The 125,607-nt window shown below is 45.1% G+C and overlaps 1 protein-coding gene across 3 annotated transcripts; it reads right to left on the bottom strand.

Annotated features, from left to right (window-relative positions):
* Positions 1-6,613: 6,613 nt before the first annotated feature.
* Positions 6,614-86,961, bottom strand: c13h5orf22 (chromosome 13 C5orf22 homolog). Of its 3 annotated transcripts, none has more exons than XM_061695068.1 (10): positions 86,756-86,961; positions 61,185-61,330; positions 58,598-58,747; positions 58,358-58,488; positions 47,067-47,398; positions 45,099-45,161; positions 41,222-41,343; positions 18,627-18,693; positions 10,331-10,470; positions 6,614-7,863 (listed from the first exon to the last, which is right to left on the bottom strand). In XM_061695068.1, the coding sequence occupies exons 1-10, from the start codon at positions 86,822-86,824 to the stop codon at positions 7,695-7,697; spliced, it is 1,389 nt and encodes a 462-aa protein (XP_061551052.1). In that variant the 5' UTR covers positions 86,825-86,961; the 3' UTR covers positions 6,614-7,694. The 3 variants fall into 3 exon arrangements, with proteins under 3 accessions (XP_061551052.1, XP_061551053.1, XP_061551054.1); XM_061695069.1 differs by having other exon boundaries at positions 86,752-86,837; XM_061695070.1 differs by lacking the exon at positions 58,598-58,747.
* Between the last annotated feature and the right edge of the window lie 38,646 nt (positions 86,962-125,607).

Raw genomic sequence — 125,607 nt, 5'->3', positions numbered from 1 at the left:
CTCTGGAGAAGGTTTTCTTCCAGGATATCACTGTAGTTGGCAGCATTCATCTTTCCTTCGATTGCAACCAGTCGTCCTGTCCCTGCAGCTGAAAAACACCCCAACAGCATGATGCTGCCACCACCATGCTTCACAGTCGGGGGGACAAGCTGGCAGTGTGACAACGGACGGTTGTCCAAATCTGACTGGGAAAAATGTTGGACTTTTGAAGAGAGTGCAGGATAAGGTGACAGAAATGAACCCTGTGCAGAAATTGACATTCTTACATTGTATTTTATACATCTGGAAGTGTTGTGTAAATCAGTGTTAAAAATTAACCATGTTGTTGATGCTGTAACTCTTCTTTTCCTTTCGGCTTGTCCCGTTAGGGGTCGCCAGAGCGCGTCATCCTTTTCCATGTAAGCCTATCTCCTGCATTCTCCTCTCGAACACCAACTGCCATCATGTCTTCCCTCACGACATCCATCAACCTTCTCTCTGGTCTTCCTCTTGCTTTCTTGCCTGGCAGCTCCATCTTCATCATCCTTCTACCAATATACTCACTATTTCTCCTCGGGACGTGTCCAAACCATCAAAGTCTGCTCTCTCTAACTTTGTCTCCAAAACATTAAAGCTTGGCTGTCCCTCTGATGAGCTAATTTCTAATTTTATCCAACCTGGTCACTCCGAGAGCGAACCTCAGCATCTTCATTTCCGCCACCTCCAACTCTGCTTCCTGTTGTCTCTTCAGTGCCACTGTCTCTAATCCGTACATCATGGCTGGCCTCACCACTGTTTTCTAAACTTTGCCCTTCATCCTCGCAGACACTCTTCTGTCACATAACACACCTGACACCTTCCTCCACCCGTTCCAACCTGCTTGGACCCGTTTCTTCACTTCCTGACAACACTCACCATTGCTCTGGACGGTTGACCCCAAGTATTTAAAGTCCTCCACCCTTGCTATCTATTCTCCCTGTAGCCTCACTCTTCCCCCACCACCCCTCTCATTCATGCACATATATTCTCTTACTTCGGCTAATCTTCATTCCTCTTCTTTCCAGTGCATGCCTCCATCTTTCTAACTGTTCCTCCAGCTGCTACCTGCTTTCATTGCAGATCACAATGTCATCTGCAAACATCAAGGTCCACGGGGATTCCAGTCAAACCTCATGTGTCAGCCTATCCATCACCACTGCAAAAAGGAAGGGCTTCAGGGTTGATCCCTGATGCAGTCCCACCTCCACCTTAAATTCGTCTGTCACACCTACAGCACACCACACCGCTGTTCTGCTGCCCTCGTACATGTCCTGTATTATTCTAACATACTTCTCTGCCACTCCAGACTTCCGCATGCAGTACCACAGTTCCTCTCTGGGTACTCTGTCATCGGCTTTCTCTAGAACTACAAAGACACAAAGTAGCTCCTTCTGACCTCTGTACTTTTCCATCAACATCCTCAAGGCAAATAATGCATCTGTGGTACTCTTTCTAGGCATGAAACCATACTGTTGCTCGCAAATACTCACTTCTGTCCTGAGTCTAGCCTCCACTACTCTTTCCCATAACTTCATTGTGTGGCTCATCAACTTTATTCCTCTATAGTTGCCACTGCTCTGCACATTACCTTTGTTCTTAAAAATGGGCACCAGTACACTTTTCCTCCATTCCTCAGGCATCTTCTCACGCACTAGAATTCTATTGAACTAGCTGGTCAAAAACTCCACAGCCACCCCTCCTAGATGCTTCCATACCTCGACAGGAATGTCATCAGGACCAACTGCCTTTCCATTTTTCATCCTCTTTAATGCCTTTCTAATTTCCCCCCTACTAATCATGTCCACTTCCTGGTCCACCACACTTGCCAATTCTACTCTCCCTTCTCTCTCATTTTCCTCATTCATCAACTCCTCAAAGTATTCTTTCCATCTAGCTAGCACACTGCTGGCACCAGCCAACATATTTCCATCTCTATCCTTAATCACCCTAACCTGCTGCACATCCTTCCCATCTCTATCCCTCTGTCTGGCCAGCCTGTATAGATCATTTTCTCCTTCATTCGTGTCCAACCTGCCATACATGTCATCATATGCCTCTTGTTTGGCCTTTGCCACCTCTACCTTTGCCCTGTGTCGGATCTCAATGTATTCCTTTCGCCTATCCTCGGTCCTCTCAGTGTCCCACTTCTTCTTAGCTAACCTTTTTCCTTGTATGATTTCCTGTACTGTGGGGTTCCACCACCAAGTCTCCTTCTCTCCTTTCCTGCCAGAAGATACACCAAGTAATCTCCTGCCTGCCTCTCTGATCACCTTGGCTGCAGTGGTCCAGTCTTCTGGAAGCTCCTCCCGTCCACCGAGAGCCTGTCTCAACTCTTCCCGAAAAGCTGCACAACACTCGTCCTGTCTTAGCTTCCACCACATGGTTCTCTTCTCTGGCTTTGTCTTCCTAATCTTCCTAATCATCCTTGTTGCAAAGTCTACCACCATCTGTCCCTCCAAGTTCCTTTCCTGGATGCCGTACTTACCAATCACTTCTTCATCACCCCTATTACCTTCACCAACATGTCCATTACAATCTGCACCAATTACGACTCTCTCTCTGGCTGGGATGCTCAGAACTACTTCGTCTAGCTCCTTCCCGAATTTCTCTTTCACCTCTTGGTCACATCCTACCTGTGGGGCATAGCCACTAATCACATTACACATAACACCCTCAATTTCAAATTTCAGCCTCATCACTCAATCTGATACTCTTTTCACCTCCAAGACATTCTTCGCCAACTCTTCTTTTAAAATAACCCCGACTCCATTTCTCTTCCCATCTACACCATTGTTGGATATATTGTAGAAGTTATCATTTATTTGCTTAGCTTGCATGAGTAGTATGGACAATTTTTAGAAAGAAAGATGTCTCGCCTTCAAGAAGATGACTCAGCAGGAATCATCAGAGAGAAGGACGTGGCCGGGACGTGGCAGGTGTTGGTGCCATGTTTTCACCTTTAAACCCTCCCCTTAGTGTGCTGTGTCTTGTAAACTTAGAAACCTCCCTATTTTCAAATAAATGCAGGAGCGACGGGAGAGATTGTTTAGAGCGTGTTGAGAGGCTGTAATCTGAACAATCTCCCATCCGCCCTCCTCATGAGAAAAAGAAACCAGCGTCTTCATTCCTTTTGTGTCTATTTTTTATAATGTTGGGCAAGATAAATCCAACAACCATGGTAAAATAATTTAAACCCTGCCCCTAAACATCTGGCCTTACTGCCTTTCCACCTGGTCTCCTGGACACACAATATATCAACCTTTCTCCTAATCATCATGTCAACCAACTCCAGAGATTTTCCTGTCACAGTCCCAACATTTAATGTCCCCACATTCAGTTCTAGGCTCTGTGCTTTCCTCTTCTCTTTTTGGCGAAGAACCCGCTTTCCACCTCTTCTTTAACTTCGACGTCGACCCACAGTAGCTGAATTTCCAACGGCACCCTGCAGGTTGACGGCGCCGGTGGCGGACGTTGTTAACCCGGGCCACGACCGATCCGGTATGGAATTCTTTGGATGAACGCTCATATTTGTTTGGCAAAGTTTTAAGCCGGATGCCCTTCCTGACGCAACCCTCTGCATTTATCCGGGCTTGGGACCGGCCTACAGTTTGCACTTTGACTTGTGCCCCCCATAGGGCTGCATTTTGTTGATGCTGTAACTAGAATAGTTAATTTCATCAGACCGAGAGCATTAAATCACAGACAGTTTGTTGATGAGCCAGAACATGGTGACATAAGCTATCACTGTGCTGTCAGGTGGCTCAGCCAAGGCAAAGTACTGAAAAGTATCTGGGATCTGAGACACCAGATTCAGGATTTCTGTGTGAAGAAAGGACATGACATCCCAGAGCTTTCAGATGAAGACTGGGTGGCAGACATTGGATTTCTTGTGGATGTGAGTGCACTGTTGAATGAACTAAATGTCAAACTGCAATGCAAGGGCCTTTTTGTTCATGAAATGTACAGTGCAGTGAAGGCTTTCATTAGAAGGTTGTGGAGAACAACATTCTCACCCACTTGCCAACACTAAAGGAAGCAACAAGATCAGCTGATCACCTCCACAAGTACTCATTCATGTTAGAAGCACTGCATGGGGAGTTTTCAAGGCGATTTCAAGATTTCAAAACAGTTGAGAGTGAAATACACATGGTTTCTTCTCCTGTACACTGCAGTGTGGATAATGCACCAAGTGATGTTCAGATGGAACTCATCGACCTGCAGTCTGACACACTTCTGGCAGAGCGCGTCAGGACAGTCTCACCCCTCAAAGAGGAGAGCTTTCCACACCTGAGAAGCCATGCTCAGAAGATTATAGCCCTCTTTGGATCAACTTACATATGTGAACAGACATTCTCAGTGATGAAGTTCAATAAATCCAAACACAGATCCTCTAATCACTGATGACAACCTCTCAGCTGTCCTTCGCAAAGCCACCTCAGACATTCAGCCAGATTTCAACGCCCTTGTTCAAGCCCAAATCAGACTGGATTATTCTCACTGAAGTGAAAACAAGTTACAAGTTACAGTGTTTATGGAGATTAACAAGTTAAAAACAAATTGCACTGATGTGATGATTGTTTTCGTTTATTACTTCTATAGGTCCCCCCTCCTTGAGCCGTCAACTTATCGTGGTGGAGGGGTTTGTGTGTCCCAATGATCCTATGAGCTAAATTGGCTAGGACTTTATGCCCCTGGCAGGGTCACCCGTGACAAACAGGTCCTAGGTGAGGGACCAGACAAAGCACGGCTCAAATACCCCTTATGATGATGGACTTGGTTTTCTCTTGCCCGGACGCGGGTCACCGGGGCCCCCCTCTGGAGCCAGGCCTGGTGGTGGGGCTCGAAGGCGAGCGCCTGGTGGCCGGGTCTGCACCCATGGGGCCCGGCCGGGCACAGCCCGAAAGGGTAACATGGGTGTATTTAACGTGGAATAACTTATATGAAGATCCATCCAGCCATCCATTTTCTTTCATTTATCTGGGGACAGGCTGTGGGGGCAGCAGCTTAAGCAGGGAAGCCGAGACTTCCCTTTCCACAGCTACTTTGTCCAGCTCTTCCGTAGGGATCCCAAGAAATTCCTAGGCCAGCTGGGAGACAGTCTCTCCAGTGTGTCCAGGGTAGCCCCTGGGGCCTCCTCCCAGTGGAAGGTGCGCTGAAACCACACCAGGCAGGCGTCTAGGGGGCATCCTAACCAGATGCCCAAGGCACCTCATCTGTATCCTCTCAATACGGCAGAGCAGTGGCTTGACTCTGAGTCCCTCCCGGATGCTCAAGCTTCTCACCCTCTCTCTAAGGATGAGCCAGGACACCGCGCAGAGGAAACCCGTTTCGGCCGCTTGTATGCGGGATCTCGTTCTTTTGGTCATGACCCAGAGTTCACGAGCATAGGTCAGGGTAAGAACGTAGATCGACCGGTAAATTGAGAGCTTTGGCTTTTGGCTCAGCTCCTTTACCACGGCAAACAAATACAGAGTCTGCATCACTGCAGACACTTTGCTCTAGTCAATTACACATTAAGAATATTACCAGAACTATGTTTTCTTTTCATCTTTGCGATATCGCTTAGATATGGCCCATCCTATCCGCTAGTGTTGCGGAGATCATAGTCCATGCATTTATTACATCTCGCCTCGACGATTATAACGTGCTGCTTTCTGGTCTTCCCATGTGTAGTATTAAAATCCTGCAGTTAGTACAAAACGCTGCTGCAAGACTTTTAACGGGGACGACAACGTTCAATCATATTACTCCGATGCTGGCCAACTTGCATTGAGTCCAGGTCCACTTGAGATGCAATTTTAAGGTCCTGTTACTTTCTCATAAAATATTACATGGCTTACCACCCTCGAATCTCGCTGATTTAGTGGCACTGTATGTTCCATCCCGAAACCTATTGTAGGGTATATTGATTTTTGGATAAAATGTAATTTATTTAAGAAATAAATTCGTCGAAGCGACGCCTGCGTTGCTTCCGGTTTAGCGTGATTTGACGCTTAACATTATAAATCAAGCTATTCTGTCTCGTAGAGGGCACCACATCACTTTTTATATGTATAAAACTTAGGGAAAGCGACGAGAAACCTTTTATGAGTCTCATAATCTAAAGGTTGTTACAGTTTACGAAATCGATGTCTCGATGACAGAGGTTTCCTTACTAAACACAACAAGGAGTGGAATTTTATTGAATATTTAATGAAATCTACAAGGAATCTATAGGGAAACACACAAAGGGGTCTAACTACAAAAAGGAAACATGAATAATGGTGGAAGAAAGAAAAATAGGCGTACGAAAAGGGAACTAGAACATCGTGTGTTGTGGGGCTAAAGTTGAAAATGTGAGTGTTTAATGCGTTGAGTCAAAGTGAGGGCAAAGTTGGGATTTTGTGTGACGCTACTAGTTTCCCCAAAAATTAATAGGCAATAATATTGTACATTCTAGCAACACTTGTGGTATTCACGACCGTAGGTTCATTATTCTGTGGGGTCGTCTTGGGAAGCACAGAGACAGGTTTGGTTGTATAAGATAAAAGATGCAGAAAAATAAAACAAAAACAAAAGAGCTGGAAGAAGAAATATTGTTGTTTGTCACGCCTCGTTGGGAGAATCAGAAGCATCTTTATTTGCCAAGTATGTCCAAAAACACACAAGGAATTTGTCTCCAGTAATTGGAGCCATTCTAGTACGACAACAGACAGGCAATTGACAGAACACTTTTGAGACATAAAGACATTGACAAAAAAAAAAAAACAGTCACTGGGTCTTGAAAGCCGTGTGTTTGAACAAAAGAAAGGGGAGGGGCGTAGGCACGGTCGAGCCGTGCTGAGGTTAAAACGAGAGCCAGACACGAAGGAGAGCAGAAGAGGTGGGAGTCAAAGGTTGTCCAAGAGGACGGTAGGACCGGACAAGACTACGCCCATCGACTTGGATTTAGTCTACAAATTTTGCCATAAAAGTGGTGTAAAAATCATACTTTAATCAGTCACTACACTATGCTTGCAAAACGCTGGTCTTTTGGTGACTCCAAGAGCCAGTAAGAAGTCTGCAGAGCATTTTTTTTCAGGCTCCAGTACTCTGGAATGCCCTACTCGTGGATATTAGAGGTGCTACCTCAGTAGAAAAGTTTAAATCCCGAATTAAGACTCATTTTCACACTTTGGCATTGAGGTAAATTACTCGGCCTGAGCTTGGTGCAGTTGTGAGAGGTTGCCTGTATCATCTTAGCCCAACACATCAGCAACCTGGAAAATCAATCTCCAGTTCTGGTTCGGCCAAGGATTGGTGCTGCATAAGTGCTTGCAGCCACAACTGCTCTATGTATGGATATGAGGACTCCTTTGTTTTGGGGTAGAAGGAGATGCATGGACTACAACAAATCAACTTGTCAAATTTTCCGTTTGTTTCTCCCAGACTTTGTCCATCTTAGCTTACTTCAGATATGGTTGATCTTGCTCTTATAGATGATATTAACTTCAAATAATATAAGTGCTCTGTTTTATTTTTCTTTTGTTTTTGAGCTTCAGCGAGGCCACTCACATACAGTAATAAAACTTGTATGCTACAAGAAAAAAAATGCATGTTATTTTTACCAGTTTTGGCATGAATACTATATAAACATGCAGACAAAAAAGAAAATAGACATTTACATGCAGAGAGCGCTTGTCACAACAACATTTAGATCACTTATTGGGAGTCCTGGATGTATGTTGGTGGGCCTGAACCTCCGTGTTAGTATTTTCATAGTCCTTTTGTATGTCCAATGGTCCATACTGCTTTTCTAGTACAGCCAGTACTCTGTGTTGGACTGAATCCACTTGCTCTACAGGACAGTATTCATCTAGACTGGATCTAAAACACATGCACAAATACACAAGGCAGAATAAGAATCATTATTAGTTTACAATCAGTAGAGTCTTACCTACAGTAAACCCTCGCTATTTGCGGGGGATAGGGACCAAGCCTTGCCGCGAACAACGAGTAACTGATGCCCCTTAACGAGGTTTATATATTTCTAAATGTCTACAAGAAGCTCCTCAACTCACTTTATCAAAACAGCAAATAAGAGAGTTTTTCGAGAAATAACTGAGGATGGGTTAATTTAAAAAATCTGAATTTGCGAATGACAAACTGTGAATATGCAGGGATACACTGTAATGGCCTGGACCAGGGGTGGGCAAACTATGGCCTGCGGCCCACATCCGGCCCGTGGACCATTTTAATCCGGCCCGCCAAAGATTGGTACAGAATCGCTCAAATCATATCAAAATCATGACTACATTCATTTGACCTTGTCCTGTAATGCCGACTGGTTCCACCAGGTTGTGCTGTAATGCCCAGTGGTTCCACTAGGTTGTCCTGTAATGCCCTGTGGTTCCACCAGGTAGCGCAGTAGGTACAGAGATACGTTGTCTTGACTTTGGCTGTTCTGTTTTTACTCTGCTACGGCTCTGAACCCTTCTTCAACCAGGAGAGGGCCAAAGAAAAGAAAAGTCGACAGTGAGTGCTGAGCAGTGGTTCCTCAACAGTGAGTGCTGAGCAGTGATTCTGGTAACACGTTACCCCAGATTCTGCTATTTTGGGTAAGGAGTAAAGTAAAGCATTACTTTCCCCAGGAGAGTAACCAAACTGCAGTTACTTTTGAGTCATTGTTTCTCAGCAAGTCGTGATTTGTTACTGGTGACTCGAAAGCTCACACTCCAGCCATTCAATAGCATTTGACCGTTCACAAAGACTGCTGATTTCTTAATAAGGGGAAGATTAGGAGGTGATTGTTGAGTCTACAATGCACAGTGACGGTGCAATACCATAAAAGTACCAATACCATGCAAAGAAATGCACAATTTCACTATCCCCACACTATTTTTGTTATGTTCCTTTGTAAAAAGTATTTGATTGTTGGTACTTTTTTATTTACACATAAATAATACAGTTTTACTGGTGTGTCAAGTGTGAAATGCCTGTTTCACTGAAGGACTTACAATACTTATCTTAAATAGTATTTACAATGAAAATTGAGAACTTTCAACTCCATTGTAGTCTGGACTTTGAGGTAGTTTGACGCGCTGCCTTAGCTGAGTACTTCTCGCGCCGTCAATCACCCACAGCTTTGCGAGTTAAACAGTTGCGTAATCTTGTCATCTTTTGTCGCTCTTCGCATCAAAATTACGATGGTGGGAGCAATGGTGTGTGTGTGTGTGTGTTTGTATGTATATCAAACCGCCACTCACTTTCACGTTTGCACGCACGCATGCACACACATACACACACGCCCGTACACACACACACACAGACACACACACACACACACCTTCATGGACCACAATCGACATCCATCTGTCAGTTAAGAGTCTTTAGAGTGTATCGAGAATAGTGTGCCTGTTTATGTTTAGGTACTTTCTGTACTGTGTTGTCATGTCAATTCTGCACTAAGTTGCTGATTTAACACTATTATTTATTATTTTTATTATTATTATTATTTATTTGGTTCATGTTGACGTAACTGTAACGTGTGGCGTACATTACCAAGTAATGGGTACAGTTAAGCTAATGCTTTTTTTTTTTTGGTACTGTGGATAAGAGATATACTGTAATTAAATTACTTTAATAAATACTGTTCAAGACCTGCTTACTCTAACTTTCTCGGCTATATGGACGGGTGTTGTCCAGAGTTTGCGTACGTTTGGCTTTCCTTTTTTTCACGCTGCGTTGCTTGAACGCGGCATGCGCCTCCTCGTGTACATTCTTCAGGTGCCCGATCAAATTTGTGTTGAAGCATTTAGATGACGTTCCCCACAATGTACTTCAGTTGTGCACAGACTGCAAATAACTAAAGTGTTGTTTGTCTGAGACACCGCAAAATAGTCCCACACCCGTGACGTGTTTTTAACCGACAAGATGAAAAAAACTTTATTGGCTGTCAGATAGTTACAGTACTGCGCCACAAGACAAGGCTAAAAATAAACTAGCTTTTGGATTCATTTGCAACGGCGATGCGGAGTTAAATGTCTTCTGCAGAGCCGATCGACAACGCCATTGATCGGATCGGCGAATTATGACATGAAAGCCGATAAGCATAAAATGCTAATTATTGGCCGATACCGATAACACCGATCAGATCGGCGTAAACTCTAATTAAAAGTAAATCTAAGTATTAACACTACAATGCCTTTTTTTTTTTTTTTTTTTACATGTAAGCATCTGGTCCTGGCTTGGCCCGCTTGTCAAATTTTAAAAGTCAAAGTGGCCCCGGAGCCAAAACGTCTGCCCACCCCTGCCCGAGACTCATCAGGCTTGAAGCTAACTGATAACAATTCACCTGGACATCGTCACCAGAGTAGGTTTGGGCAGGTGCTCCAGAAGCCGTTGTACAGCTGACATAAGTCTGTCAATCTCTTCATCAGAGCTAATATGATGAGGCAACTCGATTGAGTCACAGGTTAAACCTGCCTGATGTACCTGTGGATGAGAAAAGATTAATACGTATTAAGGACAACAGCGTATGAGTGATCAAAGTCAATATGAACAAGAATCAAATGGAAAAAAAAGCTACACTACTTGAGTAAAGAAATCAATCTTTTCAATCATTTTCTTTACAGCCTATCTTGTACAAGGGTCAAGGGGAAGCTGGAAACTAACTGACTTTGGCAAGAGGGAGTATTCAGCCAGTCAGTCACAGGGCACGCATGTGTATATATATATATATATATAGACACACACATAAATGTGTATATATATATATATATATATATATATATATGTGTATATATATGTGTGTGTGTGTATATATATATATATATATATATATATATATATATAATTTGAACATATGTGGAGAAAAATTAAACTCCAAATTGACTATGACCTTTACAGACAGTCTTTGTAAGTTTAACCAAGAGTTAGTTAGGGCTAGACAGCAACACTTTTCTGAAATCATCAGTAAGAACTTCAACAATACTCGCACTCTGTTTGCTGTGGTTGACAAGCTCACAACCCCGCCGAGTCATAAAGATAGATGGATAAATGCACTGAATTTGCTTATTTTAGTGAAAAAATACAATCCACCACGTTAAATATCAGCACAAATCAGCAAAATGATAAAATACTACATCTGAAGCCACCCAGGAAATCCAACACCATCATCCATGTCCCGAAAAAGTTGTCACCATCTTGCCTCAATGACTACCGTCCAATAGCACTCACTCCCACATCCTGATGAAGTGCTTCGAGCGGCTAGTCATACACCACATCAAGTCCTCCCTCCCGCCCTCCTTGGACCCCTTCCAATTTGCATATCGGTCCAACCGGTCAACCGATGACGCTGTCTCCACCGCGCTCCACTCTGCCCTCACACACCTGGATTCTAAGGACTCATATGTCAGACTGCTGTTCAAAGACTTCATAGCATTTAACCCCATCATTGCTCAACAACTGATCTATAAACTGGACCAGCTGGGGCTCAACACTTCAATGTGCAACTGGCTGCTGGACTTTCTGACAGGGAGGCCGCAGGCATTACGAGTCGGCAGCAAAACATTCAGCACCAGCACCCTGAACACGGGGGCTCCTCAAGGATGTGTATTGAACCCCCTCCTCTTCACCCAGCTGACCTGTGACTGCACACCGATACACAGCTCCAACCTCGTCATCAAGTTTGCAGACGACACAACTGTGATGGGTCTCATCAGCAACGGGGACGAGACAGACTATAGGAGTGAGGTTGTTCAAATGACCCTCGAACATTCTGGCTGATTTTGAGACTGTCCATGAAAATGTCGTCCTCCACAGACATTTGCATCTGCTCATCATGCTGGCTTTCAGGAAAGTCGAACCTGAATTGTTGCTGCAGAAGCTCATTGAGTTGACCAATGGAGATTCCGTGTGACATGAAAATTGGCTGACCATACTGTGGAGCCGACTCCTTTTGTAGAGGCCCTTTAATGGTCCAACCTAATGTTGTTCTCACAACATATGGGCCGTCTCCTTGCCTGTTAATAATCATCCATGGTTCCATGGCCTTTGGAACATTTGATTCTATTAACAGACCTATGTCTGCATCAATGTGATATAATCCTACTTGGTGTAGATATGGTCATTGGTCCACATATTCTTAAGTGGTGATATTTTCCTTGGACACAGGGATCTTCTTCTGTGTGAGCACGACTGGAAGGTCTACCAGTGTGTTGTCATCCACACCACATACCTCAATGCCAGATATCATTAATGAACTGACATCATCATCTTTATTCATTGTTTTGAGAAGAATCTCTTTTCTTCTTCCTGAAACCTTGAGATCTCTGAGCAGCGCCTCTGTGCAAAACGTCCCAGTGCTTCCATTTTGACCTTGACTGGCACTACAGCCAAGACGCAGTCAGAATCTCCAGCCCCTGCAGGGGTCTCCATCAATACGCCGGTCAAAGATTTACCTTTACCTCCAGACTTTCAATTAATGTGGAGTATAGTGGGATGATTGAGAGAGACAAGAAAATAAATCTAACATTATCCTTTTCATTGGACCTCCCACCATACCTGGGTTTCTGTGATCATTCCTTTGGGACAGGCCCACCTTTCATCATGCTGCCTGATCAAAGGATACCTTCAGGTCAGGTTATTGTTTGAGGCTGATGCGATTTTTGCTCTGCTCTGACAACAGGTCTGACCTCCGTTTTGGGTCATCACCTTGTCGTGGTGGAGGGTTTGTGCGTCCCACTGATCCTAGGAGCTAAGTTGTCTGGGGCTTTATGCCCCTGGCAGGGTCACCCATGACAAACAGGTCCTAGGTGAGGGACCACACAAAGCACGGCTCAAAGACCCCTAATGATGATGACAAACAATGGACTTCGTTTTGCCTTGCCCGGACGTGGGTCACCGGGGCCCCCCACTGGAGCCAGGCCTGGTGGTGGGGCTTGAAGGTGAGCACCTGGTGACCGGGCCTGCAACCATGGGGGCCGGCCGGGAACAGCCCGAAAGGGTAACGTGGGTCCCCCTTTCCATGGGCTCACCACGTGTGGGAGGGGCCATAGGGGTCGGGTGCAGTGTGAGCTGGTCAGGGGCCGAAGGCGGAGAGCTTGGCGATCCGATCCCCGGCTACAGAAGCTGGCTCTAGGGACGCGGAATGTCACCTCTCTGGCAGGGAAGGAGCCCGAGCTGGTGTGTGAGGTCGAGAAGTTCCGACTAGATTTAGTCGGACTCGCCTCCACACACGGCTTGGGCTCTGGTACCAGTCCTCTCGAGAGGGGTTGTACTCTCTTCCACTCTGGAGTTGCCCACGGTGAGAGGCACCGAGCAGGTGTGGGTATACTTATTGCCCCCCGGCTTGGCGCCTGTATGTTGGGGTTCACCCCGGTGGACGAGAGGATAGCCTCTCGCCGCCTTCGGCTGGGGGGACGGGTACTGACTGTTGTTTGTGCCTATGCACCAAACAGCAGTTCAGAGTACCCACCCATTTTGGAGTCCTTGGAGGGGGTGCTGGAGAGCGCTGCCGCTGGGGACTCCATCGTTCTGCTGGGGGACTTCAATGCTCATGTGGGCAATGACAGTGAGACCTGGAAGGGCGTGATTGGGAGGAACGCCCCCCCCCCCGATCAGAACCCAAGCGGTGTTCTGTTATTGGACTTCTGGACTCAGGATGCCGTCAAGCTGAAGAAGGAGTCCTATCGGGCTTTTTTGGCCGGTGGGACTCCTGAGGCAGCTGATGGGTACCGGCTGGCCAAGCGGAATGCAGTTGCTGAAGCAAAAACTCTGGTATGGGAGGAGTTCGGTGAGGCCATGGAGAAAGACTTCTGGACGGCTTCGAGGAAATTCTGGTCCACCATCCGGCGTCTCAGGAGAGGAAAGCAGTGCACCACCAACACTGTGTATAGTGGGGATGGGGCGCTGCTGACCTCGACTCGGGACGTTGTGAGTCGGTGGGGAGAATACTTCGAAGACCTCCTCAATTCCACAACACGCCTTCCCATGAGGAAGCAGAGTGTGGGTTTTCTGAGGCGGGCTCCCCTATTTCTGGGTTTAAGGTCACCGAGGTGGTTAAAAAGCTCCTTGGTGACAAGGTCCCGGGGGTGGATGAGATTCGCCCGGATTTCCTAAAGGCTCTGGACGTTGTGGGGCTGTCCTGGTTGACACACCTCTGCAACATCGCATGGACATCAGGGACAGTGCCTCTGGATTGGCAGACTGGGGTGGTGATCCCCTCTTTTTAAGAAGGGGCGCCGGAGGGTGTATTCCAACTACAGGGGGATCACACTGCTCAGCCTCCCTGGTAAGGTCTATTCAGGGGTGCGGGAGATGAGGGTCCGTCGGGAAGTCGAATCTCAGATTCAGGAGGAGCACTGTGGTTTTCGTCCTGGCCGTGGAACTGTGGACCAGCTCTACACCCTTGGCAGGGTCCTCGAGGGTGCATGGGAGTTCGCCCAACCAGTCTACATGTGTTTTGTGGACTTGGAGAAGGCGTTCGACGGTGTCCCTCGGGGAGTCCTGTGGAGGGTGCTTCGGGAGCATGGGGTACCGAAACCCCTGATACGGGCTGTTTGGTCCCTGTACGACCGGAGTCAGAGTTTGGTCCGCATATCCGGCAGTAAGTCGGACTCGTTCCCGGTGAGGGTTGGACTCCGCCAAGGCTGCCCTTTGTCACCGATTCTGTTCATAACTTTTATGGACAGAATATCTTGGCGCAGCCGAGGCATAGAGGGGGTCCGGTTTGGTGGCCTCAGCCTCCATCTCTGCTTTTTGCAGATGAGGTGGTTCTGTTGGCTTCATCAAGCAGTGACCTCCAACTCTCACTGGAGCAGTTCGCAGCAGAGTGTGAAGCGGCTGGGATGAGAATCAGCAACTCCAAATCTGGGACCATGGTCCTCAATTGGAAAAGGGTGGCATGCCGTCTCCAGGTCAAGGATGTGATCCTGCCCCAAGTGGAGGAGTTCAAGTATCTTGGGGTCTTTTTCACGAGTGAGGGAAGAATGGAACGGGAGATCGACAGGCGGATCGGTGCAGCGTTTGCAGTGATGCGGACATGCCGAGGGTGTAGAGCTGGTCCACTGTTCCACGGCCAGGATGAAAACCACACTGGCCCTCCTTAAGCTGAGATTCGACTTCCCGACGGACCCTTCTCTACAGCAGCCCTGAATAGACCTTAACAGGGAGGCTGAGGAGTGTGATCCCTCTGGAGTTGGAACACATCCTCCGGTCCCCCTTCTTAAAAAGGGGGACATGGTCGAACTCCTTCTCCAAGTCCACAAAACACATGTCCACTGGTTGGGGCGAACTCCCATGCACACTGGAGGACCCTGCCGAGGGTGTAGAGCTGGTCCACTGTTCCACGGCCAGGATGAAAACCACACTGGCCCTCCTTAAGCTGAGATTCGACTTCCCGACGGACCCTTCTCTACAGCACCCCTGAATAGACCTTAACAGGGACGCTGAGGAGTGTGATCCCTCTGGAGTTGGAACACATCCTCCGTTCCCCCTTCTTAAAAAGGGGGACACGGTCAAACGCCTTCTCCAAGTCAACAAAACACATGTCCACTGGTTGGGCGAACTCCCATGCACACTGGAGGACCCTGCCGAGGGTGTAGAGCTGGTCCACTGTTCCACGGCCAGGATGAAAACCACACTGGCCCTCCTTAAGCTGAGATTCGACTTCCCGACGGACCCTTCTCTACAGCACCCCTGAATAGACCTTAACAGGGAGGCTGAGGAGTGTGATCCCTCTGTAGTTGGAACACATCCTCCGGTCCCCTTTCTTAAAAAGGGGGACCACCATCCCAGTCTGTCCCCGATGTCCACGCGATGTTGCAGAGGCGTGTCAAACAGGACAGCCCCACAACATCCAGAGCCTTTAGGAACTCCAGTTTGTTATGTTTGTTATGGACAATCCGTGATGAGCACAGAAGTTCAATAACAGAACAACACTCGGGTTTTGATTGGGGGTGGGCGTTCTTCCCAATCACGCCCTTCCAGGTCTTACTGTCATTGGCCACGTGAGCATTGACGTCCCCCAGCAGAACGATGGAGTCCCCAGCGCTCTCCAGCACCCCCTCCAAAGACTCCAAAAAGGGGAAGGGGGATACGCTGAACTGGTACTCGGTGCATAGGCAAAAACAACAGTCAAGACACATCCCCCCACCTGAATGCGGAGGGAGGCTCCCCTCTCGCCCACCGGGGTGAACCCCAATGTACAGGCGCCGAGCCGGGGGGCAATAGGTATACCCACACCTGCTCGACGCCTCTCACCGTGGGCAACTCCAGAGTGGAAGAGAGTCCAACTTCTCTCAAGAGGACTGGTACCAGAGCCCAAGCCTTGTGTGGAGGCGAGCCCGACTATATCTAGTCGGAACTTGTCGACCTCACATACCAACTCGAGCTCCTTCTCCACCAGAGAGGTGACATTCCATGTCGCTAGAGACAGCTTCTGTAGCCAGGAATCGGATCGCCAAGGTACCTTCCTTCAGCCACCGCCCAGCTCACACTGCACCTGACCCCTATGGCCCCTACCATAGGCGGTGAGCCCATGCGTAGGGGGACCCATGTTACCCTTTCGGGCTGTGCCACACACTGGAGAGACTGTCTCCCAGCTGGCCTAGGAATTTCTTGGGATCCCTACGGAAGAGCTGGACGAAGTAGCTGTGGAAACGGAACTCTCGGCTTCCCCTTAAGCTACTGCCCCCACAGCCTGTCCCCAGATAAATGGAAGAAAATGGATGGCTGGATGGATTTTCATATAAGTTATTCCACGTTAAATACACCCATGTTACCCTTTCGGGCTGTCCCCGGCCGGGCCCCATGGGTGCAGGCCCGGCCACAAGGCGCTCACCTTCGAATCCCACCTCCAGGCCTGGCTCCAGAGGTGGGCCCCGGTGACCCGCATCCAGGTGAGGGAAATCGAGGTCCAATATTTGTAATTTGTAATTTGTAATCATTATAAGGGGTCTTTGTCTGGTCCCTCACCTTGGACCCGTTCATGGGTGACCCTACCAGGGGCGTGAAGCCCTCAGACAACTCCTCGGATCATTGGGACACACAAATCCCTCCACCACGATAAGGTGACGGCTCGAGGTGGGGCGTGATAAACAGTTCCGAGTAATTATTTTAACAATGCTATATTTAACTTTTAGTTGAAACATTAATGAATGAATATTAAGTCAGTTGGGTTAGTTGCACAAATAATGCCTTTTAGTTCATAGGTAAGGTTCAGGGCATTATACTGTGTCCTGATCATCCTCTACATGCCGAGTTCCAGCTCCTATTCTCAAGGCAGGAGATTCAGAGTGCCAAATGTCAAACATGGTGAAAAAACATTTTTGTAACTCAACCATCACACAGTTAATTTTGAATTTTAAAAAGTGACACTTTTTGACAATACAGAAATATAATGATGTTCCTGCCACCAGTTGTCCCTTACGGTTTTATGGTTTTATCGTGTATTCATCCCTCTTCCAGGGTTGTGTTGATTGTATGTAATCTTACTTGTGTCTTTATGTTTTTTTCCTTGCCTGCAAAACAAATTTCCTTCAAGGGACATTAAAGTTGACTTGAAGAGGCATTAGCAGACTCCATCTGAACTGGCATGAACAACAGCAAGAGGCAACATCCCTCCAAGTGTACAATCTCCTTTGTTCGAGCAGGCGAGGAGCCCCAGCCCCCAAAGAAGAGCCAGGGGGGCTGCTTTTCACAGAAAGGGGCTGGCAGTTACCAGTTGACCTTGGTAGACAGTTGAGGTTCCCAGAAATAATTGCAGCAACAACAATCTGGCGTGTTCGGATCGGGGCAACTCTAGAAATCACACTTTACTATAATGTAGTAGTCACTGCACAGCATGTGTATTGTAGTAGTCAAAAGTTTGAGAACCACTGATCAGTACCACAACAGACAAGACTGAAGAGCTGTCAAAAATGTAAAGAACACGATTGCAGACTTGCAAAAGGCTGAAATGGATTACAAAACAATCACCAAAAGGCTTGGTAAGAAAGTGACAACTCTTGGTGGCATTATTCGAAAGTGGAAGGCATGAAATATGAATCAATCAATTTCTGTCAGTTAGAAGCTCCATGCAAGATCTTGCCTTGTGGAGTGAGAATGATGATGAGAAATATAAGGGAGCAGCGTCAAAGTACACAGTCGGATGATCTGAGGGCAATTGACCTCAGTCACCAGGAAAAGAGTTAACACACTGCAAGAAATCTTGACCACTATCTTGGGGTTGACCGCAAGGTCAAGCTAAAATATGTACAGGCCCACTTCACATTTGCCAGTGAACACCTACTATATATACTAAAACTGAGGGAAGGCTTGGTAGAAATTGCTGTCGTCAGATGCAACCAAAGTTGAGGTATTTGGCATTAACCCGCCATGTTTGGAGGAGGAAAATGTCTTGAGTATGAGCCAAAGACCACCATCCTTAAAGTTAAGCACGGACGGTCGTAAAATGGCCAAGTCTGGGGAAGACAAAGATCATCTGATAATAGCAGAGATTCTTGGGGCCAATACATGCCCTCATCCATGTGATTGTACATTATGGGCACAGAATTTCAATGAATTTACAAAAATAGTCATTATTATGAGCAGTTGTAGCAGTTAAATTATTATTGTGTACATTGTGTACAAACATTGATCATTCTTACCATTTCATAATCTGGGTGAGGATTTCTTGACTTCAAACTGGAAACCAGGTGAACAAAACAAGCCTTTCTGAAGACAGACAAAAAAGAAAATTATGCACTCTGGAAATAAGTCTCAAATAAAGTCAAAGTCAAGGCATCCACATACTTTTATGTGGCCAGTGAAAGCTTGGACTTTATAACAAAATTCTCAACTCAATTTTATTTACGTATATAGCACTTTAAGAACAACCACAGCTGAAACAAAGTGCTGTACATCAATACAAAATTTAGTGACGACAAAACAAAGTTAAAACAATAAAAATGAATAAAAATTAAACACCAAAACAAGGGCAGGGTAAAAACGGAAGGACTATAAATGGGTTTTTTGGCAGGTTTTAAAAATAGGCAGTTAGGGCGCTTGTCTGTTGTCCTAACCCTAACCCAGTTTAGGACCAGCAATGGAACAGGCTCTATACCCTCTAAGCTTCCACTTAGACTTTGATACCTCCAGAAGCAGTTAGTCAGCTGACCTGAGTTACCGGGAAGGTTAGGCATGGAGTCGCTCAGCGAGGTAAGGTGGGGCGAGACCATTTCAAGATTTGAAGACAAATATCAAAATCTTAAAATGGACTCTTAAGTGCACAGGCAGCCAATGGAGGAGGCCATGACAGGGGTTATGTACTCCCTCTTATGTGTTTCAGTTAAGAGGCGTGTAGCAGCATTTTGGACCAACTGGATAGGTTTGAGGGAGGACTGCCTGACTCCAAGTGAAATGCATTACAGTAATTCAGCTGAGATATGATGAAGGCATGTGTTACTATTTTAAATTGCTGCTGTATAAGAAAAGGCCTCACCTTTACCAGTCCACAAAGATTGATTCAAGACAACTGTTCATTTGTTGAAGATGTTTCGCCTTTAATCCGAAAAACTTCTTCAGTTCAAACGTTTTAGGTGTTGAGTCTCCGTATTTATGCCTCGTGGGTGTGTTCCTTAGGTGTGGTCAACAATAGATTGTTATTGTTGCCCCGTGTGGTTGGTAAACTGACCGTCCTGCAAAATAACCCATCGCTCACACGTTGCAAAACAGCTCGTTGGGATCACTCTACCCGTGTGAATGAGGTGACCTTTGGACAGGTCAGGACATTATTTGCAAAAGATAGATTGTCTCAAACCTCTATTTTGAGATGGCTTTTATAGTTTGACATAGATGGCTTCTCTTACACCTCTTTCAAACCAGCGATCCTCCCTATCCAGAATTTAGACTTTGTCCTCGAAGTAATGTCCGTTCTTCTTGAGATGCTAATGAACCACTGATTCTGGACCCAAAGACACTGGCTTTCGATATTGTGCCATGCGTTTGTGAAGCAGTTGTTTCGTCTCGCCCATGTAGAGGTCGTTGTACTCACACACTGCATTGAACCACGTAAACAACATTCCTGAGTTTGCCACCAGGATTTTGTCCTTGGGGTAAACAAGCTTTAATGTAAGGGTGTTGGTGGGTTTGAAATGCATTGGTATATCATATTTGGAGAAAATCCAGAGGTGGAAAAAGCTACACTTAACTACAACGATGATTATCCAATCCAATTTAAAATCACTGTCTAACTTAAGACCCAAGTTTGAGAGTTAGCTTCACAAAGTGTGCCAAAGCGCTCAACTCAACAATGAGGGATTTCTCATCAAAGTTTCAGAAATTCAAGGCCATTCAAGCTTTAATGTCTTCAAGACGTAACAAAATCGTTGAAAGGATTAGGCGTCTTTTTGGCATATAAATCTGACCGTCATCAGTATAGGAATAACAGGAAATGTCGTTGTAGCGGTTATAGGTCAAATAAGAATTTAAGTAATTTAGGAGAAAGTAATAAGCCAGGAGCAACGTTTGTGTTACTTCCGGTTTATCGTAATTTTGAATTTAATTGTTTAAATCAAGCCAATGTCTCGGAAAAGGGCACCACGTCACTTTTTACAAGTTTAATTTTCGGCGAAATGACGACAAACCTTTTTAATCAGTCTCATAATCTGGAGGTTGCTACACTCTACAACATTTTGAGTCCTAGGTTACAGAGATTTACTTAAACTCAGAACACACACAAAATACAACCAAGAGTGGAATTTTATGGTATATGTAATGAAACACACAACTACAAACTACAGAAAAAAGAAAAACACTGAGGGTAAAAGAAAGTAAGAAAATGAGGCGTACAAAAATGGAAAAGAGGACATCATGTGTGTGGTTGCTGGGCTAAAATAAATGAGCGCGTGAGCGTTGAATGTGTTGAGTCAGTGTGAGAGAAGGCAAAGTTGGGATTTCATATGAAGTTAGTAATTTCCCCACAATTATTAAGCACTGATGTTGTACATCATAGTAAGGACTGCAGTGTCGACTCACGAACGAATATCAGCTGGTATTTGGGAGTGGTCTTCCTCCGGATCTCAGGCGGAAACGAAGCAGGTTTGGTTGAAGAAAAGCCAGATGCACGAAAAGAAATAGGAAAGGAAAGTTGTTGTCCCATTTGGTGTGCGCTCATAATTTTCCTGCCGGTTGACCTGGCGGCGGACCGAGCTCTGGCCCTCGGAGGCGTGCAGGACCCGTCCGGGATGCCGACAGTTGCTCGCTATGGCCCCGCCGACCGATCGTGGCTAAGGAAAGCGATTGGGGCCGCATGGCCGACTTCTTCGATCGAAAACGCCGCCGGCTTGGTTGCAGCGGGCGTTCGCTGCATGCTTCTTTTCCTGTCCTTGTCCTGTTCTATCTTGTCCTGTCCTTCCCTCACAGGGTGTAGCACTACAGCCCCATGCAACACTCATATTTAATGTTTCATTGTTGTAGATAATCTAATGATTTACATCCTGTTTACAATTAGTGCTTTGTCTTCTGTCTTTGTTTCTCTCTCCCTTCTAGAAACTTTGTTCTGTTCGACTGATCAAGTCTGATTCTCAATAAACCTCAATTATAATACCACAGCGGAAGCTTAAAAACTCCACTGTGACACAGTAAAACTGTTCCGGCATGAAAGGGATACAGATTTTCCATTCTGCTTGACCTAACAGCCGAACAGGACAAAAAAAAAAAAAAAGATACAGCTGGCTGGGATGAAAAAGGAGAAGAAGCAAGCAGTAGTGTTACAGACTCAGTTCCAGCCAAGCCCGATCCAATTCAGTCAACCACAATTCCAGCCAAATGTAGCACAATCCATTCAACCTCAGCTTCAGCCAAATATTCCTGTGCCAAACCAAATTTTTCTCCAACCACCACGGATGGTGGGGACGATTCTGGAGGGGGGAGGGGCCATGGCAACAGAGGAAGGCAGGCTGGATCTGGATCTTAATCAAGACTTTCAACAGACACCTGGCCCGTGTTTTACCTGCGGCGAAATGGGACACTTGGGGCGCTCTTGTTGGCAGAATGGGGGAAGCCCTTCTAAAGGTGGCGGCACTACAAATGCATACAGTCAAACTCACCCACCTCAAGGTCCTCTGAACCCCTGCGGAAGCCAAGAACACAGATTCTAGGGGTGCCCAGAAGACCCGAGGGGGGACGTCAACTCGTGCTGTCAAGGCCGGAACAAGAATCCAGTCATGGTGAAGGTAAATTATCATCCACTGATATCAGTGGATCACCGTCGAGACCTTCAAGTTTCTGGTTGATAGCGGAGCTGCTGTCACTTGCATCCGACCAGAAGATGCTATACATCTCCCTATGTCCGGCAGGTTTGAAAGGACAATCGGCTTCGAGGGTGTGAAAGAGCTGATTCCCTCAACAAAACCAAAACAGCTCCATTGCAAGACGCAAAGTATTACATTGCTTATATTGGTTTCAGAACATACTACAATTGTTCTCTTGGGGAGAGATGGTTTATGTAAATTGAATTGTACTATTAAGTGCATACCAGATGGCTTCCTAGTTGATGTGCCCTACAGTGTGTGTCGGCAAATGCTGGTGACGACAGACACTACTGATGCATCTGTGTTCTGGATTGGAAACATCAGCCAAGAGATACTGGAGCCCGTCAAATTGTGGGAAATGTTTATTGTTGCCAACACACCTGGAGCAAGATTCCCAAAGTACCCATATCATTGTACACTCCAATACTACAAAGATGCTACTCACTGAGATGCCGAAGAATGGCTGAACCGTTAACCTAGGCAAGTACAATTAAATGCAAGCTGCATCATATTGGGACCACAAGGAGCAGCCATGAAAATACACAAAGACAAGTATCTTGATAAAGAACACAAAATTGAGGACAGTGTCCCTCGTGAATTTAATGATAGCTGAAGAATATGAACAGAAACGTGGGCAAAATGATGAAGGGAGCAGAAACAGCAATTTTCACTCAACATGCAGAAAACAGAACTATTTGGATGAGTCAGGATAAAAAAATTGTGAAAATTATAATCTCATCACAAGGCTATGGCTGTCCACAGATTACAGCTAACACATGACTCAATTCTCACTGTGGCACAGGCCCGATTAGAAAAAAGAAATATTGCAACACGTTTCTGAAGGTCTGTGGTCAAAACACAGTACTGATATTGGACTTGTGAAATCGCGCAGCCTGTTAAAGTTCAGCTTCGACCAGGTACTAGACCGCCTTGGAAAGGTAAATACACATTAAAGGAGGAAGCAAGTCGAGGAATTGAACCACAAATAAAAGGGCTGGTTACGGCAAATGCTTTGAAAATCACACAGACACACACACAGATGATTCAAGATGGGGCCTACCAGTGTGGTCGCCTCGGTTAAGCGCTCTCTATTATTGTTTTTGTGTTTTTCATTCGTCTTTGGAGACATTACACGACTCACTTACACAAGGAGGCTACTCCGGACTTTCTTTCACCAACTTTCGCAAATCCGCTCAGTTTCTTCCCCTGAGTTACTCGCCGGAGCGGCGTCCACGGTCTTCGGCGCATGGAGGCGAAGGCGGCGCCACAGAGGGAAGCGAGCCGGCATCCAGGTGAAACTCCGCAAGAGAGGATACAGATTGGCGTTCCCGTCGATCTATCTTGCGAATGTACGCTCCCTACCCAACAAAATGGACGAGCTTTATCTCCTGATAAAGACCAGTAAAGACTTCGGACATTCCGCCGCCATGTTCTTTACGGAGACCTGGCTTTGCGACGCTGTACCCGATGGCGCCGTCATGCTTCCTGGCTTCCAGCTTCACCAGGCAGACCGCGACATGGAATCATCGGGGAAAACAAAAGGCGGCGGGATATGCTTATATCAACGAAAAATGGTGTACGGACGTCACGGAGCTCAGCACACACTGCAGCCCGCATTTGGAGTCGCTGTTTTTGAACTGTAAGGCATTCTACTCACCTCGTGAGTTCGCATCATTCATTCTGGCTGCCACCTATATTCCACCTCAAGCTAACACGGACGCCGCACTGCTAACGTTCGCTGAACAAGTCAACGAAATTGAAAAAAAAACACCCGGACTCACCCCTCATTATTTTCGGGGAATTTAACAAAGCTAAACTCAACCACGAACTCCCTAAATACAAGCAGCACATCGACTGTCCTACCAGGGAAAATAACATTTTTGACCACTGCTATACTACGCTAAAAAACGCATACCATGCTATACCTCATGCCGCCCTGGGCTCGTCTGATCACTGCTTAATTCACTTAATACCGGCGTACAGGCAAGAACTTAAATGTGCGAAGCCTACAGTGAAAACAGTGGAAAAGTGGACCAATGAAGCAAAGATGGAACTTCAAAGCTGTTTAGACTGCAGAGTGGAGTGTCTTTGAAAATTCAGTTGGCAGCCTGGTGAATATACGGACACTGTCACACCCTATACCAGTTTCTGTGAAGAGTTTTGTGTACCAACAAAGTCATTTCGCACTTTCAACAATAACAAGCCGTTGGTTCACTGCCAAACTTAAGGACTGCCAAGCTAAGGAGGTCGCATATCAGAGCGGGGACAGGGCCCTGTATAACCGAGCTAGAAACCAGCTGACTAAAGAAATTAACATTGCAAAGAGTAACTATGCAGTAAAGTTGGAAAAACAGTTTAGCGCTAACGACTCTAAATCAGTCTGGCATGCATTCCAATCGCTGACTAATTACAAGCGACGATCCCCCCAAGCTGAGAACAATAGCACACTAGCCGACGACTTGAATACCTTCTACTGCATATTTGAAAAGGACACATTCACACCCCACACCCACCCAGCCGCACCACGACTTCTCAGTTAACCATCCGCGAACAGTATGTGAGGCACATCTTCAAACAACAAAAGATTAACAAAGCGGCAGGCCCAGACCATGTGTCCCCATCCTGCCTCAAAGTCTGCGCGGACCAGCTCGCGCCAGTCTTCACTCAGATCTTCAATAGATCTCTGGAACTGTGCGAAGTACCATCCTGTTTCAAACGCTCCACCATCATTCCAGTCCCCAAGAAACCTGCAAACTCGGGTCTAAATGACTACAGGCCTGTCGCCTTGGCATCTGTGGTTATGAAGTGCTTTGAACGTCTCATGCTGGACCACCTCAAGAGAATCACAGGTCCCCTGCTGGACCCCTGCTGTTTGCCTAACCCTCTCCAGCTCAGCGTCTCACCTGCCATCTGCCAGTGGATTTACAGCTTTCTGACGGGCAGGACACAGCAGGTGAGGCTGAAGGAGGCCACCTTATCCACACGCAGCATCAGCACTGGGGCGCCCCAAGGTTGTGTCTTCTCTCCGCTGCTCTTCTCTCTCTACACGAGCGACTGCACCTCAGCGCACCCGACTGTCAAACTCCTGAAGTTTGCAGATGACACCACTGTCATCGGCCTCATCAAGGACGGTGACGAGGCTGCATATCGACAGGAAGCGGAGAGGCTGGAATTGTGGTGCGGCCGACACAAACTGGAGCTGAACACGCTCAAGACTGTAGAGATGATCGTGGACTTCAGGAGGCATCCTTCACCACAGCTGCCCCTCATGTTGTCCAGCTGCCTTGTGTCAACCGTCGAGACCTTCAAGTTCCTGGGAATTACAGTCTCTCAGGACCTGAAGTGGGCGACCAACATAACCTCCGTCCTCAAAAAGGCCCAGCAGAGGATGTACTTCCTGCGGCTTCTGAGAAAGCACGGCCTGCCACAGGAGCTGCTGAGGCAGTTCTACACAGCGGTCATTGAATCAGTCCTGTGTTCTTCCATCACAGTCTGGTTTGGTGTTGCTACAAAAAAGGACAAACTCCGACTGCAACGGACAATCAAAACTGCTGAAAGGATTGTCGGTACCCCCCTACCCACCCTTGAGGACTTGCACGCTGCCAGAACTAAGACAAGAGCGTGCAAAATCCTCTCGGACCCTCCACATCCCGGTCACCAGCTCTTCCAGCTCCTTCCCTCAGGTAGGCGCTACCGATCAATGCAAACTAGAACTAGCAGACATTCCAACAGCTTCTTCCCTCTTGCAATCAACTTCTTAAACACCTAACCTCCAACTCCATTACAACATGCTGGCAATTTTTTGACTTGAGTTCGTTGTCACATTTCTGTGGGGCCAATTATATATTACTCGTGCACTCACTGTAGTAGTCTCGTCACGCTGCACTATTTGCATATCTGTTGTTGACCAATACTGCCCACTCATGCCAGGGTAGCATCTGCTCCATTTGCACACTGATTGAGGAGTATCTGCAACATTTGCATAATCAACATTGTCCCAGATTATCGCACTACTCGTCACTTTAAACTGGATACACTCCTTGAAGTCTCATCGCCCTTTGCACAATGGTTATTGCACCGGACTATTGCAATATTAGTCATTCAAACTGCTCTAAGTGATAGAGGACTCTGCATCTTTTGCACAATTGTCAAAAAAAAAAGAAAAAAGAAAAAAATGAACCGGCATTACCAGACAACGAGCAACCCTTTATTGCTCAGTGACTGTTTTTTTGTCAATGGCTTTATGTCTCAAAAGTGTTCTCTGTCAATTGACTGTCTGTTGTCGTACTAGAGGGGCTCGAACTACTGGAGACAAATTCCTTGTGTTTTTTTTTTTTTTTTTTTTGACATACTTGATGACAGTGCTGTCATCTGCAAACTTCAGGAGCCGGTGCGTTGAGGTGCAGTCATTCGTGTAGAGAGAGAAGAGCAGCGGACAGAGGTGAAAGTGTACACCTTGGCTAGTGTACTATTGCTCAGCTTGGGGTGATCGTCGCTTGTAATTGGTCAGCGATTGCAATGCATGTCAGACTGATTTAAGTCATTAGCGCTAAACTGTTTTTCCAACTTTGCTGGATAGTTTTTCTTTGCAATGTTAATTTCTTTAGTCAGCTGGTTCTTAGTGCGATTATACAGGGCCCTGTACCCGCTCTTATATGCGCCCTCCTTAGCTTGGCGAAGTTGCTTAAGTTTGGCAGTGAACCACGGCGTGTTGTTATTGAATGTGCGAAATGTCTTTGTTGGTACACACACATCTTCACAGAAACTAATATAGGATGTGACAGTGTCTGTATATTCATCCAGGTTGCCAGCTGAATTTTCAAAGACACTCCAGTCTGTGCAGTTTATAAACAGCTTTGAATTTCTATCTTTGCTTCATTGGTCCACTTTTTCACTGTTTTCACTGTCGGCTTCACGCATTTAAGTTCTTGCCTGTATGTAGGTATTAAGTGAATTAAGCAGTGATCAGACGAGCCCAGGGCTGCACGAGGTGTGGCACGGTATGTGTTATTTAGCGTAGTATAGCAGTATATCATAAAATTGTATTTTCCCTGGTGGGACAGTCGATGTGCTGCTTGTATTTAGGGAGTTTGTGGTTGAGTTTAGCTTTCTTAAAGTCCCCGAGAATAATGAGGGGTGAGTCCGGGTGTTTTTTTTTCAATTTCGTTTTCTTGTTCGGCGAGCATTAGCAGTGCGGCGTCCGTGTTAGCTTGAGGCGGAATGTAGACACCGGCGAGAATGAATGATGCGAACTCACGAGGTGAGTAGAATGGCTTACAGTTCAAAAACAGCGACTCTAAATGCGGGCTGCAGTGTGTGCTGAGCTCTGTGATGTCCGTACACCATTTTTTGTTGATATAGAAGCATATCCAGCCACCTTTTGTTTTCCCCGATGATTCCATGTCGCGGTCTGCCTGGTGAAGCTGGAAGCCAGGAAGCATGACGGCGCCATCGGGTACAGCCTCACAAAGCTAGTCTCTGTAAAGCACATGGCGGCGGAACGTCAGAAGTCTTTTCTGATCTTTATCATCCATTTTGTTGGGTAGGGAGCGTAGATTCGCGAGTGGATCGACGGAAACGCCAATCTGTATCCTCTCTTGCGGAGCTTCATTTAGATGTCGGCTCGCTTCCCTCTGTGGCGCCGCCTACGACTCCATGCGCCAAAGACCGTGGTCACTGCTCCGGTGAGTAACTCAGGGGAAAAAACTGAGCGGATTTGCAAAAGTTGGTGAAAGAAAGCCATCAAGGAGTAGCCTCCTTGATGGTTAGCAAGTCTCCCCTTGTGTAAGTGAGTCGTGTAACGTCTCCAAAGACGAACGAAAAACACAAAAACAATACTAGCAATCGCGTAACCGAGGTGCCCACACGGGTCGGCGCCATCTTGTCTTCATGTATGGAAAGGCATCAGCTGTTACAATGGGATAACCAGTGAAGATTCTTACACATCACAGTCTTCGAAATCTCTTGAATCACGGCAGGTAGACCTTGACGGAGTCCAGGCTCAGAGATTATTCTCGACTTTTGGAGCACGAAGATACGACTCTGGCAAGGTGTACCACTGTGAACCCTGCTGAACTTTTGCCAACTTCAGAAGATTGGGAACCCCATGATTGCATACACGAGGCTGAGAAGTATTCCAGATTAAGAGCAGATTTGCAAGCCTTCCCCTTGCGTGAGGGAGATTTGGAATTTTGGACGGATGGTTCTTATCGTATTGAGGAACCTTTGAGTGCAGGTTATGCGATTGTGCGAGCAGTAGATTCGGGGTTTGTATTTGTAAAAGCTGAAACGATACCTCAACCAGCATCCGCTCAACTTGCGGAATTAGTGGGTTTGACCGAAGCATGTTTGTTAGCGGAAGGAAAACATGTAACAATTTATACTGACTCAGCACATGCACATAATGTTTGTCACCTGTTTGGCTATGTGTGGAGGAACCGAGGGTTCAAGAAAACAGATGGCTCCCCCATACAACAACATGCACAGAGACTGAAACTATTGGGAGCGATAATGAAACCTAGTGAAACAGCTATCGCCAAGTGCGCAGCACACAAATCTGATGCGTCAAGAGTCTCCCTGGGCAATAAAGCAGCTGATGAAGCAGCTAAGGCGATTACGGGTGCAAATAAACTTGCGAAAGTTCTTTCGGTTACACATGAAGTTTATTTGGAGGACATGATAACGCTTCAGGAATTTATTTTACTACAAGAGGCAGTACAGCCAATTGACAAGCAGCTGTGTGTTGATAGGGGAGCGTGCCAAGACTCAACTGGTTTATGGAGAAATCATGAGGGTCGCATAGTGTCACCCCCGGACCTGTTGGGTCTGTTAATTCATGAGGCAAGGGGGGAAGTGAAGAGGAAAATTACAAAACAATATGGTTTTTGGGCACTATATTTGCTGGAGCAAATTAACTATGTTATAGGCAGGTGCACCATATTTCTAAAAAATAATGTCTGGAGAGGGGTGACGACAGCTTCAGGTTACATTCCAACGCCAAATGGGCCTATGTTGTGGACTTCGTTGATAGTTGTGGACTTCGTTGATATGGTAAAACCAATTGATGGGAAAAGATACCTGTTGGTGGTCGTGGATAGATTTTCACAATGGCCTGAAACAAGCCCAACTAAATGGAAAGATGCTCACTCTGTTGCTAAATTCTTGTGTCGTGAGGTCATAAGCTGGTGTGGACTTCCAAATCGGATTTCTTCTGAAAATGGAAAAGAGTTTATGGATATAACGGTCAGAGTAATTTTGCAAACATTAGGAATTAAGCAGCGATTGGGACCTGTATATCATCCGCAAAGTCAGGGCATTTGTGAAAAGATGAACGGTGTTTTGAAAAATCGAATTGTTAAAATTTGTCAACATACGGGTCTCAACTGGATATCTGCGCTTCCTCTTGCGTTAATGGCATGTCAGTCGAGTGAAATTTGAGACTTACACATGACGCCACATGAATTGGTTATCGGTAGACGAATGCTGTCACCGTGTTGCGCGTTAGCGGGAAAGATCCAAGTCTGTCCCTGTCCAAGTCGACTTTATATAGGTCTTTATCGACATATGTTGTTGACAGGCAGAAGCTCAAGAGAGACTCGAGGAACATAGAAAGAACACAGTGCAACCTGGCGTTAAGGTATTTGTGAACGTTTTCAGGAGGAAGTGGTTCAACGAACGCCGACAAGGTCCATTTGAAGTTGTTCGTAGCACTGGAACAGTGGTCCAAGTTAAAGTGTCACCAACCTGGTACCATTTGTCGCACTGTGTCAAAGTACCAGAAAAAGAAACCACACAGAGGTATGGACATGAGAAGGATGGACCCGGACCAGTTAATATACCCGAAGGAGAAGATGAAGGAGAAGCAGTGGACAACAACAAAGTAAAATACAGACTGAGAGGGATATGGCCTTTATTGATCCTGAGCTGCATGGTCTTGGCACTACCAGCAATGACGCACTCATTGAGAGAAGAGAAAAATGGTTCAGAAACGTCAATCTTCAACACGCCCAGGGGAACTCAAGTTCACAACTTCAGAACATAGAACGACCCAGGTCATCGAGAGCGGTAAAGATCCAGTCAGCGGACAGCTGACTGGTTCGGTCACAATCACTGTTTCCAGCTGACCGGAAACAGCTGAGCCTCAGAGTCCAAGACCAGACCATCAAAGATGTAAACCTGAATGGTACGATGATTACAGTTGAGGGAGTTCTGGGGAATTCCATTGTACTACCGTGTGTGTGTCCGCAATATGATACTGTAAACAAGGTGCGAAGTGGAAAGATAATCATGGAAAAAAATTAATCTGCCAAAGTTAACTTTAGACGATAATTTCTTGTTGTTTACTCTGAGGAGGTTTGAGGTCAAAGGTGACTGTGCATTTTTCATACAACATGTCCAAACCACAGACTGGGGACAATATACATGTTCTTGTATAAGACCGTTACCGTATAATAGCAGTGACCTTACTAAATTCTTAGAGCTAGCCTATAAGACTCCTGTGGTCGACCTGGTAGAAGAAAAATGATGAATTAGAGCCCCATCCAAAGGGATAACTATTAAAGGAAGTATAGTTTTCTCTAAAGACAGTAGACAGAATAATGATCCCTCAAAGTCGGATGGCAAAAGAAAAACGGCCGTTCTGACCTCTCAAGCTGTAAAGACAGCCGGCATAGCACCTGAGAAAAGGCTAGTCACGAGCGAAAGTGATAAGGACTATTTTTCCGGTCCAAAGTCGTCACAAGTAGTCGTGAAGGATGACTTAGGGGATTTAAAGAAACGTCAAGCTAAATGGAAGGCATTTGGCTTTGACTCCTCTGCATTACAGGGCGACGACCTTAGGGCAGGCGGGAATGTGTGGTATTTGCATTTGACTTATTCAGTTAGAGATTTGGGTTTAGTTAAAGGACCATGCTTTGGTCAGGGTTCCGCCTCCCAGTACGTCATTATCGATTTTTGAAACAATACCGGTGCCATTGCGCCGCTATTGCCAGCATGCTTTGTTAAGATGGTTAGACTTCGTACAAACCGAGCCACCAGATCATTATCTTCTGTGGTATCAAAATAATATCAGAGTGTGCGGTACAGAGTGTGACTGGATGGAAGATCTGCAATATCTGGACTTACTAGGAAAGCATGAAGGTTTGCAATCAGCTCTCCCTGACTCGATAGATGTGAGACCTGTAGAATCAACAAATGAGATTCATGGGGAGTCCAGGAAGGTATATGGGAATTTCCGAGTGTGTATATTACGTGATGAAATTTAAAGTACAGCCATTCGGGGATAGGCTTAAGACATATTCGGTGACATTTTATTTGCAGGACAAGGGTCAGTGTGTGACGTTGCAGGTAACAAACCGTACGTTAGTTGGAAACAGTACTATGGGGAATTTTAAATATATTTGGTGGGTCTGTGGAGATAAGGCTTAAGACATTTTACCTTATGGTAGGACTGGATGTTGCTATGCGGTGACATTACGGCTTCCTTATGATGTAATAACGATTAAGCGGGGGGGGGGGGGGCTGTTAAGCCTGTTGGAGTTAAAGGTACCAGGACTAAGAGAGAATTGGCGCAGTTCCATAAATTAGAGGCATATCATTGGAATTAGTCTAGGAGAGAAATGGGGCATTGGATTTTTTCCATGGTAGGGAGTTACTTTTTTGGCTGATCATATTGATAATATAACGTACACTTAGCAGGGATTTGCTAATGAAAGGATTAAGGAATTTGAGTAGCCATAGACTAACTTTGCTTATACACGATATGGCACAACTACATTTTGGCTAAGCAGGGAGGTTTGTGTTTTTCTGAATTTGACAGGAGATGCTTGTTATGTTACACTTTGATAACAGATAACACAGATAATATGACCAGTGTAGTGAAGCGTTAAAGGTTATTAGAGATGCTTTTGGCCCTTCGGCTGAAGCAGGCTGGTCAGCCAATTCTGGTTATAGGACAGGTTTGGGCCTATGGGTGCAGTGTTCAAATTTTAGCAGCGCTCGTTTTGGCTTTGTGTGTGATGTTTTGTTTCTGCACATTGCTACTCACGTTTGTGAAGGCTATGATCCTTAGGTGGGTTGGCGTTCTAATTCCGGGAGACAAAGCACAATTGCCGTTATTAAAAGAGATTGAATCTCATGGTGAACCGGTAAAGGTGGGGTCCACTGTACAAGATGCCTATCCAGTGGTAACTATTGTGAATTGTTTAGATTGGAAGTCGAGTCCTTTTGTACAACCATGCCTTTTGACTAGTTTGTTTTCATAAGAGTAATGTTCAGCGGTGGTACACAAAGGAGTCATGTCCACATTGGTTTGGAGGCTGAGGACAATGCAAGGGCGGTATTGGGCAATTCGGCATATCCTTGTGGAAAAATGCTTTGACATTGGTAATACCTTGGTGTTTTATGTGGGTTATGATTGATAATGTGTATAAAATTACAAGCTCCTCTGACCTACAAATGGGTAATTATATTGCTAGCTGGGGGTTGGCAACTTGATGAGAAGGACCAAATGACTCCCCATGAGCACTGTGGACGTGACTTCCCTCCATATGATGTATTGTTAGATATCCATTTGACAATTTGTTGCATTATGTTTGATTTTGTTGTAAAATACTGGCAGATGTTTTTGTTTTTACAGAAGTGTTCTGGAGCTGTTCGGGGTCCCGCTTGTACAAACCTGGACTCTGGGACTTGTTCATGGACTGTGATTACGGACAGCGGTTCCTGGGCAGGACGGTCCAGAATTTGGATCAGACATTCTCCATCAATGTCACGAACTGTACACTATATGGAGGGAGACCACCATTAGGAATTTTGATTCTGATTTATGTTTGTGTATTTTGATATGTTGGCTTCCACAGTTGTATTTTTGGTGTTTCCACTGTTTTTATTTCCTTCATTTTGATGTTTTTATTATTCTGTTATGTATGCTTTGTCGTCCGTGTAAGGGTCCCCTTGGGCATTTGGCTGGACTGGGGCTCTGAAGGAGACTTATCATGGCACTCTCTCTTTTACTCTTCTCTTATAAGAGTTTTTCGACAGGAAGCCGCGAAACCGCGCCCACGAGGCTGCACGTACAAATGCATAAATTTAGGGTTGCCTAGCTTCATGTTGTTATTGTTCACGTGTAGGAAATTTGGTTCATTTGGCTGTTTGGTACTCACTCACGTCTGGCCTCAGGGGGTGACGAGGGGACGCAGGGAGCAATTTGACCTTATTATGGTAGTTGCTTTGCCTATTTAATAGTTAACCTTAAGTAGATGCCCTGGAGCAGTATAGGCTTTCTTGATCAAGTAGATTCTTCCAAATCAGATTTCTTCCAAATCAAATTTGTCTCCGGTAGTTGGAGCCGCTCTAGTACAACAGACAGTCAATTTACAGAACACTTTGGGGACATAAAGACATTGACAAAAAACAATTGTGCAAAAAGATGCAGAGTCCTCTAGCACTTAGAGCAGTTCGAATGACTAATATTGCAATAGTCCGGTGCAATGACCATTGTGCAAAGGGCGCTGAGACTTCAAGGAGTGTATGCGGTTTAAAAGTGACGAGTAGTGCGATTATAGATACCGTAATTTCTCGTGTATAATTTGCATTTTTTCCCCCAAAAAAATTGTCAAAAGTCAATAGTGCGCATTATACATAGGTATAGGAGAAAATGAAGGGGGGGGAACCTAACATTTTATAAATGTATGCCGCCACCGAGTGGTTATGAAAAAGCTGTACACTTTCATTCCAAAATTCCACCACCACCGAGTTGTTATAAAAAAAAGTGTAGTTTAATTCCAATATGACAGGGGTACGTATGACTGCATATAGGTACAGTTGTGCCCATAAGTTTACATACTCTGGCAGAATTTGTGAATTTAAAAACAATTATTATTATTATTATTATTATTTATTTTTAAATATGACTGATGACTGAACAACAACCATCATTAATTTCTTTATGGTTATGTTTTGTTCAATGATCATGCTTTTCTGGAATGCTTAACCGTTTAATTTTAATCCCATTAAAATACAATTTTATGTTTTTCTTTAAAGAATTGTACCCGTCTTACAAATTCTGCCTGGCAAATCAAACATAGAAGCACAATTGTGTGTTTTCTAATTTACGAAATAAAAGTAGGACTGTGAATTTCAAAATAAGAGCAACTAAATTTAAAAAAAGATTACGTGTTCAAATAAAGTGCTTAACCAGAATAATTATTTGAAAAAAACTAACAAAATACAGATAATACTTCATGTTTTGATCATATGGGTAGAAGCAAAATCATGCATTGTAAAAATGCATTATACATAGGTAGAAGGGTTTTCCAGAATTTTTAGGTCAACTTTGGGGGTGCGCATTATACACGAGAAATTATCGTAATAGTTTCACTTTTTTGGGCTAACACTGGTTTGTTGTTTCTTGCCAGGTGTCAGTTGCTGCTTCTATGTTTTGTAATGAGTTCGGGGATCTCATTAAAGGGAGGAATATGTTGTATATTTGTTATATACTGAAGTCAGAATTGTTTTGAGAGGACCAAGTATTTTGAGCACAGTAATCAAGCCAACCATATTTTCTTTGTTTTGTACTTCAAAGGAATTCCTATGGCCATTTGTGCGTTTATTAGGGCTATCCTTCTCTTTTCAAACAATAGCCTGTCTTTGGTTTACAACAGGGGTTCGAGTCTTCAAAGGTCTGTTTTGCATGTTACGTGATAAGTGTACCATCTGTTCCGCTGGTCCGTCTTTTGGACGCCAGCAGGCGGGTGGGTATTTCATGGACACAGAGTGCCACCCTGTGGCCAGCAGAACCCTCCAAATATGGTTACAGGGTGCATCAGTCCGGTTAAACCCAGGGGCTGGGTTAATTCCATGCCCAGATAATTAAACCTTTATAAACTGCCGTCCAGGAGTTTCAGGGGCTTTTTTCCTTGTTCTGGCTTTGTAAGCAGCTGCTATGACACTAAGGCTTAAACATTAAGAATCACCCGTTCTTATACTGTTTTTAAAAAAATTGTGTATTATTCAAGTTTTGAGCAGAAAAAAATGAGAGAAGTTCATTCACCTAAGTATGTGACGCGAGACAGCCAGCAAACTAATAAAGAATCGCCATACACATGGCGTTCGTTCTTGCTTTTATGGAGGTCTCTTTTTTACTCGAGGGCAACCCCTGTGCGCAGTTTTGAAAATGTACTGCAGTTCACCTCCAAGTCGGGGGTGTTGCTACGGCTGGTATTGGCTAGGACACCACAGGGGGGCATTTCCTCTGCATTTTTTTGGCCATTTCTGGTAGCCATTTTTACTTTCCTTTCAGTAACAACGAACAAAGCAACAACAATGGCGACCATGGAAGTGTCTGCTAGAACAAATGGACCTAGATGACCAGATGATACGTGTAATTATGCTGCAAAAGCGATCGAGAAGGCAGCGGCGTAGATGGTATGTAGAACCAAGCGGCACGCTGAGTACGTTATCACAGCATGTGACTAAAATGGACCAATTACGAGAGATGATCTCCGCGGCGTTCGACACGCAGCAACTATTTTTGCCGTGTGCACGGCAAGCTACGCAGAGGGGCCGCGCAGGGCAATTCGTTGGTCACGTGACGCAATGCAGGCGTTGCCGGCCGCGGGAGTATAAAGACGCCTTTACATTGGCATACCAAACGATCCTTAAAGAGAAGATGTTTCACACTGACCATTTTTTTTTTTAACAGGGCGGCACAGTGGACGACTGGTTAGCACATCTGCCTAACTTTTCTGAGGACCAGGGTTCAAATCCCGGCCCCGCCTGTGTGGAGTTTGCATGTTCTCCCCGTGCCTGCGTGGGTTTTCTCCGGGCACTCCGGTTTCCTCCCACATCCCAAAAACATGCATGGTAGGTTGATTGGAAACTCTAAATTGCCATTAGGTGTGAATGTGTGCGCGAACGGTTGTTTATTTATATGTGCGCTGCGATTGGCTGGCGACCAGTTCAGGGTGTACCTCGCCTCTCGCCCGAAGATAGCTAGGATAGGCTCCAGCATGCCCGCGACCCTTGTGAGGATAAAGCAGAACAGAAAATTGATGGATGTACGTTTTAACAGTTTGCACTACAAAAGCAACATTTTTATCGGCAAACACAACCTTATGAAATGTGATTTCTTGGATGGATTCCACAATAACAAATTACATTTATACATTGTATCTAATCTCAATCATATTGTAGTTGTGTATAGTGACAATAAAAAGGCATTCTTTTATTCTTATATTACATATGTTGAAGACGTGATATATAATAAATATGTTAGTATAATACTATTTTAATTATATTTTATATGAATAAATGGCATTTTGTTATAAATCCAGTTTGATACGAACACATTTATATACAATATACATAGGTAGGACGTCCTTGCTCCAGCTTTCCATCAGTTAGGGGGGCCTTGGCCTGGAAATTGTTCAAGACTCCTGATATAAACCATGAAAAAAACGATAGTCTTGGTGAAAAAAATAGTTCTCATGCATCCCTAGTGGGGAGGTAGGAATACACTAATCACATGGTGAGGCTCCTGGGGCCGTGTGCTGGCCCTGTGAGGCACACCTCTTTTCATCTCCCCTGTTAGGCACCCCTATCTGTCCTCCTATCCACCTTGTACCTTGTGCGGGTCACCACTGGGGGTCGTGGAGGTCCCCAGGTTCTCCTCCTGGCGGCCGGTTTTCGGGTGCTACAGTGGTGGCTGCTGGACTGCCCTGGGTCCCTTATCGTGGTGGGTGTCCTGTCAGCTGGGCCACGCCTGGGTGAGAGGTATTTTTCTCAACAGCTGTAGATTTGCCTTGCCCTGACAAATCTGAGGAGGTTAGTTGCAGCGGGGCTGAAGTTACTCAGACAATCTGGTAACAGGCTTTGATGAGATTTAGGAATGGCTAGGGCATGATGAGGTGAAATACTGTATTCCTTCTCAGGAATGTTTCGGTTTTAGAAAACAAGACGCTGCACTCCATGTTAGCCTGCTGGCTGTTAGCTAAGCCAATAGCTTGTCCGTTCTGTTGGCAGTTGGAAGGAATGGGTCAAATCTCCTGGCCCTCTCGATTCTCTCTGTAACTTTGCCAGATCGCTTTCCTCAATAAATTGTTTTTCCATATTTCGTCCTGGATCCATACCGTAGAGACGCCAACCCCGTATTGGAAGCCTATTATCTCATCGCATGTGTAGGCAAACATCATGCATACCGTAGCCAGCATCGTGAACAAACAGCAAAATAATCAATTATCTCCTATAAAAACCTCTGTCAAAATGCTGCAATAGTGCAAATGGTTTAGTTTGATGCAAAAAGAAAACTAAACGGCAAATAAGGGTGAAAAGTATAAATAAAGGAGAAAAATTCAACTGAGTTAATGTAAATGGCTGCTGACCATTCAATAAATAACATACACACGTGGACAAAATTATTGGTACCCCTTTGTTAATGAAAGAAAAACCCACAGTGGTTACAGAAAATACTTGAATCTGACAAAAGTAATAATGAATAAAAATTTTATGAAAATGAACCACTGAAAATCAGACATTGCTTTTGAACTGTGGTTCAGCAGAATTATTTTTACAAAAATCAACGCATGAAACAAGCTTGGACAAAAATGATGGTACCCCATAGAAAAGATTGAAAATAATTTGACCATAGGGACATGTGTCCTCTAATTAGTATCACAGGTGTCTTCCAACTTATAATCAGTCAGTCTGCCTATTTAAAGGGTGACACATAATCACTGTGCTGTTTGGTGACATGGTGTGTACCATACTCAACAATGACCTGAGGAAGCGGAGAGTTTAGATTAGAAAGAAAATTAGAGAACCATGTTAAAGGTAAAGGCTATAAGACCATCCCCAAGCAGCTCAAGGTTCCTGTGACTAAAGTTGCTGTTGTTTTTTACTGTTTATCCCTCTCCTTCTCCTTACGGTTTGAAAACATACAATAAAAATTTCCTTTACTGTCACAATTTGTGAATGTTTGCTGTTATTCTGAGACACTGCTGGGGAAAGTCAGGGAATGTCTGTCACATTATTTGATACAATGACCCCCAATGTGCAGAATTTCGTATTTCTTTTGGAAACATTTTCCTCTAGAAATACTTGGATGTTTATGGGATTTTGTGTATAGGGAGGCCAAACTGTTACTGAATATTGTGAAGAGAAATGCCACACTTTTACACGAAGAGGAGGAGTTTTGGAAATACTAAAAGATGAAGCTCAAGGGTGTCTTCTTTTTCCTGTTCCTGTCAGTTTTGTTCTATCCGTCCCCTGGGGATACAGACTTGCTGCACTTTTGTAACTGCTTTGCTTTTTATTAATAAACTAATTGTGATCAGACTATCTACTGCTCCAAGTAGGTTTTTTTTTTCTTCTGAAATTCTGTAGGGTGTCAAGAATTCCTCTCAGAGAAGGCTCCGCAGGTCTAAGGTTATCACCAATTTCAGACATTAAAGTTGACCGTGAATCTGCTTTCTCGGACATCCTCCCGCCTGGTTTGAGGCTGATTGCGACCCGACAGCGAGGGGCCCCTGACGGCATTTGACGACTCTCAAAATGCACCTGCAAATTTGTAAGGACCTTCCTAAATTGACGTAAAGAGGAGTCAGTGCTGGTAAGAAATTCCTTTTTTAGTCAACATTACAGTGGACCCCCGCATCAGAATCATCTTTAATTGCCAAGTACAGTATGTCATCAACGCACATGGAATTTATCTCCGGTAGTTGGTCCACTCTAGTACGACAACAGATAGCCATTTGACAGAAAATAGTTTTGAGACATAAAAACAAAAACACAGCATGGAGAGTCACTGGTCAATGAAAGGTTACCGGTAGACTTTACGCCGATCTGATCAGTATCGGCCGATAAGTAGCATTTTATGCTGATCAGCTTTCATGTCATAATTCGCCGATCCGATCAATTACGTCATCGATCGGCTCCGCACAAGACATTTAACTCCACGTCTTTGTCGCGTATGAATCCAAAAGCTAATTTCTTTTTAGCCTCGTCACGTGTCTTGTGGCGCAGTACTGTAACTATGTGATGGCCAATAAAAAATTTTCTTGTTGGTGAAAAAACACGTCATCGGTGTGGGACTTGCAAACCATACAATTTATTTTCAGTCGGTGCACAACTGAAGTACGTTGTGGGGAACGTCATCAAAATGCTTCAACACATCAAATTTGATCGGGCACCTGAAGAATGTACACAAGGAGGAGCGTGCCGCGTTCAAGCAACGCAGCATGGTGGAAAAGCCAAACCGACGCAAAATCTGGACAACACCCGTTCATATAGCCCGGGACAGTGAGAAAGTTAGAGTAAGTGTGCCAATAACAGTATTTATTCAAGTAATTTAATTGCAACAAAGTAATTTAATTACAGTAAGTTAGCACCCATTATTTCTGTCATGTTGTAATGTTGACCTGACCTAAACATATGTCAGTGCCCAATCCTTGAATGCCCCCTTGAGGTCATTGATGTTTTAACTTTTGTCTAAAATGCTAGAGAATAATTTTGAGCTGGGATGGGCTCCAGCACGCTCGCCACCCGAGTGAGGATAAGCGGTACAGAAAATGGATGGATGGATGGATACAGTACTCAGTATACAGTACACAAGTATATACAATAAATGAACAAGTCATGTAAATGGACACATTGCTCCATGACGTCATTGATCGGCTCCGTACAAGACATTTAACTCCGTGTCGCCGTTGCATATGAATCCAAAAGCTAGTTTATTTTTAGCCTTGTCACGTGTCTTGTGGCGTAGTACTGTAGCTATCCAATGGTCAATAGTGTTTTTCAATCTTGTCCGTTAAAAACATCGGTGTGGGACAATTTTGCGGTGTGTCAGACAAACAACACGTAAGTTATTTTCAGTCTGTGCACAACTGAAGTATGTTGTGGGGAACGTCATCTAAATGCTTCAACACAAATTTGATCAGGCACCTTAAGAATGTACACGAGGAGGAGCATGCCGGGTTCAATCAATGCAGTGTGAAAAAAAAAAAAAAAAAAAAAAAAACGTAAGCAACTCTGAACAACACCTGTCCACACAGTGACAGTGAGAAAGTTAGAGTAATCATGTCATAAACAGTATTTATTAATTTAATTGAAACAAATTAATTTAATTATAGTAAGTTAGCACCCATTATTTCTGTCATGTTGTAATGTTGATTTGAACTAAAGTTATGTCAGTGGCAAATCCTTGAATACCCCCTAGAGGTCATTGATGTTTTAACTTTCATCTAAAATGCTAGAGAATACATTTGAAGATACAGTACTCAGTATACAGTACACAAGTATATACAATAAATGAACAAGTGATGTAAATAGACACATTGCTCAATCTTGTGATCGGATCGGTGATTGTTTTTTTTAAACTTGCTGATCGGTCCCAAAAATCCAGATTGTATAAAGCCTAGGTGATTGTTTTTTTTAAACTTGCTGATCGGTCCCAAAAAATCCGGATTGTATAAAGCCTAGTTACCGGTAATGTGGTAATGCCGATACAATTTAGACACTCGCAGTTTGGCACCGGCGGATTCACTTATTTGCGGATTTAAAAAAATAAAAATAAATAAATAATACTTTTTTTTCATTTTGGGGGGAACCAACCCCGGAAAGACTTATTGGCGGTATATTCCCGCTTATTCAAAAACGTTTTGGTGTTAAACTGCTTTTTTTCCCCCCAATGCAGTTATAATGGGCTACAATTATCTGTGGCTTTTCGCCATTCCCTGTCAGGCTCGGTCCCTGTATTAGTGTTTTTATAGCATAATTAACAATGTTGAAACTGCCATGTGGTCCACAATGAAAACATGTACGACACTCCTGAGCTACAACGAAACAACTTAACTGACTTTTGACTGCCACTAAATCTGTGGAAAATGTCTAAATTATCAAAACTCAAGAAAGAGATAACATGTTGGAAATGTTGAGAAAAACAGTAAGCTCACCCAAGTTTCCTGACCCAATGTGTAACAATCTCTTCTCGATCATCTTCTAGCAGATCAGCGAATGCTGCTTCTAAGTCCTCTAACTGACGTATACGACGATCCACACACTCATCAAGCTCGTCCTGGACATGTGGACACAAACATAATCGTCTTAACAATTTTAACAGTAAGAACATTTAAATGCATTTAATCTTTTAGCAGCGTAATGACTGAGCTTTGGGTATCAGCCACAAATGGTATAATAATTCACGTCCTATACATTGGAACAATTCTAGCTTGCTTCTATAAAATGTGGGGATCAAAATGAGAAAAGAGGATATGGGCTACGGGCGGCAAGGTGGATGACTGGTTATCACAGTTCTGAGGACCTGGGTTCGAATCCGGCCTTGCCTGTGTGTAGTTTGCCTGTTCTCCCCATGTCTGCGTGGGTTTTCTCCGGGTACTCCGGTTTCCTTCCTTTCATTCCTCACAACGATGTGCATTCTATTTCCTTGCCCTCTCCTACCTCAACAGAGGTGGCACAGGCATTCATTATGTCCTGATATTGGAAACTTGGGTAGGATGATATGGAACAGTCCTTAATAAATACCTGGAGTCACTTTCTTTAAAAATGCACCCCTATGGCGGGCACAAGCCAGTGCAAACTGTAGGCCGGTCCCAAACCAAGATAAATGCAGAGGGTTGCGTCAGGAAGGGCATCCAGCTAAAAACTTTGCCAAACAAATACTGTATGAGTGTTCATCTAAAGAATTCCATACCGGATCGGTCGTGGCCCATGTGAACAATGTCCGTCCCCAGCGCCGTTAACCTACAGGGCGCCCGTGGAAATTCAGCTATTGTGGGTCGAAGACGGAGGAGAGGTGGAAACCGGGTTCTTAGACAGAAAGAGAAGAGGCAAGCACAGACCCTAGAATTGAATTTGGGGACTTTGAATGTTGGGACTATGACAGGAAAAGTTGGAGGTTGGTTGACATGGAAGTTGGTTGACATGATGTTTAGGAGAAAAGTTGATATATTGTGAGTACAGGTGAGCAGGTGGAAAGGCAGTTAGGCTAGAAGTTTAGGGGCACGGTTTAAATTACTTTACCATGGTGTAGCTGGGAAGAGAAATGGAGGAGTGGTTATTCTAAAGGAAGAGTTAGCGAAGAATGTCTTTGAGTAAAAAGAGTATCAGACCGAGTGATGAGGCTGAAACTTGAAATTCAGGGTGTTATGTACAACCCCAATTCCAATTAAGTTGGGATGTTGTGTTAAACAAATTAAAACAGAATACAATGATTTGCAAATCATGTTCAACCTATATTTAATTGAATACACTACCAAGACAAGATATTTAATGTTAAAATTGTTAAACTTTGTTTTTAGCAAATAATCATTAACTTAGAATTTTATGGCTCCAACACATTCCCAAAAAGCTGGGACAGGTGGCAAAAAAGACTAAGAAAGTTGAGAAATGCTCATCAAACACCTGTTTGGAACATACCACAGGTGAACAGGCCAATTGGGAACAGGTAGGTGCCATGATTGGGTATAAAAGGAGCTTCCCTGAATTGCTCAGTCATTCACAAGCAAAAATGGGTCGAGGTACACCTCTTAGTGAACAAATGCGTGAGAAAATAGTCGAACCGTTTAAGAACAATGTTCCTCAACATACAATTGAAGGAATTTAGGGATTTCATCATCTACGGTCTATAGCATCATCAAAAGGTTCACGGAAACTGGAGAAATCACTGCATGTAATCAGCAAGGCCGAAAACCAACATTGAATGCCCGTGACCTTCGATCCCTCAGGCAGCACTGCATCAAAAACCGACATCAATGTGTAAAGGATCTCACCACATGGGCTCAGGAACACTCCAGAAAACCAATGTCAGTAAAAACAGTTCAGTGTTACATCCGTAAATCCAACTTGAAACTCTACTATGCAAAACAAAAGCCATTTATCAAAAACACCCAGAAATGCCGGCGGCTTCTCTGGGCCCGAGCTCATCTAAGATGGACTGATGCAAAGTGGAAAAGTGTTCTGTGGTCCGAAGAGTCCACATTTCAAATAGTTTTTGGAAATTGTGGACGTCGTGTCCTCCGGGCCAACAAGGAAAATAACCATCCGTCCTGTTATGGACGCAAAGTTCACAAGCCAGGATCTGTGATGGTATGGGGCTGTGTTAGTGCCAATGGCATGGGTAACTTACACATCTGTGAAGGCACCATTCATGCTGAAAGGTACATACAGATTTTGGAGAAACATATGCTGCCATCGAAGCAACGTCTTTTTTCATGGACGCCCATGCTTAGTTCAGAAAGACAATGCCAAACCACATTCTCCACGTGTTACAAGAGCGTGGCTTTGTAGTAAATAAGTGCGGGTACTAGACTGGCCTGCCTACAGTGCAGACCTGGAATTCTGGAAGGAGCTCGATGAAGCGGTTCTGAGCATCCCAGACAGAGACTGAGGTGTGATTGGTGCAGATTGTAAAGGACATGTTGGTGAAGGAAACAGGGGAGATGAAGAAGTAATGGGTAAGTACAGCATCCAGGAAAGAAATTTGGAGGGAAGCAAAAAGGATGGAAATGGCTGTAGTGAACACTTTTTTTTATTAAACAGCATTAAACAGCTGTAGCTCATTCAGTACGCTGCAGCTCGGGATCTGACCAGAACAAAGAGATCAGAGCAAATTACTGCAATTCTAAAGTCTCTACACTGGCTCCCAGTCAGCTATAGAACTGACTTGAAAGTTCTGCTACTGGTCTATAAATTACTAAATACTACTGGTCAATAAACCACTAAATGGTGTAGGTCCTGAATACATGAAATAAATCCTCATGGAGATCTACAGACTCAGGTCAAAATATTGGAGCACAGAGTCCAAAGCCAACATGGTGAGGCAGCATTTAGCTGTTATACTGCACTCAAATGGAATAAGTTGCCAATAGAAGTGCCCAGTTTGAAAACTATTTTTTTTTTTTTTCATGCTTAAGATTGAGCATTTTCCATTTTTAAATGACCTTTTTTGCACTGTAATATTTTTGTAATTTTAGTCTGTTTGGTTTTAAGCTCTCTTTTACTTTGTTTTTTGCTCTTGTTTTTAAAATGCTTTTAGTCATGTAAAGCACACTGGGTTCATACACACACATTGTGTACGAACTGCGCTATATAAATAAATTTGCCTTGCCTAGGCAGCTCGTTTCTGCACAACCTCTGACCTCTCATCGGACAGTGAGTGGTTTCATCAGGACATGAGGGCAAGGCTCACTGGCAGCGACTGAGCTGACCGCTTATTATGGGTGACGCTCGGCCTTGTTTCTGCACACAAGGAGAATCTCCTGGCCTTGTTTGCTGAGCTTGTGTACGGCCAGCCTCTACGTGCCCATGGGGAGTTTATTCCAACCACTGAAGCTCAGCAGTCTCTCAATGAACTGCAGTCTCTCAATGAACTGTGTTCGTGGGCAATTTCGTTCCCATTTAGACATCACAACACTACTTTCCCAAGTCTGACATTCCAAAGGATCTGACATCAGCAAGTAAGTTTTCATCTGCCACAATAGCCTTCTAACCCCACTGCTACGATGGGCGCCTTTGTGTGCTGGAGGCTGGGTCTCAGAATTTGTTGTGGTTGTCGGTGGCAACCTGGAGCCTGCTCATGTGGCTATTTGGGTACCAGCTAAGCTGGCCTAACCCCCTCAGCATCAGTCCTCCTAGCTCAGCCTCAGACCCCGACCCCAGTGGTTTTCCCGGACTCTGCCTCCACCCTGGACGTCCCTCCGGTGAAGCGCAGCCATTTTGGCGGATCTGGTGACCAATTAAACTCGTCTTGGCTTGTCAACATCATCTCCACAATACTTCTATTAAAGGGTATTTTATATACACACGTCTTACCTCGTTAGCATTAGGAACAGGTCCTCTGAAGCAGTAGAGTTCCTGAAGGATGGCATATTCCTCCTTGACAGAGAGACATACATCCGAATTATCTTGCATGGTAAATAAAAATGAAAGTTTACACGATTATGAAGTACAATAACACAAGTTCTAATAATAATTTACAAGTAAATCCTAGTTCCATTAGGCCAGGGGTGTTAAACTAATTTTTGTCACGGACCACATCGTAGTTATGACTTCCCTTGGAGGGCTGCTACGTGAATCCTGTTGTGGCAAATATTTTTCTGACAAAAATTTTCCAACACAACCCATATAAATGAACTATTACCTCACACACTGTAATTACATAGAGAGTATACGGAACACATTGATGAATAACCAGTTTTGGAATCAGAAGCCTATAAAACATGTTTTTCAACTATTACATTTCCTTTCAAAGGGGGATTGGTAACAAAAAAATGCTTGCAAATAGCTCAATGGTATTACACCAGAACACAACGAGCAATTTTGATTTGCTTTGGCTTTTGGCTCTAAACACCAACACAATGGATTTAAAATGAAACAAACAATATGTGCTTTAACTGCAGACTTTAAGATTTAATTTGAGGGTACTTACATGCAAATCAGGTGACTGGTGTAGAAATTATAACAGTTTGTACAGATGCCTTCCACTTTTTAAGGGACCAAAGGTAAATGGGACATAATCATATATTAAATTCCCGCTTTACTTATACTTTAATACTTGGTTGCAGATTCTTTGTAGTCAATTACAGCCGGAAGCCTAGAACGCACAGACATCACCAGATGCTGGATTTCATCAGTTCTTGGACCCCTCCTGTTCAGCCTGTGGGCTACCCTTGGGTCAAATTCTTCAGAACTTTAATTTTGACGATCATGGCTATGCAGATGACACACAGTTATATCTAGCAGTGTCTCCAGATGACTTTCGTCCAATTGAGGTGTTGTGTCACTGTCTAAAACAGATAACTGGATGAGCCAAAATGTTCTTCAATTAAACCACAACAAAATGCAGATAATTTTTTTTGGCAACAAAGAAAAGAGGATTGCTGTTAGTAAATACCTGGAGTCACTCTCTTTAAAAACCAAAGACCAAGTCAGAAACCTTGGTGTACTTTCAACAGTCATATCAAATCAATTACTAAAACGGCCTTGTACCATCTGAAGAACATATCCAGAGTGAAGGCTTGCATGTGCCAAGCAGACCAGGAGAAGCTCATCCATCCTTTTATCTCAAGTAGACTTGACTATTTTAATGCTCTTCTGACTGGACTCCCCCAAAAGAGCATTAAACAGCTGCAGCTCATTCAGAATGCTGCAGCTCGTGTTCTGACCAGAACAAAGAAGTCAAGAGTATATTACTCCAATTCTAAAGTCTTTACACTGTCTTCCAGTCAGCTTTAGAATAGATTTTAAAGTTCTCCTATTGTTCTATAAATCACGAAATGGTTTAGGTCCTGAATACATGAAAGAAATGCTAATGGGATATAAACCCAGAAGGGCTCTGAGATGGACAGACTCGGGTCAAATAGTTAAGCACAGAGCCTAAAGCAAACATGGTGAAGCAGAATTTAGCTAAACAGGAGTAACATGAATTACAGTTGTCATACATTTCCCCTACTCCTAAATTTTGTATTATATTTCAATGTCTTTCAGCATAAATCCAAATGAAATGCTACTGCATCCTGGAAGGCAAGTTTGAATTATTATACAGTGCTATTTTTATTTGTGACAGTTTAGTTTATCTTACAGATCTGACTGATTTAAAATGCAATTTAAAACAAGCCCACAAAATATTTTGGTCTACATATTTAAGTGTAGAAAAATGGTTATCATCAAAACTCTCAGAAATACAATCACACCCTACAATACAGTATATCATGTTAACAAAACTGTTTCTAACCACACAACCACAAATACAAAATAAAAATTTAAAAAAGCCCAAATTACCTCAGTATATAACTCCTTGAACGGATTCTTACAGGAAAAGAAATCCAAATCAATATCCAGGATGTATGGCTCTGTCTGACTCAGAAAAGTTGATATCCTCTGAACAACGTAACTTGTGGATCCTTCTTCATCTTCACCATTGTAATCCCGTTTTACACTGGAGCTCTGTTCATCTTGTCTAGAATCTTTAATAACAGACCTGGCCTCTGCCAGCTGTAGCACATCAGTTGTTCTTGAAAGAGGCTGAGAGCAACTGGGCTCCCCAGCTTGTGAACATTCTCTTCTGGGTTTCTTGGCAAGCCATGTCTCAGAGTCCTCCCCAGTTTTCATTTCTGTAATATTTTATTTTGGGGGAAAAAAACAAAGAAAAGCATTTTGGCAATCGCTGTACGTATAATACCATTACCTACATCAATTATTCAAAAATAATGCATTCACGTCATGTGAAAGGTTATTCCAATAATTTAAAATGTAATACGATAAAGTAAGAACATCCATCCTAAAAAGATAACCAGATGTTCACGTACTTTTAATATGATACGGCTCGTACAAAACCTTATGTAGCCTAGCAAGCTAGTGCTAGCATTAACAGTTGTACGTAAACAAGCCAGCGTGCTGTCAAATCATGCTCTGGGAAACATGCTTCGGTAAACATTGGTTTGTGCGTGTGAATAAATGTTAACAACGGCGTGCAAGTATGTTCACAATGGCAAGCACAATACGCAACAAACATGTTAGACTTTTCTTTTTACCGTCGTATGGCTATCGTAGGGCCAAATCATTGGTCGTGGATTATGTCACATGACAAGAAATCTTGTCGTTCCCGACAAAATATGTCGGGGCCGATCTAGGAAATCGGTTGTGATAGCTAATCTAGCCAATATCGGGGCTAAAACCCTGTAGTCTGATCGAGGCATAATGTAGTAAAAGCTACAGAACTTTTGGCAATCACATGGTTATGCATGAATAAAAAAATTAAGAGTCGTGCCTTTCAGCAATAAATCTCAATCTAAATGAAAAAAAAAAAAACTGTTAACCTCTTCTAAGAAAGGAGTGGAAAATATTTTTTTTCAATTAAACCACAACAAAACTGAGATAATTGTTTTGGGAAATAAAGAAAAGAGGATTGCTGTTAGTAAATATCTAGAGTCACTCTCTTTAAAAAACAAAGACCAAGTCCGAAACCTTAGTATACTGATCGATTCAGACCTGACTTTCAACAGTCATATCAAATCAATTACTAAAACTGCCTCCAACCATCTGAAGAACATATCCAGAGCAGACCAGGAGAAGGTCATCCATGTTTTTATCTTGGGTAAACTTAAATATTGTAATGGTCTTCTTATTGGACTCCCCCAAAAGAGCATTAAAAAGCTGCACCTCATTCAGAATGCTGCAGCTCGGGTTCTGACGAGAACAAAGAGGTCAGAACATATTACTCCAATACTAAAGTCTATACACTGGCTCCCAGTGAGCTTTAGAATATGTTTTGAAGTTCTGCTACTGGTCTATAAATCACTAAACGGTTTAGGTACTGAATACATGAAAGAAATGCTCATGGAATATAAACCTAGTAGGCCTCTGAGATCGACAGACTCAGGTCAAATAGTGGAGCACAGAGTCCAAAGCAAACATGGTGAAGCAGCATTTAGCTATTATGCCGCACACAAATGGAATAAGTTGTCATCAGAAGAGACGTCAGCCCCAAGTGTGAATGTTTTTAAGTCCAGGTTAAAAACATATTTTTTCTCATGCTTTTTAGAGCATTTTCACTTTTAAATGATATTTCTTGGACTGTATGCTGTTTTAATTGTACTTTTTATTCGTCTCTTTGTTTTAAATGTTTATAAGCTGTATTTTTCTTTGTTTTTAAATGCTTTTAATCGTGTAAAGCCCATTGAGTTACCTTGTGTATGAAATGCGCTATATAAATTTAGCTTTGCTTTGGCCGCCGAATTGAAGCATTCATATTACCGCGACGTACGTTTGTAGTGACGACGGTCATTGTGTCCTTCATTAGTTCTCGCAGCTAGCTAGCTGCCTTCTTCATCAATGCACGAGCCGCTAATCACAGCTTGGTTGCCAGGCGGAGCAGCGGTTACAGGCTCGAACCAGGGCCGCAGCTAGTCATTTGGGGGCCCAAGGCAAACAGTCACGGTACCCCCACCCCGCTGTAATTTAGAACACTGTGTCCTGCTTTTGAAATCTGTTCCAATTATCAGACAGCTAAAGTTAGCCTACTAATATTTACCACCAAAGATTTAGAATATTTAGAATGATTATTCCAAACTAAGTGGCACGGTGGACGACTGCCTCACAGTTCTGAGGACCGTGGTTAAAATCCCGGCCCCGCCTGCGTGGCGTTTGTATGTTCTCCTCGTGCCTGCGTGGGTTTTCTCCGGGCACTCCGGTTTCCTTCCACATCCCAAAAACATGCATGGTAGGTTGATTGAAGACTCTAAACTGCCCTTAGATGTGAATGTGTGCGCGAATGGTTGTTTGTTTCTATGTGCCCTGCGATTGGCTGGCGACCAGTTCAGGGTATAGCCCGCCTCTCGCCCGAATATAACTGGGATAGGCTCCAGCACTCCCGCAACCAATGTGAGGATAAGTGGCTCGGATAATGGATGGATGGATATTCCAAACTAAAGTTAGAATATGGGAAATTCTAGATAAAGTCCTTAAGATCCTTCTTGAGGAGTATCAGATAACAAGTGTTCAATTTCACAACATAAACATTAATCTATAATCATAATCATTCATGAATTATGATTATGGCTTGAATATTTATTATTTTAAAGTATTTATTGCATCAACCTTGAAATGGCAGACGCATTTGCAGCCAAATGTCTTCTCTTGCATGCTATTTTTGTATTTCCACTATTGCAGCTGAAATGATGCAAAGTTCCCCATTGTGGGACTAATAAAGGTTATCTTATAAAGAATTTTTGTTTAATTTTACTTGACTTATGCTGCGTTGACAAAGGATGCAAGGCGCACACGGGCAAGGCATTTTACTGCATTAGCTGTAGCTCCTAGGTAGCTGGGATGGCACTAAATGGTAAGTATTCCACCCCTAAATAGCGGAAAGGAATGAGGTTGGGCAACAATAGGGACGCTCCGTTTGGGCTAGTAGCCACTAGCATGATGACGGAAAAGCCACGCAGTTCCCATAATTCATCACAACATGCAAATTTGAATTATTACAGTAAAAAAGATGCTCATCTTTGTTATTAATGTGGTTATGTTACGAGTAGTTTGTTGAATGTATGTGTTTTTAACATTTATGCTTATTTCACATTCATGGTCGATTTATGGCACCATTTCATTATCAAACCGTGAGTGTAGGGTGTTGTAATAAAATGAACTCAATTCAACTGGATAGTCAGCAAGGTTCGACAGGGCATTGCTTGTTAATAGATTATTTTGTCTGATGTGTGCACACTTGTGCGCTGGCTGTCAGTGATCAACATGTGACATGTTTTCATGACACATTTCTGTAGTTTGATTTCGGCAAAAATGTATTTCGATCTGAAACCGAAAATGCACTTTTGGGCTATTTTCGGCTGAAACATTTTGGCGGCCGAAATTTTGGTGCATGTATGGTCACAAAAATTGCACTTGAACAAATATTATACATTTGGCACAGAAGTATAAAGTCATTAACCCACTAAAGAGGCCCAAAAAAATTGTCTTTTAAATTTGACACACTACAGTTCTCTGTTGAATGATTTATATATAAAAAACGTATGTAAAATAAGGTCCGCCCCTGGGCTACAGGACTGAGACTTTGTCAATTAAATACGTTCGCTCGCTCGCTACTGGCTGGATATTGATAACGTGTGCCACTGGTTTTTATGTTTACGTGATACAGGAAGTCCTCGAGTTACGACGCACTCGACCTACGACGTTTCGACTTTACGACGCCCGTGCCTCCTCCGCCATAGTGTTTCTGCTTAGCTCGTGCATAGTGCTTGTCTGTGTTTGTGCGGCGGAACTATCTTTGCCTTTTTCGCCCTCCTTTTTTCACACTCTCAGCAGTAATGGTAAGTACAGCATCTTATTTTTTTATTTTAATGTATTTTAGTTTCTTTATACGACGTGTTAACCTTTCCTGCTACGGTCACCTGACCGTGGTCGGGAGACGCAGGGGAGATGCCTTCTCCAGGGCCGAGGTTGTCTTCCTCGGGGTTAACTCCCTTCTCTCGTTGCACAGCTGAGCTGGGTGGCGGCAACAATAAAGGCACGAAGTACCGATTTGCTGCCTTAATGGCTTTATGAGCTCCTCTGCAAATTCAACGTCAACGGGTCCTCCGCTAATCGCTACTCTTCCCCGGTCACCGTCACTACACTTGCCACTATACACACTCGCACCTGCGCGCACTCCTTCCTCCTTCCCAGTCCCGTCTCACTCACACATCGACGCACACGTCCACACACACTGAGCTTGCTGTGACAATCACGAGGGACAATACCCGTAACAGAAGTATTTCGCTGTAAATTTCGACTTTAACGGTGAAATCCGACTTATGCAGAAAATCGTGTTACGTCGCCAGCGTAGGAACGGAACTCGTTCGTAAATCGAGGACTCCCTGTAGTTAACTTTCCCCTGCATGTTTAAACAATATCACTGCAGTAGAGCGAGCCATACTGAGCTGTTTAGCTCCTTAGCTCGCGGGCTAGCAAACACAATTAACTTTCCCTAAAGTGTCCCTGTTGTGTCCATCTACGGCGCCAACGCCGTTCCTCGCTGCGCCGTAAGCTGCGTGTCAGGTGTTACCACAAGAATGAAAATGTATCGAGTCCGGAAAAAAAGGTTTTGTCCATTTTATTTATCGAATGATAACCCGCACTTCTCTGCCTCAAACTGGCTTGCACCTGTTGGTTGGACTTTGGTGAATTACTTCTTTGATTCGCTCACCAACACACACATAGCAGGGCAGATCTTGTCTCAAAAAAAAAAAAAAATCATTCAGATTTCCAGCAACATGCTGGCATACTTTAAGCCATGCTGTGCGTCCATGGACACAGAATGATTATACTTTATGTGCTCTTGGTAATTTTGGCACATCTCAGATGGGGGACGCATATCAAACGAGATCCCTGAGTAACAATAAATGAAAATATAATGAAATTTAACCAATAAAAATCAGACACTGCTTTTTAATTGTGGTTCAAGAGAATTATTTTAAAAAACAAACTCACAAAACAGGCCGGGACAAAAATGATGGTACCTTGAACTTAATATTTTGTTCCACAACCTTTTGAGACAATCAAATGACGTTTGAAACTTTCAATGAGACTTCTGCACCTCTCCGCAGGTATTTTGGCCCCATTCCTTATAAGCAAGTTGTTTATCTCATCATCATTAAAAAGGTGACCGAAAATATATATAATTATAGGGAGGTCTGGGGGGGATCCCCTGGGCCCCTGCAGAGAATTTATCTTAATTTAAAAATAATTAAGCAATCTGGAAGACTCTGAAGAGTACAATAAGGCAAAATAAAAATTTCTTCACGCAGAAAAACATTTATTTACACCGCTCGAGTACATGTTGATGTACAAATTTAAGGAGACACCGCTAGATATAATTGTGTGTCATCTGCATAGCTATGATAGTCAAAATTAAAGTTCTGAAGAATTTGACCCAAGGGTAGCATATACAGGCTGAACAGGAGGGGTCCAAGAACTAACCCTTGAGGGACCCCATAGGTCAATGCCATCTGATGAGATTGAACACTTCCAATGGTTACAAAATAACTCCTTTCCTCCAGGTAGGACCTGAACAATTTCAGGACTGTTCCACTTAGTCCTACCCATGTTTCCAACCTGTTCAGCAGTTTTAAGTGGGCTGAAATATCTACGTTTGGGCAGACAGTCCATCCATCCATCCATTTTCCACCGCATATCCGAGGTCGGGTCGCGGGGGCAGTAGCTTTAGCAGGGATGCCCAGACTTCCCTCTCCCCAGCCACTTCATCCAGTTGTTCCGGGGGGGATCCCGAGGCGTTCCAAGGCCAGCCGAAGGATATAGTCTCTCAAGCGTGTCCTGGGTTGTCCCCGGGGTCTCCTTTTGGTGTTTCGTGCCCGGAACACCTCACCAGGGAGGCGTCCGGGAGGCATCCGAATCAGATGCCCCAGCCACCTCATCTGGCTCCTCTCGATGTGAAGGAGCAGCGGCTCTACTCTGAGATCCTCCCGGATGACCGAGCTTCTCACCAGATCTCTAAGGGAGAGCCCGGACACCCTGCGGAGGAAACTCATTTCGGCCGCTTGTATCCGGGATCTTGTTTTTTCGGTCACGACCCACAGCTCGTGACGATAGGTGAGGGTAGGAACGTAGATCGACCGGTAAATCGAGAGCCACAATGGATCGATACAAAGTCTGCATCACTGCAGACGCTGCACCGATCCGCTTGTCGATCTCCCGTTCCTTTCTTCCCTCACTCATGAACAAGACCCCAACATACTTGAACTCCTCCACTTGGGGCAGGATCTCATCCCCGACCTGGACAGGGCACGCCACCCTTTTCCGACTGAGGACCATAGTCTCAGATTTGGAGGTGCGGATTCTCATCCCAGCCGCTTCACAATCAGCTGCAAACTGCTCCAGTGAGAGTTGGAGGTCACGGCTTGATTAAGCCAACAGAACCACAGCATCTGCAAAAAGCAGAGATGCAATACTGAGGCCACCAAACCAGACCCCCTCTACGCCTCGGCTGCGCCTAGAAATTCTGTCCATAAAAAGTTATGAACAGAATCGGTGACAAAGGGCAGCCTTGGCAGAGTCCAACCCTCATCGGAAACGAGTCCAACTTACTGCCGGATATGCGGACCAAACTCTGGACTCCGGTTGTACAGGGACCGAACAGCCCGTATCAGGGGGTTCGGTGCCCCGTATTCCCGAAGGATCATTGGGACACACAAACCCCTCCACCGCGATAAGGTGATGGCTCAAGGAGGGGTGGGCAGACAGTACCAAACAAATACTACAATCCATCAACGCTGTTGTTTTTCTTCATCTAAATGTAAACACGAGTAGCGCCCCGTTGCCTTCAATGGTAACGACGACCTTCCCAACATGGTCGCCACATAGGCACTTCAATCAGCCGGGCTGGCTTATGTAGTGTTAATACCTATGCTTGGGAAGCTCAATAGAAGACGTGTGAAGTCATGTGACTCTGTGTCGTTTGATTGGTGATCTAGACTTAAACGTCACTAGTGCTTAAATTGGATTGGAGCAAACGGCGCCAAATGTGGAAGTCGAAGTCGTAGTCTGGCGCACGAAATAGTTGGTAAATAAGCAATAATCGATAAATAAAAGTAGCGAGCGACATTTACACCATTGTAACAGTGTTTTGTACTGGTCTCGTCAACTCCTGTGACTTATCCATAGCAGGTCCGTGCGCACAGGCAGAACCTCAGGCCGGTGCACTCGCATATTAGTCCCCCACGGAGTAAAATTCAGAAATTACATGTGTGTGGATGGTGGATGTGTGGAATGGATCTAGCTGCCAGCGTTCAAAGAGTACAAAACAGCCTGTGACGTCAGCGATGGCGGATGACGTAAATGGCCTATTTTGAGTTCAAAACAGCGAATTTCGTCGAAAGGCGACTGATTTGCATGTATGTTCACAGATGAGCTTGTGTGTTTTGGATCATAAGCAGATCCTTTCTTTCTCCATACTTTGGCCTTTCCATCACTTTGGTAGAGGTTAATCTTGGTCTCTTCAGTCCATAAAACTTTGTTCCAAAACCTTTGTGGCTCATCTCTGTAGTTCTTTGCAAAATCTAATTTGGCCTTCGAATTCTTTTTGTTCATGAGTGGTTTGCATCTTGTGGTATGGCCTGTATATTTCCTCTCTTGAAGTCTTCTTCAAACAGAACATATCCAGTTGTGATACCTTCACCCCTGCCTTGTGGAGGTTGACAGAGATGTCACTGAATGTCTTTGTGTGTTTCTTCACAGCCCTCACAATGTTTCTGTCATCTACTGCTGTTGATACCCTTGGCCGACATGTTCGACGTCTGTTGCTCAGTACACCGGTAGTTTCTTTTTCAGGACATTCCAAATTGTTGTATTAGCAATGCCCAATGTTTGTGCAATAGCACTGATCTATTTTTCCTGTTCTCACAGCTTCAAAATGGTTTGCTTTTCTCCCACAAACAGCTCTCTGGTCTTCGTGTTTGCTTCACAGCAAATTCAGTTTTCACAGGTGAAACCCAAAGCCAAAAATAAGCACTATCTAATGTTTAAGCAATCAATCTAAAAGGCAACACCTGAGCAACTCGAAACACCATCAGTCACGTTCCAATACTTTTGCTCACTTGAAAAGTGGGTGCCTTCAAACAAAAAGTGCTCTGTCCTGAGTTGTTCAACACATCTAGATGTAAGTACCATGAAAATAAAGCTGGAATTCTGAACGTTTGACTGATATTCATCTTTTCATTAGAAACCCAAATGTTTTCAGTATACAAGAAACCTTACTATTCCAATACTTTTGGAGGGGACTGTTTATGTTGTCTAGAATGAGGTTGGACTGAGCAATCTCAAGTTTTATCTGGAGAGTCAAGATGAGCAAAGTCCCTGGATTTAGATGAGTTTGTGAATCTCTTTTTCACCAACCACAATAATCACATTGAAATGTATTGTATTATATCATGATTATACCGGTAGAAGGAAGTCGGGGGGCTTTTCCCGCAGAGTGGATCGCAACTCGGCAATATGTATTTCTCATTGTTGGCAAAGAAAGCTCAAACTTTGCTTATTTTAAGGAAGAGGTGCTGCAGCAGCAAAAAAAAAGGGAATGGGAAGATCCCATCCTAATTTCAAGGCAGCATTTCGGAGTTTAAATTCCTTTGTGAGCTTTCTAGTTTCAGGCTGAGCAGGGACCTTTGAAAGAGAGTTAAATCAATAAGTCAATACTCCCGCTGAGACATCTCTGTGTATTATTTTTCTATTGTGAGCTTTCTAGTTTCTAGCTCCAGAACTCCTGTCAGCAGACAAATGCAATGAATTTGCTTATTATTTTAATGAAAAAATACAATCCATCAGGTTAAATATCAGCACAAATCAGCAAAATCGTAAAATGATACTACATCTGAAGCCACTCAGGAAAAACTCTATTACCATGTCAGAATTTGATTCAATTGACCAAAAAAATTGAGAAAACGGTTCAGCAGCTAAATCCATCACTGAACTGTCTTGACTCAATACCACCTGATTTTTTTCAAAGCTATTGCGAAGTCTGTGCCAGCTGATTTGCAGCAAATAATCAATTGCTCACTTCAGTCAGGCGAGTTTCCTAAAGCTCTTAAAGTAGCTGCCATTAAGCCTCTTCTAAAAAATAGAACACTGGACGCTTCCATGTTAGCAAACTATAGACCCATCTCAAATCTCCCTTTCATAGCAAAGGTTGTTGAGACAGTTATTTTTAATCAACTCAGCAATTTCTTGAACTTAAGTTGACTTTTTGACAAAGTTCAATCAGGTTTCCGAACTCATCACAATAAAGAATCTCCTCTTATCAAAGTGCTAAATGATATAAGGTTGAATACTGACTCGGGAAAGGTGTCAATTCTGGTCTTGTTGGATCTCAGTGCGGCTTTTGATACGGTAGATCATAATATACTACTGAACAGGTTGGAAACGTGGGTAGGAGTAAATGGAACAGTCCTTAAATGGTTCACGTCCTACCTGGAGGAAAGGAGTTATTTTGTAACCATTGGAAGTTTTCAATCTCATCAAATGGCAATGACCTATGGGGTCCCTACAGGGTCAGTTCTTGGACCCCTCCTGTTCAGCCTGTATATGCTACCCTTGGGTCAAATTCTTCAGAACTTTAATTTTGACGATCATGGATATGCAGATGACACACAGTTATATCTAGCAGTGTCTCCAGATGATGAAAGTCCAATTGAGGTGTTCTGTCACTGTCTAAAACAGATAAATAACTGAATGAGCCAATATTTTCTTCAATTAAACCACAACAAAACTGAGATAATTGTTTTTGGCAATAAAGAAAAGAGGATTGCTGTTAGTAAACACCTTGAGCCAGTCTCTTTAAAAACTAAAGACCAAGTCCGAAAACTTGGTGTACTGATAGATTGCGACCTGACTTGCAACATATCATATCAAATCAATTACTAAAACTGCCTTCTACCATCTGAAGAACATATCCAGAGTGAAGGCTTGCATGTGCCAAGCAGACCAGGAGAAGCTCATCCATACTTTTATCTCAAGTAGACTTGCATCCATTGATTTTCCGTACCGCTTTATCCTCAATAGGGGCGTGCTGCAGCCTATCCCAGCCATCTTCGGGCGAGAGGCGGGGTACGCCCTGAACTGTTCGCCAGCCAATCGCAGGGCACATATAAACAAACAACCATTCACACACACATTCACACCTAAGGGCAATTTAGAGTCTTCAATCAACCAACCATGCATGTTTTTGGTATGTGGGAGGAAAAATGAGTGCCTGGAGAAAACTCACGCAGGCAGGCACAGGGAGAACATGAAATCTCCACACAGGCGGGGCCGGGATTTGGACCCCGGTCTTAAGAACAGAAAACCAGATGCCCTAACCAGTCGGTCATCGTGCCGCCCTCAAGTAGACTTGACTACTGTAATGCTCTTCTGACTGGACTCCCCCAAAAGAGCATTAAAATGCTGCAGCTCATTCAGAATGCTGCAGCTCGGGTTCTACCCAGAACAAAGAAGTCAGAGCGTACAGACTCTTTCCATAAAATTAGAATATAATGGAAAAGTTTATTTATTTCCATAATTCCATTCAAAAAGTAAAACTTTCATTGATTATTGATTCAGAGCCCAGAATTTAACCAATTTCAAGCGTTTGTTCCTTTTTTACATAATTTGGGCTTCCAGCTCATAAAATCCACAAAATCAGGAATTCAAAAAATTTTAATACTGTGAAGAAATCACCATTTACTTCTCAGTTTTTGTAAAAAAATAAATAAATAAATAAAAAAGAAAGAAATTAGGGTCACATTAAAATCAGTCAAAATATGGTACTTTCATTGAGTCTCATTCACATTGAGTTACCTTGTGTATGAAATGCGCTATATAAATAAATTTGCTTTGGTTTGCTTTGCTTTCCAAACCTTATGCGAGTCAACATTGCCTCGATCCAATCAGAAGTAGCAAGTGCAATCTAGCTCTATGTCACGGAGTAGCGATACTTAAAAAGTACCATATATTGCATTAAAACTACTCAAGTCAATGAAATAAGAGTAAACGTAGCATGTTACTAACCACCTCTACTAAATACATACCTGTAAAAGACTCCTGACGATTGATAGGGTTGACTTTGATCACATGTAATAGAAGAGGTTTTGGGTTTTCAAGATGTTCCTCTGAAACATACAAGCCATCACTGAGGAAATAATGATCTTTACTTGTCACCCTGCCAAAAAAGGAAATGAAAGATTGAAAGACAAAGTTGATGACAAACCAAGACAAACAAATTATGTTAAGCAACATCAATTTTGACTGAACTATCGTGTACATAAAACCTGATGGTGGTGGTGGATGAGTCTTTGCCTACAGTCATCCTGTGCTCCCCTTCTATGATTTGCTGCGCCCAGTAAGGATGCAACCATGCCACACAAGAGACGTGGCCAGCATAAACCATGGGCATGATCCAGTTTTCTATACTCAACTCACTGTAAAAAGATGAATGCCATCTGTCATTAATGGGGTAAAGCACAATATGTCAGTCTAACTATCTATAATGCCACTAGAAGGTATTCACACCACTTCACTTTTCCACATTTTGCTATGTTACAGACTTATTGTAAAGCTGATTTGAGTATAGTTTTGAAAAAAAAAATGGCTTGGCTTGTCCTGTCCTTCCCTCACAGGGTGTAGCACTACAGCCCCATGCAACACTCATATTTAATGTTTCATTGTATAATGTAATGATTTACTTCTCTCATCCTGTTTACAATTTGTGCTTTGTCTTTAGTCTTAGTTTCTCTCTCCCTTCTAGAAACTTTGTTCTGTTCAACTGATCAAGTCTGATAAACCTCAATTATAATACTAAGAAACCACAGCAGAAGCTTAAAAACTCCACTGTGACCCAGTAAAACTGTTCTGGCATGAAAGGGATACAGATTTTCCATTCTGCAAAAAAAAAAAAAAAGGACAAAAAAAAAAAAAAAAAGATACAGCTGGCTGGGATGAAAAAGGAGAAGAAGCAAGCAGTAGTGTTACAGACTCAGTTCCAGCCAAGCCCGATCCAATTCAGTCAACCACAATTCCAGCCAAATGTAGCACAATGCATTCAACCTCAGCTTCAGCCAAATATTCCTGTGCCAAATCAAATTTTTCTCCAACCACCACGGATGGTGAGGACGATTCTGGAGGGGGGAGGGGCCATGGCAACAGAGGAAGGCAGGCCGAACAGGACAAAAAATAAAAATAAAAAATAAATTTAAAAAAATCTACATAAAATATCCCATAATGACAAAGTAAAAATAAATTCAGATAGTTGTGCAAATGTATTAAAAATGTAAACATTTAAACATAATAGGTAGATAAGTATTGTCATTGTTGGCAAAGAAAGCCCAAACTTTGCTGGGTGGACAGCCATCTTTAGGTCTTTCCAGAGATGTTCGATTGGATTCAAGTCCGGGCTCTAGCTGGGCCACTCAAGGACATTCACAGGCTGCTCCTGAAGCCATTCCTTTGTTATCTTGGCTTTGTGCTTTGGGTTATTGTCGTGTTGGAAGGTGAATCTACGCCCTCGTCTGAGTTCCAGAGCACTCAGGAGTAAGTTCTCGAAGAATTTCTCCATATTTGGTAGCTGTCATCTTACCCTCTATGTGGACTAGTCGCCCAGTTCCTACAGCAGAAAAACAGCCCCACATCATGACGCTGGCACCACAATGCTTCACAGTAGGGATGGTGTTAGCCAGATGATGAGCCGTGCCTCTTCTTCTCCAGATATGACGCTTGCAATTCAGGTGAAAAAGTTCTATTTTGGTTTCATCAGACCAGATAATTTTTTTTCTGCAGGTCTGAGAATCCCTAAGGTGCCTTTTGGGTAACCGCAAGCGGGCGGCTATGTGCCTTTTAGTGAGAAGTGGCTTCCGTCTGGCCACTTTACCATAAAGGCCTGATTGGTGAAGTTTCTTTAGGAATGTTTAACGTTCTGGATGGTTCTCCCATCTCTGCAAGGGAACACTAAAGCTCTGCTTTAGTCACCATAGGTTTCTTGTTCACCTCTCTGACCAAGGCTCTTCTTCCCTGGTTACGCTGCTTGGTCGGACGCCCAGATCTAGGAAAGATCTTGGTGGTTCCAAACCTCTTCCATTTCCGAATAATCAAGACCAGAGAGCTTTTCGGGACCTTCAATGCTGCTGAAATTCTTATGTAGTCTTCCCCAGATTTGTGCCTTGACACAATCCGGTTTCAGAGGTCTGCAGACAATTCCTTAGACTTCATTGCTTGGTTTCTGCTCTGACATGCACTGCCATCTATGAGACCTTATATAAGACAAGTGTGTGCCATTCCAAATGATGTTCAATCAACTGAATTTACCACAGGTTGACTACATTCAAGTTGTAGAAGCATCTCAAGGATGATCAGTCAAGTTCATCCACACCAAATTCATCCATGTCTTTGTGGACCTTGCTTTCTGCACTGATGCATAGCCATGTTAGAAATAGTGTTCCCATAGAGTTGGGAGCATGTATTTGTCCAAAATATTGGTTTCTTAGTTCCACTGAAAGGAACTGACAGATTCAGCATACTAAGAGCTTTTGGACAATTCACTGCTCCCAACTTTGTGGGATCAGTTTAGGGAGGGCCATTCCTGTTCCAACATGACTATGCACCAATGCATAAAGCAAGGTCCATAAAAACATGGATGAGAGAGTTCGGTGTGGATGAACTGGACTGGCATGCACAGATTCCTGGAACCAACCTGATAGAACACCTTTGGGATGAATTATAGTGCCAGGCCTACACGTCTAACATCATCAGTATGTGACCTCACAAATATGTTCCTGGAACAATAGCCAAACATTACCATGAACTCATGGATCTTGGATCATTCTAAATTTAAAAAAAAAAAAACAACTTCTTGGTAAAACATACCTAAACAACTTTTCCTTTTCAAAAACTGTGTCAGCACACAAGTTGACAGGAATTAGCAGGTCTGGATGGGAGTCTAAATGAACAAGCTTGATGTTCTTCATGGGTAGATGTCTTGATGCAATGGCACGATATATATGGCACACCACCTAGTGGAAACAAAGGATACAGCTTAGCGTATTTTCACAACCATAAGGTGCACTTAAAAGTCTTAAATTTTATCCAAAATGGACGGGGCGCCTTATAATGCGGCGTGCCTTATGTGTGCACCGAGTTCCAACATCTATAAATGTTGTTTGATAAGCGCTCCGCTTGATTTTTTTTATTTATTTTTTATTAGCATTTCCTGCCGACACGCTGCTTACACAGAGGAAAAGCGGACGTGGCTGAGGACAGGGGAAGGGTGCGTGAAGTCGGACGCTAAAGCCACACCCCCAGTAGGTATATAGCGCCGGATGTTTTTTTATTTTTGAATTTTTTTTTCCGCTATTCTGACTGGGAGCATTTCTGGGGTGTGCATTGTGCAAAACAACGTCGGTTTGGCTAAGGACCCCGGAAAATGTCACCTACGAAGAGACACGCTTACGAAGCACAATTTAAACTGCAAGCTATCAGTTACGCGGAGGAACAGGGGAATCGAGCAGCCGCGAGAGAATTCAAGATCAACGAATCCATGGTTCGCAAGTGGAGGAAGCAGAAAAACGGGCTTCGCCAAGTCAAGAAACTGAGTTTCCGCGGAAAACAAAGAAAAACCAAACGCGGAAACAAGGCGAGGTGGCCCGAGGTGGTCTTCCCTCACTCGTGAACAAGACCCCAAGATACTTGAACTCCTCCACTTGGGGCAGGATCTAATCCCCGACCTGGAGAGGGCACGCCACCCTTTTCTGACTGAGGACCATGGTCTCAGATTTGGAGGTGCTGATTCTCATCCCAGCTGCTTCACACTCGGCTGCGAACTGCTCCAATGAGAGTTGGAGGTCACAGTTTGATGAAGCCAACAGAACCATATCTGCAAAAATCAGAGATGCAATATTGAGGACAACAACCTGGACCCCCTCTACGCCTCGGCTGCGCCGAGAAATTCTGTCCATAAAAGTTATGAACAGAATCGGTGACAAAGGGCAGCCTTGGCGGAGTCCAACCCTCACCGGGAACGAGGCCGACTTACTGCCGGATATGCGGACCAAACTCTGACTCCGGTCGTACAGGGACCGAACAGCCCGTATCAGGGGGTTCGGTACCCCATACTCCCGAAGCACCTCCCACAGGTCCCCCCGAGGGACACGGTCAAACGCCTTCTCCAAGTCCACAAAACACATGTAGACTGGTTGGGCGAACTCCCATGCAGCCTCGAGGACCCTGCCAAGGGTGTAGAGCTGGTCCACTGTTCCACGGCCAGGACGGAAACCACACTGCTCCTCCTGAATCTGGGATTCAACTTCCTGACGGACCCTCCTCTCCAGCACCCCTGAATAGACCTAACCAGGCTGAGGAGTGTGATCCCCCTGGAGTTGGAACACACCCTCCGGTCCCCCTTCTTAAAAAGGGGGAACACCACCCCAGTCTGCCAATCCAGAGGCACTGTCCCCGATGTCCACACGATGTTGCAGAGGCGTGTCAACCAGGACAGCCCTACAACATCCAGAGCCTTTAGGAACTCCGGGCGAATCTCATCCACCCCTGGGGCCTTGCCACCGAGGAGCTTTTTAACCACCTCGGTGACCTAAACCCCAGAGATAGGAGAGCCCGCCTCAGCGAACCCAGACTCTGCTCCCTCATGGGAAGCCGTGTCGGTGGAATTGAGGAGGTCTTCGAAGTATTCTCCCCACTGGCTCACAACGTCCCGAGTCGAGGTCAGCAGCGCCCCATCCCCACTATACACAGTGTTGTTGGTGCACTGCTTTCCCCTTCTGAGACGTCGGATGGTGGACCAGAATTTCCTCGAAGCCGTCCGGAAGTCTTTCTCCATGGCCTCACCGAACCCCTCCCATGCCCGAGTTTTTGCTTCAGCGACCACCAAAGCTGCATTCCGCTTGGCCAGCCGGTACCCATCAGCTGCCTCAGGAGTCCCACAGCCCAAAAAGGCCCGATAGGACTCCTTCTTCATCTTGACGGCATCCCTCACCGTTGGTGTCCACCAACGGGTTCGGGGATTGCCGCCACGACAGGCACCGACCACCTTCGGCCTCAGCTCCGGTCGGCCGCCTCAGCAATGGAGGCGCGGAACATGGTCCACTCGGACTCAATGTCCCCCGCCTCCCCCGGAACATGAGCAAAGTTTTGTCGGAGGTGGGAGTTGAAACTCCTTCTGACAGGGGATTCCGCCAGACGTTCCCAGCAGACCCTCACAATACGTTTGGGCCTGCCACGTCGGACCGGCATCTTCCCCCACCATCGGAGCCAACTCACCACCAGGTGGTGATCAGTTGACAGCTCCGCCCTTCTCTTTACCGGAGTGTCCAAAACATGTGGCCGCAAGTCCGATGACACGACCATAAAGTCAATCATCGAACTGCGACCTAGTGTGTCCTGGTGCCAAGTGCACGTGTGGACACCCTTATGCTTGAACATGGTGTTCGTTATGGACAATCCGTGACGAGCACAGAAGTCCAATAACAGAACACTGCTCGGGTTCTGATCGGGGTGGGGGGGGGGCGTTCCTCCCAATCACGCTCTTCCAGGTCTCACTGTCATTGCCCACGTGAGCATTGAAGTCCCCCAGCAGAACGATGGAGTCCCCAGCGGGAGCGCTCTCCAGCACCCCCTCCAAGGACTCCAAAAAGGGTGGGTACTCTGAACTGGTGTTTGGTGCATAGGCACAAACAACAGTCAGGACCCGTCCCCCCCACCCAAAGGCGGAGGGAGGCTACCCTCTCGTCCACCGGGGTGAACCCCAACGTACAGGCCCCGAGCCGAGGAGCACTCGGCTCGGGTGTACCCACTCCTGCTCGGCGCCTCTCACTGTGGGCAACTCCAGAGTGGAAGAGAGTCCAACCCCTCTCGAGAGGACTCGTACCAGAGCCCAAGCTGTGCGTGGAGGCGAGTCCGACTATATCTAGTCGGAACTTCTCGACCTCACACACCAGCTTGGGCTCCTTCCCTGCCAGAGTGGTGACATTCCACGTCCCTAGAGCCAGCTTCTGTAGCCGAGGATCGGATTGCCAAGGTCCCCGCCTTCGGCCACCGATCAGCTCACACTGCACCCGACCCCTATGGCCCCTCCCACAGGTGGTGAGCCCATGGGAAGCAAGAACTGTGTGCTGTTTTCATTTTACAGCCTCTCATCATGCTCCCCAGAGCTGGTTTGTTCACTTCTCTCTAAATTGTTTAGGAAATAATCTCCATTGTGAACAGTATTACTGTGTTTATTTACAGGCACTGTGTGATGTTAGATTGAATTTAACAATTTAAACATCTAAGACTGTGACCTATATTTCCGAAAATCTCAAAGGGTTGTTGGGCAATGATGCATTATCAAAGTTTAAGTTCAACATATATGACTTGGTTGGAAATATTTGTGCGAGACTTTTGGAGGTAATTTGACTCAAATTAAAGTCAAAAGTAGTCCTCCTAACAATTATGTGAGTAAAAGTAACAATGTATTCAGTGAAATAACTACTCAAGGACTGAGTAATTTCTTTGCTAACTTCTGATTTATTTAAATCTGAGCATGAACGTCAACTAAAATAAAATAAAAAAACTCAAAATATGTGCAAGTTCAGATATTGCTGAACAATATCACTTAGTCCATCCATTCATCCATCAATTTCCTGAGCCGCTTCTCCTCACAAGGGTCGCGGGAGTGCTGGAGCCAATCCCAGCTATCATCGGGCAGGAGGCGGGGTACACCCTGAACTGGTTGTCAGCCAATCACAGGGCACATAAAAACAAACAACCATTCGCACTTCCATTTACACCTACGGGCAATTTAGAGTCTTCAATTAACCTACCAGGCATGTTTTTGGGATGTCGGAGGAAACCGGAGTGCCCACATTTACTCAATACGGGCCATAACTTTGCATATGTCCTAAAGCGTGGTGTCCAACGTACTGCCCGGGGGCAATTTGCGGCCCTTCATCGTGCCAATACCCCAACCTGCCAGGACCTCAAACTGCAAGTACCCCAACGGGGCCGGGTTGCAAGGGCCCGATTATAGCTGCGCGCAGCTCTAGTTATTATTTTTCAGCCCACAGGATGAAGTGGAAAACTGAGGAAAAAATGAATAAAAGTAGAAATAATAAATGGAGAATTGTTTTGATCAGATGGAAAATATTAACGATGTGTAAACTTAGGAAAAAGTCAGTATGTGATAAATAGTATGATTTCCTACTTAAAATTGTCGTGCATGTTAAAAAAAAATTCCAATTTAAACATTTTTCTTTTTGTGCTATCTCACACTAACAGGAGCCCATGCCCCCCGGGTGAAACAAAGGAAAGATGTATTTATTGCTCCCCTCCCTTGTTGTCTGATAATCACAATTTGATGGCAGAGGCTAATCCTGCAGTGGGCCAAATGGATATTATTTAACATACACCTCAACATTTTGAAAGGTGAAAGCATTTCAGGTGTTTAAGGAGGATTAATAGTTAGAAATAGGGAGGCATATAGAGAAAATGACAGTAATTTCTCGTGTGTAATGCGCATTTTTTTTTTGTCAAAAGTCAATGGTGCGCATTATACATAGGTATAGGTGCAAATGGAAAAAAACGTTTACATTTTATAAATGTATGCCGCCATTCTACTGGTTATGATAAAACCATACACTTCCATTCCAAAATGACAGGGGTACGTATGACGGCATATATATACAGTTGTGCTCCTAAGTTTACATACCCTGGCATAATTTGTGAAATATTGTTTTATATAAATAATAATAATAACATTAATATGACTGATGACTGGGCGGCAAGGTGGCCGACTGGTTAGAGCGTCAGCCTCACAGTTCTGAGGAACTGGGTTCAATCCCCGGCCCCGCCTGTGTGGAGGTTGCATGTTCTCCCCGTGCCTGCGTGGGTTTTCTCCGGGCACTCCAGTTTCCTCCCACATCCCAAAAACATGCATTAATTGGAGACTCTAAATTGCCCGTAGGCATGACTGTGAGTGAGAATGGTTGTTTGTTTCTATGTGCCCTGCGATTGGCTGGCAACCAGTTCGGGGTGTATCCCGCCTCCTGCCCGATGACAGCTGGGATAGGCTTCAGCACGCCCCCGACCCTAGTGAGGAGAACCGGCTCAGAAAATGAATGGATGGATGACTGATGACTGAAGAACAACCATCATTAATTTCTTTTTGGTTATGTTTTGTTTAATGATAATGATAATTTAATGATAATGCTTTTCTGAAATGCTTGACCGTTTCATTTGTAACGCATTAAAATAAAATTAAATGTGTTTTGCCTGCTCCTTTATGTTTCCTTTAAATAATTGAACCCATCTTACAAATTCTGTCTCTTATGTTTAGTGGGGTGCAATTCACGACAAGTATGGTAATACTTTAAAATTCAATAACTCCTTGGAATTTAAAACAATATGGTGGGAAGGAGGCATGCCTCAACAACTATGGGAACACTATAATTCAGGGGTAATAACCAAAAACATCTATTTAACGCAGTTACAGAATTTATTAACATTCCTCAGTGACTTATTCAAGAGATAAAAATGTTGGTGGGGACAATTTAAAAAAAATAAGTGATTATGGTTTGATGTGTTATCTTAGTCTGGGGTTTCATTACATAGATGGTGCAGTCATTTCCAAATCCAGAAGTCAAACTGGATTAAAGGGAGGGGAAAGATGAGTATTTTAATGGTTTCAATTAAAGGATAACTTAGGGATAAAAGAAAAGGAATATCATTAAAATAGAGACAATATGAATGCTAAAGTAAGTTGTTAATTGACTGTTGGGAACCATATGTGGTACATGAACATTTGGTGAACTACGTTGCTTTTGATTCCAGACTTTTTATATGACTGTCCTCATCATGCATTGTGTTATGACGTGGTTGAGTGTTGGTTTGCATTATATCTGTTGTTTTTGCAAAACACGAGTTCTCATTCTTACAGGATGGTGTAGGGAGCTGTCTGGAACCCTTGTGTGTTGAATAATGGACTCAGCACGTACTGTCCAAGCGTGGACAGTGACCGAAGGTTGGCCTGGGCTTGGAACAACTGAGTAATGGGTGCGGATGATGGATTGGCATTGTGATCGAGCATAATGCAAGTGAACTTAAAATGCTGTTTTTAAATGGTGATTTAATTTATGATGGGGGAAAAAAAAAAAAAAAAACTATTCAAAGCCCTGTGTAAAAAGTAATTACCCCCCTTGTTAAATCATGAATTTATTGTGACTACTGTATGTAGTGTACTGACTAAAATGTGTTTAACTTTATTTGTTTGAATTGCTGTTGTGAAAACTAGTTAAAAGTTTGTTTGGTTCTTTGTGTGGATGGATACTGGGGTGTCCTGCGTTCCGAGGGGTCTGTGAACATTTCAGGGTTTTGTTTTTTTAATGATTGATTGAAGGGGCGGTGCATCCAATGGGATTCGAAGAAGGAGGTGGGTCGTGGAAAAAGAGCGGGAGATGCGGCGGGAGGAAAGAGTTGTTTTTTTTTGGGGGGGGGGGGGGGGGGTTGGGACCTGGTTTTTGAACGCGAACAGATTGACTGTTTCCACGCGAACGGATTGACTGTTTCAACGCGAACGGATTGACTGTTTCAACGCGAACGGATTTACTCTTTAAACGCCACCGGGCTGCCGCTTCGACGCTACGGGTACTGCCTGCTCAACGCCACTGGGCGGCCGCTTCGACGCTACAGGTACTGCCTGCTCAATGCCACCGGGCTGCCGCTTCGACGCTACAGGATCCAGTCGCTGTGCCTACTGAAGCGTTTTGAGGGCGCGTTCCTACGGAAATGGGTTTGGGTTTCTTTTCCCCAGTGAACTGAGGGTTCAACGGTTTTGTGAGGGCTACACGTATTTTCACGGCCATAGGGCGCACTGTATTAAAAGGTGCAGTCTCAGTTACGGGGTTTATTTCTGTATTTAACACATACATCAGGCGCACCACATTATTGGGCGCAGGCATTGTAAAACATACGCTAGCTTAAAACATACGGTAGCATGCATGCACGCTAAAACAATGATTTTAAAAAGGCAGCGGGAGCAAAACTGAGTTTGATTGTACTTTATTGAAGTATTTAACAATGTACTCATGTTATTCTTTTTTATCAATCCTCCTCCACAAATCCATCAAAGTCCTCATCTTCTGTATCCGAAATGAACAGCTGGGCAAGTTCTCAATCAAACACGCCAGGTTACCTCTCGTCATTGTCAGAGTCAGTCCCGTTGCCGGGGGGCTGTTCAGCAATGATGCAGGCTTTCGCGAAAGCTTGGACAACAGTCAAAGCAGATACCTTACACAAGCATCCACAATCCATTCACATATGGTGGCGTAACTTGCCCGGCGTTGCCTCCCAGTCTTAGTTGCACTTGGTTTTTCACAACGGCCGTGAGATGGAGTCACAGATCAACAGGGACGGTGACGCATGGGACGGTGACGCATGGAACAAAAAAACATCCGGTCTCTTTACGTACACCTCACTCAGCCACGCTCTCATTTTCTCCTCGTCCATCCAGCCCTTTTGATTGGCCTTAACGATGACTTCGGCTGGAAACTTTTTTTTTCGGCAGCGTCTTCCTCTTAAAAATCACCATTGGTGGCAGTTTCTGTCCATTACCATGGCAACCAAGCACAACAGTAAAAGCCGACCCCTTGTGCCCCGTTGGGAGTATCGCTACCGTGGTGGTTCCCTTCTTCTCTACAGTGTGGTTCACCGGGATGTCGAAAGTGAGCAGCACCTCGTCAGAATCAGAATCATCATTATTTGCCAAGTATGTACAAAAAACACACAAGGAATTTGTCTCCGGTAGTTGGAGCCGCTCTTGTACGACAACAGAGAGTCAATTGACAGAGAACACTTTTGAGACATAAAGACATTGACAAAAAACAGTCACTGAGCAATAAAGGGTTGCTAGTTATCTGGTAATGCCGGTACAATTAAAAACATTTTTTTTTTTGACAATTGTGCAAAAAGATGCATAGTCCTCTAGCACTTAGAGCAGTTCGAAAGACTAATATTGCAATAGTCCGGTGCAATGACCATTGTGCAAAGGGCGCCGAGACTTCAAGCGAGTAGTGCGATAATCTGGGACAATGTTGATTGTGCTAATGTTGCAGATATGTCCATGTAGGTGATGTGGTTGGGCTGGATGTGTTTGTCAGCAATCTTTTTACTTTTTTTTTACTTTTTTACTACTGTAGGAGCGGAAGATGGCCATCTTTTCCTTGTAATCCGCCGCAAATTGCTGCGCCAAGGTAGTACTTGCACGGATGGATAGATGGTGCCGTTTCATAAAAAAAAAGCTGTAGAGACACTTCTCCTGGCTGTTCTTTGGTCATTAATCCATTGCTCGAGTTGGGCTTCCAACTCGGACCACCTCGCCTTGTTTCCGCGGAAACTCAGCTTCGTCTTCTTGACTTGGCGAAGCTCGTTTTCCTGCTTACTCCACTTGCGAACCATGGATTCGTTGATCTTGAATTCTCTCGCGGCTGCTCGATTCCCATGTTCCTCCGTGTAACTAATAGCTTGCACATTAAACAGTGCTTCGTAAGCGTGTCTCTTCGTAGGTGCCATTTCGGGGGTCCTTAGCCAAACCGATGCACTACAGGAACTATATACCTACTGAGGGCGTGTCTTTAGCGTCCTGTCACGCGCACCCTTCCCCCTTTACGCCCGTATGCTGTCCTCAGTCACGTCCACCTTCCTCTATATAAGCAGCGTGTCGGCAGGAAATGCTCCCAGTCAGTCAAGCGGAGCGCTCATTCAAGTCACACAACAACATTTACAGATTTTTTTCACGCATCAGGCGCGCCGCTTTATCAGGCGCCACGTCCATTTTGGAGAAAATGTAAGACTTTTAAGTGCGCCTTATGGTCGTGAAAATACGGTATTCATTTGTTCCTGCTCAACAGGAGCACCGATCATCTGGAAGAACTGCGAAACACAGACACCCGGAAATCCCCCATAAAAATCATTGTTTTTGGTTTTTACTGACTTTTCACACAACGTCCCAGCTTCATTGGAAATGGGGTTTTGTATTACTTGGCTAATTACTTAAGACAATCTATTACCATAATTTATCGTGTATAATGTGCACCCATGTATAATACGCACCCCCAAAGTTGACCTCAAAATTCTGGAAAACCCTTCAACCTATGGTTGCATTTTTTTAATGCATGCTTTTGCTTATACCCATATGATCAAAATATGATTATCTGTATTTTGTTTTTATTTTTTTCCAAATAATTATTCTGAAGCACTTTATTTGAACACGTAATACTATCTTTTTTACTTACTTGCTCTTATTTTGAAATTCACAGCCCTACTTTTATTGAGTAAATGAGAAAACACAGTTGTGCTCATATGTTTGATTACTCAGGCAGAATTTGTAAGATGGGTATAATTCTTTAAAGAAAATGAAGGGCCAGTCGAAAGCTTTAATTTTATTTTAATGGAAGTCAAACTAAACGCATTGAAATGCTTGGCAGTTTATATCTGCCAAGCATTTTTTAAACTTTATGATAATGCTTTTCTGAAGAAAAGCATCATCATAAAAAATAAACCATAACCATAAAGAAATTAATAATGGTTGTTGTTCAATAATCATTCCTATAATATATATATATATATATATATATATAATTTCACAAATTCTGCCTGGGTATATAAACTTATGAGCACAACTGTACATATAGACTCTTTCCAAAATATTTGAATATCATGGAAAAGTTTATTTATTTCCAAAATTCCATTCAAAAAGTTAAACGTTCATAGATTATAGATTCAGGGCCCACAATTTAAACAATTTCAAGTATCTATTTGTTTATTTTTACATAATTTGGGCTTCCAGCTCATAAAACCCACATAATCAGGAACTAAAAAAATTTGAATACTGTGAAGAAATCAGCCCAAATTTTGCATAAATGTCTTAAACCAAATTATATGGGACAGCCACCCACAGTTATAACAGCTATAATATATATATAGTTTTTTGTTTGTTTTTTTTAAGAAAAAAAATGTTCTGTGGCGATAACACAGCACATCCCTTGGCAATGACAAAAAAACGAAACCTCGTTCAAATCGGTTGAGAAATGAGCAAGTAATGACTTAATTTCAATGTCCATGCATTTGAAGGGAATATCGACCTTCCCAACATGGCCGCCAACTTGGCACCTCGGCTAGCCGGGATGCTACAGCATGCTGGCGTATAGTCTTCATAGCTATTGTCAGAACCGCGACACACATTTCTAGCTGTTAACGCTAATCACCAAATAATGCTTGATTTACAACCCTGACACAATCAATGAAATGGCAGCTGACCACACAGAGATGCTTCAGTGCCCCCTCTTGAATTGCTGTATGTTATGTGTCGGCACTGGCTCGGCAGGTGCTTGTAATGTGCGTACTGCGTAGCTATTAGCTAATAAGCTAATTAGGCAATTAGAGCTATTGCTAGCTAATTGAATAGCAAATATTTTTTGCCCAGTGTATCTGATACAATATGAAATGTCTCTGCGAAGTATGTTATCCCAAGATAGGGCCTGTTCATACGCGTTCAATTTTGTTTTTTGTTTTTTTAAGCGTATGGGCCAGAAAAAAATTTACATGCCCTGCAATAACTCATAATCTTACCAAGAATATTGTATTTCTAGTCGAAACATTAAAATTACATGCATCATGTAAAAAATAAAATAAAAATGGAATTAATTAATTAATTAATTGCCAGGAGAGTATAAAAAAAGAAAAACTCCCCTGGAAAACTTTTTGTCTACTTATTTCAAGCAAAAAGAGCTTGAAACAAGTGGCTAAAGCCAAGGTAATCGTTTTTTTTTAGATTTTGAGTTTTTGCAGTGTATTTTTAGTTTTTAAAAAACACTGACAGTATTGGGTCAGGTATCAGGTATCGCCGCTGGTCTCCAAAATACAGACGAGTGTCTTTTTTGAGCTGGCGTCAAAGAATCTGAGAAGGCTTTTCTAGCAGAATGCTCCCCAAAGTCTTTGAAGTTTTCCATTGTATCCCACTTGTGCTCCCAATCCTCTGCATTTAGGATTAGGTTTCGCTTCCTTCTCCCATTACACATTTACAGTAGTCAAATACAATATACAAATACAAACTGAGTTTGAACTATATATAGTAGCCAATTATAGTAGCTGTGAGACTGGGCTTTTATGGACACTGGTATAACAAGATCAAGGTGTTTTTTTAAATGAAATTGACACTTATATGAAGTCCATGTCCAAGAAGCAAATGCCTTTTATTGTGTTCTCATCATTAGTCTGCAATGGCCAAGTTTTTCAGAATGTCTTTGTAGCTTAACTCCAGCCTAGAGAGGGAATTCAATCTTCCTACTGTTTCCCTGTCCAATGCCTTTAGCCCTGTCAATCTTATGAAAAAACTGAAAACGGATTAATATGTCTTTGGCACAAAACATACGGGTTTATGAAAATGTATTAATACAGCTTTGGCACTAAATGAGTTCCTAGTTATCGTACAAAAAAAGTGGATAACACTTTGGGCTACTCTGTGTGTGTTGTTAGATGGGTTATAATTTACCGTAACATCGGTGCTAATCTTATTAGCATGTTCAACTTGTTCCCTCTGCTGGTCACTAATTAGCTTTATCGTTGATTGACTGCATATCAATACACGAACATTGACTATTGTGGACACGTACATTGTAATGACGCTGCTCAAACGATATATTGTGCAGCCCGACAACATCATCAGCTTCAAATAACATTCAAGTATGGCGATATTTATACAGTAAAACTGCTAATAAATTGATTGATTGATTGTAGTTTATTTCAAACATGCAGGACACAAGTAAAGAATAGAAAATAAAATAAACTCAACAATTAAATATCCCATACTGGAACACCATGTACTGCTAGTCCAAAAATGAGTTGGAAAAAGTTAAGCTTCTTAAATTAACTGTTTCAAAGGTTATGTTTGAGGTACACTGGTGTTTCAGCTTCTTCTGAAGGCCTGGCTGCAATGTCCCAGTCTGAACATTAGGGGCAGCATGTAAAAGAAGTATGTAGATACCGGTAATAGATGTAGAAAGAGACGAGGAAAAATATAGTGGTGGATTGATACTGTTAACAAGTGGATAGATGGATGTCATGTTGGCTCTGTGTGCTGAGCTTTAAATTAAGTGAATAAAAAAGAAATACAGGAAAGCTTCTTTGGAATACACACCAACCAAAGCAGAGCATCCGAAACAGGTGGCCCAGACAGCGACAGTCGGTTCTTTGCATGTAACGCCACAAGGGCCGAACAAATATGACAGTTGTGTATTCGTAGCCACGCAGAAAAAAAACAGCAGAGTATGAGAATGAAAAAACATTATTTTTTCAAAAGAAACACAAACAATACCATTTACAGTCCCCTCCAAAAGTATTGGAACAGCAAGGTCAATTAGTTTGTTTTTGTTGTATCGTGAAGACATTTGGGTTTCAAATGTCTCCTCCTTGAGCCGTCACCTTATCGTAGTGGAGGGGTTTGTGTGTCCCAATGATCCTAAAAGCTAAGTTGTCTGGGGCTTTATGCCCCTGGCAGGGTCACCCATGACAAACAGGTCCTAGGTGAGGGACCAGACAAAGCACGGCTCAAAGACCCCTTATGACGATGAAAAACAATGGACTTGGTTTTTCCTTGACTGGACGCGGGTCACCGGGGCCACCCTCTGGAGCCAGGCCTGGTGGTGGGGCTCGAAGGCGAGGGCCTGGTGGCCGGGCCTGCACCCATGGGGCCCGGGGCGGGCACAGCCCGAAAAGGTAACGTGGGTCCCCCTTCCCTCGGGCTCACCACCTGTGGGAGGGGCCATAGGGGTCGGGTGCAATGTGAGCTGGGCGGTGGCCGAAGGCGGGAACCTTGGCGATCCGATCCCCGGCTACAGAAGCTGGCTCTAGAGACGTGGAATGTCACCTCTCTGGCAGGGAAGGAGCCCGAGCTGTTGTGTGAGGTCGAGAAGTTCCGACTAGACCTAGTCGGACTCTGCTCCACACACAGCTTGGGCTCTGGTATCAGTCCTCTCGCTCTGCGCCTGTACGTTGGGGTTCACCCCGGTGGACGAGAGGGTAGCCTCCCTCTGCCTTCGGGTGGGGGGGCGGGTTCTGACTGTTGTTTGTGTCTATGCACCAAACAGCAGTTTGGAGTTCCCACCCTTTTTGGAATCCTTGGAGGGGGGTGCTGGAGAGCGCTCCCGCTGGGGACTCCATCGTTCTGCTGGGGGACTTCAATGCTCACATGGGCAATGACAGTGAGACCTGGAAGGGCGTGATTGGGAGGAACGGCCCACCCGATCAGAACCCGAGCTGTGTTCTGTTATTGGACTTCTGTGCTCATCACGGATTGTCCATAACGAACACCATGTTCAAGCATAAGGGTGTCCACACGTGCACTTCACACCAGGACACCCGAGGTCGCAGTTCGATGATCGACTTTGTGGTCATGTCATCGGACTTGCGGCCGCATGTCTTGGACACTCGGGTGAAGAGAGGGGCGGAGCTGTCAACTGATCACCACCTGGTGGTGAGTTGGCTCCGATGGTGGGGGAAGATACCGGTCCGACGTGGCAGGCCCAAATGTATTGTGAGGGTCTGCTGGGAAGGTCTGGCGGACTCCCCTGTCAGAAGGAGTTTCAACTCCCACCTCCGACAGAACTTTGCTCATGTTCCGGGGGAGGCGGGGGACATCGAGTCCGAGTGGACCATGTTAAGCCCCTCCATTGCTGAGGCGGCCGACCGGAGCTGTGGCCGTAAGGTGGTCGGTGCCTGTCGTGGCGGCAATCCCCGAACCGGTTGGTGGACACCAACGGTGAGGGATGCCGTCAAGCTGAAGAAGGAGTCCTATCGGGCTTTTTTGACCAGTGGGACTCCTGAGGCAGCTGATGGGTACCGGCTGGCCAAGCGGAATGCAGCTTTGGTGGTCGCTGAAGCAAAAACTCTGGTATGGGAGGAGTTCGGTGAGGCCATGGAGAAAGACTTCCGGACGGCTTCGAGGAAATTCTGGTTCACCATCCTTCGTCTCAGGAGAGGAAAGCAGTGCACCACCAAAACTGTGTATAGTGGGTGTGTTGCGCTGCTGACTTCGACTCGGGATGTTGTGAGTCGGTGGGGAGAATACTTCGAAGATCAATTCCACTGACACGCCTTCCCATGAGGAAGCAGAGTGTGGGTTCTCTGAGCCGGGCTCTCCTATCTCTGGGTTTGAGGTCACCGAGGTGGTTAAAAGGCTCCTCGGTGGCAAGGCCCCAGGGGTGGATGAGATTCGCCCGGAGTTCCTAAAGGCTCTGGATGTTGTGGGGCTGTCCTGGTTGACACACCTCTGCAACATTGCATGGACATCGGGGACAGTGCCTCTGGATTGGCAGACTATGGTGGTGGTCCCCCTTTTTAAGAAGGGGGAATGGAGGGTGTGTTCCAATTACAGGGGGATCACACTCCTCAGCCTCCCTGGTAAGGTCTATTCAGGGGTGCTGGAGAGGAGGGTCCATCGCGAAGTCGAATCACAGATTCAGGAGGAGCAGTATGGTTTTCGTCCTGGCCATGGAACAGTGGACCAGCTCCACATCCTTGGCAGGGTCCTCGAGGGTGCATGGGAGTTCGCCCAACCAGTCTACATGTGTTTTGTGGACTTGGAGAACCCTGTCCCTCGAGGGGTCCTGTGGGGGTGCTTCGGGAGTACGGGGTATCGAACCCCCTGATACGGGCTGTTCGGTCCCTGTACGACCGGAGTCAAATCCGGCAGTAAGTCGGACTCGTTTCCGGTGAGGGTTGGACTCCGCCATGGCTGCTCTTTGTCACCGATTCTGTTCATAACTTTTATGGACAGAATTTCAAGGCGCATCCGAGGCGTAGAGGGGGTCCGGTTTGGTGGGCTCAGTATTGCATCGCTGCTTTTTGCAGATGATGTGGCTCTGTTGGCTTCATCAATCCGTGACATCCATCTCTCACTGGAGCATTTCGCGGCTGGGATGAGAATCAGCACGTCCAAATCTGAATGCACGGTCCTAAGTCGGAAAAGGGTGGCGTGCCCTCTCCGCGTCGGGGATGAGATCCTGCCCCAAGTGGAAGAGTTCAAGTATCGTGGGGTCTTTTTCACAAGTGAAGAATGGAACGAGAGATCGACAGGCAGATCGGTGCAGCGTCTGCAGTGATGCAGACTTTGTATCGGTCCATTGTGGTAAAGAAGGAGCTCAGCCGAAAGGCGAAGCTCTCAATTTACCGGTCAATCTCACCTATGGTCACGAGCTGTGGATCGTGACCGTAAGAACAAGATCCCGGATATAAGCGGCCGAAATGAGTTTCCTCGGCAGGGAGTCCGGGCTCTCCCTTAGAGATAGGGTGAGAAGCTCGGCCATCCGGGAGGATCTCAGACTCGCTCCTCCTCCACATCGAGAGGAGCCAGATGAGGTGGCTGGGGCATCCGATTCAGATGCCTCCCTGGTGAGGTGTTCCTGGGAATGCCTCGGGATTCCCCCGGAAGAGCTGGATAAAGTGGCTGGGGAGAGGGAAGTCTGGGCGTCCCTGCTAAAGCTACTGCCCCCGTGACCCGACATCAAATAAGCGGTAGAAAATGGATGGATTTGGGTTTCAGATCAAAAGGTGAATATGAGACAAAAGAATTACAGCTTTTATTTCATGGTATTTACATCTAGATGTGTTCAACAACTCAGGACAGAGCACCATTTGTTAAAGGCCACCCATTTTTCAATCTGAATCAGAATCATCTTTATTTGCATAAGTATTCAGTATATGTATTTGCATTAAGTATGTCAAAAACACATTTGTCTCCGGCAATTGGAGCCGCTCTCGTACGACAACAGACAGTCAATTGACAGAGAATACTTTTGAAACAAAGAGATTGAAAAAACAGTCACTGAGCAATAAAAGGTTGCGAGTAATCTGGTAATGCCGGTACAATTTTTTTTGTTTTGTTTTGGTTTTTTTGACAATTGTGCAAAAAGATGCAGAGTCCTCGAGCAATTAGAGCAGTGAGGCCGGCATGGTGAATGACTGGTTAGCACATCTGTCTCACAGTTCTGGGGACTAGGGTTCAAATCCCGGCCCCGCCTGTGTGGAGTTTGCATGTTCTCCCTGTGCCTGGGTGGGTTTTCTCCGGGCACTCCGCTTTCCTCCCACATCCCAAGAACACGCATGATACGTTGATTGAGAACTCTAAATTGCCCGGAGGTGTGAATGGTTGTTTGTTTCTACGTTCAGGGTCTACCCCACTCCCGCCCAAAGATAGCTGGGATAGGCTCCAGCAGCCCGCAACTCTCGTGAGGATAAGCGGTAAAGAAAATGGATGCATGAATGACAGAGCAATAGTCCGTTGCAATGACCATTCTCCAAAGGGCGCCGAGACTTCAAGAAATGTATGCAGTATAAAGTGACTAATAGTGCGATAATCTGAGGCAATGTCGATTCTGCAAATGTTGTAGATACTTCTCAGTCGATCGTGCAAATGGTGCAGATGCTACTCAGGCACATGAGTTGCCAGTATTGATCAACAACAGATATGTAAAAAAAGTGCAGCGTGACGAGACTACTACAGTGAGTGCAAGAGTAATGTATAATTGGCCCGAAAGAAATGTGACAACAAACTCAAGACAAAAAATTGCCAGCATTTTGCTATGGAATTGTATGTTAACTGTTTAAGAAGTTAATGCCAAGAGGGAAGAAGCTGTTGGAATGTCTGCTAGTTTTAGTTTGCATTGTTCGGTAGCGCCCATCTGAGGGGAAGAGCTGGTGACCAGGATGTGCTAGGTCCAAGAGGATTTTGCAAGCTCTTGTCTTAGATCTGGCAGCGTGCAAGTCCTCAAGGGTGGGGAGGGGGGTACCGACAATCTTTTCAGCAGTTTTGATTGTCCATTGCAGTCTGATTTTGTCCTTTTTTGTAGCAGCACCAAACCAGACTGTGATGGAAGAACACAGGACTGATTCAATGACCGCTGTGTAGAACTGCCTCAAGAGCTCCTGTGGCAGGCTGTGCTTCCTCAGAAGCCGCTGGAGGTACATCCTCTGCTGGGCCTTTTTGAGGATGGACTTAATGTTTGTCTCCCACTTCAGGTCCTGACAGACTGTAATTACCAGGAACTTGAAGGTCTCGATGGTTGACACAGGGCAGTTGGACAGCGTGAGGGACAGCTGTGGCGAAGGATGCCTCCTGAAGTCCACAATCATCTCTACAGTCTTGAGCGAGTTAAGCTCCAGGTTCTGTCGGCCGCACCACAGTCCTGTCCATACGCAGACTCATCACCGTCTTTGATGAGGCCGATGACTGTGGTGTCATCTGCAAACTTCAGGAATTTGACAGCCGGGTGCGTTGAGGTGCAGTCGTTCGTGTATAGAGAGAAGAGCAGCGAAGAGAGGACACAACCCTGGAAAAAAACCCACCCTGCTGGTCGTGCGTGTAGATGAGGTGGTGTTCCCCAGCGTCACCTGCTGTGTCCTGCCTGTCAGGAAGCTGTAAATCCACTGGCAGCTGGCCGATAAGATGCTGAGCTGGAGAAGCTAGGAGGAGAGGAGTTCAGGGGTGATGGTCTTGAACGCAGAGCTGAAGTCCAGGATCCTCGCGTAGAATGGCTTACATTTCAAAAACAGCGACTCTAAATGCGGGCTGCAGTTTGTGCTGAGCTCCGTAACGTCCGTACACCATTTATCGTTGATATAGAAGCATATCCCGCCGCCTTTTGTTTTCCCCGATAACTCCATGAAGCGGTCTGCCCGGTGAAGTTGGAAGCCCGGAAGCATAACGCCGCCATCCGGGACAGCCTCGCAAAGCCAAGTCTCCGTAAAGCACATGGCGGCTGAACATCCGAAGTCTTTGTCAGAAGGTGAAGCTTGTACATTTTGTTGGGTAGGGAGCGTAGATTCGCGAGCTGAATCGATAGAAACGCCAATCTGTATCCACTCTTGCAGAGCTTCACTTGGATGCTGGCTCGCTTCCCTCTGTGGCGTCACCTCCGTCTCCATGCGCCATAGATCGCAGTCGATGGACTAAGTTAATTTAATAGTGTCTGTTCCAATCCTGAGGCACGGTGGGCGACTGGTTAACACATCTGCCTCACAGTTCTGGGGACCGGGGTTCAATCCCTGGGCCCGCTGTGTGGCGTTTGCATGTTCTCCCCGTGCCTGCGTGGGTTTTCTCCAGGCAGTCCGGTTTCCTCCCACATCCCAAAAACATGCATGGTAGGTTGATTGAAGAATCTAAACTGTCCGTAGGTGTGAATGTGAGTGCGAATGGTTGTTTGTTTATATGTGCCCTGCGATTGGCTGGCGACCAGTTCAGGGTGTGACCCGCCTCCCGCCCAAAAATAGCTGGGATAGGCTCCAGCACGCCCGCGACCCGTGAAGATAAGCGGTAAAGAAAATGGATGGATGGATGTTCCAATACGTTTGCTCACTTGAAAAGTGGGTGGCTTCAAACAAAAGGTGCTCTGTCCTGAGTTGTTTAACACCGCTAGATGTAAATACCATAAAATAAAAGCTGGGATTCTGAACTTTTGTCTCATATTCATCTTTTGATCTCAAACCCAAATGTCTGCAGTGTACAACAAAAACAAAGGAATTGCCGTTCCAATACTTTTGGAGTGGACCGTACATTGTTGTGTACAGTCCACTCCAGGCACCTCCGGCAGTGAGGGCCCCACTCGGCGCAAACATATGACTAAGCGGAGGAAAATAAATTACAGGTTTCCCTCAGTCGCTGCGAGGGATTTGTCACGATATAAATCACATGTGTCAAACTGGTGGCCTGGGGGCCAAATCCGGCCCGCCACATAATTTTATGTGGCCCGCGAAAGCAAATCAAAATTGCTCATTGTGTTTTGGTGTAATACCATCGAGATATTTGCAATTACCCCCTTTGAAAATAAATGTAATAGTTGAAAAACATATTTTTGCCGGCTTCTGATTTCAAATCTGGTTATTCATCAATGTGTTGTGTATACTGTATGTAATAACAGCATATGAGGTAATCTTTCATTTATATGGGTTAAGTCGTAGTGGCCCTCTACAACTACAATGTGGCCCATGACAAAAATGAGTTTGACACCCCTGATATAAATGATAGATGATTATAACTTACGATGGACGTTTATATATCGCACTATATTATATCGCACAGCTCTACGTCGGTGTTACGTGGTAGTAAAAGATTACCGCCGTCGGGCAATCTGTAAGCGTAGATGAGCGTTATGGGCCAGATGTGTCCCGCACCGTCAGCACGAGCCAACCGTTAGCCAGGCCGTCGGTGAGCAGTTAACTGAATCAAAATGTACAATATGATGTTTTATCTTCATGGGGCACTATACTTTGTACTAAAGCGAGAGAGCAGAACGGGAATAGTGCTTCAGTCCACAGCAGAAGGCGCATGGGGGAAGATTTGACAGGGAATACCCTCACTTTAGGGTTGGGCCACCCAGGGTGCGTACCTGGCTTGGGGGTCCGTAAATGATAGCTTTCAGTGCATGGGAGAGCAAACACAGCCGGAAAAGCGCAGCGCTGGATGACTTTTCAGACCCATACACACGGGAGAATATTGCCCTTTGTGCACACGTTGTTTTTATGTTATGGTGAGTCAAATCCATGTCAGGGCTCGAGATTGCAACCAAAATGGTTGCATATGTGACACATTTTTCAGTGTGCATGAATAAAAAAATAATTTGGTCGCACTTTCGCGAGTGGATGTTTTAATGCTCCCGCTCACTACATAAGACATGGTGGTTGAAAGTCTTTTCACTTACTTTTTCACTGTTTTAGTCAATCTCCTCCACATGCACGGTCTCCTTTCCGAAAATAGAGTGCCATCTCGTTATTATGAACGGCCTACGGGCACGCACACACGTGTGCATTCGGCCCCCTTGCCACGGCGAGAGTGAGCCTCTCGTGGCGGAGCGGTCGCTAAATGGAGAAAGTTAGTGCTCGCGGAGCGGTCCCCTCCATTGTCTGGTAAGGAGGTGCCGCCGACAAGGGCGCAGATAGTATTGGTACCCACTCAGATTCATAATGACATATATCCGTCCCCTCTACTTTTTTTAATCACGAATCTTACATGGAACTCATGCTATCTGCTTGTCACATAAAACACTACCTGTATAATTCCATGTTTTGTTGTACATTTGTAAGGCTGAGAACCGCTGGGAGCACACAACTCTGGCCTTATGTGCCACGAGCTTTATAAATTCCAATTCACAGTGGAAATTGGACACACCATCAGCGCATCACGGCATGTCTCACTACGCACACTGTAAAACATGGTGTTTGCTCAACTTAAAACAAAGTAACAATTTACACTGCACTCAGATATTTCTAACATTACTTAGCTAGAATAGTCTTGTGGCATGTATTCAACACTAGCTGAATTGGAATACCTTCAAAATATCAGTGGAAGTAGTTACATCTTGTGAAACTTTGAACCAACACCAGCATTTTTACAGCGTGCGGCTAGTGGCTAAGGTTCTTAAAAATATGTAGTCAGCTGTGCCTGTTGTATTGTTCAGGGGGAAAAAAATTATTACAGTGTTTTTTTTCAGATGTAAAAACTTTATGCTGCATGCACTATATGGAAATCTTAATATCACTATGTATATTATTTAAAATGTGAATTTCATGTACAGTTTACAGAATTAATATATATGTTGTTGTTGATTAAACTACAGTTCATACACAAATGTAAAAATAAAACATATTTTGCAATTGGCATGAGGTAATTAGCATTCCAGACAAGTTTCATCATGTATGACTAGTGTTGATTACGTTGGCATTTTGTAATTCATTAATGTTGTAGCCATGACTTCAAATACAAATAAAGAACCGTTGTGGTTAAAATGTAGTTTTGTGCCGTCTATATGAAGCCAAGCCACTTAGCCAGGCTGGAGAGCGCTTCACGACCTCATTTGAGTGTAAACGCACCCGATTGGACGTGTAATCCATGTGATCATGTGTGCAAATCTAAACAAATACACTGATTGAGTGACTGGCCCGCGTGACCGCAGCGTTGATAGGACAGGATTCTTGCTTTCCTCTCTTCGCCCCACCTGTACTTCCACCTTCCTGCAATAACGTGAACTTTCCCACAATACCACAATAATTACCATACCATGAGATTAATACCGTAATAAAACCGAACCGTAACATATAGCAAACATTTGAACAGAGCAAGCTCAAGTTTGCCACGGGCAAGCAAACATTTTAGGGCACTTGCCCTTCGTTCACTTCGAGCCCTGTATTAATACATAACACCCATCCATTTTCTGTACCGCTTATCCGCACTTGGGTCGCGGGCGTGCTGTAGCCTATCCCAGCTATCTTCGGGCGAGAGGCGGGGTACAACCTAAACTGGTCGCCAGCCGATCGCAGGGCACAAAAAAAATTCAGACCTAGGGGCACTCACATTCAGACCTATGGGCACTTAAGAGTCTTCAATCAACCTACCACGGATGTTTTTGGGATGTGGGAGGAAACCGGATTACCCGGAGAAAACCCACGCAGGCACGTTGAAAACATGCAAACTCCACAGAGGTGGGGCCGGGATTTGAACCCCTGTCCTCAGAACTGTGAGGCAGATGTGCTAACCAGTCGTCCACCGTACCTTCATCCAGAACATTTTATTTAAAAAAAGAAAAAATATATTCTTACCAATTAAAGGTTATTCCTTATTTTGGTTTTCGTGCCATCCGCAAACTTGGAATGTGCTGGGACTTTGGCCCGACAAGCTTACCGTCGCCATATGTGACATTCGCTGTATCGTCACCAAATGGTCACGTGGTGTCTCTGTTGGCAGAAAGCCTATGGAAGTCAATACCCAAGCATGTCCATCCATCCATCCATCCATCCATTTTATACCGCTTATCCGAGGTCAGGTCGCGGGGGCAGTAGCTGGAGCAGGGATGCCCAGACTTCCCTCTCCCCAGCCACTTCATCCATCTCTTCCGGGGGGATCCCGAGGCGTTCCCAGGCCAGCCGAAGGATGTAATCTCTCCAGCATGTCCTGGGTCGTCCCCGGGGTCTCCTCCTGGTGGGACATGCCTGTATCCGAGATCGCGTTCTTTCCGTCACGACCCACAGCTCGTGACCATAGGTGAGGGTAGGAACATAGATCGACCGGTAAATTGAGAGCTTAGCCTTTCGGCTTAGCTCCTTCTTTACCACAATGGACGATACAAAGTCTGCATCACTGCAGACGCTGCACCGATCTGTCGATCTCCCGTTCCATTCTTCCATCACTCGTGAACAAGACCCGAAGATACTTGAACTCCTCCACTTGGGATAGGATCTCATCCCCGAACTGGGCACGCCACTCTTTTTTGACTGAGGACCATGGTCTCAGATTTGGAGGTGCTGATTCTCATCCCAGCCGCTTCACACTCAGCTGCGAACCGCTCCAGTGAGAATTGGAGATCACGGCTTGATGAAGCCCACAGAACCACATCATCTGCAAAAAGCAGCGATGCAATTCTGAGGCCACCAAACCAGACTACGCCTCGGCTGCATCTAGAAATTCTGTCCATAAAAGTAATCAGTGACAAAGGGCAGTCTTGGTGGGGTCAAACCCTCACCGGAAACGAGTCCGACTTACTGCCGGCAATGCGGACCAAACTCTGACACCGGTCGTACAGGGACCGAACAGCCCATATCAGGGGGTTTGATACCCCATACTCCGGAAGCACCCTCCACAGGACTCCCCGAGGGACACAGTCAAACGCCTTCTTCAAGTCCACAAACCACATGTAGACTGGTTGGGCGAACTCCCATGCACCCTTGAGGACCCTGCCAAGGGTCTAGAGCTGGTCCACTGTTCCACGACCAGGACGAAAACCACACTGCTCCTCCGGAATCTGAGAGTTGACTTCCAGATGGACCCTCCTCTCCAGCACCCCTGAATAGACCTTACCAGGGAGGCTGAGGAGTGTGATCCCACTTTAGTTGGAACACACCCTCGGGTCCCCTTTCTGAAAAAGGGGGACACCCATCCCAGTCTGTCAATCCACGCGATGTTGCAGAGGCATGTCAACCAGGACAGCCCCACAACATCCAGAGCCTTTAGGAACTCCGGGCGAATCTCATCCACCCCCGGGTCCTTGCCACTAAGGAGCTTATTAACCATCTTGATGACCTCAACCCCAGAGATAGGAGAGCCCGCATCAGAGAACTCAGAGTCTGCTTCCTCATGGGAAGGCGTGTTGGTGGAGTTGAGGAGGTCTTCGAAGTATTCTCCCTACCGACTCACAACGTCCCGAGTCGAGGTCACCAGTGCCCTGTCCCCACTATACACAGAGTTGATGCTGCACTGCTTCCCCCTCCTGAGACGCCGGATGGTGGACCAGAATTTCCTCGAAGCCGTCCGGAAGTCTTTCTCCATAGCCTCAACAAACTCCTCCCATGTCCTCCAACGGGTTCAGGGATTGCCGCCACAACAGGCATTGACCACCTTACGACCACAGCTGCGGTCAGCCACCTCAGCAATGGAGGCACGGAACATGGTTCACTCGGGCTCTATGTCCCCCGCCTCCCCTGGAAAATGTGCAAAGTTCTGTCGGAGGTGGGAGTTGAAACTCCTTCTGACAAGGGATTCCGCCATACGTTCCCAGCAGACCCTCACAATACGTTTGTACCTGCCACATCGGACCGGCATCTTCCCCCACCATCGGAGCCAACTCACCACCAGGTGGTGATCAGTTGACAGCTACGCCCCTCTCTTCACCCGAATGTCCAAGACATGCGGCCGCAAGTCCGATGACACGACCACAAAGTCGATCATCGAACTGCGACCTAGGGTGTCCTGGTGCCAAGTGCACGTGTGGACACCTTTCTTTGTATTCTGATTTATTGAGAATTACAGTCGTTCCGTCCGTCAGAACAAAGTTTTTTAAAGGGAGTGACAGAAAAAAAAGAGAGAGTGGAAAGGTAGCTAAATAATATAGGAAAAGAAGACAACAAAAGACAAAGCACGAGCTGCAAACAAGATGAGGAAAGTAAAGCATTGTATAACTAGCACAATGACAGATTGGATTTGAGTGTTGTATGGGTCAGTAGTGCTACACCCTGTGAGGGAAGGACAGGACAATATAGTACAGGACTGGACAGGGACAGGAGGGGAAGCATGCAGGACAGGGGTCGTTGTACAAGTTAAGTGTGGTGGGAATGGCTATATAAATTATAAACATCTGTAAGACCAGAGTGTAAGTGAGGGAATACCCAATAAATTTGCATAGTTTTAAGATAGTTGTCGCAATGAGTGAGTGGCCCCACACCTAGCAAATAAGTCCCAGGGTTGTGTGTCTGCAGACACATGCAATTGAAGTGACACTGTTTTGCATGTACAATAACTGTCAGAAGTATCCTGTAATTGGTGTGCTGCACCGCGGGGTCTGAGGACCCAACCCCACCCAATCGAGAGGCGGGATAGGGCCCAGGAGTCCACCCAAGAGCGGCCCGGTGGACTGGGACACGTCCCACACTGAGGGATCTAGGGCGCCCTGAAAACTGGCCACACGGAAAAACTGGCCACACGGAGGAGGCCGCAGGGACCCAACGAGGGACCGATAAGGGGGGAGGGCAACCCGGAGAGCAGCCACGGGGCAGGAGAGGGGAGCCCCCCACACCAAGCAGCCATCAAGCCAGATGGGTCTGGCCCCAGGAGCACCGCCATGACCCGAGTGAGAACCCACCTCTCCCCCATTACAATGACTGCCAGGTCCCTGACTGGCAGCCATTGGCCCTACCCTGTGTATAAGTGGCCCCTGAGTGGTGTGGTGCATTCAAACCTGGAGTGACCGTGAGGATGGGGGGTTGGGAGAGCAGGGCTGCCAGGCCCTGGTCTTAGCCAAATATGAACAAAGCGGATACAAAACTGGGTCAAACAGGAGTAGCTGGAGACTAATATGCCAAAACCATTGTGTTTTTTTTTTTTTTTTTTTAAATTATGAAATTTACACTTTTATACGAACACCATGTTAGAAAGTCACTCTATGGAGGTTCAATCCATTGATGGAATCCAAATATTCAAGTTAATTGGGAGGGCTGGCAGTGAAGAACAACTGTGTTCGGCGTTTTAAACTGTGCCCCTCTTTTAACATTGTTCAACTGCATCTCCAAAGATGTCTGCACACCCCCAAATAATAGTGGTATTATTTTTTTATATTCCTCTGAACTCAAATGATAATGACAGTAGTGTATACCGATTTGAAAGGGTTATTTTGAAATATATAAGATCTTCCTAAAGCATCCTAGGTGCAATCTTGGGACAGTTATAGAATTTCACAAAACTGAATGATAACAGAGAAAATAATTCGCCAGGGTCTTAAAAAACGTTCTGTAATGTGTTTAAAAGGATCTGCGGAAAAACGTATGAAGGCACATTTTTATTTTCATGTTATAATTGTGGACATAAATGACTTGCGGGTCGGTCTCGAAAAGCACAACAAATTTATAAAGCACATACTTACATCGTGGTGGTCCTCCACGATGCACACGGGAAGGCATGTATAGACCCGCAGTGGCTGAACAGAACTCATTATAAAACGAAACCATGCAAAATAAACGGGAACTATACTCTCACCAAACGCACCAGCAAGACACAAAATTAGAGTTCAAGTGTTTAACAAAGATATGATGTGAAGTCCAGATACGCAAGAACAGCCCTGCTAACCAACCTACGTAACGGCCATGTTTGAAGGGGCATCGTTCCGATCAAAGGCAATACATGTACATTTAATACAAGTCGTAACTAGCTCATTTCTCAGCCGATTTTCATGGGGTTTACTTTTTTGGCTAAGCCAAAGCGCGTGCTGTCAATACAGAACATTTGGACAAAAATCCAAATAGTTTGCATGTGAAAGGTTATTGCTCGCCCCTTTTGTGATTGTACGGTGTTGTCTGCAACCATATGCTGGACAATGCACCATTGTTATTTTTGTTTTCTAGCCGTCCACACACGGAATGAGCCGAAGACTTTGACCCTACTAGGTTAGAGTCAGCGTAGGCACGCAGCTCAAAAGGGCGTGTCATATTTAATCAATCTTTATATCTATATTGAAGAAAGTACATTCTTCTTCTTTTTCCACTTCTTCTTCTTTCTCCTCTTCTTTCTCCTCTTCTTCTTCTTCTTCCTCCTCCTCTTCTTCTTCTTCTTCTTCTTCTTCGTTCTCCTCTTCTTCTTCTTCATCTTCTTCTTCTACATTGTCTTTTTCTTCTTCTTCTTCTTCTTCTTCTCCTTCGTTATTTAACGGCGGTGTGAAAACCCCAATAGCGCATTACCGCCACCCATTTATCTTTTATGATCACTGCATTGGTTTCCAGGCAAAGTCGTTTATCGATGTTAATAATTTAGAAAACACAGACATACACACTCTCACACACTCACACACACGTATATAATATATATATATATATATATATATATATATATATACTGTGGGGAATTAAAGTATTCCGCCCCCTTAAATTGTTCCACTCGTTTTTTTATATTGCAGCCATTTGCTAAAATAATTTAAGTTCATTTTTGTTCTACATTAATGTACACACAGCACCCCATATTGATAGGGAAAAAACGGAATTGTTGAAATTTTTGCAAATTTATTAAAAAAGAAAAACTGAAATATCATTCAGCCATAAGTATTCAGAGCCTTTGCTCAGTATTTAGTAGAAGCACCCTTGTGAGTATTTTTGAGAATGATGCAATAAGTTTTTCACACCTGGATTTGGGGATCATTTGCCATTCCTCCTTGCAGATCCTCTCCAGTTCTGTCAGGTTTGATGGTGAACGCTGGTGGGCAGCCATTTTCAGGTCTTTCCAGAGATGCTCAATTGGGTTTAAGTCAGGGCTCTGGCTGCACCATTAAAAAACACTCACTGAATTGTTCTGAAGCCACTCCTTCGTTATTTTAGCTGTGTGGTTAGGGTCATTGTCTTGTTGGTGATCAGAAGAAATGGACAGCACCCGAGTTAAATATATGTGTGTCACAGCGAAGGGTCTGAATACTTATGGCTGTGTGATATTTCAGTTTTTCTTTTTTAATAAATCGGCAAAAATTTCAACAATTTCGTTTTTTTTCTGCCAATATGGGGTGCTGTGTGTACATTAATGAGGAAAAAAATTAACTTAAATTATTTTAACAAATGGCGGCAATATAACAAAGAGTGAAAAATTTAAGGGGATCTGAAAACTTTACGTACCCACTGTATATATATATATATATATATATATATATATATATATATATATATATATATAGGCGGCACGGTGGACGACTGGTCAGCACATCTGCTTCACAGTTCTGAGGATTGGTGTTCATTACCCGGCCCGCTTGTGTGGAGTTTGCATGTTCTTCCCGTGATTGCGTGGGTTTTCTCCGGCACTCCGGTTTCCTCCCACATCCCAAAAACATGCATGGTAGGTTAATTGACGCCTCCAAACTGTCTGTAGGTGGAATGTGAATGTGAATGGTTGTTTGTTTATATGTGCCCTGCGATTGGCTGGCGACCAGTTCAGGGTGTACCCCGCCTCATATACACAACTTTTATATATTTCCATCGATTTTCTGTACCGCTTATCCTGACCAGGGTGACGGGCGTGCTGGGATAGGTTCCAGCACGCCCGCTATCCTAGTGAGGATAAGATGAACGGAAGATGAATGACTGAATATAGATATACACAGCTTGTATATATTTCCATCGATTTTCTGTACCTCTTATCCTGACCAGGGTGACGGGCGTGCTGGAGCCGATCCCAGCTATCTTCGGGCGAGAGGCGGGGTACACCCTGAACTGGTCACTAGGCAACCGCGCAGGGCACATACTGTATAAACAAACAACCATTTGCACTCACATTCACAATTTAGAGTCTTCAATTAACCTATGTACCATGCACGTTTTTGAGGAAACCAGAGTACCCAGAGGAAACCCACACAGGCACAGTGATAACATACAAACTCCACACGGGCGAGGCCGGATTTGAACCCGGGTCCTCGGAATTGTGAGGCAGATGTGCCAACCAGTCGTACACCGTGCCGCTCCCCTCCACTCCATTCATTTCTATTGCGACTATGAGCATAAGCACACTTAAAAATAACTCACCAAATTTTGAAGTGATTTTCTTGTGGTTTGTTTTGTTAGAAATGTCAGATATGTGGCTATGATGCAAACAAATCTATCTATCAATCTATCTATCGATCTACAGCGACTGAAATAAATATTTAACACGTCATCATTTTTCTCATTAAATATATTTCCAAAGGTGCTTATGACATGAAAATTTCACCAGATGTTTTTCGAACAACCAAAAATCCAAACATACAAAGAAAGTAGAACAAATAAACTCAGAAATTAAGTTGTGTGTAATAATGTGAAATGGCACAAGGCAAAAGTATTCAACACGCCAACTGGTATTTATTTAATACTTTGTACAAAAGCCTTTGTTTGAAATGACAGCTTCAAGGCACCTCCTGTATGGAGAAACTAGTCGCATTGCTCTGGTGTGATTTTGGCTCATTCCTCCACACAAGCAGTCTTCAAATCTTGAAGATTCCATGGGCTTCTGTTCTGTTCTGGACCTTGAGTTTTGAGTTCTTTTCATGGATTTTTGATTGGATTCAAGTCAGGTGATTGCCTGGACCATTCTAGAAGCTCTATTTTTTTCTTTGAAACCATTTGAGAGTTTCCTTGGCAGTATGTTTTGGATATTTATCCTGCGGAAATGTCCACCCTTGTTTCGTTTTCATCATCCTCGTAGATTTCAGCATATTTTTGTATGTATGAATGCCCATTCATCCTTCCTTCAATAATGTGAAGTTTGCCAGTACCATTTGCTGAAAAGCAGCCCCACACCATCATGTTCCCACCTCCGAACTGAAATGTTGGTATGGTGTTTTTAGGGTGATGTGCAGTGCAATTTCTCCTCCAAACATGGTGTGCATTATGGCATCCAAACAGTTACATTTTGCTCTCATCCGACCAGACTACAATCTCCTAGAATTTAACTGGCTTTTGCAAACGTTGTTCATCACCATCAATTAGGACTGAACTAACTGATATTCATTTGCACAAGGGGCTGGATTGCTGCTTGATTATTGATAATATTGCAAGAAGACTCATGGTATTGCAGAAAGGTTCATGATACAGGTGGAGCAAAGCGGGGAAAGAAGGAGAACCGAAAAACATCTCTTTTTCTTTCTCTTCTTCTTGACTCTTGCTGAGTCCTTCTCAATAGGTTTTAATAGTTTCTGTTTCATTTTTCCACATGTTTTTGTGAAAAAGACAGCTTCAATTCATACATTACCGTGCACTTCTATCCCCGTTTATCGAATGTTTACATTCATATCCTTTACTTCCAGAACAGTATTATTGCTGCAGCAATATATGGTCACAATAACAAAACGGTCCATTGAAACATTGTCAATAATTTAACAGTATTTACTGTATTGTCATATATTTTTCTTAATAATAAAAATTGTATTCCAGTCCCCGAGAAACCTGCAATCTCGGGTCTGAATGACTACAGGCCTGTCGCTTTGACATCTGTGGTCATGAAGTCCTTTGAACGTCTTGTGCTGGACCACCTCAAGAGTGTCACAGGTCCCCTGCTGGACCCCCTGCAGTTTGCCTACCAAGCGAACAGGTCTGCGGATGATGCAGTCAACATGGGACTGCACTTCATCCTAGAACACCTCGACAGTGCAGGGACCTACGCGAGGATCCTGTTCGTGGACTTCAGCTCAGCGTTCAACACCATCATCCCTGAACTCCTTTCATCCAAGCTTCTCCAGCTCAGCGTCTCACCTGCCATCTGCCAGTGGATTTACATATTTCTGACGGGCAGGACACAGCAGGTCAGGCTGAGGGAGGCCACCTCATCCACACGCAGCATCAGTACTGAGGCGCCCCAAGGTTGTGTCCTCTCTCCGCTGCTCTTCTCTCTCTACACGAACGACTGCACCTCAACGAACCCAACTGTCAAACTCCTGAAGTTTGCAGATGACACCATTGTCATCGGCCTCATCAAGGACGGTGACGAGTCTGCATATCGACAGGAAGCGGAGCGGCTGGAGCTGTGGTGCGGCCGACACAACCTGGAGCTGAACATGCTCAAGACTGTAGAGATGATCGTGGACTTCAGGAGGCATCCTTCGCCACAGCTGCCCCTCACGTTGTCCAGCTGCCTTGTGTCAACCGTCGAGACCTTCAAGTTCCTGGGAATTACGGTCTCTCAGGACCTGAAGTGGGCGACCAACATCAACTCCGTCCTCAAAAAGGCCCAGCAGAGGATGTACTTCCTGCGGCTTCTGAGAAAGCACGGCCTGCCACCGGAGCTGCTGAGACATTTCTACACAGCGGTCATCGAATCATTCCTGTCTTCTTCCATCACAGTCTGGTTTGGTGTTGCTACAAAAAAGGACAAACTCCGACTGCAACGGACAATCGAAACTGCTGAAAGGATTGTCGGTACCCCTCTACCCACACTTGAGGACTTGCACGCTGCCAGAACTAAAACATGAGCGTGCATAATCCTCTCGGACCCTCCACATCCCGGTCACCAGCTCTTCCAGCTCCTTCCCTCAGGTAGGCGCTACCGATCAATGCAAACTAGAACTAGTAGACATTCCAACAGCTTCTTCCCTCTTGCGATCAACTTCTAAAACACCTACAATTCCATTACAACATGCTGGCAATTTTTTGACTTGACTTCGTTGTCACATTTCTGTGAGGCCAATTATGTATTACTCGTGCACTCACTGGAGTTGTCTCGCCATGCTGCACTATTTGCATATACTGGCCACTCATGCCAGAGTAGCATCTGCTCCATTTACACACTGATTGAGGAGTATCTGTAACATTTGCACAACCAACATTGTCCCAGATTATTGCACTACTCGTCACTTTAAACTGCATACACTCCTTGAAGTCTCAGCGCCCTTTGCACAATACTCATTGCACCGGACTATTGCAATATTAGTCATTCGGACTGCTCTAAGTGCGAGAGGACTCTGCATCTTTTTGGAAAATTGTCAGTGTTCTGTAAATTGACTGTCTGTTGTCGTACTAGAGCGGCTCCAACTACCGGAGACAAATTCCTTGTTGTTTTTTGGACATACTTGGCAAATAAAGATGATTCTGATTCTGATAACATTAGAAATTCCCGCAAAATTAATAAATATGAATGAATGAACATTAAAAATTGGATATTGCCTACGAACAGTGATTTCTTTACTTGAGTCCAAAAATTCAAGTCAAAAACGCAGGAGGACTCTTAAAGGCATAAGAATCCTTTATTTATTTTCCTCGCTTTGTGATATTGTCGGATGATTCTTCTGAGCAGCCTCTATCATGAAATGTGGACATTTCATTTCAAGAGAGGGAAGTCTGTCGGATTTATTTTTGCATTCATGTCTGTATTTGTATGGAGTGGACCTATTTAATTATTTCATTTTTGGAACAACTGTAATGTATTGGCAGATGGATATGATGTAATGGGGACTCGGAATCATTATTCTTTCTGTGAGTGATGTTCTTTCACCCGCAACCTTCGACTTTAGATAAATGCTCACTCGTATACCACTAAAGAGTGCTGATGTTACAATATGCTTAAATAATTTGGCAGATCATCTATTCGAGGGGGAGCGGTGGAGGCGGCCCGCGGAGGACCGGCTAATGTGAAGCGTCCCAAAGTGGAGGTCCACTCACAGCCGATGCCATCCCGTGGGTCAGCATATGCTGGGACGGAGGCTGGCGTGAACAACAAGGCGCCTCTCACTCAATCAATTTCGACGGGATGGTCAGACCGGCATCGCGACTACGCTGTAGCCTTGGGAGGGACTCGGGGCACTGAGTTGTTTCTGCATCCCTCCCAATGCAGCCTTTTGGTCACATGGGCCAATCAGCCAATCAGAGTATTTTTTGTGATGTACCAACATCATCACTTGGGTTATGCGTCCAGCCTGGTGAATTTATACTCTTAATGAGGAAGTTGAGCGCTGTAGTCTGGCTGTAGCAGACTGGCTAAGCGGTGTGCGTATAGCCGGCTCAAAACATAATTTTATACGCAACATCCCATTATTTTATACTGAGACAAGACCACGACGACAATTTTTTTTTAAATTTTGTGATATCGTGGTATCGTGTATTCCCAACTACCCAACAAAATAGACGAGCTTCATCTTTTGACAAAGACCAGTAAAGACTTCGGACGTTCTGCCGCCCTGTGTCGACTTGGCTTTGTGAGGCTGTCCTCGATGGTGCCATAATGCTTCCGGGCTTCGATCTTCACCGTGCAGACCGAGTCATGGAGTTATCTGGGAAGACAAAAGGCGGCGGGATATGCTTCTATATCAACGAAAAAATGGTGTACTGATGTCACGGAGCTCAGCACACACTGCAGCCCGCATTTAGAGTTGCTATTTTTGAACTGTTAGGCATTCTACTCGCCTCGTGAATTCGCATCTTTCATTCTCACCGGTGTTTACATCCTCAAGCTAACACGAAAGCTGCACCACTAACGCTCACTGAACAAGAAAACAAAATTAAAAAAAAAACAACCAGACTCACCCCTCATTATTCTTGATGACTTTAACAAAGCTAAACTCAACCATGGACTCCCTAAATATAAGCAGCACATCGACTATCCTACAAAGGAAAATAACATTTGACCACTGCTATACTATGGTAAATAACGCATACCATACCTCGTGCAGCTCTGGGCTCGTTGATCACTGCTTCCATCCATCCATTCATTTTCTACCATCCTTGAGCCATCACCTTATCATGGTGGAGGGGTTTGTGTGTCCCAATGATCCTAGGAGCTAAGTTGTCTGGGGCTATATGCCCCTGGCAGGGTCACCCACGGCAAACAGGTCCTAAGTGAGGGACCAGACAAAGCACCGCTCCAAAAAACCCTATGTCGAATACAACTAATGGATTCAGGTTTCCCTTGCCCGGACGCGGGTCACCGGGGCCCCCCTCTGGAGCCAGGCCTGGAGGTGGGCCTCGAAGGCGAGCCACTGGTGGCCGGTCCTGCACCCATGGGGCCCGGCCGGGCACAGCCTGAAAGGGTAATGTGAGTCCCCCTTCCCATGGGCTCACCACCTGTGAGAGGGGCCATTGGGGTCGGGTGCAGTGCAAGCTGGGCGGTGGCCGAAGGCGGGGACCTTGGCAATCCGATCCCCGGCTACAGAAGCTGGCTCTAGGGACGTGGAATGTCACCTCTCTGGCAGGGAAGGAGCCCGAGCTGGTGTGTGAGGTCGAGAAGTTCCGACAAGATATAGTCGGACTCGCCTCCACGCACAGCTTGGGCTCTGGTACCAGTCCTCTCAAGAGGCGTTGGACTCTCTTCCACTCTGGAGTTGCCCACGGTGAGAGGCGCCGAGCAGGTGTGGGTATACTTATTGCTCACCGGCTCGGCGCCTGTACGTTGGGTTTCACCCCGGTGGTCGAGAGGGTAGCCTCCCTCCGCCTTCGGGTGGGGGGGCGGGTCTTGACTGTTGTTTGTGACTATGCACCAAACAGCAGGTCAGAGTACCCACCCTTTTTGGAGTCCTTGGAGGGGGTGGTGGAGACCACCAGCACCCACCTCCGACAGAACTTTGCTCATGTTCCGGGGAACATGAGCAAAGCCTTTCTCAAGGCTCTGGATGCTGTAGGGCTGCCCTGGTTGACACGCCTCTGCAACATCGCTAGCACATCAGGGACAGTGCCTCTGGATTGGCAGACTGGGATGGTGGTCCCCCTCTTTAACAAGTGGGACCGGACGGTGTGTTCCAACTACACGGTATCACACTCCTCAGCCTCCTATTCAGGGGTGCTGGAGAGCAGGGTCCGTCAAGAAGTTGAATCTCAGATTCAGGAGGAGCAGTGTGTTTTTTTTCCTGGCCGTGGAACAGTGGACCAGCTCTACATCCTTGGCAGGGTCCTCGAGGGTGCATGGGAGTTCACCCAACCAGTCTTCATGTGTTTTGTGGACTTGGAGAAGGCGTTCGACCGTGTCCCTCGGGGTGTCCTGTGGAGGGAGCTTCGGGAGTATGGGGTCCCGAACCCCCTGATACGGGCTCTTCGGTCCTTGTACAACCGGAGTCAGAGTTTGCTCCGCATATCCGGCAGTAAGTCAGACTCGTTTCCAGAGAGGGTTGGACTTCGCCAAGGCTGCCCTTTGTCACCAATTCTGTTCATAACTTTTATGGACAGAATTTCTAGGTGCAGCCGAGGCGTAGAGGGGGTCCGGTTTGGTGGCCGCAGTTTTGCATCTCTGCTTTTTGCAGACGATGTAGTTCTGTTGGCTTCATCAAGCCGTGACCTCTAACTCTCACTGGAGCAGTTCACAGCCGAGTGTGAAGCGGCTGGGATGAGAATCAGCACCTCCAAATCTGAGACCATGGTCCTCAGTCGGAAAAGGGTGGCATGCTCTCTCCAGGTCGGGAATGAGATCCTGCCCCAAGTGGAGGAGTTTAAGTATCTTGGGGTCTTGTTCACGAGTGAGGGAAGAATGGAACGGGAGATCGACAGGCGGATCGGTGCAGCGTCTGCAGTGATGCGGACTTTGTATCGATCCGTTCTTATTCGGATGCCTCCCGAACGCCTCCCTGGTGAGGTGTTCCAGGCACGTCCCACCGGGAGGAGACACCAGGGACGACCCAGGACATGCTGGAGAGATTACATCCTTCGGCTGGCCTGGGAACGACTCGGGATCCCCCCGGAAGAGATGGATGAAGTCGCTGGGGAGAGGGAATTCTGGGCGTCCCTGCTAAAGCTACTTCCCCCGCGACCCGACCAGAATACGTGGTAGAAAATGGATGGATGGATGGATAGTACAATTATCTCAGTTGGGTTCAATATGGAGAAGACTGCAGACTTGACAATTGGCCAGAAGACCATCATTGATACCTTCCACAGGATGGATAAGCCACAAAGGTTCATAGCTAAGGAGGCTGGCTGTTCACATATTGCTGTGTCCAAGCATATCAATGGAAAGTCTAGTGGAAGGACAAAATGTGGTGTAGGAGAAGATGCACCAGCAAAAGAGATGACCGTGGGCTTCAGTGGATTATCAAACAGAGAACATTTAAGAATGTATCAGAGATCCAGAAAGAGTGGAATGAGGTGGGAGTCACAGCTTCAAAAACCACCACGTTCAGACGCATCCAGGAGATGGGCTACAACTGTCGGGATCCTCGGGTCAAGCCACTTCTGATCCTGAGCCAACGTAGGAAGCGTCTCAACTGGCCCAAGGAGAAGAAGGACTGGACTGTCGGCCAGTGGTCCAAGGTCCTCTTTTCTGATGAAAGTAAAGTGTGTCTTTCATTCGGGAATCAAGGTCCAAGGGTTTGGAGGAAGACGGGTAAAGAACAGAACCCAAGCTGCTTGAGCTCCAGTGTGAAATATCAGAGGGGAACCCCGGGCGGGCTTGAGCAGGCTGACGTGAAAAGCTGGGTGGACCCATATCGACCTTGGGAGCCTAAGCTTCATGGTGACAGGGTTCATAAATTTTGTGATGGGGAAGGGCCCAACGAACCTGGGAGCGAGCTTCAAGCATATTCTACTCCACCCGGAGTAGAATATGCTTGGTGGAGAGCCAAACTCGCTGATCCACTTTGTAGTTCGGGGCTGGTGTCCTCCTACGGTCAGCTGCGATCTTGTAGGACCGTCCCTAGCACAGCAGCATCTTGCGCGCTCGCTCCAAGGTTCTCCTGCAGCGTCTCACAAAGTTCAATGCCGCTGGAACTGTGTACTCTGGGGCTACGGCAGGAAATAGAGATGGTTGGTAACCATGCACAATGTGAAAAGGTGATAGACCAGTGGATGCAGAGGGGAGGGAATTGTGAAAGAATTCGACCAAAACCAGTTTCTGAGACCAGGATCGCGGCTCCTGTGAAGCGAGACATCGGAGCCCAGTCTCCAGGTTCTGGTTCAGCCTCTTGGTTTGGCCGTTGGTTTCAGGGTGAAACCCAGATTACAGACTGACGGTAGCACCTATGAGACTGCAAAACTCCTTCCAAAATTGCGAAATGAATCGGGGACCCCTATCAGATACCACATTCTTGGGGAAACCATGGAACTTGAATACCTGGTGTATCATTAACTCAGCAGTGTCTTGAGCTGAGGGGAGTTTCGGGAGTGCAATGAAGTGTGCCATCTTAGAGAACCTGTTAACAACTGTAAGAATGGTGGTTTTACCTTTCGAGGCCGGTAAACCTGTCACAAAGTCTACGGAAATGTCTGACCAAGGACGTTGTGGTATTGGCAGGGGTCGCAACTCCCCAGAAGGACGTTTACGAGAGGACTTGTTCGCAGCACATACATGGCAAGCATTGACATAATTGGAACATCTGTTCTAACATTGGGCCACCAAAAGCGCTGTTCGACCACAGATTGAGTCTTGGCAATGCCTGGGTGACATACAGTCCGGTTAGTGTGAGCCCAGTAGATTACTCTTCCCCTTAAGGTCGGAAGCACATAAATCCTTTTTTTCAGGGCAATTTTCAGGGCTAAGATTGTTCTTCAGAGCCTCCTTTACCACAATCTCAATGTCCCAAACAAAAGCAAAAACGAAACATGGCTCGGGCGAAATGGTTTTAGGGTTGGACAAAGAATTATCTGCGCAGAAAATGCGCAATAAGGCATCTGGCTTACCATTTTTTTAACCAGGTTGGTAGGATAACATGAAATTGAATCTAGTGAAGAACAGAGCCCATCTAGCCTGCCTCACATTTAATCTCTTAGCAGTTTTAAGATATTACAGGTTCTTGTGATTTGTCCATACTAAAAACGGAGTATGTGCCTCCTTTAGCCAGTGCCTCCACTCCACCAAAGCCACCTTGACTGCCAACAGTTCACGGTCATCAAAGTCATAATTTCTCTCGGCTGGGGTCAGTTTTTTGGAGAGATAAGCACAAGGATGTAATTTACCATCCTTCAGACATTTCTGGGAGAGCACTGCTGCTATACCGGAATCAGACGCATCAACTTCTACCACAAACTGCTGTTTGAGATCTGGCAAAGTGAGGATGGGAGCGGAGGTAAAGCTCGATTTAAGTTTTCTCAAAGCTGCCTGACGAAGTGGGTTCCATACAAAAGGTCTGTGTGGCGAGGTAAGATCATGCAAAGGCGAGGCTATCGAACTGAAATTTTGAATGAATTTACTGTAAAAATTAGCGAACCCTAAGAACCTTTGTACGTCTTTGCGTGACGTGGGAGTGGGCCAATTAGTCACGGCATCAACTTTGCAAGGGTCCATTTAGATTTCACCTGGAGCCAGCACGAACCCCAGAAAAGAAATTGACGCCTTGTGGAACTCACATTTCTCAGCCTTGACATATAGGTCATTCTGCAGTAACTGCTGCAATACAGAGTGGATATGAATGATGTGAGTCAACTCATCCGGGGAGAATATCAAAATATTGTCCAAATATACAAAAACGTACACATTCAACATGTCACGCAAGACATCATTGACAAAGTTCTGGAAAATAGCTGGAGCGATAGTTCGACCAAAAGGCATTAAGAAATACTCATAATATCCCGTTGGTGTGTTGAATGCTGTTTTCCATTCATCCGCCTCCCTTATCCTGACGAGATGATATGCATTTCTTAAGTATAGTTTGGTGAAAACCTTGGCTCCCTCCAGGAACTCAAAGGCGGTGGAGATGAGAGGAAGAGGGTACCTGTTTTTCACAGTTATGTCGTTGAAACCCCGGTAATCGACACAGTCGCAGAGTCTTGTCCTTCTTGTCCACAAAGAAAAATCTGGCTCCCGCAGGGGATGAAGATGGGCGAATAATCCCGGCTGCCAGTGATTCATCCACTTACTCCTTCATAGCCTTGTGTTCCAGCCCTGAAAGAGAGAATAACCTCCCTCGTGGGGGTGTGGTTCCAGGCAGCAAGTCAACAGCACAGTCATAAGGTCTGTGGGGTGGAAGGGATTTGGCCTTGGACTTGGAAAAAACGTCTTTAATGTCCTGGTAACAGGTGGGCACTTGAGATAAATCAGGATCCCCAGATGGGGTCTGTGGCTTGTCATTTGAAACATAGCCCTGAACATCACATGGAGGCTTGAAACAGTTCTTGGCGCAATTGCTGCCCCATGATATAACCAGCCCAGAGGACCAGTCAACGTGGGGGTTATGTAATTTCAGCCATGGGTTCCCTCAAATAAGGTCATGATTCATGGCGTCAAAAACATGAAAACTAATGCGTTCCGAGTGAGAATCAGGAAATTTCAATGTGAGTGTTTGGGTGTGGTGAGTGATCTTGCCCATAAAATTGCCGTCTGCAGCACAGGTGTTGCGATGGTGTTTTATTTGAAAGGTTCTAAGGTGGATCCGTCTAACGAGGAGGGAGTTGAGTAAGTTTGCGTCAGAACCAGAGTCAATTAATACAGGTGTATGAATTTCTTGATCAGGAGAGCATAGTGTCACTTTAGGAAGAACCCAGGTAGGGTCTTCCTCAATGAAATTGAGACTCACCGCTCCCGTGCCCTTGCTACCGGCACCGGCAACCTTGACGTAACAGTTGCTCACAGAATGACCCAACTGCCCGCAGTAGAAGCACTTTCCCTTCCCTCAGCCGGCGTTGACGTTCCTTAGGGGAGAGACGGAACCTGCCCAGTTGCATGGGTTCCTCCGTGGTGATGCTAGCCAGTGGATTGAGACCGGAAACAGGGGATCTGACTTGGTTTGGCTGGTCACTGAGGCTCGTCCTCCAAGTGCGCGGTGACGCAGCCCTCCGCTGAACTCCATCCAGCTCTCGTTCCAAAAGCCTCTTGTCAATCTTTACGGCGAGAGCGATGAGTGTCCAAGTCGGTCGGCAGGTCTAGTGGGACCAAATGATCCTTGACGGCGGGGGATAGTCCTTGAAAAAATGCATTGAGCAGTGCCCTATTATTCCACTGACTCTCATCTGCTAGAATGCAAAACTCGCATAATCTGAAACTCTGCCCTTGCCTTGTTGTAAGGTGACAAGGGAGCGAGCTGCCTCACGATCTGGTGTGGAAAACTGAAAAATTTGCTCCATAGTCTTTACGAAAAAAGCCTACGAATGACACGCGGTGGAATTGCGGCTCCATTCAGCAGTAGCCCACGCCTGCGCACGACCAGTCAGGTGGGAAATGACGAAAGCGATTTTTGTGGAGTTCGCACTGTGCGATGAACGGCTTAATATTCCCAGAATCTCCAGAGAACCTCTCTGGTCGAGAGAGCTGTGGGGAGACAGCAGCGAAGGTGGCAGGTGGTTGTATGGTAACTGCTTCACATGAAAACGTTGGTACCGTGGCGGTATCGGTGTTGTGTCAACTGGTTCCTCATTTTCATAAGAACTTCAAACTGTGAGGCCACCTGTCTCATCATATTGTCCTGATGTTCTGATAGTCCCTCTGGATGAAGGTGGAGGACAGCAAGCTGCTCATCCTGCTTCGAGAGGTGTTGACCCTGCACTTGAAGGGCTTTGCGCACCGGGTCTGAGTCTGCTGGATCCATGTTATGGCCAGTTCGTTCTGTCATGAACAGAACAGAGGATAGGACCCAAAAATGCACGACTCCAAAACAAATGGACAGTTTAAAAAAAAGTGAGGTTTACTATACGGGCAGAGGTCGGTACACAGGCAGGCAATCCAAAAAAGGCAACAGTATCCAAAAACGTGAGGCAAAAAGGCGAGGTCGATAATCGGAACAGGGTCTAGTCTTACTGTGAGTCTGTGACGTGGAAACAAGGAATGCTGGAACACAACAACAAAGTACAACGAATTCGCGATTAGAAAGAATGAGACACAAGGTTAAATGCAAGGGGTAATTCGGGTGAATGTTGGATTTATCTTACCCAACATTATAATAAATAGACACAAAAAGAATGAAGACGCTGGTCTCTTTTTCTCATGAGGAGGGCGCATGGGAGATTGTTCAGATTACAGCCTCTCAACAAGCTCTAAACAATCTCTCCCGTCGCTCCTGCATTTATTTGAAAATAGGGAGGTTTCTAAGTTTACAAGACACAACACACTAAGGGGAGGGTTTCAAGGTGAAAACATGGCACCAACACCTGCCACGTCCCGGCCACGTCCTTCTCTCTGAGGATTCCTGCTGAGTCATCTTCTTGAAGGCGAGACATCTTTCTTTCTAAAAATTGTCCATAATACTCATGCAAGCTAAGCAAATAAATGATAACTTCTACAATATATCCAACAGTGAACGAGGCACAGGTGGTGAAGATGCTCTCAGGAGCAGATGTGTACGAGACAGGGGGAAGACAACAACCGGAACACACAACCATGACAGTCATCACAGTGCTTCACAGTAAAGCCAACTCTAACTAAACACTAAACCCCATTGAAAATCTATGGGGTATTATCAAGAGGAAATTGATGTGCACCAGATCCAAAAACAAGGAAGAAATGAGAGCCAGCATCAAGGAAATCTGGGCTTCAATAACTCCCAGGCAATGCCACAGACAGATTGCCTCAAATCCACAGCGCATCGAGGCAGTGATTAAAGCAAAGGGATTCCCAACCAGCGGCACAGTGGGCGACTGGTTAGAGCATCAGCCTCACTGTTTTGAGGACCCGGGTTCAATCCCTGGTCCCGCCTGTGTGGAGTTTGCATGTTCTCCCCATGGCTGCGTGGAAAAAAAACATGCATGAATTGGAGACTCTAAATTGCCCGTAGCTGTGTCTGTGAGTGCGACTGGTTGTTTGTTTGTATGTGCCCTGAGATTGGCTGGCAACCAGTTCAGGGTGTACCCCGCCTGCTGCCCGATGACAGCTGGGATAGGCTCCAGCACGCCCGCGACCCTAGTGAGGAGAAGCGGCTCAGAAAATGGATGGATGGATGGATTCCCAACCAAGTATTGAAGATTAACATATCATTTTGAAAGTCCCAGATTTTTATTGATTTAATGTGACCCTAATTTCTTTCTCTTTTTTCCACAAAAGCGTAGAAGTAAATGATTTCTTCACAGTATTTTATGAGCTGGAAGCCCAAATTATGTAAAAACAAACAAATAAATACTTGAAATTGTTTAAATTGTGGGCCCTGAATCTATAATTTCTGAAAGTTTAACTTTTTGAATGGAATTATGGAAATAAATAAACTTTTCCATGATATTCTAACTTTTTTGGAAAGGGTCTGTATATATATATTCATACATACATACTTTTTCTGTTCCGCTTATCCTCACTCGGGTCGTGGACGTGCTGGAGCCTATCCCAGTTATCTTCGGGCGAGAGGCGGGTGTAGTGGATATGCTCCCGCAATTGGTGGTGCCCCAGGGACTCCCAACCACTTGATAACCCCATTCCTCCACGCTGCCCTGGTGTGAGACGGCCACTAGGAGAATGTCTGGTGTACGTCAAGTGGACCTTAACCTAATTAGCAGCTTCCTGTCAAATCTTGATTCCTGGCTTCAAAAGACTCCTTCCCAGATGTTAAATATATTGTAGAAGTTATCATTTATTTGCTAAGCTTGCATTAGTATTATGGACGATTTTGAGAAAGGAAGATGACTCAGCAGGAATCATCAGAGAGAAGGTGCGCCTTGACCAAGGACGTGGCCAGGGACGTGGCAGGTGTTGGTCTCATGTCTTCACCTTGAAACCCTCCACTTAGTGTGTTGTGTCTTATAAGCGTAGTATGTTATGTCTTGTAAAACCTCCCTATTTCAAATAAATACAGGTGCGACGGGAGAGATTGTTTAGAGCGTGATGAGAGGCTGTAATCTGAACAATCTCCCATATGCCCTCCTCATGAGCAAAAAAAACCAGCGTCTTAATTCTTTTTGTGCATTTTTATCGGTGTTGGGTGAGATAGATCCAACATTAAATTGGTCCTTCGAGCCGGATGTCAATACACCCGAGGATTCCAGTTGTGGAGCCGACTTCCAGTTAAGAGACCGTGGCCACGGCAAGTAAGACCCTATCCGAGACTGGTCTTCGTTCTCCTCAACTGGGATCTGAAGGTTGACGACAATCCACAGGAATGAAGACGACTTTGGTGAGTTAAATGTATTTATTAAAGAGTGAGTGAATAGCGCGACAAAGAAGTCTGTGGCAGAATAAACCTTGCGTCATACTAGTCACTGGCAAGTAAAAGAGGGACGGCGGAGTCCGACAAATTCCGAGAGGGCGGCGGAGTCCTGTACGTACTTAAATTCCGTGTTTTCGTGTGTTTGTAAAAACGTTACTAGTATCGTGTGAATGTGTAAAAGTATGAATCTATAAGACAGGATTGTAAGTGACAACTGGGTTTGGAAGCAGATGCAAGAATCCTCCGCCCCGTGTGGGTAGAAGCTTGAGGATTACCAAAACCCAGACATTCATTGTCACCCTGTCATTTTGAATAAAGTCAGTATTTAGGTCACTCTAGGTGCAAATAAACTGAAATCACAAAATGGGAAAAAATAACAGTAAAACGGATCCAAAAGAACGCCTAACGTGTAAAGACTGGAAATATGTTTAACTCCAAAACCCTTCCAATATAAAACATTTAAACACGTGGATAACCAAATACGGTTTCGCTGGCCAGCTAAATTCGCAAAAATTGGTTCAACTTCGAGACGAAATAAAATGTCGACACAAAAATAATATATCAAAAATAGAAAAAGAGCGATATGACGACTTATTCTTCTGGCTAAACATGGCGTCGAAAAGAGAAAAAGGAAGTCAGAAAAAAAAGGACTTAGCAAGTGAACAGAAAGGGCAGGCAGGTAGGGATAAAGATATGTTGTTTCAAAGACAGGAAGATGACGAGACAGGACCAGTGGTAAGAGTTAGTGAGAAAAAGATGGTTGAAGAAAGGTGTGAAACGAATGAGGGAACAAAGGCATCAGCACCCCTGTACCCGTTTTTGCCACCTCATGAACTTCCTCCAACTCATGAGTCCGAAACTCAACGAGTTTTACGATCAGGAGGGTCACAAATAAATTGGTCTAAAACTATGGGAGGAACATTGTCTCCCATTCCCAAAATAACATATATAACCACAGACGAGGGAGACATGGATTTATATCCAATGATTGATCCAATGATTTATATCCAATGATGATCCAATCCAAACGTACAAGAGGACCACAAAGAAACTATTTTGGTCTATAGGACCTGGACTAATGAGGATGTGAAAAAGTCTGTAGCCGGCATCACACCCGACAAAGTAGACATTGTCCAGTTTGTTGAGGAAATGGAAAATCTTAGACAGTCCTATCATTTAAATGGAACACAAACTCAACAAATTTGGATGACTGCAATGGGGCCTGATTGGCACCTTTGCCGAGGAGATTGGGACCTAAAAAACCATGGTGTTGTAATGCCACATAATGACAGAGAATTACAACATCGAGTTAGGGGTTTAATAGAAAGAACCACAGCCAGGTTCCGCAAAAGGGCAAATTACACGGAAATTAGTCGGGTGAAACAAAAAGACGAGGAACCTTTTGAAGAGCACAGGGTTAGAATGACCGCTTGTTTTAAAGCAAACAGCGGCTTGAATGAGGATGCCAATCCTCAGGGCCCTTATCAACAACAGTTAAAAAATGCTTTACATGCGAATTTTGAAAGAACAAATTAAAAGATGGGTAGATAAACATGGGATAAACCTAGCAACTGGCCCTCTGGAGGAATATGTTAATCATGCCCTCCACGCAGAGAGTGCTAGGACTCAAAAAGAAGAAGATAGATGTCTTCCTCAACGAAGAAACAGAAATATACTAAACTAGACCCAAAACAAAATATAGACTATGCATTTGTCAATATCCATTAAAACCAGATCCACGTGAAGGAATCAAACCGGTAATTGAAGCACTAATTAAGGCAGGAGTTATAGTGGAGTGTCCAGAATCACCATGTAACACATCCAATTTCCCCGTAAAAAAGGCCCCACCTTCAGTGGGTTGGAGAATGGTACAAGACTTCCAGGCAGTAAATTCTGCAGTAATACAGAGAGCAGCATGCGTACCAGATCCACACACATTGTTAAATTCATTAAGACCAGACGCTACTGTGTTTACAGTGGTGGACATAAGTAATGCATTTTTTTCTGTACCAGTAGAAAAGAACAGTCAATTTTGGTTTGCATTTACATTTGAGGGCAAAAAATATACATGTACTAGATTACCACAAGGTTACTGTGAAAGTCCAACCATTTATTCACAAGTAATGACAACACGCATGTCTATATTCACTCCCCGAGGAGTGAGCCAAATTTTACTATATGTAGATGATGTTCTCCTGGCATCTCCAGATGGAGAGACATGCAAAGATTCATTAGCCTTACTGCATCATCTAGCAGAAGAGGGACATAAAGTTAGCAAAAATAAATTACAATTGCGTAAAAGGCAAGTCAAATATCTAGGCCATAATTTCAGTGTAGGAGGAAGGACTATATTAGAAGACAAGAAAGCTATAGTCTTAAAAAAATCCTAAACCACAGACGAAGAAACATATAATAATCATTTTTAGATCTGACAAATTATTTAGTGCATGTATTCCAAACTATGCAGAAATTGTTGCACCATTGTCAACATCCACAAAATGTCAGAATGGCTGCAAAAACAGCAATTGATATCAATATTGGTGAAATTAGGGTTTTGTATTTACCAAAAACGTCAATCCAGCTGTCCCACAAGGAGTGTTGATTGAGGGTCCGTAGACCATCGATGGCTCTGGTCAAGCTGCCATCTGAAGCAGTATTGTTTGTTCTCCAAACATACCGCAAACACCTCCCTCTCTTGCGAGGAGCGTGTCGACAGCTATGCGGTTTTGGAACGTCCTTGAAGAGGTAGCTTTGAGCTGCTTATGCACAGCTTCCAACCCACTCTGAGTCCAATTTCCTAATCTCTGTACATTGAAGTGGATATAGTTTATCCCATCAACATTTTTATTAATCGTACACCACCAGCATATGAAGTATTCAAATCCTCCTGCAACTTGGTCAGCTAATTTGTATTGATAAGGAACCCCACGAGGAACACCTATGGCGTTGATGTATATTTTATGTTGGATAATTTTGCCTCTGCCACGATAAATCTATTTTTGCCTATGTTCTAGATTGGACAAAAACATTGGTGCCCTTTCCATTAAATCTTGAACAGGCATAGGGTATACTGACACATGCAATATCAAAGTGATAATCGTGCACAATCCAGATTTATCTTTAGGTAATCTATCAAACAGTCTATCATCTCCGGACCACCACCAGCTGCTGCTCCGTGATACTGGCATAAATTTTGGTCCGACTTTTAAGGTTACTTTACACTGTGTGTCGTTAAGTGGTCCTATTTTTTGCCTTTACTAATCATGTTTATACAAGTGAAATTATTTGGTGCTACTAAAATAGAAAACATCGGTTTGTGTTTATCTGCTTCTGTTACGGGATATGTAGGATCCCATAATTTACACCTCTCAGTTGGTACAGTAGCGTTCATTAATGGAATAATACAATCTTGTGATAATTGTGCCGGAACTATGCGCAACAAAGGCCTGGGACCCATGCAAACCGAACAATCTTTTCTCGCTATATTTGCTGCTTGTTCCACCAATAGTAACCAAATTGTTATTTTGTCCTGAAACTCCTGTGACTACAAGGAACCAATCATCAGTAGTTATGTTATTAACCATTAAAATGTGTTCACTTTTCTTTGAAGTTTTTTAATGGCATTTCTGGTTCAACACGGTTGCCATAACACAATGCTACTCGGAAGTGGGGATCTTTTCCGCAAGAATATGCCCACAAACTCATCATCAAACACACTGGGTGACTTGATTTGTATTTCAATATTAAACTATGGGTCGTTTTGCTTATGTTAAACTTCTTTCTATATTCTTTTGCTATTTTTTGTGACCAACTGGACCAATCATAACCTGTTTCACCAATCCCCAATTCTGCCCATTCTCTTGAGCATCATTGGTGAGAGCCGCATATGGAATTATGATTAAAGTATCTTGATTTTGGGGGCACAAAATATTAAACTGTTTTGCCGCATTTGGAGGTCATGCCCACAGTTCTGATCATCAACTGTACTCCTTTTGATACGAGTTAATGATTCCAAATTTTTTATTATTGGGTTGGTCATATTGGTCCAGTTGGTAGGTGATTTCCTATCTAAAAAATGCGTTGTATCATTTAGGGTGGGACGTCCCATGTACCACAAAACAAAATCAACACTATAGTAACCAAAGTTGCTATGTAACAACTCATCGAATCTCGTAACCAACGTGGGTGTGCCATTCTGCTGAGTTCTCACTAATCGGGTTGGTGTCTTTTTTCTTCACTGACCAGCAAGCGTTTTCAGAATCTACACATCTGCTCCCGCTCCGTTATCAGACTTTTGCTCACCTTCCCTACTTGAGTACTCAGCTGAAATGACTCTTTTACAGTGTGTTAAATGAACCCTCGTGTTTCTTTCTGCTATTTTTTATTGTCCCATTCATTCTTTCCACTCGACCTACACTCTGAGGGTGGTAAGCACAATGGTTTTTCAAATTGATGTGGAACATGGTTCCTATTTTATTGATTATTTGATTTACAAAATGAGTCCCATTATCGCTGTAAATGGTTTCAGGTATGCCATATTTTGGAATAATGTCTTTACATAGTGCTTTTGCCACCGTCAGAGCATCGGGTGATTTTGTTGAGAATAATTCGATCCATTTAGAAAATGCATCTATGATAACCAAACAATACTTTTTTCCTTCACTTTGGTTTAATTAAATATTCCTCTCCTGGGCCTCAAATTGCCTTGTGGATTATACCTAGCACAAATCATACATGCTCTACAAATTATTATTATTATTATTATTATTATTATTTTAATAGGAATTAAAACCATAAGTTGTATAATATTGATTTATCTGTCTTACCATCCCTCCTGTTGAGACATGTGACACAGCATGGCTCAATATAGCAGCCCATTTGAATAGGTGTTTTTTTTTTTTTTCTCTTTGCTAATGTAAATTTCATTTTGTAGTTTTGCACTTTGAATTGCGTTCTTGTTGTGGAACCCTCATACTGGCTATCAGTATAGATTGTACCATCTTTATTTATTTTTAGTTTGCATGCCTCGGTTAATGCTACTAATTCAGCAGTTTGTTCGGCCAATTCCTGACAATCATGCTGCGTGCCTTCATCAGGTAAGGGTATTAGTGTGGCTGGATTTAAGGTTGTGCATCGCTCAACAGTCAAATGTGGTTGTGACAGCAAGATGGCTATGCAGGATAAATGTCTTGCAGGTGATAAAAACGCCATATTTGCAATAAGAGAGCAGACACTGTATGTGGTATTTTAAGAGTGAATGGATGAAATAATACAATTGTAGAACTGCTCTCTACTGCCATTGAAGTTGCCACAACTGCTCCGACACAATGCAGTAATGCACACGTCACGTTGTCCAATTTAGTCAAAAAATAAGCCCATAGTCTCAGCATATCACCGTATTGTTGTGTAAGTACGGCGGTCATGTCATAGCTTTTACAATCTACCATTTGAATGAATGTTTTATCATTAAATTTGGAAGGCCGAGCGCAGCACTGGACACCAAATGTTGTTTAATGTCACAGAAGGTATTTTCCGCCTCTGTATTCCATAGAACAGGTGATGTCATTTTAAGGTTTGCTTCATACATCAATTTTGACAATGGTGCAATAATTTCTGCATAGTTTTGAATCCATGCTCTCCCTTAATTTGTCAGACCTAAAAATGACATCATATGTTTCTTTGTTTGTGGTTTAGTTTTTTTTTTAAACTGTAGCTTTTCTGTCTTCTAATATAGTCCTTCCTCCCACACTTAGAATATGTCCTAGATATTTGACTTGTTTTTACACCATTGCAATTTATTTTTGTTAACTTTATGTCCCTCCTCTGCTAGATGACGCAGTAAGGCTAATGAATCTTTGCATGTCGCTCCCTCCTGGGGGAGTGAATTTAGACATGCTTGTTATTATTACTTGTGAATAAATGGTTGGACTTTCACAGTAACCTTGTGGTAATCTAGTAAATATATATTTTCTCCCTGAAATTTAAATGCAAACCAAATTTGACTGTTCTTTTCTATTGGTATAGAAAAGAAAGCATTGCTTATGTCAATATTTCTTCATCAATTTCAGTGAGGATCATTTGGTCCAATCATACAGGATGCATGTGTCTCCCTTCATCAGCCTGCGTTGTCCAAAACATCGCATTCCTGATTAGACCAGTTGACGCACTGTATTCCAGTTTGTTTTCTATTTGTCGCCAATCATTTGTCTCCTATCCTTGTTTCAGTAATGTTCCCACATGTTTCCATTGTGACCCATAATCTTTGCACAATGAAATACGTGGGACACTTGTATTTTTATACAGTTCCTTTAATTTGTCCAGTAAAATAATTCCTGCCGTGACTTTTGCTTCATTGTCTGAGTACAGATAATCTACAGTAATTTTATCAGGTGTCGCATGTCGTAACTTGTTTTCATCTACTGGGTCTTGCATTGGCGTGTTTTTGTACCACAGTGTTATATGCAGCTCATCATTGTTTTTTTTTTTTTATCTTCTATTTGTTCGATAAGCTGCAAGGCTGCAGACAACAGGGCCTCTCCCGTGTTTAACGGTGGTTAGTCTGGGATATCGATTGTGTAATAGAATGTACTCTCTCTGTTTTCTAGTGTCATATAGAGGTTGTCTCTTTTTAATTCATGTTTTCGTTTCACTACAATATTTCCATTTGATGATGGAATGAGTATAAATCCTAGTTGGAATAAGCCATCTCTTCCCAACAAATTCACAGGGCACTCCGGGACTTCAAAAATTGGTATTTTACAAGTTCTCCCCTGAGGGAGAACTCTCTCTAATCCACACAGGCTCAAGTTCAAGTTCCATAGCAAAAGTAATTTGCCTATTTGTAAATTTAACTATTGCCTTATGTCCCGATAGTTTGGAACCTGGGATCTTTTCCCTACATGCTTTTGTATTGCAAGGAAATTTCATTTCTTTCCCATTTATTGACAATGTTATTTCAGGTTTTTTTTTTTTTTTTTTTTGTGTCCAAACTCAGAATGTCCTGTAAATTGAAATCCACTTCCTCATTCTCTGTAATAATTAAACAAGAGGATTTGTTGAGTTGGGAATCAGGTTGGCTTAGTCATGCGGTTGTTTGTCCGCATTCTCTGTTATTTTTCTTAGGGCAGTTACGTGCGATGTGGCCTTTATCTCCACAGCACCAACAGATGGTATTATCATAACATTTTCGACCATATCTTACTCTCCCACAGCCTCTGCCGCGTCCTCTAAAATTATCTCCCTCTTTGCCTCGATAGTATTTCTTTTTCTCCTCTCCTTTTTCTCTTTTAGACGCCATGTTTCGCCAAAAAGTAAGTCGTCAAATCCATCTTTTTCCATTTGTGATATATTATTTTTGTGTCGACCCTCTATTTCGTTTCGAAGTTGAACTAATTTTTACGAATTTAGCTGGCCAGCGAAACCGTATTTGGTTATCCGCGTGTTTAAATGTTTTATTTTGGAAGGGTTTTGAAGTTGTACACATTTCCAATCTTTACACGTCAGGCTTTCTTGTTGGATTCGTTTTATTGTTATTGTTTCCCATTTTTGTGAATTTGGAAGTCAGTTTATTCGCACCTAGAGAGACCTAATACTGACTTTATTCAAAAAATGACTGGGTGACAATGAATGTCTGAGTTCTGGTAAACCTCAACCTTCTACCCCAAATGGGGCGGAGGATTCTTGCCTCTGCTTCCAAACTCAGTTGTCACTTACAATCCAGTCTCATACATCCATACTTTTACACAAACACACGATATTAGTAACGTTTTAACAAACACACGAAAACATGGAAACACGGAAACACAAAGGCACGGAATTTTAAGCACGTCTAGGACTCCGCCGTCCTTTATTTTTTTTAATTTTTTTTATTTTAACACGGAATTTTAGCACGTATAGGACTCCGCCATCCATGCGGAATTTGTCGGACTCCGCCGTCCTTCATTTACTTGGCAGTGACTAGTATTACACAAGGTTTATTTCGCCACAGACTTCTTTGTCGCGCGATACATTCACTCTTTCAAAAAATTTTACAAAATTTAACTCACCAGTCGTCTTCAATCCTGTGGATTGTCGTCAACCTTCAGATCCCAGTTGAGGAGTACGAAGACCAGTCCCGGAAAGGGTCTCAATTGCCGTGGTCACGGTCTCTTAACTGGGTGTCGGCTCCACAACTGGAATCCTCGGGTGTGTTGACATCCGGCTCGAAGGACCAATTTAATGTTGGATTTATCTTGCCCAACATTATAAAAAATAGACACAAAAGGAATGAAGACGCTGGTTTCTTTTTCTCATGAGGAGGGCGCATGGGAGATTGTTCAGATTACAGCCTCTCAACACGCTCTAAACAATCTCTCCCGTCGCTCCTGCATTTATTTGAAAATAGGGAGGTTTCTAAGTTTACAAGACATAACGTAATAAGCTACAAGACACAACACACTAAGGGTAGGGTTTCAAGGTGAAAACATGGCACCAACACCTGCCACGTCCCGGCCACGTCCTTCTCTCAGATGATTCCTGCTGAGTCATCTTCTTGAAGGCGAGACATCTTTCTTTCTAAAAATTGTCCATAATACTAATGCAAGCTAAGCAAATAAATGATAACTTCTACAATATATCCAACATAATGCAAACAGGAAAGCCGAGTTAACTTTATCGAAAGCTTTGTCTGCGTCAAGTGACATGATGCTTTTAGATTTTTATGCTGTGACATGCTTATTAAATTTAATAGACATCTGACATTATCTGTGGAACTTCTACCTTTAATGAAACCTGTCTGGTCATAGTGGATTATAAAGGGGAGTACCTTTTCAAGTCTCGCCTCAAGGGCTTTCAAGATAATCTTGATCTCTCCATCAATCAGTGATAAGGGCGGATAATTAGCCGGGAGAGTGGGGTCTTTGCCTGACTTGAGTAGTAATTTAATTGAAGCTGTGTTCATATGGCTACTTATTTGACCATTATCGTTTATCTCCTCGACTGTTTTGAAAAATAGAGGCGCAAGTGTTGACCAGAAATATTTCACAAATTCGAGATTCCGTCCGGGCCAGGCGCTCGTCCCGATTGTGCATTTTTTAATGCATTATGTAATTCTGTGAGGGTAAAATGAGCATCAAGACTGCCTTTAATTTCTCTATTTAATTGAGGAATGGGTAGATCTTTAATAAAAGTTTCAATTTCTTTTGGGTCTGGGTTGCTCGAAGATGCGTATCTTCTTTTCCTTTCGGCTTGTCCCTTTAGGGGTTGCCACAGCGCGTCATCCTTTTCCATGTAAGCCTATCTCCTGCATCCTCCTCTCGAACACCAACTGCCCTCATGTCATCCATCAACCTTCTCTTTGGTCTTCTTTTAGCGCTTTTTCCTGGCAGCTCCATCATCATCATACTTCTACCAATATACTCACTATTTCTCCTCTTGACGTGTGCAAACCTCAAAGTCTGCTCTCTCTAACTTTGTCTCCAAAACATCGAACCTTGGCTATCCCTCTGATGAGCTCATTTCTAATTTTATCCAACCTAGTCACTCCAAGAGCAAACCTCGACATCTTCATTTCCGCCACCTCAAGCTCTGCTTCCTGTTGTCTCTCCAGTGCCACTGTCTCTAATCCGTACATCATAGCTGGCCTGACCATTGTTTTGTAAACTTTGCCCTTCATCGTAGCAGAGACTCTTCTGTCACATAACACATCTGACACCTTCCTCCACCTGTTCCAACCTGCTTGGACCAATTTCTTCACTTCCTGACCACACTCACCATTGCTCTGGATGGTTGACCCATCCATCCATCCATTTTCTACCGCTTATCCGGGTCGGGTCGCGGGGGCAGTAGCTTTAGCAGGGATGCCCAGACTTCCCTCTCCCCAGCCACTTCATCCAGCTCTTCCAGGGGGATCCCAAGGCGTTCCCAGGCCAGCCGAAGGACGTAGTCTCTCCAGCGTGTCCTGGGTCGTCCCCGGGGTCTCCTCCCGGTGGGACGTGCCCGGAAAACCTCACCAGGGAGGCGTCCGGAAGGCATCCAAATCAGATGCCCCAGCCACCTCATCTGGCTCCTCTCAATGCGGAGGAGCAGCGGCTCTACTCTGAGATCCTCCCGGATGACCGAGCTTCTCACCCTATCTCTAAGGGAGAGCCCAGACACCCTGCGGAGGAAACTCATTTCGGCCGCTTGTATCCGGGATCGCGTTCTTTCGGTCACGACCCAGAGCTCATGACCATAGGTGAGGGAAGGAACGAAGATCGACCGGTAAATTGAGAGCTTCGCCTTTCGGCTTAGCTCCTTCTTTACCACAACAGACCAATACAAAGTCTGCATCACTGCAGACCCTGCACTGATCCGCCTGTCGATCTCCCGTTCCATTCTTCCCTCACTCGTGAGGCCACCCTTTTCCGAATGAGGACCATGGTCTCTGATTTGAAGGTGCTGATTCTCATCCCAGCCGCTTCACACTCGGCTGCGAACTGCTCCAGTGAGAGTTGGAGCTCACGGCTTGATGAAGCCAACAGAACCACATCATCAGCAAAAAGCAGAGATTCAATACTGAGGCCATAAAACAGGACCCCCTCTACGCCTTGGCTGCGCCTAGAAATTCTGTCCATAAAAGTTATGAACAGAATCGGCGACAAAGGGCAGCCTTGGCGGAGTTCAACCCTCACCGGGAACAAGTCCGACTTACTGCCGGACAAGCGGACCAAACTCTGACTCCGGTTGTACAGGGACTGAACAGCCCGTATCAGGGGGTTCGGTACCCCATACTCCCGAAGCACCCTCCACAGGACTCCCAGAGGGACACGGTTGAACGCCTTCTCCAAGTCCACAAAACACATGTAGACTGGTTGGGCGAACTCCCATGCACCCTCGAGGACCCTGCCGAGGGTGTAGTGCTGGTCCACTATTCCACGGCCAGGACGAAAACCACACTGCTCCTCCTGAATCTGAGATTCGACTTCCCGACGGACCCTCCTCTCCAGCACCCCCGGAATAGACCTTACCAGGGAGGCTGAGCAGTGTGATCCCTCTGTAGTTGGAGCACACCCTCCGGTCCCCCTTCTTAAAAAGGGGAACCACCACCCCAGTCTGCCAATCCAGAGGCACTGTCCCTGATGTCCATGCAATGTTGCAGAGGCGTGTCAACCAGGACAGCCCCACAACATCCAGAGCCTTTAGGAACTCCGGGCGAATCTCATCCACCCCCGGGGCCCTGCGACCGAGGAGGTTTTTAACTACCTCGGTGACCTCAAACCCAGAGATAGGAGAGCCCGTCTCAGAGAACCCACACTCTGCTTCCTCATGGGAAGGCGTGTCGGTGGAATTGAGGAGGTCTTCGAAGTATTCTCCCCACCGACTCACAACGTCCCGAGTCGAGGTCAGCAGCGCCCCATCCCCACTATACACAGTGTTGGTGGTGCACTGCTTTCCTCTCCTGAGACGTCGGATGGTGGACCAGATTTTCCTCGAAGCCGTCCGGAAGTCTTTCTCCATGGCCTCACCGAATATTCCCATACCCGAGTTTTTGCTACAGCGACCACCAGAGCTGCATGCCGCTTGGCCAGCCGGTACCCATCAGCTGCCTCAGGAGTCCCACAGCCCAAAAAGGTCCAATAGGACTCATTCTTCAGCTTGACGGCATCCCTCACCGTTGGTGTCCACCAACGGGTTCGGGGATTGCTGTCACGACAGGCACCGACCACCTTACGGCTACAGCTCCGGTCGGCCGCCTCAGCAATGGAGGCGTGGAAAATGGTCCACTCGGACTCGATGTCCCCAGCCTCCCCCGGAACATGAGCAAAGTTCTGTCGGAGGTGGGAGTTGAAACTCCTTCTGACAGGGGATTCTGCCAGACGTTCCCAGCAGACCCTCACAATACGTTTGGGCCTGCCACGTCGGACCGGCATCTTCCCCACCATCGGAGCCAACTCACCACCAGGTGGTGATCAGTTGACAGCTCCGCCCCTCTCTTCACCGCAGTGTCCAAGACATGCGGCCGCAAGTCCGATGACACGACCACAAAGTCGATCATCGAAATGCGACCTAGTGTGTCCTGTTGCCAAGTGCACGTGTGGACACCCTTATGCTTGAACATGGTGTTCGTTATGGACAATCCGTGACGAGCACAGAAGTCCAATAACAGAACATCGCTCAGGTTCCCTCCGGGGGGGCCGTTACTCCCAATCACGCCCTTCCAGGTCTCACTGTCATTGCCCACGTGAGCATTGAAGTCCCCCAACAGAACAATGGAGTCCCCAGTGGGAGCACTCTCCAGTACCCCCTCCAAGGACTCCAAAAAGGGTGGGTACTCTGAACTGCTGTTTGGTGCATAGGCACAAACAACAGTCAGGACCCGTCCCCCCCACCCGAAGGCGGAGGGAGGCTACCCTCTCGTCCACCGGGGTGAACCCCAACGTCCAGGCGCCGAGCCAGGGGGCAATAAGTATACGCACACCTGCTCGGCGTCTCTCACCGTGGGCAACTCCAGAGTGGAAGATAGTCCAACCCCTCTCGAGAGGACTGGTACCAGAGCCCAAGCTGTGTGTGGAGGCGAGTCCGACTATATCTAGTCGGAACTTCTCGACCTCACACACACCTGCCAGAGAGGTGACATTCCACGTCCCGAGAGCCAGCTTCTGTTGCCGGGGATCGGATCGCCAAGGTCCCCGCCTTCGGCCACTGCCCAGCTCACACTGCACCCGACCCCTATGGCCCCTCCCACAGGTGGTGAGCCCATGGGAAGGGGGACCCACGTTACCCTTTCGGGCAAACAGGAAGGGGATCAGGGCTGATCCTTGATGCAGTCCCACCTCCACCTTAAATTTGTCTGTCACACTGACAGCATACATCACCACTGTTCTGCTGCCCTCGTACATGTCCTGTATTATTCTAACATACCAGACATACATATAACATATAACTTCCCCCTTACCAATCATTGCCACTTCCTGGTCCACCACACTTGCCTCTTGTACTCTCCCTTCTCTCCCCTCATTCATCAACTCCTCGAAGTATTCTTTCCATCTATCTAGCACACTAGTGGCACCCGTCAACATATTTCCATCTCTATCCTTAATCACTCTAACTTGCTGCACATCCTTTCCATCTCTATCCCTCTGTCTGGCCAACCTGTATAGATCATTTTCTCCTTCTTTAGTGTCCAACCTGGCATACATGTCATCATATGCCTCTTGTTTGGCCTTTGCCACCTCTACCTTTGCCCTGTGTCGCATCTCAATGTATTCCTTTCGCCTCTCCTCGGTCCTCTCAGTGTCCCACTTCTTAGCTAACCTTTTCCCCTGTATGAGATCCTGTACTGTGAGGTTCCAACACCAAGTCTCCTTCTCTCCTTTCCTGCCAGAAGATACACCAAGTACTCTCCTGCCTGCCTCTCTGATCACCTTGGCTGCAGTGGTCCAGTCTTCTGGAAGCACCTCTTCCCGAAATGAGTCAGAGTCCACCCCTCAGGTCAGTCTGGTGGCCGTCCAGGCCACGGTCTTTACAGGGCCATTCAGGCGGACGGCCATGGTGCCAGACCCAATGGTAATGCAGGGGCCAGGCAATAGGGTCTCGCGGCGGCCGCTGGACGAGCGCTGCCGGAGCGGGGTCAGGAGGCGGCCGCTGGACAAGCGCCGCCGGAGCGAGGTCGGGTGACGGCCGCTGGATAGCGCCGCCGGAGGAGGGTCGTGAGACAGCCGCTGGACAAGTGCCGCCAAATCGAGGTCGGGAGATGGCCGCTGGACGAGCGCCACCAGAGCGAGGTCGGGAGATGGCCGCTGGACGAGCGTCGCCAGAGCGAGGCGGTGGCGGAACGGGAGCCTGGCGCAGCTGCTGAGGAGCCAGAACGGGAGCCTGGTACGGCTGCCGAGGAGCCGGGATGGGAGCCTGGTGCGGCTGCCGAGGAGCCTGAACATGAGCCCGGCGCGGCTGCCGAGGAGTTGGAGCCGGAAGGGGAGCCTGGGGCGGCTGCCAAGGAGCCTGAGGTGGAAGGGGAGCCCGGGGCGGCTGCAGAGAAGCTGGAGCTGGAAGGGGAGCCTGCCGCAGCTGCCGAGGAGCAGCAATGGGAGCCTGCCGCAGCTGCCAAGGAGCAGGAACGGGGTCTGCAGTCGATTCCTCAGTCTGCCGCCATTTAGGTTTGAGAGTAGAGGGTATTAGAGGGGCAGAGAACAGAGGGACTCGGGAAGGTAAACTAGAAAAAGGGGTGGTACGGAACGAGGTGGTTTGGGGGCAGATTTGGATGGATGTGACTTAATTGGAGGCATGGAACAAGGTGTGGGAACTGGTGAAAAATTAAGTAACTTGGGAACAGGGGGGGGGGGGAAACAAGATGGCAAAATTTGACCTTTACTTGCCTCCGTTGGCCACCACGCGGCGGTCCCGGGTAGATGGCCAAACGAGTGCCCAAGAAAAGGTCTGAGGGAAAGGACTTGGGCTGGGATGTGACAAAAACTGACTACGGACTGTAAAAACTTGGGAAGGAACCAGAAAAATCAAAATCCATGTCGGAGTCAGAATAAGAATCTAAAAAATAATGTGGAGGTAAAATTGTAGGGCACGGGGAATAACTAGGAAAAGTGGAGGAGACGGGTGAAAAGGACAGAGAAGACGGAACGATATGGCTTACTGGAGGAGGGTAGGTATGTTTGGCAGGCTGAGGATGGTGGGAGGCAGTCTGGTGGTGTCCAGGGTGACGCCATGTTCTTCTGCTGGGTCCTGTTCTGGTCGGTTCATTCTGTTGGAATGAACCGACCAAGCTGTTGGAATGTCTACTAGTTCGAGTTTGCATTGATCGGTAGCGCCTACCTGAGGGAAGGAGCTGGAAGAGCTGGTGACCGGGGTGCGGAGGGTCCGAGAGGATTTTGCACGCCCTTGTCTTAGTTCTGGCAGCGTGCAAGTCCTCAATAGTGGGTAGGGGGGTACCGACAATCCTTTCAGCAGTTTTGATTGTCCGTTGCAGTCGGAGTTTGTCCTTTTTTGTAGCAGCACCAAACCAGACTGTGATGGAAGAACACAGGACTGATTCGATGACCGCTGTGTAGAACTGTCTCAGCAGCTCCGGTGGCAGCCCGTGCTTTCTCAGAAGCCACAGGAAGTACATCCTCTGAGGGGCCTTTTTGAGGACGGAGTTGATGTTGGTCGCCCACTTCAGGTCCTGAGAGACTGTAATTCCCAGGAACTTGAAGGTCTCGACGGTTGACACAAGGCAACAACGTGAGGGGCAGCTGTGGCGAAGGATGCCTCCTGAAGTCCACGATCATCTCTACAGTCTTGAGCGTGTTCAGCTCTAGGTTGTGTCGGCCGCACCACAGCTCCAGCCGCTCCGCTTCCTGTCGATATGCAGGCTCGTCACCGTCCTTGATGAGGCCGATGACAGTGGTGTCATCTGCAAACTTCAGGAGTTTGACAGTCGGGTGCGCTGAGGTGCAGTCGTTCGTGTGGAGAGAGAAGAGCAGCGGAGAGAGGACACAACCTTGGGGCGCCCCAGTGCTGATGCTGCGTGTGGATGAGGTGGCCTCCCCCAACCTGACCTGCTCTGTCCTGCCTGGCAGATGGCAGGTGAGACGCTGAGCTGGAGAAGCTTGGATGAAAGGAGTTCAGGGATGATGGTGTTGAACGCTGAGCTGAGGTCCACGAACAGGATCCTCGCGCAGGTCCCTGCACTGTCGAGGTGTTCTTGGATGAAGTGCAGTCCCATGTTGACTGCATTATCCGCAGACCTGTTCGCTTGGTAGGCAAACTGCAGGGGGTCCAGCAGGGGACCTGTGACACTCTTGAGGTGGTCCAGCACAAGACGTTCAAAGGACTTCATGATCACAGATGTCAAAGCGACAGGCCTGTAGTCATTCAGACCCGAGATTGCAGGTTTCTTGGGGACTGGAATGATGGTGGAGCGTTTGAAACAGGATGGTACTTCGCACAGTTCCAGAGATCTATTGAAGATCTGAGTGAAGACTGGAGCGAGCTGGTCCGCGCAGACTTTGAGGCAGAATGGGGACACATGGTCCGGGCCTGCCGCTTTGTTAATCTTTTGTTGTTTGATGATGCGTCTCACATCCTGTTCTTGGATTGTTAACGCAGAAGTCAGAGGTGTGATTGTGGTCGGGGGTTGCGGCCGGGTGGGTGTGAGGTGTGAAACTGTCCTTTTCAAATCTGCAGTAGAAGGTATTCAAGTCATTGGCAAGTGTGCTATTGTTCTCAGCTTGGGGGGGATTGTCGCTTGTAATTAGTCAGCGATTGGAATGCATGCCAGACTGATTTAGAGTTGTTTGCGCGAAACTGTTTTTCCAACTTTGCTGCATAGTTCCTCTTTGTAATGTTAATTTCTTTAGTCAGCTGGTTTCTAGCTCGATTATACAGGGCCCTGTCCCCGCTCTGATATGCATCCTCCTTAGCTTGGCGAAGCTGCTTAAGTTTAGCAGTGAACCACGGCTTGTTGTTGTTGAATGTGCGAAATGATTTTGTTGGTACACACACATCTTCACAGAAACTGATATAGGATGTAACAGTGTCCATCCAGGCTGCCAGCTGAATTTTCGAAGACACTCCAGTCTGTGCAGTCTAAAGTTCCATCTTTGCTTCATTGGTCCACTTTTTCACTGTTTTCACTGGAGGCTTCGTGCATTTAAGTTCTTCCCTGTACGTCGGTATTAAGTGAATTAAGCAGTGATCAGACGAGCCCAGGGCTGCACGACGTATAGCACGGTATGCGTTTTTTACCGTAGTGTAGCAGTGGTCTAAAGTATTATTTTCCCTGGTAGGACAGTCGATGTGCTGCTTGTATTTAGGGAGTTCGTGGTTGAGTTTAGCTTTGTTAAAGTCCCCGAGAATAATGAGTGGTGAGTCTGGGAGTTTTTTTTTCAATTTCGTTGACTTGTTAGCAATGCGGTGTTCGTGTTAGCTTGAGGCGGAATGTAGACTCCAGCCAGTATGAATGATGCAAACTCACGTGGCGAGTAGAATGGTTTACAGTTCAAGAACAGCGACTCCAAATGCGGGCAGCAGTGTGTGCTGAGCTCCTTGAAGTCCGTACACCATTTTTCGTTGATATAGAGGCATATCCCGCCGCCCGACATGATTCCATGTCGCGGTCCGCGGTCCGCTCGATGAATGTGGAAGCCGGGAAGCACGACGGCGCCATCGGGTACAGCGTCGCAAAGCCAGGTCTCACATGGCCGCGGAACGTCCGAAGTCTTTACTGGTCTTTAACTGAAGATGAAGCTCGTCCATTTTGTTGGGTAGGGAGCGTATATTCGCGAGGTGGATCGACGGGAACACCAATCTGTGTCCTCTCTTGCGGAGTTTCGCCTGAATGCCGGCTCGCTTCCCTCTGTGGCGCCGCTTCCGTCTCCATGCGCCGAAAACCGCGGACGCCACTCCGGTGAGTAACTCGGGGAAAAAACTGAGCGGATTTTTGAAAGTTTGTGACAGAAAGTCCGGAGTAGCCTCCTTGATGGTTAGCAGGTCCCCCCTTGTGTAAGTGAGTCGTGTAAGGTCTCCAAAGACGGACGAAAAACACAAAAACAAAAACAATACTCGAGAGAGCGCTACCGAGGCGACCACACTGGTAGGCACCATCTTGGTATCTCATCCTCAAGTGAGAGTAATGTTACTTGAGAATAATGTGACTCAAGCGAAAGTAAAAAGTCACCCTCCAAATTACTTGAGTAAGAGTAAAAAGTAAACAGGGAAATTATTACTCAAGTACTGAGTAAATAGTGAGTAACTTCTCTTTTTTTTTTACCACAGTTAGAACATCAATAAAAAGTTTTTTTTTATTACTAAATGTGAATGTGCACATTCTGATGTCGCTGTGTGTGTGTGTCTGTGTGTGTGTGTGTGTGTGTGTGTGTGTGCATGTGTATGCACAGTCAAAACTACAAAAAAAAAAAAACATCTGCAATTTACTGCACGGTGTTTTCTGAAGTTATAAGTGGGCTGAAATAGCCACGTTTGGGCAGACAGTGCCAGACAAATACGACAATACATGAAAGCGGTTGTTTTTGTTCGTCTAAATGTAAACACGAGTAGCGCGCCGTTGCTTTCATGGTAACGAATACCTTCCCAACATGGCCGCCACGTACGCACGACGATCAGTCGGGCTGGCTTATCTAGTGTGAATACCTATGTCCGGGAAGCCCAATGAAGACGTTGTGTGCGGTCATGTGACTTTGTTGTGTCGTTTGATTGGTGAACTAGACTTAAACGTCACTCGCGCTTAAATTGGATTGACGCAAACAGCGCCCAATGCAGAAGTCGAAGTCGTAGTCTCATGCACAAAATAGTTGATAAATAATCAATAATTAATAAATAAAATTAGCGGCATTAGTGACATTGCAATTGTCAAACACAGCGCGCTACACTCTATACGCAATGGCGAGCAATGTGTTGGAATATGAGGAGGAGGAGAATTTTGACATACAGGAGCACCCAACTGAACTTGGCATCGTCAAACCATACATGTTTGAGCCAATCAGGAGGTCGGAACATGACAGTGACGACGACGATGAGCAGCCAAGTAGCAGTGCATAGAGAATCATAAAAGTGACATAAAAGTCGAGATAAGATTACCTTTCATGACATGCCAAACGTCAAACCAGTGACAAAGGTCCTTCCTTTTGTTACAATAAAATATAACAGGCATGCTCATGAGGTCAGACATCCATCGATCCTTTTCCCGTACCGCTTATCCTCACTAGGATCGCGGGCGTGCTGGAGCCTATCCCAGCTGACTCTGGGTGAGAGGTGGGGTACACCCTGAACTGCTCGCCAGCCAATCGCAGGGCACATAGAAACAAACAACCATTCAGACTCACATTCACCCCTTTGGCCAATTTAAAGTCTTCAAGCAACCTACCATATCCATGTTTTTTGGGATGTGGTAGGAAACCGGAGTGCTCGGAGAAAACCCACGCAGGCACGGGGAGAACATGCAAACGCCACACAGGCGAGGCCGGATTTGAACCCGGGACCTCAGAACTGGGAGGCAGATCTCCTAACCAGTCGTCCACCGTGCCGCATGAAGTCAAACAGTTGAGGGAAAAAAAAGCTTTTTTTATACCGCTCTTTTTATACAGTCATGGCGAGAAAGAATGGAAGAAAGAACCCCAGGGGTGCCAATATTTTTTAGCACGACTATATGTATTATGGCGGCACGGTGGACGACTGGTTAGAGCATCAGCCTCACAGTTCTGAGGAGCGGGGTTCAATCCCCGGCCCCGCCTGTGTGGAGTTTGCATGTTCTCCCCGTGCCTGCGTGGGTTTTCTCCGAGCACTCCGGTTTCCTCTCACATCCCAAAAACATGCATGAATTGAAGACTCTAAATTGCCCGTAGGTGTGAATGTGAGTGCGAATGGTTGTTTGTTTGTATGTGCCCTGCGATTGGCTGGCAACCAGTTCAGGGTGTACCCCGCCTCCTGCCCGTTGATAGCTGGGATAGGCTCCAGCACACCCGCGACCCTAGTGAGGAGAAGCGGCTCAGAAAATGGACGGATGGATGTGTGCTCAAGTAGCTTTATAACACGCCACACAGAAAGTCTTTGCCGTGTCTGTTGCCTTGTCATATAGGCAAAAGTACAGACGGCAGTACTGAAGAGTACTGCGTGGGTCTTTTTTTCCTACTGCCCTGTGCATAATAACCACAATAGATTCGTAGGTATATACAAGGAAATCCTCACCTCGTCTGCGCCGCTTCGCCGCAGGACGGTAACAACAGCATGGAACAATAGCACACAACATTGAATGAACAGGCTGTTTGACTCGTGTTAATTCACAGCGTCGGATAGACCCAAAGACCGGAAGGCGCTGGATGCAAAAAGCAGAAGGTGCATTCTGAATCATATTTATTGCTGTAACTGCTGTATGTCTGCTATATAATCACTTCGAAATGTCAGGTGTGGTCTGTGAAGGGGTTCTGGAGTTCTGAAAATTTTTAACATCTTTGTCCTTTGACCTTTAAACTGCTTACATTTCTTGAAGACTCTGCACCATGCATAATTGTCACTGTACCAGATTATTGGTGTTAGTCATTTGAAACTGCTCGAAATTTTCGGCAGACTGTCAAAAAAACAACAAACAAACAAACAAAAAAATTGTCTCAGCATTACCACATTACTGGTAACCTTTTATTGCTCAGTGACTCTCCGTAGTGTGTTTTTATGTCTCAAAAGTATATTTTGTCAAAATGGTGGTCTGTTTTCGTACCAGAGATGCTCCAACTACCGGAGACAAATTCCTTGTGTGTTTTTGACATACTTGGCAAATATAGATGATTCTGATTTTAATTCTGATCCTGATACAACGAGGTGACGTCTACATACAATACACACTCATCAGGTGCGGCTGTGTATCGTAACGGGAACTAACTCATTCTCCTCCGAAAACAGCGTGGCATGAAATCAATTACCCCCTGGTGTGACTTCTTCATCTCATGCCATTCGTGTTCCCACATCAGGACAAGATGTACACTGTATTGTTTTAATCCCTCGATGTTCTTTTGGATATCATCACACTTCTCCTGAAAGGGGCTTCTAGTCATACAACACTCTTTAGTGAGCATTTGGTCCCTCCGTGGTAAAAACCAAGGTACTCCCAAAACCAAATTTCGCTGTCTCTCACGGCATAACCTTCTACAGCAGGGGTCACAAACTCAACTTACATGAGGGCCGCTAGAGCTAGTGTCTGGGTGAGGCTGGGCTGCATCAAGAATTCCACCCAAAAAAAAGTACAACTGATAAAATCTTTTTAATTATAATAAATAAAATAAATACGTCGGAACATGAACTGTTCTTCAGAACGTGGGCTTTGAGGGAGGAAGCAATTGAAACCCTCAGTATGGCTTTAAGATGCTCATCTTTAAGTTTTGACCTGAACTTTGACTTGTTAACGTTCATTGTGGAGAAGAGCTTTTCACACAAATAAGTGCTGCCAAAAATGCACGTGATCCGCTTGAACATCCTGGAAAGCTAAGGGAAGGTGGGGGCTTTCAAAAAATGTCCAAGCTTGTCTGTTGTTCACACACCTCCCTAAACTTTGCTTTGAGTTTAGAATCGCACTGCAGATAAATTAGCTCCATCTGAAGCACAGGGGGGGGGGGGATCTTCCACATTGAAGGAGATAGGAAAAGTGGCTCTGTGTGTCTTGAAGTCTGCAAACCTGTGATCAAATTCTTCCTGTAGCTTTCCAATGGTATCAGTATACTTCTCACCATGAAATGTGCCAGAATCCATGAGTGTCTTGCATGCAGGAAAATGGCAGAGGTTTGTCTGGGAAAGCTGGACTTTCCATAACACAAGTTTTGTGGAGAATGCTCTGACACTGTCATATGCAACACTGACAAGTTGGCCCTGGCCTTGTGAGTTCTTATTCACTATATTTCGCTCCTGTGTGATGTCAAAAAGAAAAGCTAAGTCCATGAGCCATTTGGGATCACTTAGTACAGGAACATTCATCTCATCCCTTTCCAGGAAAGCTTTAACTTCTGCCCTTAACTAAAAAAAAAAACTCTTCAAAACCTTCCCCCTGCTAAGCCAACGTACCTCTGTGAAGTAGAGCAGATCCTCATATGTTGATCTATTTTCTCTAAAAAAGCGCAGAACTGCTGGTGCTTTAAACCCCTGGATCTGATATGGTTGATGACTTTCACATTGTCAAGCTTGAGGCATTTGCTGCAAAGGGCCTGTTGATGGATAATGCAGTGCAAAGGAATTTTCAAACTCTTAAAGTTATTTTTGAACAAGTGCTACCAGTCCATTTTTCTTCCCCGTCATTGATGGCACGCCGTCGGTTTTTATTTCATCAAAATGCTTCGATAGTAAACCAGCATCCGCAATGGCATCACACAGCTGGTGGAATATCTCCTGACCAATGGTCTGGCCATCCATTGGAATTACTGTGAGTAACTCCTCCAGCGCTTCAAAATTATCATCAACACCACAGACATATATTGAGAGCTGCGCAGTGTCCATGACGTGTGTGCTCTCATCAAGAGAGGGCTATGAAAGTCGCGTGTTTGAAACGAACATTCCTGAAATTCTTCAGACATTGTTCAACACAATCGAGACCATACCAGCGTTGTTCAACCCCCCATTGATGGTTTTGTACACACAAGGAAGGTTTCACAAGGAATGTTTCAAAGTTATAGTAGAATATTTGATCGCGTGGTTGTTCTGTTTTGAGAGTCTTCAATGTAACACTGGTGCGAGGCAATGTTTACATCACGGGGAGGAGACAGTACCTCTCCACATACCACACATGTAACCTTTGGGCATTTGTGTTTTGCATTTTGACTCTTCATGCTGATGTAATGTGTCAGACCGCACTCGTGACA

This window comes from Phycodurus eques, chromosome 13, assembly GCF_024500275.1.
Source record: "Phycodurus eques isolate BA_2022a chromosome 13, UOR_Pequ_1.1, whole genome shotgun sequence".
Classification (NCBI taxonomy): domain Eukaryota; kingdom Metazoa; phylum Chordata; class Actinopteri; order Syngnathiformes; family Syngnathidae; genus Phycodurus; species Phycodurus eques.
The sequence above is the reverse complement of the archived record's forward strand: the minus strand, read 5'-3'. Positions and strand labels throughout refer to the sequence as shown.

Excerpts from the sequence above, each read along its gene's own strand:
- c13h5orf22 (XM_061695068.1), bottom strand. The coding sequence starts at position 86,824 with ATGAGTTCTGTTCAGCCACTGCGGGTCTATACATGCCTTCCCGTGTGC. Across the intron at positions 58,748-61,184 it reads GAAAAGGAAAAGTTGTTTAG|TGAGTTGAGTATAGAAAACT; the intron begins GTATGTTTTACC and ends ATCTTTTTACAG. Across the intron at positions 41,344-45,098 it reads CTGTTCCTAATGCTAACGAG|GACGAGCTTGATGAGTGTGT; the intron begins GTAAGACGTGTG and ends CCACATGTCCAG.